We start from the raw sequence: 130,753 nt of genomic DNA, 5'->3' as shown, positions 1-130,753 counted from the left end.
CAAACAGGTCACATCTCCGGAAAGCGACGTGAAGGAACAAACAAAAACCCTCAAAAGAAAAACCCCAACACAGGTAAGATTTTAATTTAAAACCTTTTCCCACATGAAGAGCAGCAGCCTGGGCCATCTGGAGGAGCATATGCAGGGGAACGGAAGGCGGGTGCTTCCCCCAGATTCCTTGCAATCAGCAGCCCCTCAAAAGATATTTTGGCTGGTAAACATTAACCCCAGCGAGGGACTGGGCACCCTGATCCCAGCTGGCACCCAGGGAGCCCCAGGTTTTCCTCTCACGCTACCAAGACCCCTCTGTTTAATTGTTATATTTGCAGGAAAGGTGATTATGAATCCCAGAGCAAACCGCAACAGCGGCTGAGTTTATTGCAAGAGATTAGTTCAGTGATTTAATTGAAACTGCAGGAGCAGGATGGAAAAGCATCAGTCGGGGGGCTGGGAGGAGGAGGGTCAGCCCTCCTTAGCGGTATCCACACCCACTCCTAAACCCCAGCAATCAATGAAACCCAAATTAGCAGATTTACTAAGGATCCCTCCATTGGCTGAGCATCACATCTAGCATCCTAAAGCCCAAGTCTCCTAGCAACTCCCCAGCACTGTCTCTGCCCACCCATTAACCCCTTCCCGGAGCCCCGGCACCATGTGCAGCACCCAACGCTTCGAAGGCATCGCTACCACGCTGGGCACGAGCCGGGGTTTTATCCAGCAAATAAATCCGCAGTGGTACCTGAGGGATGCTCGTGATGCTCAGCTGGGCGAGCCGGTTAGTCAAGACTCAAAGAGTCTTTTATTTCAAGCGGCACAGAGAAATCCTGGGTTTATGTATGGATGGCAGAGGTTTGGTTTCTAAATGTCACAATGGTTTGGAAGGTTTCAGCCCCTTTGAGACACTGAGGAAAGGTCAGGGCAACCCCAAATCGCGGCCAGTCTGTGCAGCTCCCGGCCGGCATCAGCGTCAGGAGAGGCAGAGCGTGAGGCTCCCAGCCGCTTCCTCCGATTTCAACAGTAAATCAATGATACCGTTTCTTTGGGATGTGGATGAAGAGTGCTGGAGTGGCTTTCCTAACCTCCCTGGGCAGGAAAATGTCCTCTAAAGTGTAAAAATCACAACAGGACCCAGGGGGGTGCCCGGATTGGGGGGTGTGAAGCTGCCCCGGGATCGTAGTTGTTTTGATTCAGATGTCAGATACCTCCTCGTTTTGCCTTTAGAGATCAAAAGGCCGGAAACAAGGACTGGAAAAAAATAGCGGGTTCATTGGTTAAAAAAATAACAGTTGACATGAAAAAAAAGACTACAAAACAGTTGTGGGGTTTTTTTTTCAAGAACTGTCTTAAATGAGCTGTGTGTCCAAAGCTCACGTGCCACTGAAAAGGATAAACCACTGCTCTTACTTTAATGGGCTTTGTTGGGGTTTCTCTGAAACTTCTTCGTAAAATTACCAAATTGAAATTTTAAGTGGGGGAGGGAAGGAAAGGGGTAATATCTGGAGGGTTTGTGGCTGCTTCTATCTGCTTATTGCCAAATAAAATACAATTAAAGCAACGTTTTCTATGCCAGCCAGCAGAGCTAACATTGGTTTTCTGACAGCACTTTTTTCTGTCAGCCAATGAAAATAAATGATGCAGGATTACCAGTGAGCATCCAGCCTCCGTGGCTGGAGGGGGATTCGGAGCAGCAGGCATTCAAGAATAAAACAGAGGGATTTGAATCCCGCTGTAAGTGGAAATCTCTGGGGACGTTACCCGCAGAGCTCTGCCACGGCCCAGAGCAATGCTTTGCTTTTGCTGTTCTCCCAGTACTTCCAGTTCCCATCAATGCTTCCCAGTCTAACCCAGTCCTTGGCACAGCCGCTGCTCTCCCAGTGCTTCCAGTTCGCATCAATACTTCCCAGTCTAACCCAGTCCCTGGCACAGCCGCTGCTCTCCCAGTGCTTCCAGTTCCCATCAATGCTTCCCAGTCTAACCCAGTCCCTGGCACAGCCGCTGTCTCGGGATGGTAATTTAATTCAGGACCCCCCAGTGCTTTTGGGGTGGCCGTGGCCAGACCAGTGTGGGTCCAGTCCCCCGCAGGGTTTGCTCCCGTGCCGGAGGCTGACGGCGGCTCAGCTGCTGAGGCATTGAAATCCCCATGGTAATTGGATGAGGGCACCGGTTTCCATGAGAATATTAAATCAGAGCCCCAGCCCCGATCCAGGGTGACACGCTTGGGAATATTAAGACACGGTAGATCATATTAAGGGAGGGTGTGTGTATTTCTCCTGCTTTAAAGTCAAAGGTATGACAACTCCCTATTCACGGAGTCTATCGGACCAACTCTTACCGGTGGGAGGGAGAGGAAGAAGGGGAGGCTGGCCCAGCGGAGGGGCTGAGCACTCACAGCTCGTCACAGCGATGGGCTATCAGGGAACTTCAGAAAAGCAGGCTCCAAAAGCACTTCTGATGCCCCTTGAGAGCCCATCGCTGTGATGAGCTGCCAGTGCTCAGCACCTCTCAGGAAAGAGCCCCAGGAGTGATTGCAACCATGGACTGTTGTGATGCTCAGCACTGCAAAGGTCCTGGGGCTTTGTGAGCAGGAACTCAATGCCACCATCCTGAGCTCGCTCCCACCTCCCCGTGGGATCAGTGCAAATGAGGGGGCTCCAGTGTCCTCCCAGTTATCGGTTTAGCTGGGTCTCCAGTTGGAGTGACCATCTGGTAGCATCTGCTGCTGCTCAGCTGTCACCCACACTCCTGGTGAAGGGAATGCTCGGGGCACCTTGTGGATGGGGCACCCAGGGGACGTGTCCATGGACCCAGCACAAGGTTAAGGGCAGCTATGCCACGCGCATCCCATAGTTCCTGCCACAGGGGGACAGATGGGTAGAGGGAGGGAGGGAGGGATGGATGGATGGATGGATGGATGGATGGATGGATGGGTGGATGGATGGATGGATTTCTTCCCAGCCAGAACAGGGAGGACAGACAGACAGATGTGCCTCATTAGCCAGTGAGGTGGCCTCAGGTGATGCTAACAAGCCCATTAAAGGGGTTTATCAAGGGAGGCCACAGGCTGGCACGAAGGCTGTTGGTTTTATCGAGATACTGCTTTTCGGCTGGGAGAGCCTAAGCTCCTGCTTGTTAATTAGAAAGGCTTCAAGGAGGTTTGTGCTGGTTGGCCTCACTTGTGAGCAGTGGTAATATGATGAGTGATTAGGGACTCTGAAGCTTTTTAGCAGGTATCATTAAGCTACTGATGAGCTCAGGCAGGGAAAGGACTTTTTTTGGCTGTGCCTGAAACTGCCTGGTCCTGTGCTGACCTGACTCTTCCTCATCTCATGGTTATTGACCTCCTGAGCCCTGAGAAGATGGGTGAAGCATGTGTCCTGAGGACAATGATGCCTTGGCTGTCACCTGGACTGGGTCAGATCTGGTGTCCTTTGGCTCATCTGTGAGATGATGAGCTTGTGGTCATGCATGAGTGAAGTTCGGATGTCCTTATTTTCACTGCCTGCCAGGTACTGAGAAAATTTGGGGATGATTAGCTCTGAAAGGGTGGCTTCCAGGCTCTTTGTACTTCAGAGGAAAGGATGGTGATGGCTGACCTGGATGTTGCTCTGGGAGCATCTTGCTTCCAAAGAGCTCCTTTCCAAATTATGGGATTTCCTCACCATGGCTGATCATGAAGCCCTCTTGCTTGGGGGACAGCTTCTCGAGGGGCACTGTCTCTGTCCCATCTTCTGTTTGCACCCCTGAGACCCCCAAGGGCTGGGGCAAGGCAGAGAGCAAAATCTGCTGGATTTTCTCTGCTCCCTTTCCTGTCTGCCATGGCGAAACTTCACACAGCTTGGCAGCATCCTGCCATGCTGTGGTCTGCTTGGCATCGCTAGTGCTGTGTTTACAGCAGTGTTAATTAAATACTTTCTGCAATCAGTGCTGTAGATAACCCCGCTCCCTGAGCCAGGGTTGGGCTGTAACGTGCCATCACCGAGCGAGAACACGACTGCCACCATCCTGGGGAATTTCTAATACAGATTTACTCATCCCATGTCTCCCATTTCCCTGTTTCGTGACATTTTGCAAAGTTCAGGTTTACAAAATAAGCCAGCGGACAGAAGAGATGCTCCAGACGTTATTTATACTGCACGTGCCATTTCCTACTCCATGGGCTCTTCACCCTGCGCTGAGCAGAGCCAGGGGGTGCCGCTGGCTGCCCTCTCCTGGGCTGCTCCCCTCTGCCCAAGGGGCAGCTGCTTTGGATGAAAAAATCCGTGCCCATCATCCTGCTGCAAAGCCCTCGGTGCTGGAGAACTCTGCTCCTTGCACGCCTCTGCACGTCAGGAGAGAAGCAGAGCCATTGAAATGCTCGTGGCATCGCGAGCCTCTAATCCTCCCTCGAGTCCCCAGGGTGAGGCACGGGGTGGGAATGGGAGAGAGGGAGCTGGTACAGCCGCTGCCGTGGAGAGAGGAGGAAGGTAGGGCTGCTGCAGTTTTGAAGGTGATGATTTGGGATGCTTAGCTGCTCTGCTTTTAAAAATAAGCCTGGCTAAAAGCCGGTGGGGAGCGCAGAGGCAGCAGGCTGCCAGCAGAATCCCATTGAGCGTGTGAAAGCTATGGGCAGAAAAGCTCTTCTGGGAAATCCCTGGTGGCAGGAGCTACCCGCTCTGGGAGCATCAGGTGATGTGTGTGTGTGCTGAAAAGTGAGGATGGGGAGTGGGGAGAAGGGGTCTGTCCCGGTGGGATGCAGCTGGCCTGGGAGACTCGCCCTCCCTGGCGCAGGATGCACCGACACAAAGTGGTACCTGGTGCTTTTCTGACCTTCTCCTGTTAAACCTGTGCACATCTCCTGTGGGTTTTGGCTATGGGACCTGTGGCAAGCAGCCAGGCTAGGTGACCAAACTTCCTTTTCCTCCTTTTCCTTAGGATGGAGCTGACTAAAGGAGAGCTCATCTTACCCAGCTTTACAGCAGGGGCAGCTCATCCTTTCTTGGGAAGGTTCATTTGGAAAATAATCTTACATTATCAGCCCAGGGTGCAGCCTGAGTCGGGGATACCAACCCAACTCCCACCCCAGCCCTATGGGATGGGGCCACCTGCAGCTCCGCAGGTGGTGGAGGCAGGTAAGTGGGTGGTGGCACCCGGTTCCACACTCAAGCATCCTGTCAAAACCTGGTCGTGCTCTCAGCTTTGAGCTGGGCTGCAGGAGATGGGGGCTGTGGGCTCCGGCACACCTCGCTCCCGTCCTACGCCTGCCTTGTCAGGTCTGATCAGGAGAAGGATCAGTCGGCCCTGAGCTCTCTCTCCAGATTTAATTAACGGGCCTTTCATCTCTACCCTGAAGGAATCTGCTATCTTCTGTCTTCTTAATTAACGTTCATTAAGCAAATCAGAAGAACTGTTTTCTCCTCACGGCCTCCACAGCTCTTAACTCTTGCGGGGTGCCCGGTCCGTACTGGGGCAGGAGAAGGCTCCTGAGCTGTGACCAGGTTGGGGTATCATCACAGTCTTGGTCACCACGTCTCCACCACTCTTGGACCCATCCTGGTGCAGTGGGCGAAGTCCTTCCAGGTACAGAGGACTTCAGCTGAGCTTGGGTTCTGTTAAGGCACGAGGGCTGGGAGCAAATTCCACTCTGATTGCTTTTACGGACACCCTTGCTCAAGCTCATCCATGTCACTGGAAGACAAGGAGTTTCCTATAACCACCTTTAGCTCTTGTCTAGGTGTGAAGCTCACCCGTAGCAAGGTGATGCACTTGTGCATGAAGGTTTTGCTGTGAGAAGCCACTGCCTAAACCTAGTAGGCATCTCAGGACAGGAAAGTAGTGTCCAGCATCTTGTTCTCAGAGAAAAGGCAAGATTTGGGGTTACCTCTGCCCCTCTGTTGCAGCGCTACCTTAGATATGGTGGGGTTCTTTTCTTGCCCTTAGTGGACATTCATGGGAGACAGGGTTGAACCAAAGCCTTTGGCTGGCCTTCCTCCTCCTGCAGCCCCCATCAGGGTGGCTACTGGGCACCAGGACTTGCAGGGGTATGTGTGGAGTTGGTGTCTCCCACATCCCCAGTTTGCTCTCAGGGAGGACCTAAGGAAACTTGACCAGAGGGGATTGCTCATCATGGGAGAGGAGCTGAGGTTTTCCAGCCAGCCCTCAGCCAGTCCCGGGTCAGTGCCAGACCATGAATTTGGGCCAGATCCTCCCTGGAGCACCCATCCCATGCATGGAAAGCGTAGGGCATCTCCTTGGGCAGGGAAGGGCTTGTGCCCAGCAACCAGCAAGAGCCTGGTGAGGGGCTCGGCCACCCTGTGGTGCAGCTGAATTCGTCTAGGAACGTGCAGCTCCGATGTTAGCTGCATTCCCTCTGCTGTGCGTGGTGTCAGCACCGATTCCCATCAAGCTCTGGCCCTGTGGGGCATCTCCCCATGCTGGGTGGGCTGTGCTAGAGGAGGAGGTGAGGTCGGGGCACTCATCAGCTTTGCTCAAATCCACTGTGCATCCCACGAGCAGCCACCGAGCCCTGGTTGCATCGTCTCATCACTCTCTTACATGAAGCCCTCTGCAAGAGGGGATGGGCCGGGCAGGGAGATCATCTCCTGGGTGCACATAACCTCCTGAAGAGGAGGTGGCAAACCCAGGACACGAGAGACCCTCTCCCATGTAGAGTTTGCAGCCTCTGTAGCATGAGGAAAGCAAAACACCTGGAAAACCTCATCCCTTCAGGATGCAAATCCACTTAAAACTGGTGGTGGAGTTGTGACAGGCAATTATTGAGCTAAAACCCCTTTTCTCTCACCCTGGAGGCTGACAGTGGGTTTGCCACTGGCTGCCTGCTCTCAGGCAGCTGATGCCCAGCTCCTCGATGCTGGGAAATTCACCCTTGCCAGCGGAGCTGGCTCGGGCTGTCGGAGCCCGGGTCAATATATGGTAATGGAGCTTTGAAACGGCGCTGCTGCCGAAGACTCTGATTCACAGCTTCCCTCTGGTGCTTTCTCCCCGCAGCGCGCATAGAGAAGGAGAATAAAATAAATAAGAGGAGAAGGGAAAGGGAGGAAGGGAGCTTAAATTATAAATGAGGGTTAAATTTCCAGGGCTCCTGCGGGCAGCTCAGCTGAGCAGTGTCAGGGCAGAGGCAGCGTTCCCCTGTGCACCCCGCTTTTGCAAACATTCCCCCTGTTGAGGAGGGGGGGTCAGGGTCTGCCCAGGGGCACCACACTGTGCCAGCCTGCCTCTGTCCCCCTGCTGTCCCCATGGGTTAAATCTGGAGGGTACCACAGTCCCGAGAGGGATTCCCTCCTTGGCACAGACTATTGGGGCATTACCTGAGAAGCTTCTAACGAGCAATCTGGTTTTGCCACCCCTTAGAGATGTCTCTGCAGGGATGTGTTCTCACCATGGTCCAGGGGAATGGGCTGCCCTATGGCAGCAGGCAGGGATGAGACACCCCCCACCCACGGGTGCTGGTGTGGGGGTGTTGGGGTCCCCTGACCCAGCCAGGTTGATGTGAGTGGGGGAGAAGTGGGGTCCCCATAAATCAGCGTGGGAGGAGGAGAGTGTGCTGGTTCTGCTTTGAAGACTTTTCACCCACCCCCTCTCCATTTTGAGGCTGTGAGAAAAGTGGTGACTTCCACCAGTTTAAGGAAAACCCCACATGCAGGGCACGTATCATCCCGAGCTCACCCCTGGGGCAGAGAAATGGAGGAGCTTGGCTCCATCCATGCAGCCAAAGGTGTAAACCCCCCCCATCCCTGAAGCAAGAAGACCAGGGTCCATCCTGCTGGAGGGCTCCCATCCTGCCTGGATTGGTGGCCTGGGGGAAGCCCAAACCCCAGAACCTGGGCTCATAAATGAAGCTTTCAACATTTCCAGCAGCTTCCACAAGATGGACCTCGGAGCGAGAGGAGGTGCCGGGTAGGGGGACCCATCCCATCCTGTCCCATCCCATCCCGTCCCGCCCGCTCCTGCCATACCATCTGGAGGAGGCTCAGAGTCCGGCCAGGCGAGCCCCAGTATGGCACAACCTCTGGGGCTCTGCCTGCTGGTCCTACTGGGGTTGGGAGCGGGGGTCTCGCCTGCCTGCTGGGACCCCCAGGGCCAGCCCCGTCGCTGCATGCCCGTCTTCGAGAACGCTGCCTTCGGCCGGGCCGTCGAGGTCACCAACACGTGTGGTTCTCCCCCCGAGGAGTACTGCCTGCAGATGGGTGCCCGCCACGCCAGCACCCTGTGCCACCGCTGCGACGCCTCCGACCCCCGGCACCACCACAACACCTCCTTCCTCACCGATTTCCACAGCCAGGAGGAGAGCACTTGGTGGCAGAGTCAGTCCATGGCCTTTGGCATCCAGTACCCCAACTCCGTCAACATCACCCTCCACCTGGGTAAGTGATGGTGAAGCCCCTGCGGCGCCGGAGAGGGAAATAGGCAGCGGGTGCATCGATATTGGGGTACACGGCTGGGGGGGATGGATGCTCCTGCATCCTGCAGCTCTCAGTGCTGGTTTGGGATTAAAGACAGGACCCTTCTCAGGGCTTTTAGTGGGGGCAAGGAGGAAGATGCCTTCTGCAAAGCCCTGTAGGTAGATCACCAAAAGGACTGGGGAGGGTCTGTCCCATCCTTCAGCCAAACCCTGGTCCGTTGCGGGGTGAGGATGCTGCTGGCTGTGCCTGTCTGTGCCACCTCCCAGCCAGCCATGCCCGAGATGCCTGCTTTCCCATTTCCTGAGGCTGCTTTTTACAGATTATGCAAGTTGTAGAGCAGGAGTCAGGCGGGGTCAGGCACAGATCCCCCCCCCCAAGAGCCTTGCCTGCTGGGACTTTGCACAGCGGGTGCCAAACGTGTCCCGTTTTGCCCCCGTGCATTGCTGAGGATGCCTGATATGTCTCAGGGGGACAGAGCTGTGCACATGCCCTGCAGCCCCGGCAGGTTTCCCCAGCTGGGATCCCATCCTCTGTGTTTTCAATACCGCGCAAGCCTCCTGCTTGGAGGGTATTTAAACCCCTGGGACGTGCCTGGCATTTTAAAAAGTTTTTTTTAACATTTTCCTGCTATCTAAACTACCCTGGCTATTGAGCAGCACCGTAAATCTTCATTCTCTGCCGTCTCCTGCCATCTGCATGCCGAAAGGGGGTAGCGGAGAAGCTGTGGTCAGAGCAGCTGAGTGCTGCGGTGGCACAGAGCTGTGCTGGTGGGACCCCATGGCTGGAGTCGGAGTGACAGTGTAGGGTCTGCACATACCCCAGCAGGGATGCGGGCGCTGCCCAGCCGGGCAGAGGTCACTGCTTTCCCAGCCCCCTGCGAGCGGGCAAACATCTGGTCCTCATCCCGAGCCGGGGTTGGGCTCCCCACTGGGCATGAGAAGCAATGCTGGAGGAGCCTGTTATCCTTACTCCCTGGTCCTGCTCCTGCCAGCCCCATGGGAGGGGGTCTGCCGGCCCCTTGCCCATCTAACACAGACTGTCAGACCACCCTGAATTCCTTTGTGTTTGACCTGAAGCGTAAGACAACCTGAATGCAACCTACATGGCCGAGTAAGCCACTAGTGGTTCCTCCAGTTCCGCCTCTGCTGCAGGTGACTCCCAGCTTGGATTTTCCTCCTATCAGGCTCCAGCGTGCGAAGCTGGTGGCCATCTCCAGGACAGCAAGGCGAGCCTATGACCCCCAGTCCTTACTCAGGACATGGAGATGAGTGGGCTCTCAGCACTCTGATGTGTGCAGTAGCCCCTTGCCCCAGCCTGAGCTCCCCAAGCCTCAGGGCTTACTTCCCATTCTCTCCCCCAGTTTCTCTTTGGACCCTGCAGGACCTCGCACTTGGGTTTCCAGTGGAGTCTTGTGAAGCCCCTGTGACCACCCTGCTATGTCTGTCTCCAGCTAACACATCCAAGGCCATAATGTTGCACCAAGATCATCTTTAGCCCCAGTTCCTATGTCCTTTCCTGAGCTGGAGCATCCCCCAGCAGCTGTACCCTTCTTCCTGCATGGCTTCTATGCCTTGTGCCGCTTTGGTACCCCACGCATCGCTGCCTGACCTTTTTCATTGTCCTGTTCTTGTCCCAGCTGCAGACCTTTTTATTGCCGACTTAATGCTTTCACTTGGGTTAGGGAGGAGAAGCTCAGCTGGCCCCTGCAGCCCCCCAGGGTGACGCAGACCAGGGCAAGTCCTTGTTCATGAGCTCTGCTGAGTAATTGGGTTTTTCAGCCCCCGTAGCGCATCCCTGCCAGCCTGCACGTCTCGCTCAGTCCCCAGTCAGACTTCTTGTAAGCTCCTCGGTGTGGTTACCTGGGGAGCTTATTAAATAAGATACCAAAGAGGATGACAAGACCTGTGTTTACCTGTACGCTGTTGATTGGCGTTAATTAGATTATCCTCCTTTCAGTCTCTCTTCTCTGTGAGGTTTCAGCCCTGCCGTTGCAGGGCATCAGACTTGGGGCAGATTGATAATCCCCAGTGCCTGTGGCTGTTTCGTTTACCCTGTCAGATGTGAGGGTGGAATGTAAAATATCCATGGCTTGCAAAGGCAGCGGGCACTGGAGCTTCTCGGGTAGCTCTCTGAATGCCAGTGGCTCACATCAGAGTCGCTGGATCAGAGGGTATCTGCGTGTGTGATCCTGTCTCTGATTTTCCCACGGGTTGCAAGTCAGGGGACACATAGGTGACATGACTGTCCCTCACGCTTCTCTCTCCTTCTCTAAACGCCTCTGCCTGGAGCCCCTGGTGCAGTATGAGCTGCAGTTTGGGCTCCGTGAGAGGTGGGTGAATGCTTTATTTGGAGGACAGCACAACTAGGAGAGCATCTAGGGGTCCTGGTGCCATCACCCTCAGCTGCCTGTGCATGTCCCCTTCCCTTAGCACACCTTTGGGACACATCACACCTTCCCAAGCAGGAAAGGGGAGAGAACTACTCTGTTATTTTCTGGATTTTTTTTTTTTCCCTAAGCAGAATTTTGCTGATTAAAATGCCTGACTGGAGAAAGCATGGGCTCCCTTGGGATGATTCCCCATGGCAGTGATCCTCCTCCACCCCAGCTGAAGGCACCACTCCGGCTCCCCCAGCCCAGCCACCCCCTCCCCTTGCGTGGGCTGCTTGGGGCAGGGGTTGTTTATTGACCCAGTGCCGAGCTCCCTTCCTCTCCCAGAGGAAACCATCCAAGGAGGCGATGGCCCCAACCTCGCTGTTTTGGTAGACATCCCCCTCGGGACTGTGCTGTCTGGGAACTGGCGCCTGCCAGGCATCCCCCCACGGGGTGCAGGGCAGGGGCACCCCCGCTGTCACCAGCCCAGAGGGAGGTGAATGCTGGGGAAGGCACAGGGGAACACAGTGGAGATTGGACAACATGGTTGCAGCCCCTTCCGAGCCCTCGACACCTCTGGGTGGGCTGTGAGTGGGTCTGTCCCCCTCTGGGCACTCACCCGGGTGCTCCCACATCCCTGACGGGAGGCAGCTGCTTTTCCCAGCACCGGTAGCCGGGCTGCCTCGGCTCCCCCGCAGCAAAGTCGCAGCACATATGCGACAGTATTCATATGGGCCCAATTAAAAGCTTGTTTTCCTAGTCCCGGAATAACCCCTCTAACATTCCCAACTCATTATCTTTTCAAATAAAGCCAAAACCTTGCAGCTAATTGTTTTGTGCTGTCAGGAGCGGTGCTGTTATGGAGCAATCCAGTGCTTGAGCTGGCCCTTCATCTCTGGCTATTAAGTGGTTCTGATGTTCACTTTGGTGTTTTCTTTTCCCTTTTTTGTTAATTCTTTCAAGCGCTTTCAGAGCTGTACCAGCCGCCCCAGGGTTTGGTGGCTTCTCTTTGTCTTCATGCCGGCAAAGACAGCAGCGATGCCAGGTCCTGGCATACGATTCCCTGGGAAGAGACCAACCTTGACCCTTTCCACCTCTCCATCCCTGTGGTACAGCTGCCCCGGGGGATGCTGCTCAGCGCTGTGGGCCTGACTCTCCTCCTCTGGCTTTACAGCATCTCCTCGCCCATGCAACCCACCCGGTGCATCCACGCTGAGGTGGGGCGAGAGCCGATTTGGAGCTGAGCAGGATCTGGGCAGCAGCAAGGAGGAGCTGGTGAATGGCAACTGGACGGTGATTTCTGCTTTGCACAACAATGCTCCTCTTTTAGCTGCAGCAGGAAGAGGAGGATGGTGCCTGCGGTGGGAGATGGGGGATGCTGGCAGCCATGCAGGACAGGGCGCGAGGATAATTTCAGCCTATTTGGTGGCCAGGAGAGGGTGATGATGTGGTGGATCTGTCCCCAGGAAAAGCCTATGAGATCACCTATGTGCGGCTGAAGTTTCACACCAGTCGCCCTGAGAGCTTCGCCATCTACAAGCGCAGCCACGCCGATGGGCCCTGGGTGCCCTTCCAGTTCTACAGCGCATCCTGCGAGAAAACCTACGGGAAACGGCAGCGGCACTACCTGCGGCCAGGGGAGGATGAGCAAGTGGCCTTCTGCACCGATGAATTCAGTGACATCTCCCCGCTGAGCGGGGGCAACGTGGCCTTCTCCACCCTTGAGGGGCGGCCCAGCGCCTACAATTTCGATGGGAGCCCCGCGTTGCAGGTGCCATCAGGGTGGGAAAGGGGTGGGTGCATGGTCCTCCAGGACGGGGTGTGCTAGTGCTGCCACCAGAGTCAAAAGTGCCTGTGATGCCCTGCACCTCCATAGGAAAAGGTGCAGGATGCATCATGGCTGGAGTTTGGGAGCTGGTGGCCCAAATCCCTTGCCAAGACACCTTTCCTGTTTCCCCTCTAGGAGTGGGTGACTGTAACTGACCTACTCATCTCCTTGAACCGGCTCAACACGTTTGGGGATGACATCTTCAAGGACCCCAAGGTGCTGCAGTCGTACTACTATGCCATCTCTGACTTCTCTGTTGGTGGCAGGTGAGGGGCAGCTGGGCTGGGGTGAGAGCAGGAGGGGAGAGATCTTCCTGGGGCTGAAGCAGCTGCTGCCCACCTTGGTCTTGTCTGAACTGTGGTTTCGGCGCAAACTGCTCAGATAGGGCTTCCTCCATCTGTAAATTGGAGCTGGCAGTGCAGAGGCGGATGATGAAACCTGGAACCCTTTGAGCTGTGCACAAAGGAGGTCTTTTCCCCTTAAGCCGTCTCCACTCACCATCAGCCCCATGGCTTTAATGGCAGTGGGGCTTGTGGTTCTCCTCCTGTGACGCCACTTGGTCCCTTGGCACAGCAAAGGGGAAGCCCTGGGGTGCCAGCAGAAGGATGCTGGTGGAGGAGCTTCAAGCCAGCATGGCCATGGCCTGAGGAATCGGAGCAGCTGCCGGTGGGATGGGTGAACTAATGTAGGACAGAGCCATGAGTGGCACCCTCCATGGGCTGGGTTGTGCGTGCCCCTCCCTCGCTGGAGGGACTGGGCAGTCTCTCCATCCCGGTAAGATCTGCCTCCCAGCTGACAGCAGCTCGCATCGCTGTGGTCTCACTCCCACCTCGGGCTGCAGCAGCTGCAGATGGTTAGCATCTCGCATGGGCCACCCTCAGTGTGTGACCTCCCAGCTGGCTGGGCTGGGAGCGCCTCCGGGACACTGCGGACAGCCTTGTTGCCGACACAGTCCACGCTGCTGTCTGCCTTGCTCCCCGTCCCACAGCCACCCCAAGCGAGCCAGCCTGGCAGCAGGGCTGCGTGCTGCACAGCCCGGGCACCGTTCCGCTGCACAGTGCTCGGAGCAGCTTGTCGGCATGCTGGTGTCTTGCTGCAGGTGCAAATGCAACGGCCACGCCAGCGAGTGTGCCCCGGATGAGACTGGGCAGCTGGTCTGCGTGTGCCAGCACAACACGGCTGGCACGGACTGCGAGCGCTGCCAGCCCTTCTACCAGGATCGACCCTGGGCTCGTGGCACCGCCGAGGCTGCCAACGAGTGTCTTCGTGAGTATCGCCCAGGCTGGCTTCGTGGTCAGGGTGTGCAGCCGGTCCTGATGGCCTTCCATGGTGCTGCATCAGCTCATCCAGCAGCCTCTGCCCTTCCGCAGGGGTGGAAAGCGCCCACTCCGTTTTACAAGACTGCTCCAGGCATGGGAGGAAGATTTTTGGGGGGCCTACAGGAAAGCTGGGGAGGAGCTCTTTATCAGGGAATGCAGGGATAGGATGAGGGGGAACAGTTTTAAACTGAAAGAGGGGAGATAGAGCTGAGATCTTAAGAAGAAATGTATTCCTGTGAGGGCCCTGGCTCAGGTTGCCCAGAGCAGTGGTGGCTGCCCCATCCCTGGAGGTGATCCAGGCCAGGTTGGATGGGGCTTGGAGACGCTGAGCCAGTGGGAGGTGTCCCTGCCCATGGTAGGGGGTGGGACTCGATGGGCTTTAAGGTCCCTTTCAACCCAAATCATTCCATGATCCTATGAATTACATCCCAAGCCCCCCCTTCACAGCATCACCCCAAAGATCCCCCGGCGTTTCCTCTCCCTATGAATGCAGTCATCTGCTCCGGGCGCAGTGCTGCATCTGCCTCCTCTCCCAACAGCAGTGGCACTGCTGAAAGCTTGCACCGCTGAGCCAAGCAGCCCCTCTGGCTCATCCAGCCCCCCCTAGGAATTTGCTTTAAGCCCTGGATGAGCCCTGTGCCCCTCCAGGTGTCACTGAGTTGCAGCTGAGCATCCTTTCTGCTCCTCCCCAGCTTGCAACTGCAGCGGCCGCTCCGAGGAGTGTTTCTATGACCGGGAGCTGTACCGCCGCAGCGGGCACGGGGGCCACTGCCTTAACTGCCGTGACAACACGGACGGACCCCACTGCGAACGCTGCCGGCAGAACCACTACCGCTGGGAGCAGCAGGCGTCCTGCCAGCCCTGCCACTGCCACCCCGCAGGTGCGTGGGGCTGTGCCGAGCCAAGCTCTGGTGCTAAAACCCCCTGCCTTACCCAGAGCTCGGCTGGGAGGGATGGGTTTTGTTGGTTCTTCCTTGCCCAGTGACTCTCCCCAGCTGGGGTTGAGCCTCAGGGCTGGCGGGGTCCCCGCAGGCTCCCTGCAGCCCCAGTGTGACAGCTCAGGGACCTGCACCTGCAAAGCCAACGTGACGGGCTGGAAGTGCGAGCGCTGCAAGGATGGCTATCACAGCCTCAGCGAAGGCGGCTGCAGGTGAGGAGGAGCCGGGCCTTGGGCAGGAGCAACAGGATGGGATCAGGGCTCACCTTGTGCCTTCGTTTCACCCCATCCAGACCCTGCACCTGCGATCCCGCAGGCAGTGTGGGCACCTGCGACCCCAACACGGGGCATTGCACCTGCAAGGAGAGGGTGGAGGGGCACTTGTGCAACAGGTAAGCGCCACGGTGCTGTCACGCGGATGGGACCATGGCCCCTTTCCAGGGTGAGATCCGTGCTGGGGCTCTGTGCTTGGTGCAGGGCAGTCGCCTCCACTGCTGTGAGGCATTGCTGCTTCCCCAGCTCCTACGTGTGACCCATCACAGGGGCTTTGCGATGAGAATCCTGCAGAGTCGCTCCCTGCAGAAACCCTGGCTAGCTGGCAAAGTCATAGGGCTGAATGTCTCTGGACCACAGGGATTGGGGTCACTTGGAGCTGCCACCAGTGTTCCCCCTGGGATGCTGCTGTGATACTCTGTGGCTCTGCCCACCCTGTGCCACCTGCTCCTCTTTCCTCCCTGTTCTCAGGTGCCAGCCGGGCTGGTTTAACCTGCAGACTCAGAACCCTGCTGGCTGCACCAGCTGCTTCTGCTACGGCCACTCCACCGCCTGCATGGCAGCAGATGGCTACGAGGTGACCCACATCCGCTCGGACTTCAGCCAAGGTACCAACCCCCTGGCGCTGGGTAAACGGAGGGCACAGCTGCACCAACTCCAGCCAAAAACCTCCAGCAGTTTGAGAATGCTGGGGCAGAACATCCCCCTTTGGAGCTTGAGTGTCCTGCTCTGGAGCTCAGCATCCTGCTCTGGGGCTGAGCATTCCCTTTGGGGTCTGACTAGTGATGACGACTGAGGGTAATTTTTCTGGCTTATCCCCATTTGATGTTAAACTCCAGCTTTTGTCCCTAGCTCTGTGGGTACAGGCTCTCCCTGTGGCATCCTTCCATGCTGACCTGTTCCCAAGGCTGTGCATGGCTCAGGGAGGGTGTGGGGCTGGACACAGCCACCCTGCCACTGCAGGGACTGTGGAAGCACTACAAATCAGCTCAGAAAGATAAAACCTAAAAGGACGGAGTCTGGTGGGAACTTTCTCCTTTACTCGCCCCTCTCCCCATCCTCTGCTCCAATGGAGCAGGGCAGACAGGAGCTGGGGGAGCAGGATGGGGTGCTTTTGCCCAGCTGCAGCCAGGGCTGTGCTGGCAGGGCTGGCGGCGTGCGGGATGCTCAGGGAAACCCTGCCATCTGCCGCACAGCCCGACGTGTGCAGCCCCAGCTGCTGGCACACCATGGGCTCTGCTCCCTGGGACCCCCATCTACGTCCCAGCAGGGTTCAGGCACCCCTGGGTGTCAGTCGCACTCTCTGCCTCGCCCATACCCACTGAGTGCACGTGCCAGCGAGCAGATGGAGCCAAACACGCCAGGCGCGGGTTTATCCTGATTGCATTTAAACCACGCTGCCAATTGCTGTGCTGCTCTAATGTCTTCCACAGCCTTGAAACGGAGCCAGGCTTTAAACTGAGCCTTTTTTCCACCCGTCACGCAGCCAATTTGGGGCTGCTCCTTTAGGGACAGACTTGGCAGAGCTTTGGGCTGGGTTGCGAGAGGCTCAGCGTAGCAGGGCAGGGAGCAGCCAGCTGCCCCCCCTACAGCCCCGCTCCCCAAAGCGCTCCTCACTCTACAGCTGAAATTTTATGATGCTGGGTAAAAGGGTCCAAATTTATGATGATTTGATAATCAAGCACAGCCCATTTGAGAGCCAGCGAGGGATTTCCAAGCGTTCATCCTGTGGGCGCCAGGGCTGGAAGAAATAACTAACCCTGGGGAGTGGGAGTTTAACTGATTTCCGAAGGAAACCAACTTAAAACAATTGCAGCCCTTTCTCTCCCTAGGCTTCCTGTGCTCTCTAGCCCACAGTGACGTTGGAACTGCAGCACAGGCAGGGGGCAAAAGTTTAAAGATAGTAATTTCCTCCAAATCTAAGAAAATAAACAGATAGGAGGGGATGGCTAGGGCCACTCTGCAGCATGTGGGAGCAAAGAACTCGAGCAGAGCAGGGTGTTACAAAGTGCTGGCCCCTTACAAGACACTAGAGAGTCTCAGAATGAGGGACAGAGCCCTCAAAAGCAGTACGTTGATGGTGCTGGGCTTGGGGGGACTTGTTGCTTCCTTCATCCACGCACCGTCGCTGTGTGTTGCCGTGCAGGGCTGGAAGGTTGGGCTGCCACAGCTCCAAGTACCAAGGACCTGCCTCTGCGTTGGGCTGCTGGGGAGATTGTCACCGAGTGGGATGGAGAGGAGCCAGTGGATTTTCTTGCACCAGGTATGGTGTATGTTGGGTCTCTGGGGTCCTGTTCTGCCATGGGGAGACCACTCAGTGTTCTCATGGGACACCCCACCTCTGAGCTGGTGCGTGAGGTGCTGTGCTCCATCCCAGAGCTGAGCACGTTTTGATAACACACGGCAGGGGGATACCAGGGTGGTGGGCTGGGACCTTGGGGGCAGGTTGGACCTTGTCCTGCTCTAGGAGGGTGACCGTGGCTCCTGGTGATGCTGGGGAGAACAGGACCATGCAGGGGTACATCCATATCCTACAGACTTTTCTCCTCTTTCCCCTCACAGAGAAGTTTCTGCAGAACCAGCGTCTCAGTTACGGGCAGTTCCTGTCCCTGCTGCTGGGAGTGAAGGTGAACGGTACATGGACAGAGATCGACGTTCCTCTTCTCCGGGTCCAGCTGGTGCTGGAGGGTGAAGGGATGGAGATCACCCTGTCCAGCAGTGAGAGCCAGCCGCAGCAAGGAAAGCAGGCTGTCACCTTCAGGTACCCATCACAGCGCTCTGGAGGGCCTCAACAGGGTTTGGGACACTGTGCCTGCTCTCGCCTGGGCTGCCCTGTGCCGTGGGGTTCTGTCCCTCTCTGGGATTTAACTGTGCCCCCATCACTGTACCCGGGCCAAGCTGTCCTGCATTGGGTGGCTGTCAGGCTGGTCCTGTCCTTCCTCCCACGCTGCTTCTCCACCAGGGTGCACGAGGCAGAGGAGGGTGTGGAGCCTTTGCTGTCAGCCTTCAGCTTCCAGCGCTTGCTCTCCAACTTGACCGCGCTCCGCCTTCGTGTGAGCCACAGCCCTGTGCGAGGTGAGTGGCTCCACGCAACATCCCCATGAGGACCGAGCTGGGATGGGGCTGAGGACATTGAAGCAGCGTCAGGCTCTCAGGGATGCGAGGCACTGCAGGAGGGGTGTTGGGGCAGGGACTGGTTCCTCTCTGTGAGCACTTGGGAGGTATTTTGGGGTCTCCTACACCTGCTTGAACATTTCCAGGCTGAATGGAGAGAGTGGAACCTGAGAACGTGCCACACCATCCTCACACCTCTCTCCCCTCTCACAGGCAGGTTGTCCTTGAGCGAGGTCCAGCTCACGTCAGCTCGCTCCGGGCCAGGGACACGAGCAAGCTGGGTGGAGGAGTGCACGTGTCCCCCAGGATACGCTGGGCAGTTCTGCCAGTCCTGTGCACCGGGCTTCAAGCGGGAGATCCCCTTTGGTGGCCCCTTCGTCAGCTGCGTGCCCTGTGCCTGCAACCAGCATGGGGACTGCCACCCCCTCTCAGGTGCACGCCCCACTGCTCGTCCCATCACTGCACGCGTGGGGGGCAGATCTGTGCCGTTGGTTGTTTGTGAGGGATGCTGGAAACCATTTGTGAGGCTGCGATACCCAAAACTTGCAAGTTGAATTGCTTGGCTGGTTCTAGGGCCTGGGTTCATAGCTGTGGAGATGGAGATAAGTAGTGAAGTGCAATGATGATGGTAATTTGTAATACAATGAGCATCTTTCATGGCACTTTATGACCCTAAAGGAGGAAAAAGGTGCTTGTCTTCACTGGGGCAGTGGTCAGGGCAGGAGAGAGGCAGAGGGTTTTGCTAGGATGGGTCTTGCAGGCAGCTTTGCTGCCCAAAATATGGGACAGAACTGGGCACAGCCCTGATGCCTGCAAGCTGTGGGCAAGCCTGAGCAGAAAAACAAGTAAAAGAGCAGGAAAATACAGCAACGCCAGGCTTACAGAAAGGCACCAGTGGAGCAGCTCTCGTGCTGTGAGCCCAAGCCTTGCTCTGCCTCCAGATCCAGCTCAGGGGTGCATGACTGCAGCAAGGACTGTGGCTTGAAGGGAGGAAAAAGCAAAAGCAATGTCTTCAGGGCAGCGCAGCTGTGTAGTTCACAGAGTGTTGGCTCCCCCCTTCTGCTTCCAGGTAAAGTGTCTGGAAGGCTTTGGTGAGGGAAATGGGGCAGGTTGCAAGCCATGGCCTTGGAGCTTGAGGTGACTGCACGTGACCAGCGTTGCTGCTGTTGGCCCCAGGGAAATGCAGATCAGAGACGTGAGGGGCTTGTGAGATGCTGCCTTGCTCTTCATCCACCCCTGTAGAAAGCAGCCACTCCAATTGATGCTGAGAAGAGCTTGGAGATAAGATGATGCTTTGGTACCTGGATGAAGCCCCTGGGGCTCCTCGCTGGCTGGCTCCCCTCGGAGAGGAGCAGCAATACTGTATGACTGGGATGGGAAGGGCTGGAAGAGGCGTTGAGCTCAGCAAGGGCCCCTGCCCTGCCGGCAGAAAGCTCTGCGAACTCGCCTGCATCTCATGGAGCTGGGGCTGGCGCCAACCACACAATCCCTAGGGACTGGGCCAGGCTTTTGATGTCCCGGCCCCAGCGCTGCCAGCCCAAAACAGCCTGCATGCTTCAGTTCGTTTATTTTTTCCATTTCTTCCTGCCACCCGCTTTTCCTCTCTTTGCCATCATCCGGTTCCACTTGGATGTGAGGAAAATAGAAAAACACCTGTTCCCTCCTCCACAGCCCGCCTGGTATGACCTGAGCCCACAAGTCATGGGGGAAAATCCTCCCCCTGGGTCCTTCTCTCTCTTCAGTCAAACAAAGCATCTGCCTGGAGGTGGGGGGCTCCTTGAGCATCCTTCCTTCTCCTCCTTCTCCTCCTCTTCCCAGCTGATTTTAGAAGGCTGTGACTCACCGGCTCGGCTCGCAAGGAGACGCTCGCTCCCCGCTGAGTGCCGTCTGGCTGCTTGTGTTTTCCATGACAGGCTGGAAACGGTGCTCCTTGTCGCTGAGAAATGTGTTGTCGATTATCGCAGGCGCCAACAGACTCCGAGCACATGGATGGTGTCGCCTGCATGCGCCAGCGCTGCTCGTCCCCACGCTGCAGGGGAGTGCAGGGCTGGCACTGGGGCTCAGCATCCTCTCCAAAACTTTCTCCCTTAGGCAGGGAGAGGAAATGTTGAGTCCTGATTGGGGATGTTCCATACCAGTGTGATCCAAGGCTGGAGTTACGCATCGCTCTCTGTGCTGTCCCCAGCACTTGGATCTCCATCACTCCTGTGGTCTCCACTGTTATTTCAGGCTGGGTTTTTGCAGACCTGCAGCTCCGTTTTCCTCCTTGCAGGGCACTGCCAGTGCTTGCACGATACAGAAGGTCCTTCCTGTGAGCGCTGCAGCCCTGGGTTTTACGGCAACCCCTTCGTAGGGCGCTTCGATGACTGCAAACCATGCCCCTGCCCTGGCCGCTCGCCCTGCACCGAGATGCCTGGCAGCGGGGAGGTGGTCTGCACCCATTGCCCTCCGGGGCAGCGAGGTGAGGCTGGGGGTGACTGGGTGAGGGGGGCTCAAGCAGCATCGGCATGGCCAGAACCTCCCTACCTTTACACCCTCCCTAGGAAAACGCTGCGAGCTCTGCGACGATGGTTTTTTTGGGGACCCCCTGGGCCAGAGGGGCCCTGTGCGTCCCTGCATCCCCTGCCAGTGTCACGGGAATGTGGATCTCAACGCTGTGGGGAACTGTGACCCTGTGTCCGGACGGTGCCTGCGCTGCCTATACAACACAACAGGCGAGCACTGCGAGAGGTGTCGACCGGGCTTCTACGGGGATGCACTGGCTCCCAACCCTGCTGGGAAATGTGCCGGTACGTACAACCAGGGGCTGCTGCCCTGCTCCCCTGGGTCCTGCTGCAGCCAAAACCCTCCCAGTGGCAGAGGATGGGAGGGGGATGCCCAGCAGCTTTAGAGGCTGATGGATGACCTGGGTTGGTCCCAAATGCTTAGGAATAGCCTCTCTCCTCTGTTGACCTTCCCTGGAGATACCCTGATCTGCAGAGGCTCAGCCTCCCAGAGCCCTGTTTGATGGAGAGGTTGTGGTCCTACACATTGAGGGGGGCTCAGCCTCAGTGCCCCATTCCTGCTGCCCCATCTGCCAGCCCCACGCTGGGATGTAAGTGCTCTTTTGTCTCCCATAGCTTGTGATTGCAACCCTGACGGCTCAGCCCCGGGGCTGGAGGGCTGCGATCCCACCACAGGCCAGTGCCGCTGCCTCCCACACGTGATGGGCAGAGCCTGCGAGCTCTGCCAGCCGGGCTACTACGGTCTGCAGCCCGCTGTGGGGTGCAAGAGGTATGTGGGGCACGGTGTGGGGCTGCAAGGGTATAGTGGTGGCTCTGTGTCCCCAGCTCAGATCTCTGTTCTTTGCATCCATTGCTTGCTCACCACCCTCCACCTCTCGGTGCCAGCTGCGAGTGCCACCCGACGGGGTCGCGGGACAGCGAGTGCCATGTGCTGACGGGGCAGTGCTCCTGCCAGCCGGGTGTCACAGGGGAGCAATGTGACCGATGCCACCACGGCTTCTTTGGCTTGTCTGCCAGGGGCTGCCGAGGTAACAGGGATGGGGGCTGCGCCTTGGTCCCAACACCGGGGCTGGCAGCTGTGGTGTGACTCCTTTTGGCTACCATTGCAGCCTGCAACTGCTCCCCACTGGGCTCCGTCACCCCACAGTGCCACGAGAACAGCACCTGCCTCTGTCACCCCGGCTTTGTGGGCTACAAGTGTGACCGGTGCCAGGCCAACTTCTTCCTCGACCCCCCGAGCTCCCGCTGCCAGCAGTGTCCTGTCTGCTATGGGCTGGTGAAGGACCAGGTACATCCCATGCCCTTCCGAGGGGGACACAGGGCCATGGTGCTCGTGCTGCCTCGCCATCCCCCCGTGTCCCCCCACACCTTGCATGCAGGCTGACCAGCTGAAGGCCAGGCTGCAGGAGATGGAGGAATGGCTGCAAAAACCAGGCTGTGACGCCCACCCAGGGCAGTCGCCCATGCTGGGAGATGTGCCCCGGGGAGATGGGCTGCTCAGCCCTCACCTTCTGCAAGGTATGGGGGTCACCCCATCCCTTCGCCATGGGGGGAGGCCTGTGTCACCCCCACTGGGGACACCCTGCTCCCACAGGGAGCTGTGACACGCTGGGTGGGTGCATGGAGGTCCCAGGTCAGTGCTGGGCTCTACATGGGTGATGGGTGACCAAGAAAGACGGACAGCCATGTGAGCCTTTGGGTAGGACAGAGGACCACAGGGATGCTTGCACCCATGAGGTTTTGGAGCAGCTGGTGATGGGCATCACTGGGGGCTGAGCATCAGCACATGGGTGCCCTTTGGGTGCTGCATCCCTGGGGCCCTCCTGAGCACCCGGGACAGCCTGGCTTCCCCTTTCATTAGTGGGCAGAATGGGGGGACTCAAGCATAGGGCAGCCCCACAGGCAAGTCGGGAGCCCCGAGTACCTCTGTGGACAATGAACAGCTGCTTGTGCCCCCCAACAGGTGCCCGGGAAGCCCTCTCAGCGCAGGTGGATCTGCTGGCAGGGGCGCTGGGCATTGCGTGGGGACGTCTTGGCAATGCCAGCCAGGCCACCGGCTGCTCTGGCCATGGACCCCCCAAGACCTGTGTCCTACTGTCAGAGATTAGGGCAGCCCTGCAGTCAGCACAGAGGGAGATCCTGCATGCAGCGGACACCCTGGCTACCATGGTGCGGGCTCCCACTGGCTCTGGACTCCCGGCAGGGCTGGTGGGATGTGCAAGACTGGTGGGGTGGGATGTGACCAGCACTGTGGGTGAGTAGGAAAGCTGTGTGAGTACAGCCCTCCCTGCAGCTGAGTCAAGAGGAGCCGTTTCCCTTGCTCGTTCCTGTTTGCAAACCTCCTCCAGCCCTTCGGGAGGTTCTCAGTGGTGCTGGGCTGGTGGGGTCCAGGGGTTCCTGCTCCTTGCTGGGGTCTCACTGCAATTGTCACTGTTTCAAGGAGATTCCCCAGGAAATCCCTCAGCAGCCCACGAACTGGAGCCGTTGGGCGCTGAAGTCACGGGCGCTGGCTGAGAGGTGCGCTTTCAAATCTGATCCTGGCACTTGCAGGCAGAGGGGATATTGCCTGCCCAGCTGCCCCTGCAGCGCGGCTGCTCCTGTCCCAGGAGGCCAATCCTAGTAGCATCTCTCTGGGTGCTTTTGTCCCTGCAGCCACAGGGACGTTGCGGCACAGGTGGAGGCGGTGGTTGGGAGAGCGCTGCATGCTTCCAATGCCAGCGCTGAGCTCCTGCGGAGTCTGCTGGAGGGGAATGCGACGTGGGAGGCACAGAACGAGCTGGAGGCCGGGTGAGGGGCTGGCAGCAATGCAAGAGTGGGCAGGAGGGCACCACAGCCACTTGCACTGCATCATGGTGGTGGTTTGGCACCTGCCCAACGGGACATGATTGAGTCCCATCAAACTCATTGCACCACAGCGTTGCAAAGCAGAGAGACGGTGCTCTGTGTTGGGGGTGTTTCAGGCCCTTTGCACCAGTGTTTCCTCCTCCATTGAATCGTAGAATCACTAGGTTTGAAAATACCTTTGAGATCATCAAGCCCAACCATACCTGTCCACTACTAAATCATTATCCCCAAACACTTCATCCGCCCATCTTTTCCTCCAGGGATGGAGACTCCACCACCCCCCCAGGCAGCCTCTGCCAGTGCCTGAGAACCCTTTTGGTGATGAAATTTTTCCTGATGTCCAGTATGAACCTCTCCTGCACGTCTTGAGGCCGTTCCCTCTCATCCTATCTCCTATCAGCAACACCCACTTCACCACAACCTCCTTTCAGACAGCTGTAGACAGTGATAAGGTCTCCCCTCAGCCTCCTTTTCTCCAGGCTAAACAGCCCCAGTTCCCTCAGCCACTCCTCATAAAGACTTGTTCTCCAATGCACATCCACGTCCCAAGCCATCATCTCCATACTTCGAAGGACCAGAAGGCCTTGGGTGACCACAGCATTCTGTCCACTTAGGTATGAGGAAATCCAGCAGGCGCAGGAGGAGCTGCGCTCTGGTGTGGCAGAGGTGGCCGCGGAGGCCACGAGGGTTTTCACAGCAGTGCAGCGGGCAAACACCGACATGGCTGAGAAACTTCTGCAGGTGGCTGTGCTGGGGCAGGTGAGCAGTGTCCAAGCCAAGGCTCCTGCTTGCCCTCCCCTCCTCTCCTTTACTTCTTGGGCAGCACTGCCTCCCAAGCTGCGAGATGCTCTCATGGAGCCTTTGGCAGGCGCTGCCGGTGCGGGTTGGAGCCCTGGCACAGGACCTGGCGGCGCTGGAGCAGGCAGTGGAGGCGCAGGAACCATCGGCTCAACAAGCCATCGAGGCATCCCACGCTCTGGCAGCTGGATTGCGCCAGGAGCTGCAGAAGACTCACGGCTTCAAGCAGGTAATTGGGGTTCACTTGTGTGAGGTGTCTCTGCAGAAGAAGCGATGGGGACCCTCAGTTCCAGCTGGAGCTGTGGGCACGTTGTTGTCTCTCACCTGGGACACCTGATCCATCGCCACTGACCCTGTGACCAGAGACACCCTGCTTGCAGACAGGGGTTTGGGAGGAGGTGTTTTGGGATACAAAAACTCCCTTCAGGCTCCCAGATTTGCCACAGATCTCACCTGCTAAGCGGGAGTAGGCTGGCTCCCGCGTTCCCCAGCCTCACTCATGCTCTTCTCTCCCAGCTACGGGACCAGGCTGGCTCAGCCCACAGCACGGCCACCTCAGCCATCTCGCGTGGAGAAGCCGTGCTCTCCGACGCAGAGTCCCTTCTGGCCAGCTTGGAAGGTAAAAGGCACTGACCAGAGCATCTCTGGCCATAGCTTGGCTCTCACCACATTGGCTCTGGGTGCCAAAGGGAGAAAGGGACAGTTAAGTGACGGCTGGATTGTCCCCACAGGCATGAAGAAGGTGCTGGGTCATCGGAAGGGCCAGGCTGCCCTGAGGAGGAGGATGACACTTGTACGGGACAGGGTGATAGTGGAAGCCCAGAGGAAGATTAAACAGGCAGAGAAGATGCTGGGAAACTCTTTGTCCCCCTCCACCACAGCCCAGAAGATGGCCAGGGAGGCCGAGCAAGTCTCCGGAGAGAGTGCCAAGGTCCGAGCAGAGGGATGTGGGGTGTGGTGAGCCCACACTGGGCTGTGGGGCATGGCTGGGTGGGCAGCCCTCACGGGCGGAGCGAGCCTCTTGTGGGCAGGGGACAGAGCTCCAAAACGCAGCTTCTGCTGCCCCTCCAGCACAGCCCACCCTTGTCTGTGAGCAGGCTGGAGGGGTGCACCCAACCGAAGCCTCAGCCTGGGAGCCAGTTGCAGTCCCCCTGCGTGTCCGCAGGTGACTGTGCCCACCTCCATTCCTTTGCAGAGGGCACAGGCGGTGCTGCAGAAGAGCAAGCAGGCCCACAAGCAAGCCAGCCAGCTCGCCACGCATGCCAACCAGACCCAGCGGGAGCTCGCCCAGCAGGAGCGTGTGGCTGAGAAGCTCAGGAAAGACCTAGAGGAAGCCCACCAGGTGAGCTGGGTCCCTTTGGGCAGGTTGTGTCCTCCAGAGCCTGGAAGGGGCTTTGTCCACAGCCCAAAACACAGACAGCAACTGACTTTTGGACTCCACTGTATGGGAATGCCTTGAGGATATTCCTGGGACCCTCTCCTATCCAGCCAAGGGTCAACAGTATCCCTGATCTGGGTGTCTGTATGTGTTGGAAGGTGGGGACAGAGGTGAGCGAGATGGCGAAAAGTCTCCAGGAAGCCCAAGGTTTGCTCATCTCGGACATCGAGACCCTGAACAACCTGCTGAGCAGCCTAGGTGAGACCAGGGGGATTGGAGGCTCCGTGGGAAGGGCCAGGCTGTCAGAGCCTGGGGCTTTCCTGCTTACTGGAGGTGGGTCTCCTGCTTGCTGGCCCTCCAGGCTGAGCTGGGTGCCTTTCAGATCACTCTGGATCTTAGCAAAGCTTCTTGAGGGGTCATGTCTTGAGGAAAGCCCCCATGCAGAATGAATTGGGTCTTGCTGAATGTGTGTGCTCAAGCCTGCCGTGAGGACACTGGTCTTCCTTGGCATCTCCAGGAGGAGCTGGACTGGGTCAAGGGCTCAGTTGCTTTGGAGCCGAGGGAGGTTCTGGGCTGGTTTTACTCCTTATTGCTTGTTGGTTTTGCTCCAGCTCCTCCTGCTTTGATCATCTGAGTACATTTCTGAGCACTCTAGGACTCCTACGTCCAAGAGGTTTGTAAAGGGGTGGAAATCACAGAATCACAGAATCACACAAGGTTGGAAAGGACCCATTGGATCATCGAGTCCAACCGTTCCTAACACTCCCTAAACCATGTCCCTAAGTACTTCATCCACCCGTTCCTTAAACACCTCCAGGGAAGGCGACTCGACCACCTCCCTGGGCAGCCTGTTCCAGTACCCAATGACTCTTACTGTGAAGAATTTTTTTCTGATATCACCCATCTGTAAGACAGAGACGTGCCCAGGCCCTCCCTGGAGCCACAGTCCTATTTCCTTATCTGTGATTGCTGGGAAGCTGCAGTGCCTCCATGCCCCACTGCACCCACTCCCTCCAGTTTGCCTGGAGCTGAGGGTCTGAGTCCCTGGAGCACATCCAGACGCTCTACTGCCTGATTTCTCCCACTCATCCATGTTCTCTCCCCTTGCCCAGGCAACCTGGATCAGGCTGCACAGGTGGATACGGTGCTGAGCGCTGGGCGGCTGCAGCTGGAGCGGCTGTGGCTGCGCCTGGGTGCACCGGGCGCCCTGGCCGGGCAGCTCAGCCTGCTGCAGCAGGAGGCGGCACGACAGCAGGAGAAGATCCAGGCATTCGAGAGTGACTTGGCTGAGATCCAGGCTGACAAGCAGAACCTGGAGGACATTTTGCGAAGCCTTCCTGAGGGCTGCTCCAAGTGACAGTGACAAGTCCCTGGCCGCTGCGCCAGCACCTCCGGGTCCCCCTGCGAAGGGAACAGCAGAGCAAAGGACACCCTGCATTAACCAGCATTGATCCCTCTCGCTGCTCCTCACACTGCCACCATGCAATATCGCACTCCAGGTCTTTATCTGCACCAGTTCAGGCTCGGTATCCCATGTGCTCTGCAGCTTGACTTCAGCCACCAGCTCTGTCCTCAGGCCTGAAGGACAACCAGCTACCAGGGACCACCAACATTTCTGTGCAGGAGATGGAGCCATCACAGAGTTGGTTTGTCACCATGGAATGAATGAGGAACCATCATCACTGAGGAGGGACAGCTTATCAAGTACCAAAGCTGTAACACCCCGCAGCCCCAGGAGCTGAGAGAGGCTGTTGCGTACATTTTGGAAGCTGGTCCTGCTGCACAGCACCCCGCAGAGTGATGCTCACGTGCTGTGGTCACACAGAGGTGAATTGTGGTGAAGCCAGGTAAAGAGCTGCACGTTGGAGGACACACCAGGGAAAGGGAGCTCACAGCAGGGAGGACTAAATTGGGGCCGAGCAGAAGCAAAGCTTCTGGCAGGCAGGTGAGGCATCCTCTGCCTGATGGAGGGTAAAAGCAGCTCTGCTCCTGCTCTTTCCCTGCTCCAGGGTAGTGCAAGGTTGCTACTGACTGCAGCTCTACTCTTTGTGTCCTGTCCCAGCTCCACTTGGCTCACTGGATGCCACCAGGTCTGGCTATACACCAGCCCAATTGCCGGTGATCCCAGGGGCTGGATGGCACAACAATGCACCGGGCAGGGAGGTGGAAGAGCTGACACTTGCAGTTGCATCACCCCACCACCCCGCATCAGCACATACATCCCTTCTGCACTGAGGAGGCCTCAAGCTGGCCGCTGGCACCAGGCTGCGCAGCAGCGTGGGCTGGACGGGGAGCAGCTGGACGGGGCCAGCTCCTGCCAGTGTCACTCCCACTGGGCCAAGGAGGTCAGCGGCTGTATCGCCTTTAAAGGAAAGGCATGTGCCTTCTCCCCAGGCTCCCATGAGGGATGCTTGTGGGGCCATACAGGCAGCACAGCCAGGTCTTGGTCAGCCCACCCTGTGCTATGACTCCAGGCAGTGGTGCAATCACTCCAGTAAGACCAGAAACGAGTCCCCAGGCTGGAGCCCAGGTCACTTTCTAACCAGTTTTACCTGTGTTCTTCTGCTCATAATGCTGGAAATCTGGTTTACTAAAGCCTTGTAATGCTGTATGTAAAACTGCTGCCATAGACATTGGATCCCCCCTGCATTGTCTCCAGTGGTCTGGAAGTGACACAGGATTTTCCTACCATGACCAAACCTCTTTCCCTCCTAATTCTGCACAAAAGCTGCCCAAGGAGCAGGGAGCTGCAGCTGCGGTGCTGCAGGAGCGTCGTGGCAGGGGCTCCCCTCTCGCTGCCCAAGGCCACCTCTGCAAAAGCAAAACCGTGCAGCAGCGAGAGCACAGTGTGGTGCGGCTCAGCCGAAAGGTGGGGAACCGCAGCCACTTACTGCCTCCCTGGGAAGTCAATTACGTGTCTCCAACCAACACACAAATTTGCTGCTGTTAAAGAAATGTCAAGCCTCTGCCTTGCGCCTGCTGCTGAAGCATTGGTTCATCCTCCCTCCTGCTCTCCCTCCAACTCCGTTGTTTTTTTTTTTTTTTAGCTGGTGACACCTGCCTCGAGCTGTATCCATTAAAATTCCTTAATAGAGTACGTAGCTGCCCATCTGGCTGAGTGCATGGCAGCAGGAGGGGACACGCGGGACCTGCGCTTGTCGCTTTTTCAAGGAGCAGAGGCAGCTGCTCCCGGGGTTGAAGCGCAGCTGGCTCTGGGGCGGCGCGGGGCAGCAGTCTGACATTTCCTACTAAAAACCACTTTAGTGCAGGTCTTTTAAAAAAGGTGTCTTTCAGGCCCTGTGCTACAGTGTCTAGCTGAGATTGCAGGGGGCAAAGGGGGCTGAGTGCAACTGCCCCCATTACATCCTGGCTAGGACACATAGCATCTTCATCGTATCTGTTCTGAGCTAAGTGCCTTTTCCTGATGCTCCAGGGCTTATCCGGTACAGACTTGGAAGTGGCTGCTTCCAAACAGCACCTGGCAAAGCTGCCCTTGGAATCAGTACTGGAGGCCTGGGGTGGGGATGCAGGGGATACATCCACGCTAGGGTGGATCCCAGGGGTGCCCTTGGGTGGAGATGCAGGGGATGCACCTACCTCGGAGTGACTCCGGAGCAGCTCACGGGGGTGCCCCAGGGTGGGGTGCATCCCCACCCTGGGGTGGCTCTGGAGAGGATCTTAGAGGTGTCCCAGGCTGGGAATGCAGGCACATGCACCCACCCTGGAGTGGCTCCGGAGCAGCTCCCGGGGGTGCCCTGAGCAGGGATGTACCCACTCCAGGGTGGCTCCGGAGCAGCTTCCAGATGGCCCGAGGTGGGGATGCAGGGATGCACGCACTCTGGAGTGACTCCGGAGCAGCTCGCAGGGGTGCCCTGGGGTGAGGATGCTAGGGATCCAGCATCGGAGTAACTCCGGAGCAGCTCGTGGGGTTGCCCCGGGGTGCGGATGTACCCGCTCCGCAGTGGCTCAAAGGAGTGCCCTGAGCAAGGATGCAGGGTATGCACACACACCGGAGTGACTCCGGAGCAGCTCCCGGGGGTGCCTTGAGCAGGGATGCAGGGTTGCTCCCGCTTCGGGATGACACCGGAGCAGCTCCAGGGGGTGCCCTGAGCAGGGATGCAGGGATGCTCCCGCTCCGGGATGACACCGGAGCGGCTCCCGGGGGTGCCGCTTCTGTGCACGGTGCTCGCTGTTCACGGAGGTTCGGTTTTTCGGTCCTTTCTCGCCCCTCCCGTAGGGGTCCCGGCTGCGGGAGGCTCCGGAGGTTTGCGGGGCGGGGCACGGTTACCGGCGGGGAGGGGGGGGGTGTCCGCCCCGCCCGGCTCTACTTGAGGCGGCGGCCGCGGGCGGCCCGGGGCGATGGCGGCTCCGCGCAGGCCGAGCGCGGCGGGGACGCGGCGGGCGCCGCAGGACGGGCGGCTGGAGGAGATCAACAAGGTGCGGGGGGCGGGGGGCTGCGGGGAGTGGGGGCTGCGCGGAGTGCGGGGATGGGGGCCGCAGGGGATGCGGGATGGGGGCTGCGGGGAGTGGGGGATGTGGGGATGCGGGATGGGGGCTGCAGGGAGTGGGGGGCTGCGAGGTCTGGGGCTGCGAGGACTGGGGCATGCGGGATGGAGGCTGCAGAGAGTGGGGGGCTGCAAGGAGTTGGGGCTGCGAGGACTGGGGGAATGTGGGATGGGGGATGCAAGGTCTGGGGGTACTGCGGGGCTGCAGGATGGGGGCTGGAAGAACTGGGGGGCTGCGAGGACTGGGGGGATGCGGGATGGGGACTGCAGGGAGTGAGGGGCTGCGAGGACTGGGGGGATGCGGGATGGGGACTGCAGGGAGTGAGGGGCTGCGAGGACTGGGGGATGCAGCATGGGGGCTGCAGGGAGTGGGAGGCTGCAGGGATGCGGGATGTGGGCTGCAAGGACTGGGGGGCTGCGAGGACTGGGGGATGCAGGATGGGGGCTGCAGGGAGTGGGGGGCTGTGAAGACTGGGGGATGCGGGGTGGGGCTGGGGGCTGCAGCAGGGATTAGGGAGTTTGAGGATTGGGGGATGTGGGATGGGGGTGCAGGGTGGGAGCTGTATCAGGCACTGGGGGGCTGTGAAGACTGGGGGAATGCGGAATGGAGGCTGCAAGGATTGAGGGGATGCGAAGGTTGGGGTATGCAGGATGGAGGTTGCAGCAGACATTGGGGGGCTGCAAGGGTTGGGGGATGCAGAACAGGGACTGCGAGGATTGAGAGGGTGCGGGATGGGGGGTGCAGCAGGGATTGGGTGGCCGCAAGGATTGCGGGCACAGGATGGGGGCTGCAAGGACTGGGAGGTTGCAAGGATTGAGGGATGCAGGATGGAGGCTGTAGAAGGGATTGAGGACATGAGGGGATAGGAGGCTGTAAGGACTGGAGGATGGGGGCTGTCGTGATGCAGGATGGGGGCTGCAGTAAAGATTGGGGGTCTGCAAGGATTGGGATGCAGGATGGGGGATGCGGGATGGGGGCTGCAGCAGCAATTGGGGGGCTGTGAAGACTGGGGGGCTGTGAAGACCGGGGCGCTGCAGGATGGTGGCTGCAGTAGGGATTGGGGGGCTGCAAGGACTGGGAGATGCAGGATGGGGGTGTGGGGGTGCAAGATGGGAGCTGCAGCAGGGATTGGGGGGCTGCAAGGATGGGGGGATGCAGGATGGGAGCTGCTGTAGGGTTGGGGAGCTGTGGGGATGTGGTATGGGGTTGTGGGCAGCAGGCATGCGGGCTGTGGGGTTGCAGGATGGGGGCTGCAGTGGTGCTGGGCAGGGAGAGGAGGGAAAAGAGAGGAGAATGAGAATGGGGAGGTAGGGAGGTTGCCCCCAACCTCCTTCTGCCTCTGGGGTTTCCCTCGCAGGCAGCTCTTTCCCCGCCATCACCACACAAGTGGATCCGAGGCGACTGATTGCTGTGCAGTTCCCTTTGGTAACATGCACCAGCAAGAATAGGGAGCTTTTGTTCTCCTGGAGGGCTTCAACCTTCTCTCCACTTTTTGATGTCTTCCCTTCTAAGAGCGAGGAGTTTCTGCTGCTTGGAAGAGCTGACTCAAGGGTTTCTAGTTGTTAATTTTGCATGAATGGGGAACCCAGAGCAGTTGGACGTCCCACAGGCCTTGGGCAGGGGGAATTGCAGCTCCTGGATTAGTGCAAAGTACACTGGGCTTTGTGCCCTTCATGCTGAGGTCAGGCAAGGTCCTTTTCCTGGAGATTTGGGCTTGCCCCATCCCTTCTTTGGCATGGTCTGTGGAGGCAGCTCTGTTGGCATCCCTCCCAGCCAAGAACGGTTCTGAGGGTGAAAAGAACGTTTTAACCTTGAAAACTTCCAACGATGGGATTTCTCAGGTCATTTCTAGATGGGTTACTTGCTGAGAAAGCCAAGGGCACCTTGGTGTTACCGGTGGAGAAATCAAAGAGCTGCTCAAGATGAGAGCTTAGAAGAGATGGTGGGCTTGCCTTGCCCTCGCGTTGACTGAGCTATGAAAAGTGCTAGTATGTTCCTCCAGGTGAGAGTGAAGCAGCAAAGGTGAAGTTTATTTAAGTCACTGGAGAGGGAATCTCATGGTTAGAAACCAGGAGGTGCCGCAGAATAAGAGCGGAAAAGGAGGTGCTGCAGAGTAAAGTGTAGAGTAAGAGCACTTGGCTAAAAAGGATCCTTGAAACGTGCTGTTGGAAGGCAGGCACAGCATGCCGTGTGCCAAAGACGGACGTAGGTGGACATAACACATCCCCCATAGCTGAGGTGGTGTTGACCCTTGGGCTGAGAAGGAAAGGAGAGCGTTGTACCTTCTGCTGCGGTTTCTGCTGTTGTAGAGCTTTCTTCCAGCATCGCTGAGCACAGGGTGGATACGTGATCCTTCAGCTGGTAGGAGCTGTGGATCTAAGTCTGGGAAGCTGTGATTCTCTGGACACTGCTGCTGTGCCACAGGGCTGGGGGCTCTCCTTCCTGCCCCGCAGGGGACAGGTTCTTATCTCTCCCCCAAACAGCCATCGTTTCTGGCAGGCTTTTTTTCTGGGTGAGGTTTGGATGACAAAAATGAAACAAGCTACGTAACTTCCTAGTGACAGAGGCTGGAGCTGCTTGTTCACATCCTTGCTGCCCTGCGTGTTGGCTTAGTGTTAGGAGAAGGGATTTGTGCCCCTAGAAATGAAGCTGCAGGTGGCACAGGTAGCGGCTGCCCGCAGATCCTGAGCAGCTGCTGGGTTGTAGTGGCTCTGGGCAGCAAACCAAACCCTGCGCTCCTGCGCTTTGCTTGCTCTGCCAGCTCCGTGAGGGAGTTTGCTGTGAGTGAGTGTGCAGTGAAGCAGCTCACACTTCCTTCTGACACCAAACTGATAGGTAAACCTCGGTGATACCGTAGCTGGAGCCAAGGAGGGACGGTTCTTCAGCCCTGAAGAGTCCCAGGGCTGCAAACCAGTAATGTGCTCCTAATAAGACCTAACAGGCCAAATTCCTATCAGGCTTAATCTCATTGTCTCATTGTAACACAGGGTCCCTCCCTGTTTTCCTGGCTGGTTTCTACCCCAGGGCTCTCGCTGGGATAAAGGTCTTTGGCAGGCAGCGTCCTGAGTGCAGACATGCTGTTGAAGGACAGCTGAGTCCTCGTATTCAATTCTCTCTTCCAGCCTGAAATGCTCCTCTGAGATCCCCTCTTGGCTTTTCCCCTCTTCCTGGGGAAAGGCAATCACATTGTTCAGCCTCGTGCATCAAGGTGGCAAGTCTAATCCAGCGTAGATTAGTTTCAACCTAGTTTTACTTTAATGCGCTGGGCTGCAGGAGAGGAACTTATCCTGCCGGAGAGCAGGTGCCTCCTTCCCCCATCCCGGGTAGGTGTGAGCATCCCTCAGCCCCTTCCCAGCCCCAACAGGCAGGATGGTTAGTGTTGAGCACCTCCATCCAGTAAGAGCTTGGCCTTCTGGTTGGAGATACCCTTTTGGAGAGGGAGAAAGGACCTGGCCTTGCTCAGGTTGTCTCGCAGGTAGCTGGGACTTGCGTGGCTGAATTTATTGGCTTAGAAAAGCGTGTCTGCCCAAGAAAGGCTGTTCAGGGCAGGAGCGGGGGAGAGAGGTCGGGGCTTATTTTTAAGCAGTTCTTATTAATAGAACATGACCCTTAAAATGAGAGCTTTAGCGAAGGGCTCTAAGGGGGAACTTAAGCCACTTGGGCTGAGCATGAGTCACTGGCCCTGGGGACTGCATTCCTGTGTGCTGTTGTGAGTGTTTGTCTTATCGAAGTCGCAGCCTGCTCCTATACAATGTGGAGGGTGGAATGCCTTTGAAATACGCTCCCCTGTTGCTCTGGAGCAGAGGTGTGACACTGATAGGCTGTCTGACTGCCCTCCAGTTGAAACATAAGGGGACTGAGCGCTAGGTGTGCGCCCTGTGTCACCCATCCTGCTCTCCTGCAAGGATCTTTTGGACCTCTGGGCACGTGTCCCTCAGCTGTCATGTACGAATGTAGCGTTCTCTTTCATCTTGACCATTTCTGTGCTGCTTCTTGCTCGCAGGGAAACACAGCGCTCTGCTCTCACATAGCCTGTCCTTCTGGGTGGTGTAAGCTGTCTGCTGTGCCTGCAGGGCAGGAATGAAGCTGTGACCTGGTGGCCAGGAGATGCTTTGGCCCTATTTTTCTTCTCAGGGATGTTTGGCAGGCTCTTCCTAGAGAGGCTTCTCAGTGGCAATAGCAGTAGGTAAGATGACTCTGCTCTCTGGTGGCTTCTGCTGCTGGCTGAGCCCGGGTATCAAAGCTGAATTGGGCTCTTTGTGTTGGGCTGGCAAATGATACCCCTGGGTAGAAATAACTGAGATAAATGAAATCGAGTTGGCAAAGGAAAGCAAAAGAAGGAACTGGGAACGTTGCTTTTCACCACAGTTCTCAATTTGAGTTGGTGTCCATGGTGATAAGGGAAGTCTGGGTCACGCTGGGCATAGTTTCTTGTGTCCCATCTGGAGTTTGATGAGGTGGGAGGAGGGTACGATAGTCACTTCTGTCCTAGCGTGCTTGCTACAAAACCTGAGTTTGCAAGGACTCCCCAGCAAGGACTTGCCAAAGCAGTGGTTAACTTGCAGTGAAGGTTTGAGGTAGTTGGACTCCTTGGGCAGGTCCAGGCTCTTCAGTCCCAGTGAGGAGAGAGGGAGCGGCTTCAGGCGTGTGGGCTGGAGGGGCCCAAACCACGTGCTACAGGGTTAGGGTTAGGGTGGCAGGTGGTGATCAAGCATGAAAAGCTCTGGGCTGGCGGTGGCAGCAGGAACCAGGGCTTAGGGCTGCAGTGCTTCCAGAGCCGTCCCAGCAGCCAGGCTGGCCCAGCTCATTGCACCTGGCGACAGCTGGGTTTAGTCTTCCTTCTGGAAGAAATGACAACATGCTCTAGAGGCTGGAGGGCATTCGTGTTACTGATGGCTCTGTGGACCTCATGCAGTCCTGATGCCCTGGTGTCTGCAGATGGGGCTTCTTTGAGCAGGAGGTGTCTCATGAATCACCAGTGATGCTGCCCCAGTGCTGGAGATCCTAATCTCTTGGGGACCCACTTCTGCTTTCCTTGTGAGCAACAGCGGTGAGGAACGTGTGCCCAGAGTGAGGGAACAGCCCCAGCCCTCTCTTCACTCTAACCCCTGAAGGGTTTTTATCCTGGACAGGCCATGCGTAAGCTGTGCAGATGTTAATGATTTCTGCACTGAAGAATGTGGTGTTGTTGCTGGACACAGGCAGAGTCATTAAGCTGAGCTGGGCTTGCTGGAGCTGGGCAGTGTGGGAGAGCAGACCCTGCTGCTCGCAGCTGCAGGGGGTGTTGCTGGTAGGACGTAGCAGTAGAGCTGGCTCTGCAATTTGTGGTCTCTTCTCTGGGGTGCCTTAAGGTTTTGAAGTGAAGCTATGAACAAAAGTGATCAGAACTGACCCAGAATTTCCTCTCCAGTCTGAGCAGGGTAGAGGGAAAATGAATAAGCAGTTTGAAGGAGTGAGAGCCTGTTCCTTACCCCAAAATACCTGTCCCCTCCTGGATGCAGAGTGTTCTGCAAACTTCAACTGTTCCATTTGCTAGCCCTCAGTTATCCAAGAGTTTGAAATCTCTGAGATCAGAGTGCTTTTTGCAATGAATAGGAGCTCTTCTTGGGAATAAGTGCCCAATCCATGTGCTATGTGTGCTTAAGCAGAGATAAGGGGAGTTGAAACCTTGGGTGAGCAAGAAAAGGGCATTTCATGCAGTTATTCCAAAGGCACATGGGGTCCAGCCCTCCCTCAAGCTGTTGGTGTGAAATCTGAGACAGCAGAGGCATTCCCCTTGCACTGGAATGTCAAGGGCAAAGTGTGTAAGGATTCATCCCATTTTCAAGTCTCCTGGCACTGTTGCTCAGAGGTGGCTCTCTTGGAATTGTGTAGGTCTTCTGGGTAATGCTACATTCCTACATGCCCTCTAGGATGTTTTCCTTTCTGTCTCTAACCTTGGGGGTTCTCTCTTCTTCTTCTTTTTTTTTTTCCTCCTCATTTTAGGAATTTCTGTGTGACCCAAAGTTCAGTGATGAAGAAGATCTGGAGGAGAAGTTGGCAGTGTTCAAAGGTGAGAACTAGAGAGTTTCTGTGTCCTGTTTCAGTCTATTTGCTCTGAATAGATTATTTTCCTCAGCACTTGGATCTCACCAACCTGAGACTCTCTGCCAAATATAAGCGACTGAGCTGGGATAGATACCTTCCCCTTGCTTGTGGGACTCAAACTCCCTGAAGAGGTGGTTTTCCCACATGAGCCTTTGTACTCCCCCCACTTGTAGGGCAAGGACATGTCACCCTGCAGACATCCTGCCTGGCAGCTGCTATTACTGCAAAACCTGCTGCATGGGCAAAATCCCGAGGGGCAGCGAAAGAGGATGGTCTCTGTCTAGATGCTGCAACAAGCTACCTGGTATAACGGATGATGCAGTAGCTGGACGCTTTCTTCCCACAGAGCAGAGGTCTCAGCTGCTTCCTGAAGGAGTTAGGGCATTCCTTTCCATCCCCAAAAGTTTCTTTAGTCTGGTCCTTTCCAAGACCCTTGGTACCACAGGGATCAGCAATAAAGTGTCTCTAGTCCTGGCCAGATCTTAACTCCAGTGGGTCAGCAGATCTGAGGCTTAGATTTGGGCCGTTTGCTGGGATGGGCGATAGAGGAGCAGCTCAAAAGCCTGGGGTCCTCTGGAACTTCTCCCCAAAGATTTGACAGGGCTGTTCTGGGTGCATCCGCTTTCTTTCCAAGCAGTGGCTGCAGGCAGTTGAGAAAAAATGTTTTCTGTGTCCCACTGTCCTCAAGGTTTGTCCTCAGCCAGATTCTAACCAAATAAAGCCAGACTTTTCTTCCTTTTCAGGTGTTGTCTGCTATTTCCCTTTGAATTTTGGTTTTCAGTACAGCATGCAAGAAGTTGGCTGGGTTTTTGTGATCCCTTACCCTGCTGGGCACAAAGGAGCCTCCTGTGCTCCCATCCTTTTTCTGTTCCCTATTGTGTGGCCGTGGCTTTTGGCTGCAGCCCCACGTTATTTTTCCCATCACAATCGGGGCTCTTCAAACATTGCAACTGTAGGTCAGCAGCGCGGAATTCCCTGTAATGAGAGCTTTTGGCATCTCCTCCTGCTGCCTCGTGAGTTTGCCTCCGTGGTCTGTCCTGCTCTCCAATGCCTCCTCTGCCTCCTCCAACAATTAGTTCATTGTGTCGTTATGGCCGGAGTGTTTCTTCTCTGCCGTCCTTCGTGCTGCCTTCCCCAGCCGGGTCCGGGGAGCTCCCGTGCGGTGTTTGTGGAAGTGCATTTGTGAGAGGATGGACCACGTGTGGTTTTGCCCCACCAAATCCCTGCAGCTGGGATGGGAGGGAGAGAGAAATGTGCGAGCCGAGGCTCAGAGCACGATGATGGAAAGCTGCCTTCTGTTCTCTGTGCTTCTGGCTAAGTGTCAGCTGAGAAGAAGAGAAAACATGTGCTGGGCACAGACACAGCAAAGCAGGGTTTGTGTCCCTGAGCACATGCTGGGGTGCCTGACCCCTGCCCAAAGAAGCGGCCGTTCATTTGCACAAGGTCATTATGGTGAGGCAGAGTGTGGGAGAGCCAGTTCCACATCAAATGTCGCTTTTTTTTACCCGAAGCACCTGTGTGACAGCCCTAATTTCATTTAGGATTGGTTGTGTAATGCTTGCATGGAGACATTTATTCCTGCCTGAAGCTTTGGTTTGGATGTGGTATTCCTCTAGGTCTCTCCTAGTCAGCTCATGACAGTAGTAACCCACCAGCTGAGATCCAGGTGAAGACTTGCCAAGCCATTCCTCTGCCTGTGGCTGCCCTTCAGTCCAGTTAATCCATCACTTTCCTTTAGAAGCACAGGTCCTGGGAAGGCTTCGATGTCTGAAATATCTCCTCTTCCCTTCGGGTCCTTAAGTTAGCCTGCCACTTCTCTGTTCACGCTTATCTGCTCGCTGGTGTCCCTGGAGCAGAGGCAAAAAGTCTTTTCCCTTGGGGGAAAGGAGCAGCCTGGGAGGTCTCACTTAATTTGAATCCTCTGAGCCCGTTCCGGGGAGTGAGTGCTGACCGCAGGGCAAGTGGAGATTTCTCCAGCTCAGCATGGATGGATGGTGGCAGCAGGCATCTTGTTCTTCTCAGTTAGCAGAACTAAGATGACGGGGGCCCCCTGCAGCGCTAGGAGCTGTAGCTCTGTAAGGCAAATCCTTGCCTGAAGAGCTTAAAGTCTAAATGGTAAGCATCTAGCAAGGGAGGTGGAGGGATAGGATGCACACAGGTGTGTCATTCCAAGGGTCAGAAACAGCACAGGACTGAAAGCCTGATTTTCTGACTCAAATTAATGCGCTGTTTGTTACGGCGTGGCAGCTTTTGTCCTGCAAAGCTTACCAGACCTTCTTGAGCAGGGCCTGCCTTTGTCTGAGGATGTTGGAATCATCTGATTGAGCACTGTTTGACAGCGAGCTGGAAGGGCAAACAGCCATCTCTAGCTTAACTTGCTCCTAGGCATGTTCTTGGCTTCATCCTCTTGATGTAGTGCTTGAGCATCTCTTCTGGCAGGTGCTGCTCTGGGAATGCAGCACAGCGTTGGGAGGACTGCAGAGTGTCCCTTGCTATTGCAGGCAACTACGTCATTTAATCCCCCTCCTAATCCGATCAAGCTTCATCTTGGGAGTGCCCAGGGTTTTGTTTTCTTTGCTGCTCCTTCTGGGAGGCTGTTGCAGAGCTTTGTTTTTCTGGCTGGAAACCTTTTAAAGCTATTCATGGCTAGCTGATATCTTGTTCTCCTGCCAGTGTTTTGCTTCAGCTTAAATGAAAAGTAGCCACAATTAAAGAGCACTTAACTCTAGAGCCCTGGAATTGAGATAAGGGAGCTAAGACCTGGTCTTGAGATGGTCTCTCTCTCTGAATTCTGCATTCAGCAGCATATTAATCTTATCCTTGAACCCTTTGTTTTGTTGCTCTAAGCAGATAGGTCTCCAAAGCTCTGCACACCCACTACTCTAGCACCCTGCTAACTTGCTTCTGTGTCTCTTCCAGAGAAATACATGGAGTTTGACCTGAACAACCAAGGCGAGATTGGTGAGTGAGGCAGGGATACTGCTGCTGGGTTGGAAGAGCAACAGTCTGCTGCTATATCTGCTGCTTCCCTCTGCATTTGTGTCACTGAGGAGGAAAACCTGTGGGCTTTTCCTGAGTCCAGCCTTGCTTGGCTCTTGTTGCCAGCCAGGGACTTCCTTGGCTCTCCAGCCCTGCCTCTCAGCTTCCTCAGTCTCTCCTCACCTGCTTCAAGATCCAAGTTCTTCCCAGTCCTGTTCTCCACCTGAGTCTCTGCTTAGCTCTTCCACTTCTTTCTGGTCTAAATGATTTTTTTCTCCCTTTTTCTCCACTGAAGGCTGCCTTCTCGATCCTTGGCATTTCCAGAGCTGGGAAGCTGTAGGGCTTGCACAATCCTGGGTTTTGCTTGGCTTGAGGCAGAAGCTGTGTAAAACCATGCACAGAAGAGCTCTTTGCTTTGCTGGGAGGCGAGTGGAGGGAAGTGGGGGACTTGAATGTGAGTGTGGCTCAGCTGAGTGGCCCTGGTTTGAGCCCACAAAGCGCCAGTTATATAAAGACCCAGCGTTCTGCACCCTGGAGCTGACACTGAAGTGTGATCGCTCCTGTGCTTTGCCCTTCTAGGAGGCTGTTGCCTCACTCCCCTCCTCCTTCAGCCCTTGAGCTGAAATAAAGCCTGTGGGGAGCTGGAGGAGCCTGACTCAGGGCTGCACTGTTGTTTCCAGGAGGAAAGGGGCCACAAATCGCAGCAGGCAGGAGAGCAATGGGAGGAAGTGGCCTGTGGCGTTGGGCAGGGGCATCCGCTCCCCACAGCCTGGTTGTCTCCAGCTTTAAGCCTAGTGTTGCTTCCCTCCTCCCCTTCCTTGTGATTCTTGGCGCCACGTTCTGAGCTATAAAGCAGTGTCCCCAGGCGTTTCTGGAGCACTTGGAGAGTTGTCCCTGTTCAGCAAGTGTGGTGCTTTTATCTTGAACTGCACAAGTGGGAAGTGATGCTCTGTACTGGGCAGTACAGCAGTGGGCTGTACTGGAAGGCTTCTCTTGGCTTTCAGCAACAGCTTAATGCTGCCAACCCTGGAGCCTGCAGGTGAGGTCTGAGGTGGGAACTTGCACCTGTATCCCTAGGGTTCTTCTGTGTTCAGCATGGTCACCTCCTGACAGCACTGGTTACCTTGGTCTTGCAGATTTGATGTCTGTCAAAAGGATGATGGAGAAGTTGGGGGCTCCGAAGACCCACCTAGAACTGAAGAAGATGATCTCTGAGGTGACTGGAGGGGTTAGCGAGACCATCTCATACCAAGACTTCGTCAATGTGATGCTTGGGAAACGCTCTGCTGTGCTTAAACTGTGAGTGTCCCTGGGAGGGAGCGGAGGAGATGCAGCACCGGAGCTGGTGTGACCAGAAGCAGAAGTTGTTCTGCCTGGTGGAGGTGGAGCTGTGCATGTTTGGTGCTCAAGGAGGGGAGACAAGGACCCTTGTGAAGGGGGAGTTTGCAATGAGACATGAGAGGGTGCCCGTGCGTGGGCTGAGCAGTGGTGAGCGCTCCCAGTGGAGCTGCCTGCTGTGTTAGCACACGCTTCCTCCCACATGCTCTGTGCAGAGCAATTCTCCCCCCTTTACCGAGGGTGTGCGTGCACTCAGCGCTGTGTGACTTCTTTCCTTCTCTTCCCTATGGCTCCTGCTGGTTGTGGGGACACAGGCTTCCGCTGTGAATGGTGGCAGGACTTGAGCAGTGAATGATGGTCCTGCCAACACCAGTAGTGCTGGCTCCTGTTTCCCACAGGATGCTCCCTCCCTGCTTGATTTTGGAGAGAGGACACATGCCTGAAACAGCTGGCTTGTGCTGGGAGAGGTTTTCTGCAGTACAGGCTGCCAGCACCAGCCTCCCACGGCCCCCTCTGCCCTCTCGACAGGGCTCTGAAAGTCCTGCTGTAACAAATGGCTTCCGAGCACTTGCTTGGCTCCATCTCGACCCCATTGAAGCCTGGCTTTTCCTTTCACAGCCACGGAGGCTGGCCCTGCTTTTGTCTCTAACCACCATGAATAGGAGCTGCTCCTCTCCATCCCCCTTACCCCTTTCTGAAGGCAGCTTGAAAAAGGCAGCCAGCTCAGGGCAGGTTGGGAGGAAGGCTCTTGCTCCAACCTCTCACATGTTCCCTCTAAGCCAGTACGTGCTTGCTGGCAACCAGTCTTTCCTCTCTGCACTGAGTGTCCTGTGTCTGCACGTTGGAATGCTTCTCTTCCAAGTATGCACAGACTTCTGATACCCCTGTTCAACCTTTCTTCTCTACAGCCTGCAGCCTGTCCCATGTCTTCCATCCTTCCTCCCAACCACAGCAGCTTTCACAGACGAGTCCCTTCTCTTGCTAACAGACACCCCATTGTCTGTTGGACATTTTAGAGCAGGAGCAGAAATGTAAAACTCGTCCCAAGAGCAGTGCAGTCCTTTGATCCAGCGTGGCAGCTGGCATTCCCAGCGTAGCTGCAGTCCTCAGGGAGGAAGACAGTGCTGGTGGTTGCAAAATGCTTGGGATTCCTCTAGCTAGTGTCTTGCTCCTTGTGTCTGCCCTCTTTCCTGGCTGGAATTGCTGTTGCATACTCCGTGTTGGCTTTTGAGTGTTCTGCTGCGTGGTTATGTGCAAGGTGGGCACGGGACGGTATCTGCTTTTGTGCATCAGGAGAACTTAGCGTGCAGTGTGTGCCCAGGGTATTTCGGAAGTGGCTGTCTAAATAAAACTGTGCTAATCCTCTGAGCTCTGAGAGGGAAACCGGCAGAGGCTTTGGGAACCCAGTCCGGGAAGCTGCTGGAAAAGCAAAGCTGCCTGCCAGGCTGGCAGCACTGCCCTCTGTGGGCTTTCTCCTCTCTGTTAATTATCAAATGCCCTCTGCATAGACGGCAGATGCTATTTTTCAGCGGGTAAGATAATCCCATCCCCCAGTGATGGGTAGAGATGCACCTGCTTTTTTCACTGGTATTATCCATTGTGTTTTGCAGGGTCATGATGTTTGAAGGAAAAGCCAACGAAAGCAACCCAAAACCTTCTGGTCCACCTCCAGAGAGAGACATAGCCAGCCTCCCTTGAAGAGGACAGGCTGAAGAATCGGCACTGTTTGCTTTGCTGGCCTGTAACAGAGATTACCTGTGCTTTGTCACTCTTTACTGTGGACAGTCCTAGTTTTTGACTAACCTGCCTTAGAGGAACAGCAAGGGAAGCTGGAGACCCCCAGCTCACGTCTTTCTGCTGCATCCCTTAGCCAACTTGATTTGTTAGAGAGAAGCTGTAGCACCAAGTGTAATGTGAGACCAAAAACCCCAATCTTGTCATCTTACTCTTTCCTCTGCCCTTCCTACATTTCTCAGATGAGGAGCTACTCTCCTCCCAGCATTTCAGTTCAGAGCTGTGCTTGTCCTGACAGGTTCCTAAAGGGCTTTGCTGCCAGACATCGAGCGCTTCTCTGGCAAAGCCCTTGACAGCAGCTTCATGGGTGGAAAAAAAATAAGTGCCTTCTCTGCTCTGTCCCATGCTTCCTGACTTTGAACTAGTTCTTCCCCTCCTGACCTCACCAAAACACAAGTCAGGCTTATTGCACGCTAGGTGAATGTGGGAAGGTGCATGGATTCCAGAGGTCTGCCTGCAGGCTCCTTAAGCTTGGAGGTGGGCATGGCTGGATCTCTGTTGGATCTCTGCAGGTCCAACACCACCCACTGCAAGGGAGGATGGCTTACCTGACCTTAGAGACGCCCTTCCTGGTAAATCTCTACTTGGATCCGATCAGGAGCGCAACTTCTGAAAGGGTGGTTGTCTGTTCTATCTGTCAGGTGAAGCAACAAGCCTACTGGTGCACATTTGCAGCCCCTCAGGAGGGCCTTGGGGAAATTAAACCCTCAGGTGAAAGGAAGCTGGGTGACTGAACCGTGAGCCCTGCCAGACCAGGGCAGATGAGGATCTGTCCTCATGCAACTGCTCTGCCCCTCAGATTTTGCAGACCTCCCTGTATCTGTTCAGCTTGCTCCCCTGGGACTACCGGGTACGTTTCCCTGATGGATGAGCTCTCAAACCTGCAAAATAAGAATGGCTGGAAGTGTGGTGTCTGAGCTGGGATCCAGATGTAGCTGTGACTGTGCTATCCACACTCTGGTTACTGCGGTGATTCTTGCTCTATACAGAATTTCTGGAATCCAGATGTTTGCTCTTTGCCCTTTCCCTCCTCTTTTTCTTAAATGTTCTTGGCAGCTTTTACCTTTTTAAAATCATGGTTTAATAACTAATTTTTTTAAAGGAAATACAGATGATTAACTTTACTAGGCTGATTGTTCCTGCCAAAGGCTGCACTTTTAAATAAAGAAATAAAAAAACAAAACCAAAAGCCAAACCCAAACATTCTTACTACTGTTTGCTTGAAAACCAAAACTATACCAGAGAGAAAATAAAATATGAGCAGAAGCAGCACCAGTCTACTTTAAGTACTGAAAATAAATCTTCTGAAGCTACACTGTGTGCCAGTGTATTTAGTTTAGCTCCTCTGAAGCTCAGTCCATGTGATTGGTTGCAGATTAAGTGAACTAGTTTCCAAATCTGTTAATATAAAACCTTAAACAGATCTTAGAGATAGGTTTGGACTGTCTTGATCTGATCTTTATCTTTAATAACTGACCAAATGCCATGGAGTTTGTTACGAAATGCAGAGGCCACCTCCTGAAAGCTGTCCCTTGTTGGTTTTTTTTTGTGATTTCCTGAATGCACGCAGGTGGCTGTGCTTATTTTAAGGAATAACTTGTTGATCGAGAGCAGACACTTGTAGTGCTTCTCTTGAAAGAGTATTTTTTTTCATCCTCGCTGCTCTTGAAGCAATTGCCTCAGGCTCTTATCTGATGTGAGCTCTCAAAATGGAGACCAGGCTTTCTGTGGGAATCACTGGGTATGCTTTTTTTCCATGTATTCCTTAGAAGGACAAAATTGCCCATAGATCACTGTCCTGTGTCTGCCTCGCAGACAGCCCTGCCAGGGTGGGTCACCTCCCTGCCCCATAGGCACCTCCACCTGCCCTAGAGATGCTACCCAGCCCCCCAAAATAGCCCCATTGCCCCCCCAGACCCCCATATAGCCCTGCGGTGTTCTGAACCAGCACCTCATGTCCCCCCAGTAGCCCCCCATTGCCCTCTCAGCCCTCCAGATAGCCCCATTGCCCCCCTCCGCCTCCCAAACAGCCTGTCATAGACCTCTCTACCCCCCAAATCCTGGGGTGTCAGACACCTGGGTCCCCACTGGAGGAAGGGGGGCAAGTGCTGGGCTGGGGTGGTCCTATCCTGACTGCTGCAAACACCTAGGGCAGAGGAGTCTGGGGGGACACAGGAGGCTGAGGGGGCAATGGGGGGCAGCTGGGAGTGGTTATAGATCTATAGAATGGTTTGGGCTGGAAAGGAACGTCAAGCCCATCCAATTCCATCCCCCTGCCATGAGAAAGGGACACCTCCCACTGGATCAGGGGTCTCAAAGCCCCATCCAACCTGGCCTTGAACATTAGAGGGAACGGCCTCAAGCTGTGCCAGGGAAGGTACAGATCGGACATTAGGAAAAAGTTCTTCCCCAAAAGCATCTCAGGGGATGGAAGGGGCTGCCCAGGGAGGTGGTTGAGTCACCATTCCTGGACGTGTTTTGAAGATGGGCAGATGAAATGCTTGGGGATACGATTCAGTAGCGCACGGGTGCTCTATGGACTGGACCCTATGATTTCAAAGGTATTTTCCAACCTAGCAATTCTATGATTCTATGACTGTATCTCCAGGGGTGGGGCAGCCAAAACTTCTTTGGGCAACCTCTGCCAGTGCCTCACCATCCTCATCGTAAAGAATGTCTTCCTAATATTTAAGTCTTCCCCTTTCCAACCTAAAGCCATTCCCCCTTGTCCTGTCACTTGCAGAAAGCCCCTCCCCAGCTTTCCTGCAGCCCCTTTCAGTGCTGGAAGCTGCTCTAAGGTCTCCATGGAGCCTTCTCCAGGCTGAACAACCCCAACTCTCTCAGCCTGTCCTCATAGCAGAGGGGCTCCAGCTCCTGATCATCTCCACAGCTGCACACACGTGGGTAGGTTTATTAAACACCACTCTCGCAGCCGCAGCTGGAGGACTCTAGTCCCCGCGGACCATCGAGAGGCGCGGCCAGAGCGGCTCCGCCGGAGGACTCAGGCCGCCGCTGATCATAGAGAGGGGTCGCCTAGAGCGGCCCCGCCGGAGAACTCAGGCCGCCGCGGACCATCTATAAGTGCGGCCTAGAGCGGCCCCGCCGGAAGCGGAAGTAAAGGCAGTGGCGAGCGCGCGGGGCTTTCCCGGGGGCCGCGGGGCTGGCGGCGTCGCCATGGGGGACGACATGGACGTGATTCCGGAGCGGGAGATGAAGGTGAGGGGGGGGGGGGGCTGCGAGGGAACAGCCCGTGGGGTGGGGCTCGGGCGGTTGGCAGGCGGGTTGGCGGGGCCGCTGCGGGGGTGACGGTCTGGGTGTGGGGGTGAGTGTGAGAGCGAGTGTGCGTGGGGTGTTTGTGTGTGCGTGTGTACATGAGGAGAGTTTATGTGTCTCTGTGGAGGGGGGTGGAGGTCTGTGGGGGGAGGAGTGGGCCTAGGGGTGTTCGAGGGGGTCTGAGTTTGCGTGTGGGGCGTGTGGGTCTGGGGGTGTTATCGGAGGGGTCTGTGTGTGGGGTGTGTGGGTCTGGGGGTGTCTTATAGTGGAGAAATTCTTCCTAACGTCTAGTCTAAATCTGCCCCTCTCCAGTTTATACCCGTTCCCCTGGTCCTGTCCCCACAAGCCTTTAGTAAGTGTTGTACTTAGGGACATGGTCTAGTGGTGGACTTGGCAGGGCTGGATCGATGGTTGCACTCAATGATGTTAAAGGTCTTTTTCCAACTGAAACCATTCTGTGATTCTGTGTCAAAAGCAAGTGAGTTGGGCTGTGTGTTTTGCAGAAGTTTCTGAATTCCTGCATCCTCCTCAGGTTGCAGGAATGCACTTCCTCAGTGCTTTGGCAGTAACTTGGAAATAAAACTCAGGTGCTTAATTTGAGTTACTGGCATTAAATCCAGTGCTCTGTTTTTGCTTTGTTCATTTTTCTTCTTTCTTCTGTATCTGTTGGCTAGTTTTGGTGTTTCTGAGGCGGTTAGTTGTCCTGGACAGAGTCACCTTCTATGGGTTTTATGAATATAATAACTGGGCAGAAGAGAGATTCTGCCAATGGAAAAGTTGTAGTATGATCTGAGTTTGTCTTAGATGGGATGGAAAATGTTATGGGATGGCCAGTGACAGCGTGGGTGGAGACTTTGCCTTGGCAGGTGTTTTGCAGCTTTTGTGGAGAGGCTTTTCAACTTATTGTGTTAGAGGAACTGAAATGAACTATTCCTCTTTGTCAGCATATTTACAGCTACTTCCCAACTCTTTTACAACAGGATTTTCAGTTCAGAGCACTGAAGAAGGTTCGCATCTTTGATGCTCCAGATGATCTTCCCAAAGAGCGCTCCAGTCTCCTTGCGGTGTCTAACAAATATGGGCTCGTCTTTGCTGGTGGAGGGACCAGCCTGCAGATCTTTCACACTAGAAATCTTCTCATGCAAAACCATCAGGGGGAAGATCCCAATAAAATTGGTAAGGCACACTCATGTTTCATGGTCTTTGCATAGACAGCTTTACATGGATTTCTGTGATATGTAGCTCCTGGCTTCTGACGCAGTCCTCGTCGTGCTCTTTCATGTGTTTGAAATTGCCGTGTTTTGTATAAGAGGGTAGGAACAATATTGGCTGTTCCTCTAGCTGAAATGGAGTACTGTTGTTTGGAACAGGATGTTGTTGTCACCAGGATGCTCTGTGCTGCTCTGGCTCCTGTTCAAGTGTCGGTCACCTTTGGCCACCCGTGTTCAGTGCCGCACAGTGAGGTTGACTTTTCCAACCTGAGAATGTGCCCCATTCCTTGCAGCCGTGCACCATCCTAGTAGCTGTTCTTCGAGCTTCACCCTCTGTATGCATCAGGAACGTGTGTGAACAGAGGGACAGAGTTCTCACCTCGAGTTATTCACTCTGACTAAATGTCTGTCCTGCAGGAGAAAAAGCAATCGCTGTTCCACCACCTAAGTGCAAAATGTTTGTTCTCCTATTGTCCATAGTAACTATACAACCAAAAATCTGTCCACTTATTTTTCCTACACGTCACTGAGGAAGGAAAGTGGAATTTTCTTTTCCTAGGAATTTGACATCCCTTGAGAGTGTATTGGTAGAGATGAAGGGCTTTCCTTTCCCTCCCCTCAGTTTCCCTACATGTCAGCTTTGACAGCTGCTGTTAATAGGACCAGTGATTTTTACACAAACTCCTTTGAATAGTATTGTCCTTTGAATATAATCCTTTGAATTGTTTTACAAAAACAATTTTTGCTGTTAAAACTTGTCCCCTTCATTGTGTCTTCATTGCCTTTTGTGTTTCAAGTGGAGAATGTTCAAAGTACCTTAGTTCCCATGAAGTTTCCTGTGCAGCACCTGGCTCTAAGCTGTGATAATCTCACGCTGTCTGTCTGTATGATGTCCAGTGAGATCGGTTCCTTCATTGGCTTTTATGATGTCCGCACATTCTTAAACCAGGTAAGGCAAATGCTAAGTGAATTTGGGTTTTTGGGCTCTGTTTTGGAATACAGCAGGAGGAGAGGCATAGCTTGGGGTGGGATTTTCTGTCTGTTTGACATGTCTTGTGAAAGAATTCTTCAGTAAACTCAAAATCTGCTTCTTATTTCTGTCAGTCATTAAGGTATAGGAAGGTACAAACTGCTTTGAATTATGACTTTGAGAGATCTTGGTTTTGCCCTCAGCTTTGACTGTCTCTTGTGTTTCTTCAATAAAAGGCAAAGCAGCAGAAACGTGCGTTTGCTTATCACAAACTGGCCAAGGACTCGGGAAGCTCAGCGATGGTCAACGACCTGAAGTGGAACCCCACTAGTCCTGCTATGGTGGCCATCTGCCTGTCGGATGGCAGCATCTCTGTCCTGCAGGTCACAGACTCTGTGAAAGTGTATGCCACGCTGCCTTCCTCCGTAGCCGTTACATCTGGTGAGTCACAGCCTTGGACAGCACTCAGAATGTTGAATTCTGAAGAGCAGAAGCAGATTGATAGGTGTAAAAAGACAGGCTGTTTGCCTTGGAAGGAGGCATGTAAAGAAAAATTTTTCACAAAGAGAAGGTATTTAAACTCCATGAGACTCACAAAATGTGTTGTAATGTAACTGCTCTTTCCCAGCTGGTTGGAGGAGCTGCATCTTGTGAATTAGTCACGTGTGCCCACCTCTGGTTTGTGCTGTTTCAGGCTTGACTGAATGCTTCCCTGGAAATGACAAATAAGAGTCATCATCTGTTGGTTTTTAATATGTGCAGCCTCGGTTTCTCGGTGACCGGATTACTCCCTGATTGTTTAATTTAGATTAATCTTTTTTTTTTGCAGGGCGTGGTGGTGGAATGCAGTTTTAATTTGTTGGTCCTACTTTTGTGGGGCCTTGTAACTCTCCACTTCCTTAGTGCTAATGAAATTCTCTTTTTTGCTTAGTGTGTTGGAGTCCGAAGGGAAAACAGCTGGCTGTAGGGAGGCAAAATGGCACTGTGGTGCAATATCTGCCTGTAAGTATTGTTGGTAGCAAGGCCTCATGTCTGTTCACTAGTTTGGAACATGTTTTATTTTCTTTGTATCGTGAGCTATAGAATTGGGTCAGGTGGCATGTGGTGTGAGCCGTGGGAAGCTGCCCAGCCACTTTGGTTATATTAAAGTGTCTTGCGCTAATGCTGGGTTTAGTTTAAGATTTGCACTTGCCACTGAAAAGTCATGATTTCAGAGTGGTAGATGGTGACTGTTAAATGGTGGATGGGCCACTCTAAACCAGTTCTGTGGGCTCTCTACAAATCTTGGCTTCGATTGGTGTCTTTTTCTGTGTGTTTAAGAGGAGTTTTGTTTGCAGAATCTACAGGAGAAGAAAGTAATCCCTTGTCCTCCCTTTTATGACTCGGACAATCCAGTTAAAGGTACATCTCTTTTTTTTTTTTTCTCTCTTTTTAAATGTTTTTACTCATTCCTCGTAATTTTGTTTTTAGTTAGAGCAGCTGTGTACTGCACTGGTTAGGTAATTGCAGTGTGATCTTTAAATATTTAAAAAAAAAAATAATGATATGCTTTATCTCTGGGTTGTGTAGAAAAATTACCAGTCACTCAGGATCTTTTTCTATTTCTAGAAGGTTTTAAGTATACATTTTACAAGCTGTTTTTTGCTCACCAATGTGATAGACGGTCCTGTCACAAGTAATCTCCCTTTAGCATGAGGATTTCTGGATATAAATCCCACTCTCATATTCTGTGTGAGTTCCAGCTCATCATTTTGCCTTTTCAATAAAATGTCAAAGCAGTAAGTTTAGAAAAGCAGAAACACTTTATTTGGATATGCCAAAACATCACCCATATTTGGCAACACTGGCCTTGTCTTGCCTGTGATATCAAGCAAGTCAAATACATTCTTTTGGTTTGCGTTTGAAATTTTTGGGATCAAGTAGTTTTTCCCCCTAATGAGGTTGATGTTCTGCAGACAAATCATTGTAATTTTTTAGCTCGGTAGTTTAGAAGTTAGCAAGTCCTTGTTTGTTTGTTGTTTTACTTTTGTTTCCCTTGCACAGTTAAAATCAATATAGAAGGAAGTCCCATTCCGAAGTGTTTCTGGCTGAGCTATTTGTTCCCTTCTCTTTCAGTTTTGGATGTCCTGTGGATTGGTACATACGTCTTTACTATTGTTTATGCCGCGGCTGATGGGACATTGGAAACGCCTCCAGAAGTGGTCGTAGCCATATTGCCTGTAAGTGCCAACAAGTCACAACAACAGAAATGTTTGCTTGTTCTTGACTTGTGTATTACGATGGCATGTTGCTTTTTTTATTCACATTGGCATAATGTAGGATTAGAGTTTGGTGCTACTGTAAATCATGGTTTTGGGGTTGGGAGGATTGAGTGGATGTAGTATCCACTTGAAAGCCTATCAGGAACCTATGATACGAAGACAATTTAGCCTCTGAAATAAACACTTGAAGAATACCTCACCTGATGTAGAGTCCTAGTGGGTTTCTGTTTGTTAGGTTAGAGAGAATTTTAGGCTGCCTGATATGCACTTATTTAGTATCATGTTATTTGTTGCTGGGGGGAGGTATACGAGATGTAAACTCCCTGGTAACCTCTCTATTGCCCCTTTATCGTTTGGAGGAGGGGGTTGGTTGGTTTGCTTTGTTCTTTGTTTTTCAAGTGCTCTCATGATGCCTGTTCTCCTTTTGAAGAATGTGGCATTTATTTGTGTACCCTGATGCAGTCATGTCTATGGGAGATAACTTGATTTCTGGAGGGTAAATTATAGATGTTGGCCTTGCAGAAAAAGGAAGAGAAGCGACCAGAGAAGTTTGTGAATTTCATGGAGCCTTGCTACGGGAGCTGCACAGAGAGACAGCATCACTACTTCCTCAACTATGTCGAGGAATGGTGAGTGGCAGGAATCACATCATAGTATTTTCCTTCTTGTGCACATCTGACTGGTTGATGCTTCTCAGTGGCTTGTGGTCTTTCCTTTTTTAAACTATTTAATACCTGAATATGAGACAAAATAAATAGTTCTTTTGTAAAGGCCTTGTGAAGTACCTGACTTGGACCATCGTTATTTATAACGATAGAGTGGCTGTCAGATCATTGGTTGACAAAGGGTTTCAGCCCCTGGTGAATGGTTTTAAAGAAAAAAAAAATGTTTAAATTAAAAAAAATGTACAGTGATGTAGCAGATCATGTTTCCCTCATCTTGGGAGAAGTCGCTTTCACATTATTGTGACTGTATTTGCATTTAGGAACTTGCATAGATGATAATGAATCATGGAGTTGGGGACTTTGCCATGAACTGTCATGTTGTTTTTAACCCAGTTATGCCCATACTTACAGGGACCTCGTTCTGGCAGCTTCAGCAGCTTCTACGGAAGTCAGCATTCTTGCTAGGCAAGGGGATCAGGTAATGTTTTTGTTCTTGTTACGTTTGTGCATATGTTCCTCTTCTCTGTGCAAGACCTGAAATAGAGTGAGATGGTATATTTTTAAATAACACCCCAAAAACAAACAAAACGCTTTCTTTTTACAGAATCTTGAGGTAAACGTAGTTCTTAGATGAACAAGAAATCTTAGTGACACAAAAGAGAGAGGATAAACAGAAATGCAGAATGTTGTGAACAGAGTACCAGAAGTCTGTTTTTAATGATTCACTTGGCAGTCTCAAAATTTGTTCAAGCTCACTATAATAAAATGATTTGTGTGAGGTCATCAGTTGCAGTTAAACATTAAAACTGATGACCTCAACTCTGGCATGTAATGATGTGTGAGAAGTCATGCACAAATTTGTGAAGGGCCTCAATACTTTTGGCAGTTGCTAATCTGAAATTTAAGTAGATGCCCTCTAGCTTTTTTGCAGTCTTATCTTTCAACTGTAGTAGGCTGGAGTTCTGAAGAAGGCTGATCACAGGAAAGCAGTGATCAAAATAATAATCTCTTTGCAGAACTGGGAATCGTGGCTTTTGGAAGATTCCAGCAGAGCAGAACTTCCTGTGTCAGATAAGAGTGATGACACTCTGCCTGTTGGTGTTGCTGTAGACTACACCAGTAACATGCCTATCCCAATCAGTAAGTCTTGTTCTTCTTGTGGAATCATCCAATAATAGCAATGTATGGGATATTTCTGAGGGGTAGCCTGGTACTCGGGGTTCTGTGAGACTGTTCTGAAAACTGAAAGGGAGATTAACACACATCCTGCCGTTTTATACCAAGCCCACAACATATGTGGGCTTACCTCTGTGTAAGGATTCAAATGGCAAAACGTTAAATACAGTTCTTCCTCAAAGCTTTTGGCAGCCTGGGATACTACACTAACAGACAGGGCAAAAAAAGCACCTGAGTTATGTGTGTCTTTTACAAAGATAATAGTGAGTTTAAAGGAGTCATATTCTAACACCAGGGATTTGGGTTGCTGTGAGCTTTTCTTTATTCCTGTAGCTTATGTCGTTTTGCAGAACTGCTTTGTATGAAGTGCATTTGCACTGATCTAAAGGAGAAATGGGTTAGTTTCAAAGCCAGAAAAAGCAAAGATCATTGAGGTGAAAGCATAGTTTTCAATTCTGCTTTAAAGCACAGAGCCTGTACTGGCTGAACCCTGCTGTGCTCTACAACTCACCAGCTGCATTGTTGCTGTACCTTCTGTGCTGCCTAAAGGCGCTTCAAAGCACCTTGTCAGAGGCTGAAGCTGAAGATAGCTCTGAACTATTGTGTTGTACTTTAGTGAATTCTGAAAACTCTCCCTTGAAACCCAGAGACAGATTTGAAACAGAGATGCCTTCAGGCAGAGTGGAAGTCAAGAGTTCCTGAAGAGCACAGGAGGGTGCCGATTAACTGAGAACTTTACCCGAATGAAAACTTACAGTACGGAATTGAGGTCAAACTTTGTGCTTTAATGCAAAATTGAATTGGAAGCATTTTCTCTGCTAATCTGTATGGTTATTGGATTAAGGAATCTGTCAAGACAGTTTTTTAAGCCCGTGTTGTGCTGCCTTGGAAGTTTTAGAAAGGTTTTGGAGAAGCCTTTTGCTAACGAATTCTCTGCCTTCTCACAAAGTGTAGTCAGCTCAGTTTTGGCTGCACATTATTCTGCTTTGCAGCTCACAGCAATTTTCAATTGCAAAGAAACCTCATTTGTCCTGGAGCTTGTTCCAATGTGGAAACTGCCCTTCCCCAGCATGCTTTTCCTGAAGAGCCAATAGGCAGAGGCACGTGGCCATCCACTGAGCTGCCCAACAAACAAAGCACCGTGATTGTAGCAGATTTTTCCCGCACCCTAGACTTGTTGGGTTTTTTTGTTTTTGTTTAATTAAGCACAGTTAAACCATTATAGAATTTTTTTTTAGAAATATTGGTGGTTTTGACTCTGTTCAGAATATTTGAGTTGGCTCAAACTCCAGGCTCAAAGCTGCAGCTGTGCAAAATGCAAGGATTTCATATCAGAAGTCCAGATCATCAGGTGTTTAATGTTGGCTTTCTTTAGAGCTTAAAAGCTTACTATCTAGTGATTCTCTTTTGTACTTTATGTATATGAGTGTCAATGATGCAACAGGACCCAATGGTATGTGATGATCACTGAAAGGCGTAGAGAACTGAAGGAGGGAGTAGCAGATACGTAAAGGAAAAGGACTACTTCAAAATATGAAAAAGCTTGGCACAGGATTTCCTGTGTGAAAGTTGGGCTTCATCATTCAGCAGATATCATTTGATTGTCAAAACAACCCATCAGTGAATTTATGAAACACAGTCAGTAATAGGGAGGAGTAAAGGAGTTAAAAAAGAGAATTGGACATTCACATAGAGGCACGGAAACAAAGATGCTAGTGAAAGCCAGGAGGGAGAAACGTAAGAAATATTGTGCTAAGGATGTCATAGAAATTTTGACTGCAGGGCTTACATGTGTTGTCTCTGGCAGGTGATGAGAAGGCCCTTGGTCCAGCTCCAGTTCTGATCTTGCTCTCTACGGATGGTGTGCTCTGCCCCTTTTACATGATCAATCAAAATCCAGGAGTCAGGTCGCTTATTGTGACCCCAGAGCCATTGCCGTTAGTAGGGGAGAGAGTTCCAAAATCAGCAGGTATGTGCTCCGGTGGGTTATGGAAACATCTGCACTAGTGGATCTTTGTCATCTTCTATCAGTTTGGTATTCAGACATGCATGTGGTCACAGGAAATATTTTTTTCTTTTTTATAATGATAATGGGGAGCAGTGCTTGAGTGTTTTGTGCTCCCGGGGCTGTTATGTCTTTGGCACATGAGTGTGAAATTCTCTAGTCCTGTTCATTGTGTGGGATCTAAGGCACCTTGCAGACTGTGCTCTTGGACTCTACTGTGCAATCAGCCTTTGAGGAACAGGGCCAAAGCAGTTGTTGGAAGCTCTTTGCCCAGGTTTGAGGTGTGTGACTGGAACTGCAGCAGTGACTGCAGGCTCTGCTTGGGGACAGTGATCAGGCAGAGCCAGAGCATGGTCTGTATGCTTCAGAGAGGTGACTATTTCCCTCCTTATGTTTTGGCACAGGAGGCTGCGATATGAACTAAGGTGTTTGTCTGCAGAAAAAGCTTATTTAAATAGCTTTCTGCAGCACTATGGGAATTGTGTTAGCAGGTGAAGAGCAGTTGTTTTATCTGAGTTATATACGTGTTGCCAAGTGCAGTGGGAAGTAGGCAGTTTCCTATGCTGGTGTAGGCAGGTAAGCTGATTGTTTTGCTTGTCTGCATGCATGCAGTAATAATTGGAAACCAACCTTTTTCATCCCTAAATCTGAATTTGCTTCTCCTTCCCCAAAAGAAGTGCCTTTATTTGGCAGTCTGCCCCTCTGCAGCACTGGCTGACTGGTGTGCTGACAGCCTTTTTCATTTGAGATGGCAGGAACCTCATCAAAACCAGTGGAGAAAGGTGAAACCTTTTCACAGGAAATTCCAGACAACATTAATCTAGACAGACTAGTATTGATTGTGGCTTGGACTTTGTGCAGTTTCTGTATTACCACTGGGTTTGGGGACTGGAAGGCTGGCTCTGTCATCTCTCTTCCTCACTGTGCTGTCTGTCCATTGAGCAAGACAGTGCTGAACTGTCCCCATCAAATAGAATTTGCCTTGCAATACCTTCTGCTATTAGTCAACACAGACAGATGAGGCTCCTTTTTCTCCATTTGTCTCTCTGCAGGAGGTACTGCTACAACTCCAACCACTCCTCCAACTTCTGTAAAGCCTGACACGCCACCAGGTGTTGCTCCTTCTGTGCCTGCCTCGAGTCAGTCTCCTGCAGGGAGTGGAGCAGCTGCTTTTTCCTTTACACCTTCAGCTGTGAAGACACCTAGTGCTACAGGCAGTGATCCTCCACCTTACCCCTTTGCCTCTGACACCTCCAAGCCAGCCCTGGTTCCCAGTCTGACTGGAGCAGCAACGTTCTCTTTCTCATCTGCTTCTCTGAAGGCATCCACGACTCCTGCTCCTTCTGCAGGCACCACTACAGCTACCACTACCACCTCCTTTTCGTTTGGATCCATGAACTTTAAACCGGCGGCGGACAGCTCAGCTGGGACACCACTCTCCACAACACCTGCTTCACAGAAGCCATCTTTGGCTACTTCAGCTTCTTCAGTCAAAGTGAACCTCAATGAGAAGTAATTACAGTAGTTAATGGAGTGACTGTGCACTTGTTAAATTGCTCCGGGCATGTGGTAGTTCTGAAGATGTTTTTTGGCTTTTTGCCCTGACAGCTATTCCTCACACTCCTAAAAAAGTGCTGAGGAAGCCTGTGTTTGTGCAAGACATAGCTGTCTTGGCTGTGAAAACCCTCAGTGTTTTCCATGCTAGAAGCTATGTTCGTGAGCAAACTATTAGTTGAGGGAAGATGCCAAAAAATTAAATAGATAATTTGCCACACTGCCAGAGACCCAGTTGTTTCATCTCTGCCTTATAGGCATCAAACAGTAATTCTGTGCCTTGGTTTGACTCAAATCACGACTAACGGCTCTTGAGGAACAGTGGGATTTGAAATCCTTTTTTCTGGGACTAGTTTAGTTGTGATAGCGATGACATGAGTTTCTGAGTGTTCATTGAAGATTCCCTGCCCCTACCTAAAGAGTGACTTGCAGATCTGGTAGGAAGCTGTATTTATAGCTAATGGATTTCTTTTCCACTGTGGTGTTCAGTGGAGAAGGTGCCAGATGTTTTGGTTTTGTTCTCAAAGGGGCACTTCCTCACTGAACACAGGATCTGAAATATTCAAAGTTCGAGAGTTCATGCCAACAGAAGGAAAACCGGTATTGATTAGAAACTATGCAAAATTGAGTGAGGAATGTTCACAGGTTTCATGTATCCACTCTTCTCTCCGACTTTTGAGACTTGCTCTCTTTTTTTAGAAAGAAAGATTTAAACCACAGAATTATGTTAATTAGAGCTGCTTTCTGTGGAGAGCAGTTTTCATCTAAATGCATCATAAGAAATTTCAGATGATTCGGATGATTATTTTTAGTTGGAAAAATCTCAAATGCACCAGGTTTCAATGGTAGCTCTTAGGGCTTTTAAACTTTTATGTTTTGTGTATAAAGCAAATGATACACTTGTGATTTGGCTCTTTAGATTGGCTGCCTTGAGGAGCCAAGATTGCAGACGGATGGAAGTTCATATTCTCTTGCAGAACAACTGTTTGAGCCCTGTTGCAAGGGTGACACTGACCGGTAGCTCAGATTTGCTATGGTTGGTGCTTTGGTGCAAAACAATGAGGTGCATTTTGAAGCAGAGTAGTACTTCTGGCTGATGTTTGGCTTTTACTCACTTGGGTGGACTATGGTAACAGTCTTTGTGATTCCACGCATTTGGAAATGATCCTGAATGGATTCGCACTATCTCCAGAAGCTGTGCTTGTATTTTTGCATTGGCGCTTGAGTTGTTGCTGATCCCAGAGAATGCTAATTCATTAGAACTCAGTACTTCTATTTGGATGGAAGGAAACAATCAGGACAAGTTCAGAGTTGAAAGATGTTCTGCCTTCTCTTGCAGGTTCAGTGCTGTAGACACCTCTTCTCCCACTAGCAGCAGTGGTCAGTGCACTTCCACAATGTTTTCATTCTCAACTGCTTCAAAAACTGCTTCTGGAGGTCCTCTGAGCCAGTCCACACCCCCCGCAGCCTCTCCTGCCACACCACTGAAGGCTTCGACCCCTCTGCCTGCCACAGGTAGGAGTTTAATGCATATTGTTGGGAATAAAGCATTACAAACAATATTCTGAAAGCTTTGAGACATGAAGGGCTTCTTTTGGCTTCTTTCTTTCTTGTTTTTACTACTTTCTTGTTTTTACCTACTGCTTTTACTGATGCAGCAGACCTCCAGATTTATACACCATAATGATGTGATGGACTTAGTACTGAAACTGAAAAGTTTTTCCATTTGTGCAGTTTGTTTCCCAAGAGCCATATGAGAAATGAATATATTTGGCTTCTAAAGTTCATCCAGAAGTTCCTGGCATTTCAGTGAACTGAAATACAACTTTGGTTATGAACATTCTGGGCTGTCACAGAAATTAGTATCTTGTCTTGCATCTGGAGTGATTAGAGTTCAAAATGGTTACAAATGAGTTTAAATTAGATGGCAATCATTTGTTAGCAGAATAATACTCTCAAATGATCTTGAGAGTGGAGGTCTTGAGGTTCTTCAGGGGTGGTGCTGCCAGCTATTGAAGTGACAGTTGTTACTGTTAGCAGGGCAGTTGGATGGGAGTAAAACAGCACCTAAAGAAGGTGTGTTCTTGCACTTGGGCCCATACAGCTATTGATTTTTGATTTGACATGGGTGAATACAGCTGTGTCTGATCACAACCTGTTTTCTCAAGCTATCTGTAAGTTCAGAAATTACTGTTCCTCTTCTTAAATTCCAGTGTCACGTCCTGCTCAAAATATGCCTTCAACTTCTTCAGTACAGAAGACAGCCAAAATCACCCCATCTGCAGCAAAGCCAAGCTCTGCTCAGGTAATGGGAATTTGAGTGGATTCTGTAGAGGATGAATGTTTTACGTGCCCTGTGTATTGCTTAGAATTCACTGGACTGAATGACTGTTCTTAGGTCAAAGAATTAGCTAGCTTTTGATATTTGAGACAGCAGCAAATCTGTGGGACTAAAAGTATGTTCTGTGCATGTCTTTAGAGAGCTGTGTTTTCATTTATGTTGTCACGATCAGAGTTGTAGAAACTAATTCTTGTTATTATGGAAATCAGTGTTCAGTGCTTTCCTAGCTAATAAGCACTTGAGAAGTGCCCTAACTGTGTATTAAGGGAGACACAGAGTTTGGTGGATGTCAAAATCAAAGGAGACCAGCACACAAAAATTTCCTTTGCTTTCATAAAGCGATCTATCTCCAGGTAGTCAGCAGTCCTACTTTTGCACATATGAGACTCACATGATTGTGGAACTAGTATTTATGCTCATGACAAGTATCTTCCTGGTGACTAGTGTCTGAATGGGGTTTCTAATAGCAGGCATTTTTGATATTCTAAGCTTCCTGTTGCTGAGGATATATCCCTAATGTTGGGTTTATTTTGGTTTTTTTTCAGGGCAAAACAGCACTTCCCAGTGCAGCTGTAGAGAAACAGGCCCATCAGTGGAAGGATTCAGATCCTGTCATAGCGGGAATCAGAGAGGAGGTGAGATATTTGAGCAACTTTCTTAATTTTAAAGTCTGCAAGATGACTTTGTAGGTACCCAGACACTTATTTTGAGTTCAGCTCTGTTTATATTGTCTATCAGTAGTTTAGGAATCAGAATGTAAATTTTCACCAATATAATCAGCCTGGTTTGTAATTGCTGTTTGTGTCCTGTTCAGTCATCTTTCATTTCAGCTGCTTTGCTGGAATAATGGAGTATTCTTTCCTGTTACTGTTCAATTTCTTGCTTTGGCTGGGAAGTGACAGGTCCTTATGGTGTAGTAGAAACATTATTCCAGAGCTGCAACGTTTGTTGCAGACCGTGCCATGTTTCAGTGGCTGCACTTTCTTCCACTTGACTTTGTAGATTGCGCATTTTCAAAAGGAGATGGAGGAACTGAAGGCCCGCACCTCCAAAGCCTGTTTCCAAGTTGGTACTCCAGAGGAAATGAAGATATTGCGGACTGAGTCAGATGATCTTCACACCTTCCTCTTGGAAATTAAAGAGACAACAGAGGTGAGTGAAGTATCTTCAAACTGTTTAGCTTCTCAGCAATGACTGTTCCTCACCAGATGTTCCTACTTAAACTGTAATGCCGATGTAGATGGAACATCTGACTGTGCTGCTTTAATGTGGGGATGACATTGGCATTTGTGCTTTCAGACAGATGCTTGCAGAAGTCTCTGTGCTAGAGTTCACAATGAAAACATGTTACTTTGAACCTTATCCCATCTGTTTTATTTGTATTTGCAGTCACTTCATGGAGATATTAGTATTCTGAAGACAACCTTGCTGGAGGGATTTGCAGGGGTAGATGATGCTAGAGAACAGAATGAACAGAATCGTGGCTCGAGGTATTTACACTTGCTCTATAAGAAACCTCTGGATCCCAAGAGCGAAGCACAGCTTCAGGTAAGGAGCGTGTCAGCCTGCTTCTTATCTAGCGTTTTAAATAAAAGAAAACAGTCCTGTGTGTGCAAGTACTTGGGAGTTTTGTTCTGCCTTAGGTATTTGCTGTTTCAACATAGTCTAGTAAAAGTGTGATGAGTCGCTTTTTCCTTGGCTTTGCAAGAAAATCCTCTCCTAAAACTCCTCTGTATTGTCACCATTTGCAGTGATGATTCAAAACTTCTGCTGAAGGGAAGTAGTTCACCTGAGATCCAAGTCTATTCTAAGCTCACAATGTGACTCCTGACATCCTTTTCCTTCTTAGCCTGTTATGTTTGCTCAGGGATTTCAGTTAAAGGAAGGGTTTTGTTCCAACACTTTGTCAAAGAGTTCTTGGAATTATTTTTATCTTCAGCAAGTGCCTTATGGAACAATTTGATGATTTATCATGACTTACACAATTGTGTGTTAATTTCATGGATGGTGGAGCATAAAGCTAAATGATATTCTAAAAGCTGAGGCACAAAGGAAAGTAACCAGCAGTATACAAAGAGGCTTTCAAAGAATCTAGGGGTGAAGGGCTCTTTTTGTTATAGCTCTGGTGATGAGAGGGCTATTTAACCCTGAGCAAAATAGAGTGGATGTGCCCTACAAATGATACCTGGTCTTTTATATATTGATAAGTTCCCCAAGAAGTTTAACAAGGAGGCTGAAGACATAATTGAATGTCATCTTTGTTACAGTAGGTATCAACAGCACGCACACAGTCAGTTACTAGAAATCTGCTGATATGAAGTCAGTTCTTTTAGGTCTGATCTCTAGTCTTCACATGGATTCTGTTGATTAATTCACAGTCTTAGTTGTATGCCTGATTTGATGTCCAGGATGTGTCTGTGACATTTCAAGCTTATGCTTGTGACTTCAGAGAGGTGATAATCTTAAAATTCTTGTTTCACTGAGTCCAGAGAGAGGATCATGAAGAAAGAATAATAGCGTGGGAGAGAAGCGGAAGTGGGTTGGAATGTAAGAAGAGAGCTTTCAGGTCAACTTTCTGTAAGGTTACAAGTCAGCTCTAGTCTGACTCTTAAGTTAATGAAAAAACTCACTTTGTCAACTTCTTGTATTAGTTTTCCATGAAGTTTTAAAGATCCTGAGGCTTTTCTGATGTCTGGCGATATCAATTTGCTGTCCAGAAAGTTGCTGCTATATAATGCTTATAGTTGCTGGAGAGAGGAAACCTGTGCTTGCTTGGTAGTCTGTAACACTAAGCCCCACGGTAGGACAGGATATGGTTTCAGGTTGGATATGTCACATTAGAATTTCATGCTGCGTCTTGAAAGCAATTGCAGTGGAATTTTTCCCAAGCTGTGTTACTTGGCTGCTTCGTCATTGTGTTTAAGTGAGCATTCTGTTGAGGTGAGCTGAAACCAACTGCAGTTTCCATTTCCATTTTATGAGATTGAAGTTCAAGACATGTTCGTGCCATGGCAGGCTGGATGGATTATTCATGAGAGTGAATGCTGTTTTCATTTAGGGAGCAAGGCTTAGTTTCTGGCTTAGTTGTGCCAGCTGTGCAACTATGTAGTCATGGATAAATCACTTTATACTCTGCTTTTTTTCTTTTCCTTTCCAACCTATAAAAACCAAGTTAATTCCTTGCCTTAATGTGGGGGTTGTGAGCATTTGTGAATGCTTTAATGAATCATAGTCTGTAAACACTGGTATCCTGGAGCCATATGGATGGCCTGCAAAGCTTTGATCACCTATAATTATTAGAAATTTCAACATTGTAAAATGGGAGCAAATGACTCATCTTCTGGAAATGAACTTTAAAATAAGGTTTGCGTGATGTTTGTAAAAACCCTGTCTGTAAAGACATGGCAGTGTTTTACAAATGTTATAGAAGGTATTATTTCTGGTTAAGAACTCGGATAAAATGTCCAAGTCAAGGCCTGCGGGTACCCCATTGATAAATAAACAGATTTTCGGTATATTGGGTTCTGTTATGCTGATAAAACTTGCCAGGCAGAAATGTGGGAAAGTGTTGCATGTCTTGGACTGAATGAGCCCAAAGGATCTTGAGCTACTTCAACTGAAACTGAGATTTCTGAAGTGAATTAGTAGCTGGCTTTATTTTGCATGGTAGGAAATTCGACGCTTGCACCAGTATGTGAAGTTTGCTGTTCAGGATGTGAATGATGTTCTGGATTTGGAGTGGGATCGACATCTGGAACAGAAGAGAAAGCAGAAGTAAGTAACTGAAATTGGAATGCAGAACAGCTGTAAGGAACACATCAGTGAATTGGGCATTAGTCTCTAATCAACAGACAAAAGCCTTTTCCCATTTGACAGTATAATCTTTTCCAAGGGAGTCTAAGAATAAAACTTGACTCAGACACCTAATGGGAGCTGTAGGTTCAGACTGCTTGGCTTCATAAGCATTACAAGCTTGCTGCATCTCTGTGTACAGTGTAAATAGTGCTCACAGAAAAAACTGTAAAATAAGCTTTGTAGAAACCAAGTGCATCTATCGGTGGTAGCTAATGAAACCTTTCTAATAAACAGAACATCTTGAAGTAAATGAGCTAAATGAATAATCTTGCGGCATATCCAAAGGAGAAATGTGCATTTGTGATGAACTGAACAGCTTTGGTGTTAGAACAAAACCATATTTGACCTCATGGAGTTTAAGTACTTAGAATCACTAAACTACTTTGTGTATGCATGCCTGCTTGTGGCCAGATGCATAGAATGGTCCTTATCCCTGTATCTTCATCTCATGTCCTAAGGCGTTTGATAGTTCCTGAGCGAGAGACTTTGTTTAACACCCTGGCTAACAACCGGGAAATAATCAATCAGCAGAGGAAGAGACTAAATCATCTCGTGAACAGCCTTCAGCAGCTCCGACTGTATAATCAGACATCTCAGTGGAGCGTTCCCAGTGATACATCTTCTCTTAACAGTGCTGAAAGGTATGTGAAACAAGTTCCTGAGTGGTGTTGGCACTCCTCTCTTGCCCCCAACAATGTGCAAGAGTGCATCCTCCACATGTTTTGTGGACATGATAAGGGAGGACAGAATGTCCTAAAAATTATCCTGAACTATGCCCAGGTAGTATAGAAGCTCGTTGTTCACAGACACTGTTAGATGCTTATCAGATATTTCCCCTAAAAGTCATGCTTTTTATGGTAAACGGGATAGTAGAGCCTCCAGGCTGAGGTACTGCTGTTTTTTTGTCTGAATTCAGGGGAAGAACTGAACGGCTCTTGGTATTTCTAAAATAATTAAAGATGCATGTGTTTAAATAGCACCGTATCTAGAAGATTCAATTATTCTTCCAGACAAGGCAATGATTCTAGTGGCTCTTTTGGCCCCTTTTGTTCCCGATTTGGTTGGTTTCTTTCTGCTGATTATTTTTTTTCACTGCTTTGCCTTGTCCCAGTTTTGACAGTGACCTTGAAAGCCTGCGCAATGCCTTGATGAAAACTAGCTTGGAATCACACATCAAACCTCTGCCTAAAGTACCTGGTAATTAATTCTTTTTTTCCTGGCATTCACACCATAAATGTGAATTACTTTGTTTCGACTTGCAGTTTGATTATAGACTAATAACTGTCCTTGATTTTCCAGCTAAATTATCTCCTGTGAAGCAGGCACAGTTGAGGAGTTTTCTAGCAAAGAGGAAGACTCCACCAATTAGGTCTACAGCTCCAGGTAAGCTACCATGGAAGTCTGAAGTGCTTTCTCCTCAACCCCTATTTCTCATTTCCTGTTCCACGATCCACTAGGGAATTTCCTTCAGTTACCGTCATGTTGAGAGCTGCCTTTATGGCAGTTAAGAAGTCAAATCCCATTGATGTATGGTTGGAACAAGCCAGTAGAAGAGAATGTTAAAATAAAGTGTCTCTGTTTTGACTGTTAGGCTGGATGGTTCCCTTAATATACACGTGATTTTGTTTGTGATATTGCAGCAAGTTTGTCCCGGTCTGCCTTCTTGTCCACAAGATACTATGAAGATTTGGATGAAGTCAGTTCAACATCCTCAGTCTCCCAGTCGTTGGAGAATGATGATACACAGGCAGTGGACCAGGAAGAAGAGACTGCTCCAGTCCAAGTCCCTCGTCACGCTCCTGTGGTCCGTACTCCCTCTATCCAGCCTGGTTTGGTGGCTCAGTCGCCATCCTTTGGGAAGCAGAACGTCTCCCTGGGTACTTTGTGTAAGTTGTTTTTGTAATGTCTATTCTATTTGCCATGTGTTCTATTTGCCATGTGTTCTTGTCAGTATCTTTAACCATTTTATCCATTGCCAGTGCTTCAGGTGCTGGAGAAATGAGATTGAAGCGTGCAGATTGGCATTGCCGGGTTTCCAGAAACAGTTAGCACTGACTCTAGGTAGCATTGCCTTCTGTTAGTAATTTGCCTGAAGGATATGCAGTGATTTCTTAAAATAGAGCCCAGAGCACTGAAGTACTACTGCGTTTGGTTGGTGTGGCCAAGCTTAGGATTTCTGAGCCCCGTGAGTCACAGTAAGAACTATATTTGCATACACTCAGTTTTCCTTGTGCAAAAGAAGTTTTTTTTTAATCTCTGTAGCCAGAGGGAAAAGTAAGGTGTCAGCAGAAGTGTCTGTAACAGCAAACTAAAAATCATGCTGTGCATCGAAATGACAGCTATTGAGGCTTACTTGCAAAGTTTTCTGGGATGTACAGAAACTGCCAGGGACATATTGTGTTGATTATTTAAAAGGCCTGTGTGCCAGTCTTGTCAGAATGAAGCTGTGTACTTAGAGGAACTGTAGTTCAGCAAAGACTTTCAAGTTGCCCTGACTTGTAGAGATACAGTGAACTGTAAATTTTTTGTTCGTTTGTTTTTTAGTACCTACGTCTTCAAACAGAATCATACCACAAGGGGCAGACAGTACAATGCTTGCAACAAAGACTGTGAAACATGGGGCCCCTGCTCCCACTGTCACTGTTCCAGCACCACAAGCAGCTGCTGCTGCAGCTCTGCGGAGGCAGATGGCTAACCAATCCCCAGGTAAAAGGATGGCTATTTGCCCAAGTGGTCTCTGAGCAGTTGAATGTGGCTTTCACAGGAAAAAAGATGATCATCAAACAAAATGTGACACAGATATGCATTTGTTGCACCTCTGAGCTACCCAGGATTTGTCTTCCTTCTACCCTATAAGCTACTGGTATGAAATGCCTGAGAAGCTCCCACTTCACGTTTCTTTGTACCCCTTCTCATTTGTGCAGTGGCAGAAATGTCAATGATTCCTAAGAGATCCTGGAATGGCACTTGCTCTCGTGCAAGAAATGCTGTTGGAGAGCAGAGAAAGGCCTATGTTAATAGCTCTTCATTATTAGCTGAACAATTAAAGAACTGAATTACAAAACGATTTTAATATTGATAAGTTAAAGGTGAACTGTTCAGTTAAGCCTGGGATCTGCTTGCAAGGTTTTGAGTTGAATTGGGGATCGATATAAATTGTTCTTGTTTGGTTTTAGACATTTTTTTGGTGCTTTCCCAGTACTGCAGCATCACTGCAGAAAAGAAACAAAATTCAGTTATGGGTAGAGGAATTGGACTGGTTTCTTTTCCTTGCCCAAGGAGAGAATAAGAGCAGCAAGCGGACTAGTGACATGAATTCTGGCAGAGCCTGGGGCTGTAACTACACAGGTCATTTCTGTTTAAACTAGGAAGTTACAATGTAGATAAGGAAAAATTTATAAGAATATTTAAATTTGATCTGCTAGCAAGGAAAAGCACAGTAATTATATAGAAAGCTGCACATTTCTTTGGTGTCCTTATTGAAGGCCGAGAAAACATTTTGGGCCAGATACACCACATGCCTTCTAGAAACTTGAATGGAGTTACTCATCAGCACCAAGTTGAAAAAACTGCTTGATATAGAAATCATCTTTACCTCTTTTCTTTCTTTTTTTTTTTTCCCCTTTAAAGCTGTAAGCACCTCCTTGACTGAATCAACTCTGAAAAACGTTCCTCAGGTGGTGAATGTGCGAGAACTCAAGACTGGTGCATTGACGCCAGCTGTCTCTGCGGTAATAGGGTGAGTGGGTAGCCTCTTTCTGGCAGCCTTTGGTAGCACTTGCAATAAAGCACATCTGCCAGTGGGGAGCAGCAGTAGTATTTTACATAGTCTGACCATGCGGGACTTAATGTGAATGCATTTAGAAAAGAATACTAGGTTTGTGAGATGAAAAGAATTATTTTCTTTCTAGATCATTCAAGGGTTTGCTAATGGCTTGTCCTGAACAATTGATGAGACTAGAATTAACCTCCTTCTCCATTAGTCTGTGAAATGCATTTTTGTACATCCCCTCCTTTTGGGATTCAGTGGTTTTACTGCTAATATGTACTTTGGATCAGTCACTACCTCTGTTCTGCCTCTCTATGAGGAAAGTGTACACCTCTGTCACCTAGTGTGATCTGTGGTCTGTCTAGATGTTTTTCCTTTTACTTTGTCATTTATTGCAGAGCAAACTTTGAGTTATGCCTCTTCTGTCTATTCCCAGATTCACCCCCTAAGGGAGGGGAAACCACTCTCTGGCTTTTCTGGAAACTTATCTTAATATTTTTGACATCAGAAATTTGACTGAAGGATTTGGGTGTCAGTAGGGGCCGATCACTTTGGGAAAATACAGAGCTGCAAGGCTATCTTCCTCATGAGTAAATTGTGAATGTTGTCTTCTGGTATTTAACCTTGAATTTGCAAAGATTTCTCCTGAGTGAGCTGTAGCACTTGGCTTTCCTAATTCTCTGCCTCCTACAGACAACAGCCAGCTCGGCTCATTCCAGAGATTTCTGTTTTATCACCAGTCTCTGTCACCAGCCGCGGAACTAAGTCCTTTTCCCTGTCATGGTAATGACCTTGAAACTGTCTTTGCTTGGAGTTCCTACCATTGCTTATGATCAAGATAATGAATGGCCATTTCTGGGCAAGGGAAGCAAGGACACTACTGAAAACTCTGAGCAAAGTTGAGGTTGTTGCTTAAAGCAGGATAAACTCACTGCATACATCTGATTATCATTCCACATGGAGCTGCAAATGCTTTATCCATGTAACTGTGGGCTCTACGTGCAGCTCCTGGAGCAGTTTCTATTGTTCCATAATTTCTGGGTTTCATACGTGTGTGTACTCTTTGCTGTCAAACAAAAAAGGTGAAATTCCTTTGATGCAGCTTTTCCTAAAGGGTACAGAGTCTCACAGCGGTGGTACTCTGCTGCTGACCTGGCATTTACTTCATGATTTCTTCTGCATTTTAATTGGGAAACAATTTGGGAGCTTTTTGCTCCTTTATTTTGTCCTAAAGGTGATAAACTGAGCAGGGGGGAGGACAATGGTGCATCTTTTGAAAGTAAAATTTGCTAACAGCTTTGTTTGGGAGATCTTGCTAAAAGCAGTGTTATGACTGGGAAGAGTTCTCCACCCTTTGTTTCATCAAAGCTATGATGAAAAAAAGAGAGAAAAGAGGGTACTGGCTGTACATAGACAAGGACGTGAGCCTGCAGTACATATCTGAGATTGGTTTTCACTTGAGCTGTACTTAAAGACCTGTCTTGCTTTCAAGTAATTTTAGAGTGACAATATTGATTGATCTCTCTAATTTATAGAGTACCAGCTAGCTTGATCTCTTGAAGACTTTTTACAGTCTTATTTTATAGCTGACCTCATAAAAATGTACTCTTTAAAATTTCTACCCAAATGAACCTGTGCCTGCCAGTCAGATTCAGCACTAAAATAAGGAGCATTCACCCAGCAAAGTTAATTCATCAGTTTTTGCTACTTCAGACATCCTGGCTCTCTTTTGCCACCACAGCACACTCTTCGGGTTGTTAAGCAGAAATGATTTTTCAGCTGTTAGCAGTTGTTCAGTGGGCTGTGGCTGGGTTTGTTGGTAGTCCCAGTCCAGTTATTCAGATACAGTTTTCAGTGCAAAACCTCTCCACAACTGAAATCAAATCCAGCCTTTTCATAGTCTTGTCAGAGGAGCAGTGGGACAAGGGATCTTGAAGCTTTTCTGGGGAAAAGGTCCCACCTTACCATGAATTTCACAGACATTCCACCGTTTTCTTCTTTGTTTGGAGTACATATGAACTTGAAATTTACAACTGCACCTTTCCAACAGGACTCTTTCCAATGTTAATGTGAAGTTTTCTGTGTTCGCTTTACTTTTTGTCTGGGCAGAAGGTAAATTCAAGCCATGCACCATAGAGAGAGAGCACTCGTTGCTGGAAAGAAGGACTTATTAGTGATGCAAAGCTGCCTGAGGCACAAAACCCTGTCTAAGACCAGATGGCTATGCAAAATGACTGTTTCTTGTGTGTCCCCTTCCTTTGGAATATGGTGGGAAATTTCTGTGAGCTGGCCTGTAGCTTGACTAAATAGTAAATGCAGTTTGGGAGTTCTCGTGATTAGGAGACAGACAGCTTTTGATGCCTGGATTCGCTCACTGTCTGGGATTTGCAGCCTCAGCCCTTTCTGTAGTGTAGAGGTTGCTTATTGCCTTAAGGAACACCTGGCTTGAGTAAAGATGGAAAGAGCTGGTGCAGGTAAGAGAAAGCTGGCCTTTGCCACCGAGGGAATGCAGGCAGAGTTGAATTTGTTATGCTTCTGAGGGCTTCTGTTATTGCCCATTTAAGCTGCTGGAGCTGGTGAGCCACAGAAATGCTAAAACTGAATGGCTGTTGCCAGCTCATGGATATCTTGTGTGTTAATGGCCCACACCATGTAAGATGCTTCACCCTAGAAGTAGGTAATGTTGGCTCTGAGATAAGATTTGTTTCATGGTCAAAATTCTGAAATCTATAATGTAGAATATAGGTTAATGTTATCACAGTTCTTGCTATGATTTCATTAATGCTTACTCTACTCTTCAAAGACATGAAGTGCTTCCTCCCCAGCTTTGTCTCCTTGCTCAGCATTTCTGAGAGTTGCATGTACTTGTCTGGGCTCCACACTATAGAGCAAGCTTCTTAAATTTGTTATCCACTAGGCATAAAATTGTAATCTCCTTACCTGCTGATTTTTTTGTCAACTGCCTGTAAAATAGAAAGGCCTGACTCTTCAGAGACAAGAGCGTGTGAAGAAGCCTTGATCGTTTAAGTCTAGGGCTTTAAACACATTTGCAGACATCCTTTGTTAAATGTGGTTGATTCATTTAAGAGGTTTATTTCCTAATCAGATTTGTTCATTTGGAGCTGTGTGTGGAATCCTTAATAAAGCTCGTTGTTCAAGACTTCTGAAAGCTGTGCTTTTTGAGAGACGAGGAAGTCCTCTTTCAGACTAGTCATTCATTTAACGTTTTGGTTTTTTCTCTTTAAGATCATCTGTACCTCACTCTGCAGCCCAGGCAGTCCACCAGGTTTTGGCAACTGTTGCTACAAATCAAGCTAAACAGGTATCTTGTTATAGAACCTTTTCCCTGTGGAATATGGTATCTGGGCACATTGCACAGTTTGGGGGGTTAATTGTTGGTGAACAGGCTGTCTAAAAAAAAAATCTCTTTTCACAACTTGTCCTGCATCCTTAGCAAACCATTTATTTGTCTGTGACCTTGACAGTGTGATGCCAGGCCTATCTTTGTTATGTCTTGCCTTTTCTGTCTTTTGAAGACTTGCAGTTTTCTAATGGCCGCAGCCTTGCAGCAGTAAGGGTGGCAGCTAACAACAAAGGAAGCTGTATTAGGCAGATACACCTAATTTTCACAAAAAAAAAAAAATAGTGGTAGGCAATTGAGGGAGAGAGTAGTTTACCCATCCTGTTACTCTACTGAAAATATTTCTTATTGGTCCACAAGCTGTGCTAGGTTTTATGCCCACACATCAGAAAAAGAGCAGTCTTTGACCGCTGGGGTAATTGAGGTGTTGCCTGTGGAGGCCCACTGGCTTCTGCAAGAGACTAGTTGAAAGAGTAGTAACCCTGTATTTAAGTGTCAGGACATAATGGGCCCAAGCTACCTTTGTCTGTTTTGTTCTTAAGTCATTGCATGACTCTTCTAAAACCAGACTAGGATGAGAAGGACCATTGTTAACGGACAGACTGCACTGACCTGAGGTGGGTTTGTGTTTTCAGACACCTGTAACGAACTCACTTAAGGGACAGACTCCACCTGCCTCTGTATGTGCACCGTGTCCTATGGCATCTACATCTGGTCCAACGTCATCTAGCAACAAGATATCGGGTGAGTTGTCTTTGGTGGAAGTGGAAATAAGGCCTGGATGTCTCTTGCTGCTTGTCAGCGTGTGCAATCCAGAAAATGAAGACGCTGAGAAAACAGATCTGCCTCCCTGCAGAGGCTGCTGTGCCAGTCTTGAGGGAGAGAATTTGGAAAACCAAAGCACAGAATAGCAGGAGAGTGGCTTAGTGTACAACCCTATGTTTTGTGTCTGTGTCTGCATCTGGAATTCAACGATACAATTGGTCATTCAAAGTGGATTTAATTCAGAATGAACCCTTAACAAGAAATGTTGAAAGCACATCTACAGAAGGCTACTGTGGTCTAACAGCTAATCAAGAGCAGGCATCTTTGCTGTTTGTCTTTTAAACATGAAAATTTGTTGCATTTGTGCAGGACAGTAATAACATCTTGAAATAACAGGAGTAGTTTTTCTATACATTGATACCTGATTTGAGTGTTTCTGTGCAGCCCAGCGAGGGTACCTGAACTGGCCTGAAATGAGCTAATTCAGGTGCTATGTCTATTGAGCACTGAGCTGTATGACCAATCTCAAAGCCAGTTCAGATAGTGTAGTCTGTTGTGTAAAGCTTAGAAGCTTCTTAGGAAAGAAGTGCTCAGTTTGTATCGTTCGGTGCAAACGGGAGAAGAGGAAACTCTTAGGGAAGGAAGGAATTGATTTTTAATGTGCATTGGATAATAATGCTTGCATTGGACATGGTTTTATAAGCCTCTTGTGTAAATGCCTGAAATTCATCTCTGTTGCTCTTCTGCTTTTAATCCGTGGATGTAGGTTGCCTCTTAGCCAGGGGTAAGAAGCAGCAAAAATAGCTGGGAATCATATTTGACTTAGCAAACGCTTCTTAAATTTTGGTTTATTGAAAATGTCAGCTCCTGAATTTGATGGCACTTCCATTTAATTTCAAATGCCTTTTGATATGATGATGAGAGATTTTATGGAGGATTTCTCGATTGATTATTTTTTTATTGTTTAATTTTTATTATGAAAATGGTGACACATCTTTCCTCTAATTGGATCTATGTTGCTGCTTTAAGTCTCTGAAATAAGTTGTGTGTTCTCTCATGTTGTAACAGTAGAAAGAATGTTCCTCTGCACAAATATCAGATTTGGTGTAAGTGGCAAAAAAGCTTTATTTCCAACTGATAAAAGTGCATACTCTGCATGCGAGCTATTCCTTTCTTTTTTGATAGCTGGATGACAAGGGACCATTTTCTTATTCGTAATGCTTGTTCTTGTAACTTACAGGACAAGGGACAGTAAAAACAGTTACAGCGGTGACCTCTTCTACAGTGACGTCAGCACCAGCTACAACTGCACAGCTTAACAAAGCATTCTCGTTTTCTTCTGTGGGGTCTGTATGCACGTTAATTTTTCTTTGTAGTTGATGCTAAATATGAGTGTATCAGCTGTTAAAGCAAGCGTTACCTACAAGCTGCATTATACTGCGAAACGGCACCTGCACGTGGTCTCTTGGGGGGCAGCGGTTGTGCCTGAGTTCTTGGAAGACCTTCCTGTTTGTGGAAGCCGACTTGAGTGAGGTTGGCTGAAGCTCTGTGAGAATCTTAACACAATCTTGCATTGCTTTGCCATTTTTCAGACTGTAACTAATCGAGAGGAAGTAATGACTGGCTTTCTTTTTGGGTTTATCTGTAGTGGGCTATTGAACAAATCATACACTGTGTACGCTGGTATTTCTCATCGTCAGGTGATTGGAGATCAGCGCATTGTGACTGTGGTTAAAGCACACACTCATGGTCTTATGCACTGGCTCTGGGGGCACATTGCTACTTCCCATCGGGTCAGAGAACTTTTATCTTTTATGTTGTGATTAAGGAAGAGAAAAAAGAGGCAGAAATAGCTAGTTATAAACCTTGTTCTTTATTTAGTGAGCCGTAGCAGGAAAATCATCCCTGGCAAGTTGTGCAGAGGCATGTGAGAATGAGCTTCAGCTTTACAGTAGCAGGAGAAGAGGTTGAACACTGGAAGCTTCTGCTCCCAGAGAAGAAAAACAAACCTTGACATGGTCCTATTAACACTAGTCACCTCTGAAGGTGAATTCTAAGGAGAATGATGTTAGATTTTCTAATCTTGGGTGTACATACATGGCTTTCAAATGCTGGCAGATGTTAGAGTGACAGAAGTGCTGGAGTTCCCAATTAGGACTTGAAAACCGTGCTGGTGGTCAAACTTCCTGAATTACTTATTTTAGTACAAACTAACAAATTTCATATTTTGGCTTGAGAAGTAGTCTGTTCATTAGGGTGACCGGAGAGTCCTTCTGCCACCGTGGTGACTTCTGTCACATAACAAGAACACGAAGCAAGGCGCATTTTATGCATGTGTTGTTATTCTGAAATATCTCTCAGGGTTTGTTTTTTTTTCACAGATGGCAAAAATATTTCTCTATTTGAGGAGGAGGGATGACTCCTTAGAAATGATTGATTGATTACTTTGATTAGTTCTTCATGTTTACCTATCTAATACTCAAATTGATTTGCTTCATGATGTGGATAACATTAAGTATTTCAGAACACACATACTTTCAAATGGCTAGTTTTTCTGTCTCAGCCATTTCTCTGCAAGTGGATGTTACCTGAACACCTTGCAGTGCTCTTCAAAGGGCTAAAATTGTCCTTTTGAGAGATGGAAATTCAGATTCACAAAGCAAACAAACCCTGTCTTTGTCCCAGCGTGCAGTGCCTCAGTCTGAAAACCATATGCTAAACACGGTGCTGTTGTCAGCGATGTCTTAGTTACAGAGCGTTACTTCTGTATCAGCAGCTGGTCTTTGAGAATCGGAGAAAGCTTAAAAAGCCTCAGGGAATGAAGGTCTCTGGAGGAGCTCAGTGCTCATTATGAAAGATCACAGCATTTTTGCAAGATGAAATACTTATTGTGTGATATAGTCATGGAAAGTTTTAATTTCTGTCTTGCTATTGGGGATCTCCTTTTCGACATGTGGTAGTATCCAGTTATTCCCTTTTCTACATGCAGTATCTTTTACCTTCTAGCTGTCTTAAATAAATTCTCGTCACCATTGTGGCTCTCCCTAGTCTCCCACAAGCTATCAGGATTTGGTATGTGATATTCAGCTGCTGAGCTAAATGAGGAAGAAATATACAGGAGAAAGGAAAGAATATGAGAGGATGAGGAGTGGTCAAAAGAGCTTTGAACTCTGACTCTCTTTAACCATCTAGAAGCCTTGTCAGAGGGGAAACAAGTACAGCCCAGTTTGTGTGCTTGCATCTCACTGCCTGTTTTGTTGTTGGAGAAACTGTTCTTCTGCCTATGTACTTGACGTTGTGCAAGTCTACTGGACATCTGAGTCTTCAAATTGTGTTAGTCATGGGGTTGGAAGTTTCCACACTTTGAGCTAAAGTGTTATTCTTTCCTTTTCTCTTCTTAGGTCTGGATTTAATTTTGGCGTTGTCACATCAGCTGCTTCATCCCCAGCGCTGCCCAGCCTCTCTTCTTCACAAGGTTAGTTTGGAAGAATGTGCAAACATCTCTTCCCTGCTAAGAGAACTCTTACTCTTCCTAATTCGTGCGGTTCTTGGTTTATGTTGAATTTCTATTATTAAAATTGTGGTAGCTGCAATACCGTTATATATGTATGCTGGATTAATCCCTGTAATGCACAGAAATCTAGGCCACCTGCCTTTCAATTAGGAATAAGTGAAATGTTTGCTGCCAAGAACATCTAGGAGGTACTGGTTTATGAAAAGGGTGACGTCTGTAGTCATTTCCTCTGCTGTCTTTAATCTGTAGATTTTAAAGTTGCCGAGGTGGTCTGACACAGAAAGCTGTCATTAAGTGGAGTGAGCATTTAGTAATGAGAGGAGAACACTTGGGATGGCTTTGTGTTGCTTGTAAAATTGAGTTAACTATATAGGCTGCCTTTCCATTTCATAGGTAGATTGTATTTAACCAGTCTGGAAAAAGGGGACTTATACATCCGCTTTAATATTCTTGAAGTTTTCTGCCTCTGATTTCAATCTTGCGAAGGAGATTGTATGGTCAAAACCTCACCTCCAGTGTTATTGGTTGCTCTAATAAGAGGTATCACCTCTTCTTACAAATCTTGGCTTGCTTAAATCCTTAGACCATCACAGCCACAGCAATGCTACTAATATTCTGTTGATGTTAAGCAGAGAGAACTTGGCTTACAACCTGAAAATTCAGTTAACCTAAAAGCTTAGGTAAATAACACTGATTAAAGGAGGAGTGGGAGGTGCAGGAGACAGACTTGTAAACCGTGGAGTTGTGTGAGGACAGTTAACTTTGTGCTTCTCTGTGGAATGGCAGGAGCATCTTTGCCTCTGTTAGCTGGAGATGAAGAACAACAGAAGGAATTTCAGTGCCTAGGGAAGAAACAAATGCTACATTACTCAGTGTCAGTTACTAATATATTTAAATACACTTAATATACTTACAGGGTAAAAAACCAAGGATAATACCAGCTGTGCTAAGAAGCTTTTGCTCTTTATTATTTGATCTCCATACAGATTTCCTGTACCTTGTCCAAGTCAACCCATAATCCAAACACCAGTGCCATGTCTTCAAGTCAGAATTTGTGTTCTTTAGGGCTCAGAAATGGATAATCAAATGATACTGGTCCAGTCTCCCTTAACCCTTCAGCAGTGTACCTTATAAATGGAGTTGCTTTGGCAATTACATTTGAGATCTTTTCTCCTGTCTTTCAAAGCTGAAACCAGGCCACATAGAATGTGGTCGGTGGTCTATAGTTGAAATTATAAAGAAAGATTTGATTCTGGAGAAGACTTTTCACCTGCCACAAAGTCTTTTTATGACCCAAACTCTGTTTTGAGCCATTGGTTTAAACGGAGTTCTCTAGTGCCAGGAATTGTTTAGCTGAAACAAGTAAGGAGTGGTGAAAATGGTGTTAATAGCGAATGGTCTTTAAAGTTTTTATCTGTTGAATAAGAGATAGGAGCCCACGGCTGAAACTGTACTCGAGAAGGATGGTTAAGTGGAGACTGTGACATGAAAGCAACATTGTTTGTCACAGGAAGCCTGTCTGTAAAGTCTTCAAATGTCACCGTCTCCTGAATGCGCATGGAAGTGGCAGTTACTGGTGGTTAGAGGCTTCATGGTTTTGAGGCAAGAGTACTGTCTCTAACAATCTGTGAAGCGCCAAAGCATGCTATTGTTGTAAGATAGATAAATGAGCTTTACATACTGTAAATAGATTTGTAACTTCTGTCTCTCTTACTGACAGCCACTGCTAAAGAGTCTGCTCAGCCTGATTCATTTTCGCTTGCTGGGGGTACCAAATTTGGAGTAGTCCCTGAGAGCTCTTTTGCTTTTGGGTCCCTCAAGCCAGCGAGTGCTCCGGGAGCCTTAGTAGCAAGTAGCTCCTCAGCAGATGGCACCCAGTCAAGCAAACCTACGGCAACATCATCATCTGCTCCCACCACAGCCTCTGGCAAGCTGGATATCCCTTCATCTAAACCAGGAGATCACTTGTTTCAGAGCAATCTAGCTGGGGAAACTCTTGGGAGCTTCTCAGGACTACGGGTTGGTCAAGTAGATGATAATGCCAAAGCCACACCTAAAGCACCATCTACCAGTGTTGCCGGAGCACAGTCAACTAAAACATCTACAATACCTTTTGGGTTTACTTTTGGTACTCCCCTGTCATTAGGAAAAGCTGGAGAATCTGCTTCAACGTCGGCCACATCAGCTGGCACAGCATCCCTGTCTGTCAGCACCAGTACCACAGGCAGTCTCTTTGGCAACGTCCAGATAACCAGCACAGTGTCTTCAGGGGTGTTTAATCTTGGAGGCTCTAGTGGCAGCAAACCCACCTTTTCATTTGGTATTCAGCAAGCAAACAGTACGAGCACATCCGCCTCTACCCCTTCTACTGTTTCTGCTTCCACATCTCTCTCATTTGGAAGTTTCTTGAGTTCATCACAAACTGCCGTCACTGCTGCAACTACTAATAAGAGTGCAGGGGATGCCAAATTATCATCTGTGTCAGAAAAGCCATTGGAAAATGAAGCTGCAGCAGCTGGGTCTTCACCTCCAGTAGCACAGTCACCACAGCCACAGATACAGCTTTCCGAGTCTGTTAAAGAACCCGCTTTGCCCCAGGCCACAACTGGAAACACTGTTTCTGTGGCCTCTGGTACCACATTGGCGGCACCTCCCACTGATGCTGTTGCTACTTCTGCCTCCACAAGTGATTTGAAGGCACTAGTGCCTCCTGCTGTCTCTGCATCTGCCCCACCAGATCAGAACATCTCAGTGACAACCTCTACAACAAACATCGCCTCTCCTGCAGAAGCAACAAGTGTGTTGGCTGCTACCTCTGACATTACTACATGTGTTCAAAGCCCAGCTGTTGGTGCCTCTGTATTTGCCCCCACTTCTGCGAGTTCCTCGGTGTTCTCTCAGCCTCCAAGTTCCAGCAATTCTGGCTCAGCGTTTAGTCAGCCTACTGGTGATACAGCTGCCACTCCGTCCACCCCACCCGTTTTTGGACAACCACCAGCAGGTACCGCTGCATCCTCTCCATTTGGGCAACTCGCCACCAGTACCTTGTCCACTGCAACCGCCACCACGCAGGCTGCCACCTCAGGTTTCGGTACTTCTGTTTTTGGCACCACCACTACCGGGGGCTTTGGTCAGCCAGCCTTTGGACAAGCACCCACCTTTGGGCAACCAGCAAGCAGTACTTCAAGTGGTTTTACTTTTAGCCAGTCTGGTTTTGGGACAATGCCAGCTTTTGGCCAGCCAGCGGCTTCCACGGCAGCCTCAAGCAGTGGTAATGTTTTTGGAGCACCAGCTAGCACCAACAGCACCGGCTCCTTTTCCTTCGGACAGCCGTCTGCCAGCACTGGAGGTGGATTGTTTGGACAAAGCAGCCCTCCAGTGTTTGGGCAGAACACTGGCTTTGGGCAAGGGGGATCTGTTTTTGGTAGCGCTGCCGCTGTTACTACTACAACATCATCTGCTGGGTTCAGCTTCTGCCAAGCTTCAGGTAAGAAGAAGCTTCAGGGGATGTGATATCCCAGCGGTTCTGTCTGGCTGGAATACAGAGAGCAGGCCATCCCTGGGGAAAGCAGGATGGGTTTTAATGCCTTTTTTTCTTTTCTGTATGACACTTAATGTTTTTTGGATTGAGTTGGGTTTTGGTTTTCAGTTATGAAGAATAGGAGCTGCCGTGTGTGTGAGCGCGAGGCTAATGTTGGAGACGAAGAAGTTTTGCTCTGCACCAGTAGACCTCGACGTAGCCTTTTCAATTCAGGCTTGCATTGATTTTATGCTTCCAAGTCCACCTTGATGTAATTTTTGGTTACATATTGTCCTGCTTGTTGCACAATAGGTGGGTTGGATTGAGCACAGTAAGAAAGATCTCAAATTAGGATATTGTTGTAAATCATTGCACTGAGGTCTCAGAGCAGCTCTGAGGCTGTAATTAAGGCAATGAGTACAGGTGCAGCGTTTCCTTCAGCGGGCTGCTTTGAGTACGTGCAGCAGAGGATTTATAGCCAGGTATAGTATTCTTTCATGATCTGAGATGGCAAAATCCATTAAACCCTCAAAGTGGTGGGTTAGCAATGAATTAATCTGTTAAATCCGATTTTGCATTTGGAAACATCTGAAAATCAAATATAGTGGTAACATGGCCATCAGCTGCCAATCTAAACAGCTAAATTGAATACTTCACAGATCAAACCTTCTCTGCCAGCCTTCTTTTGTTCTCCACATTGCTGCAATATATTGTTGGTTTTTTCCAAAGCTTTATCTGTACAATCTTCAGTGATCTCCCAAGGAAAATTGAAAAGTACATAGTAATAATAGCGAACGTGTATTTCCAAGGAAGAAAAACTAATTAGGCTTATTTAATTAAAAATGATGGCACTGTAGGCAAATTGCTTGCTCATTTTTAACTACAGTAACAGTGAACGGTTAAATTGAGGGAAGTGAACTCTGCTTGAGAAGGGTGTTCCTAATTATAGAAATGCAAGTTTTATTACAAAATGCACATTTAAGTGAACTGGGAAATGGAATGGGGAGTTCTTTTTTTAATCAAAACATTTCATTATCTATAACGGGAATCTTTAGGTAACAAAGCTCAGATCATCCCTACTCAAGGGAAATCAGAATGGTACAGCGCTTGTTCATGACTTGCTAACAATATAAGAAAATCGGATTTCTGTTACCATTGCTCTAAGAATGCTGCAAGTCATGAACAATCCCACAAGCGAAAAAGCCTTTTATTTTCTGCTTGTTTTTAAGTTGGCTGAAGAGAAAAGGAGAATGACTTTCAGATAAACTTTCAATGGAATTTATTATTTGTGTGTTGGCACATACTTTTACATTTGTCCAACCAAGATACATTTGGTAACATCATTTGTATCCTCTTGTTTTGGCATGGGAGGGCTGTCCTTTCCCTGTTCTAGACTAACGTCACCTCCTTGAATTGTCTTCTACCCTAGTAATAGTCCTGGTGGTTTATTTTCCTTTCCTTTTCTTGGCAGGTTTTGGTTCTAGTAACACAGGTTCTGTGTTTGGGCAAGCAGCTAATACTGGAGGCACTGTCTTTGGCCAGGCAAGTATTTATTGCTTTTATAGAAACAAGAGGCTGCTGTATACAGTGGAATTGTCTAAGGTTCCCTACCTATTGCAGAAAAGAGATACAATTTGACATGCTCAGTAAAAAGCATCCCAGTTTGTTCCCGAGAGATTTGCTATTGCAGTGGGCAGCGAAGCAGCGTCTGCATGAATGTTTTCTAAGGGGCGTGGAGAGACAGACATTTTATCACATGCAAGATAGAGAGCCATCTGCCTCTCTTCCATGCTAAGTGGGAAGAGGACAATGTAGGGCAAGTTTCTTTATTCTGTACCGTAGGTGAGGTTTAAGCCTTTGATTGCATTACGTGTTGGAAGGTAATTGCTTGCTGGTTCCTCAGCCCCTTCGTACACTGAAGGAATAGACCAGATAGAAAAATCAGCCTTGGGGAAATGTGCTACTTTGACTTCTTCTAAATCTTCTTTTTGTCCATTTTGTGTTCTAGCAGCCATCTTCTTCTAGTGGAGGCTTGTTTGGATCTGGAAGTGGTGGGAGAGGTTTCTTCAGTGGTTTGGGAGGAAAGCCAAGTCAGGATGCAGCTAGTAAGAATCCTTTCAGTTCCTCCAGTGGAGGATTTGGATCTGCAGCTTCTCAGAGTAAGTGAACAGAAATCACAGCACATTTCTTATTCTTGATTTGTGATCCCATGTGCTCTTCTGCTGTAGTTGTCTTTGGGTAAATTCTATGTTAACATGAAAGGCTTCTGGGGTAACAGAGACAGAGTATGCATGTAATGCACGATGTGTAACCTGGAATTTTTCTTTTAGGTTTATGGAAAACAAGTAGGGAAGGTGTTGAAACAAATGATGCAAGTAGTGTGAAGAAAATCTGTATTCTATAGGAAATTCTTTGCCAAATGCTGGTTTAAAATGGAATGTTCTGAAAGATTCTGACTTGGTTGAAAGTTAGAAAGTGTTAATTATTTCTCATCTGCCCTAACACTGTAAATACTGTTAAGAATGCCATGCTCAAGTGAAACCAAGTTAGCAAGTGCATGATGGATAGCAGCTTCTTCAGCTTTGTCCTAGAAATGGATGTCTTTGTTCAGCACATGGAAGAAATTTTATCAGAATTTGCTGTAATATATGGATAAGCTCTCAGTCATTTTTCATATTTAGAAGGAGATGTGGTTTTTTTTTTTTTGGTCACATGGACATAGGAAAGAAAACTATGTTCAGTGGTTCCTTTTGTCAAGTTTTATCCAGCTTTGATAGGCCAGGTGGGTCTCTCACTGATAAACTCTTACAAGCGTTATGAAAGCTGTGTTGGTGAGAGAAATTTTGTTAAAGCCCTCTTTGGAACGAGGGACTTGGCACTTGTCCTGCCATTATTAACTAAAAGGCATTACTCTGCCTGTGTATCTTCGCTAAATCAGCCTGCATAATAGATGCTAAACCTGCCCTCGCACATGTTGCTTCTTGCCCAGCCAACCAACCTAACAAAAGGAGGCATGAAAAGTAGTTAAGAATATATTAATGCTGCTCCCGGGTTCCTTTGTGCCATGGACTTTAAGGGACTATTAGAATTTTTTTTTCTAGAAGCTGTAAGGGATTTAACTGTAAATGGAAGAATCAGTCACTGTCTATTAGTGGCTGTCTTTAGGGCTGGGGAAGTAAAAGAGGTTTCCCTTTTTTGTTATCCAGTTTATGAAGGGTAACATAGAATACTGTCTGTTGTGAGCTTCATGACTATTCTTCATCTCCCCAGATTCTTCTAGCTTATTTGGGAACAGTGGAGCAAAGACCTTTGGATTTGGCAGCTCATCTTTTGGAGAGCAGAAGCCTACAGGTACTTTCAGCTCTGGCGGTGGAAGCGTGGCATCGCAAGGCTTTGGGTTCTCCAGTCCAAACAAAGCAGGTACTTTGTTAACCCACCCACTATGAACACTTACGCTTATCTATGAGATATTTAGTAGAAGAGTCTTCTACCATTTAATTGTCTGCAGCCTGGACTCAGCACATGTACAAGATTCACCTCTGAGCAATAAATAGATAATGGCTTAGTGAATGGGACTTCAGCTGGTGGATTCAAGGCAGAGATTTACAATCTCTTATGCAGAAAAGTATCCAATAAACTACATTTTCAAGTGCTCATTCCAGAAATTCCCTTTGCAGTTTAAGAGCAGAGAACTATGTGAATTAGTTCTGGCCTTATGTACCATAAAATGAAGAGTAGAGAATATGGAACGGAATAATTTTTTCCTATTTTAGATGCTTCATTGGAATATTATCTAACAGGCTTCACTCTGGGTTTTGTAACCCTTTTGTCTCCATTTCTTCATGTCGGTGAATGCACAGGTGTCTACAGTGGGAAAGCTTCCTCATAAAATTCATATCAGACATGCCTTAGGCTCTTATCTTTTGAAATCAGTCTGACCTGTCATCATCACTTTATTCTGTGGTTGAGGTGTTGTTCTCTGTTGATTGAGTTAATTGAATCAAATATTGGTAGTTTCACAAAATCCCCTTGGTTTTTTTTACTGTCATCTGCCCAAAGATCCAGCCACAAAAGTAGTGGTGACTGCCATGTGTTCGTTAGAACTGAATGGCCAGTCGTTTTGTTGATTACCAGGCAAAAATGGAGACCATTCAAACAGAGCAAAGCTTTTCTCCTTTATCCTCAGACCATTCTTGCAGTCAACGCTGATGAAGATTGGTGTTCTGCTCCAAGTGTGTCTCCTGAAGCTCCATCCCTCAGGGAAGTGGGAGAGGCTTGGTCATTCTTGAAGTTGTCTTGAGACAATGGTGCTCAAGAACCACCACTGGAGAAGCAGTACTTTGAGAAGAAGGACTTTGCTTTGACAGGAGCTGTGCTTTTATGTTCATGAAGCGGCTGAGAGCATAATGATGCTGCTGTCAGATCCAGCAGCCATTTGTAGGGTGTCTCTTGAGTATGGCATTCTGCCTGAGAGTGAACTGAGTTCATCTCAGGCATACTTCTCATCTGTTATTTTTGCTAGAGGAGGAGAAGGACATTGCAGAATGAAGTTGTTCTTTTATTCACCCAGTGACTCTTCCATTGCTTTTGATTGTTTTGGTCTCAAAATTCTTCTTGGAATGGGTTTTTCAAGAGATTTCTGCAGAAGGCACGTCCGCTTCCTCAGATCCATCCCTCCTGTGGTTATACTGAAATGAATGATGTGTCTTCATCTCCCAGCTGCAGTGCAGGGGTTTACTTGATTTGAATCCTATTTGTCCTGGTTTCACTTTGTCTTCTCCACTATTTGTTAATGTGTATTGCAAAAGAGAGAGTATGCTGAGCAAAGCTTCAGCCCCTGTGATAAATGCTCTTACTTCCTCGACACAGAGGTAACAAGATAGCTGATCTGTGTTTAAATAATTCAGGCCTAGCATTTATTTTTTCCAGACCTTTTGTGTTTACAGCCAAACAGTATCCCATTACCTTGACAGGGACTGGAATTTCACCCAGGGTATTAAAATGTGTGGTGGTATCCCAGTGCTCATCCCTAGTCAGACAAAAGGGCAGATGTCCTTCACGTTCCACAGTGTCAATTAAAAGCAGGCCAATAATATCTGTGGATGAACATCGAATAAAATAATCTGGGTAGAAGTCCATTCAGAGCTGCAGAAGGCAGCTGAGGCCTGAACAGATACTGCCAAGAGCAGAGTTCAGTTCTCAGTTCCCTGCAGGAATTGTGCAGTTCCACTGACCTGGCATTTAATCATTGCATCTTAGTTTCCCCCACTTCAACCAGGATTAGGTAATACACTGTCTACCAAATCTTTTTTCTTCTCTGGAGCACCTCAAAACCAAGCTTGACTCTCTGATTTTAAGAGCTGAGGCAGACTTGCCCGTTGTATTGTGGAGGAGTTCTAGTTTAAGAACTTGTGTGCATCAAGTTCTGTCCTCAGGACACTTGTATCTGTAGATTAGGAGCCAGGATAAAACACCTCAACTTCATGAACATTTGCTGTTCTTTGCAGGTGACTTTTCATTCTGCGCTGTTATATGCAGTTCCTTTGGATAGGACCTTGTTTAAATGGCGATGAGCAGAGTTTTAGTTTAGAACTGACTGCATAGGCTAAGCTTTTTTTCTGATAACAAAAGCATCAGTTTATCCCCTGCTGTGGGTATTTTTGTTGTAATTTGATTATTGTGCATGCTTCCTATCTCACAGCTTAGATAGATACTGGTCTTTTTTGTATAAAGCACGTAGAGATTCCTTCACTGTGTGCAAGCATGAACCATATATTATGGCCTTTTAGTACAGCTCTGGGGATTGCGTTGATCTTAGGCTCAAATCACCCAGAATGTGATTTTCTTCTGGTTAGTCTCTTAATTCAGTGGTAGCTTTTCATCCTTATCTTTTATAACAACAGTCCTATCAGTTTGAAAGCTTTGTCGCAGTTAGTTTTTTAAATAATGCTGTGTCCATATAAGATGAACAGTCCCATTATGAAGATTGTCTACTTGGAAATCTAGGTTTTGGTTTCTCTTTCTTTTTATTGTTTATGTGATGTTCTTGTCCCTTTTTTTGCCTCTGTTTTGCTCAGGTGGCTTCGGTGCTGCTCCAGTGTTTGGCAGCCCTCCCACTTTCGGGGGATCCCCTGGGTTCGGAGGGGTGCCAGCATTCGGTTCAGCCCCAACCTTTTCAAGTCCTCTGGGCTCAACGGGAGGCAAAGTGTTCGGCGAAGGTACAGCAGCAGCCAGCGCTGGAGGATTTGGGTAAGACAACTGTGGTCCGGGGTTTGGGAAAGCAATATTCTTGCATGACACAAACTAGAACGCAGATATAACTGAGCATAAATGTAAAGAATGTGTTCTGTGACTGATTGTAAGCGCCGAGTGTCCTTGCTTGGTTGCATGGTTGTTTTTTTTAAAAAAAAAAGAAAAAAGAGAAGAAAAAACAATAAACCGAAGTCTTTAACCCCAGAGGAAAGAATGAGTGTGATCCAATTTTAATGCTGAGATTGGGGTCGGGGGGAAATGTGAGTCATCTTGCAAGAGTCTAAGGGAATGTGGGAATGCAGGAGTATTTTCTGTGTGTACATTTAATAAGTTCAAATCTGGACCTACAAACCAGGCCTAGCAAAGAACACAATAAATATAATCATCTGTGACTCTGTCTAGCCACCTTACCTGCTTGTCAAATTTGGGCTAGAAATACTAATGAGAATTCAGTCTGTTTTTTCACCTTCTGGGGAGGAGGAGGTGCTTGTAACAGCCTGTGCTCCTGGAGTGCTTAATGTTTATCCCACACTGATTGTTTTTACCTGTTTCCTTACCCCTTAAGCCTGTGCTTGGCACCAGAGTACACAGCACTTTATTCCTTATTTTATTTGGCAAATGCAGAATTTCAGACTTTGCGAAGCAGCTTCTGCAAAAGTCAGCAAATGTGCTTCTTCAGCATCACACCACCAACTCTCCTTCATACCCTCTGGTTGTATTCAGACTAAAGAGACCCAATTAAAAAAAGGAAAAATTCCAGTGAAAAAAGGAAACTGGATATCTTCCTGATCTTAGTGTTTAAATATTTCACAAGTGTTTACCTTTAGTTTTAGGAGGAACTGTCTTTACATAAGGCACATAATGCATCCAGGAGTGTAACTTGTGAATTCCCCATGAGGTAAGGTGGATATCCAACTGCCAGGAGGCCCCTGAGCAAAAAGGAGCCTTCAGTTAGGTTCTGCTACGTCCTGGACTCTGATGCCACAAACTGGAGAATCCCTTTGGAAAAGGTTAAAATAGAGGCCACTTAATTAAATTCCCGCAAAGAAGGATGTGCTTGTAGTGATGACTTAGCTTCAATTCGATGAATATTTTGTTCAGTTCCAACTTTCAGCCATTGTGCTGCAGGATTTTGTCCTGAAACTGGATGCACTCAGTGAAAATGTTGGAAGCTTAAAGATAAGATGGGATTCAGAACAAGCAGCGTGGTGGTGCAGACAGAGGGCTTGCGTATGGAGTCTGGAGTCTCAGGAAAGATAATTCAGTGGGAAATTCTGAGAGTTTCTTCTCTATTAGAGAGGTGCAGACTTAGTCTGATATTTTTAGAGTTGCCTAAGAAATTGGGGGTTGATTTTAAAAACTTTAAAATAGTGTGCAAAATTCCCAGGCAGCTTTACGAAACTCCAAATCTCACCGCAACGTTTTGAGCAGTAGTTTAATTCTGCACTGTAATGTAGCATCTTTGCAAGACTTCCTTTGTGTCTTTCTCTGGAAGTGAAACTTTGAAAATCCCAGTTGCAGAGAAGTTACTTGCCAGTCTGTTGTGTGGTATTAGCTGCAAGGTCCTGAGAACACCCTACTAACCTAAATGGGTGTGATTCATTGCTGCTTCAATTCTGAAAAATCTGCATCACGTGATAGATAATGTGGGTATCACGAATAGAAGCCACTATACTTCTTGAAAGTCTGCAATTCAGATTGCTTATAAGCAAATATTGTTTTGCTTTCACAAACTAACCTCAGGTGCCCTCAATTCTGTTTTGTATAGGAGCTTTACAAAGGACCTGAATATCTGGGCAAGATAGGTTTGATTAAATTGTTTCCAGGCAATAACTGTATCCCGTGGCTCTTACATCTTTAAAAAACCCCTGTCTATAGTTTAAGCTGTTTCTCTGCTCATGCTGCTTAGCATTTTTCAACAGGTGCATTCTTGTAGTTGCAACTGAAAGAAGCCGTTTGAACCACAGATTTCCTTGTCACTATTTTTGCCTCTGCTCCCTTTCACCGGGTAGACACGATTTGTGTGTTTGCTGGCATAGTCCAGAGGAGGTGGAGCACTGTACAAACCCCTTATTCCCAAACACATCACTGCATCCGGCCACTTTGAAAAGAGAACTACAAAACCTGTCCTGCCCTTGCTGAGAAAACCGCGTTTGTGGTTCTGAGCTGAAGTTGTCTGCGAGGTACATGGGTCAGGAGCCAAACCAGAGGCACAGGGGGGGTCATTAACAGGGCCAAAGACACAAAGTCACTGAACTGCCCGTTTTATCTAATACTGCGTATGGAAGTCTTGGGTACAGTTGACAGTGTCTGGGGTAGAAGAGGTGATGTCCTTTACCAGATGAATTGCTTGTCACACTGCTACAAGGGTTGTCTTTTATCTGGAGAGATATGTTTTGATGTGGGTTTTGTTGTTTTATTTTTAAAGTCTACTAGATCTGGGTGGATGGAGAGGTGGGTTAACGTGCTGTCAGTTCATATTTTAAGCCAGAAATGACAGGAGTGAGTGTGTGAGGCACAGCTTTGCAAGGCTGGCACACAGTTTGACTGGGCCAAGCATCTGCTCAGGGCTGGTGCTGGGTCAGTACTGATAGCATTGTGCACTTGCAGAGCTTTAGTAGAGCTTGTAATTTTAAAATGTGCCTGCATTTTGCCCGGTTTAAGTCAGAGAAACACCTAAAGCTTCTTTCCTGAGCAGACCTCTTACATTCAGAACTGGCAGAAGTGTATAGGGGAAGCAGAGAACTGTGATGCATTCCACGGTCTCTTTAGTGTTTCATGCTGATAGCTCTACAATGCCTGGATGGAGGAGGTGGAAAAAGGAGACCTATTTCCATATATATAAATGTATTTCTTATTTCAGTCCCCAAAAGCAATTAGGGAAGTAATCCAAAAGTGGTCATGAGAAGCGCCGGGTAGGTGCAGATCTTTAGGAAAGTCCTGGGACTGTGTGTGGTTAAAAATGGGCTGAGGAGAGAAAGGAATCGAGAGCTCGGAATGGTTTGTGGGCAGTGGGCAAGGTACCATCTGAAAGTTGGGAGTCTGAGTTCTGTGTCTGGGCTCTGTTTTGTGCTCTGGCCACGAGCAGTTCCTACCAAGGCCTTGCTTCCTGCCCTTTCTGCGAAATGAAACAATGCCGTGCTGCTGAGCTTAAAGGCTGAAAACCACACAAAGGAGTGAACTAACATTTTCGGTTTGATGGCTGGAGTTGGTATTTCCAACCACTTAAGAATGGGAGCTGACCAGATACTTGTACATATAATAGTCTTTCCCAAACCTGAAAATCCATTTCCAAAATGAACAGTTATAATTATTCATATCAGTTGGTCTTGCTCTTTTGATGTATACTCGTTTAAGGAGTGCACTGTTACCATTGTGGGTATGGGGACAAACTTCCAGTGGGGACAAACTTCCAGTGTAAGTGAGAATGTGCTTGCAAACACAAATTTTCTCTTTATACTGGCAGGTTTGGTGGTACCAGTAACAATACGGCATCATTTGGCACACTAGCAAATCAAAATACCCCAACATTTGGGTCACTGTCACAACAGGGTACCAGTTTCGGCACACAAGGCAGTGGATTCTCGGCTTTTGGGACTACTGGAGGAGGTAGGAGAAGCTAAAATCTCATGAACCTAATGGGCCCCATGTCTCCAGTTTTCACTGGAACTCAGTTGTGACTCCAGTTCCCTGTCAGAAATCTGCTACAGGGAAGCCAACGTGGCCTGGAGAATTGAGCTGCAGGGTGACGTGTAGCATCTTTTCAGACTTCAGCTCATAATTCCATCACTGATTTGCTGTGTGGCATGTCAATGAATCAGTTGTCTTCTGCACACCTCCTCAAATTATTGCCTTTCACTGCTTTTTGTGGAGTTATTCTTTCTTAAGGGAAAATATTGAGAAATAACGAGTATCTCTTCAGCACCCTGTGCATGGAGGATCTATATATAAGTACTTAGCGGCAAAACAATACACACTGCAAAATTGAGCTGGAGTGCCAATAGCCACGTTTATATCTGATGTAATTCAATGAAGCTGCCGTGATTTACACAGGGCTGAGAACAGAGCCTTTTAGAGAGGGTATATTCGCTGTTGGCCTGCCCGTCACCACTGCCTCACATTAGACGTGAACTCCATCTTCGGAAAGCAGCCCTCTCTTTTATAGAGAGGTGAATAAACCAGGCACGTTGTGTGCTGTTACTGCTAACGAACGGACCTAGCTGATTAGCAGTGAAAGCAAAGCCCTCTTAGGAACCAAGGCAAGTCATTTTTCCTCTAGATGGAGATTTGACTTTCATTGTTTGCCCAGCTCTCTTTCCCTAGCCTAAGGCAGGAAAGAAATATTTTTTCCAGGCTCTGTGGGAGGGGACATATATTACAAATCTTACGCATTTCTGTTACCTTCTAACAATTGATTCTCTTATCTTGCATTTGTTTCAGGGTTTGGTTTTGGATCATCTAACACGTAAGTAGCATTTTATGACTAACTCTATTATAAATACAAATAGAACCAGAATAGAAGAGTTTAATGGTTTACAAGAGTGAGTGTTGAAAGTAGCAATAACATACTGGTTCTGATTTTGTTTTTAGTGGCACTGCATAGAGCTCCCAGTCCGGGCTCTGAATGTGTGCTTTCCAGTGAGGTTAATCTTGGATACAGGAGAGGATTTTCAGTTAGATCATGCTCTTTCTCCACCTCTCGGGCACATAATGTGTGTGCTCAAGCTGTGTGTGTGAATCAAGTATCTATTCTATTTATCGAGTTGAAATAAGGAATGAAATAAATGGATACTTTTCTGGCTGAATTGAGATGATGATGATTAAAAGACAGGGCAAAGAGCTGAGGTTAACTCTGTCATCCGCTCTGCTTCTGGCTTGCTGGATTACTTTTAGCAAGTTCCTTAAACTTAGTTTCCCTGTCAAGTAGAGTAAGCGCACGTATCTCCAAATGGTAGGTTCTAGAGTAAGCATAATTCTATCCGGTTAGTATGTGTTGATGCAGCTTCAGGTAAAAGATGCTGGAAATACCAATGTGTTCCCATAATAAGCTTCTGATACGAGAGAGGGGGGGAAATTTGTTTGAGAGTTCTGCTGAATTAATACTACGTGAGGGGAAACTCTAGCTTTCATTGCTCTGTTGCTTTTTTTTTTTGTCTTACTTCACAGAACTTCCTCTGGATTTAGTGGATGGAGAAGCTAAGAACATCCTGAACGCTCTTGTAGAACTGCTGTAGCTGCTGTGTTCATGAGGCACCTACACGATTAATATCCAAACAGCTTTTCTTTTAAATACAAGTTCTCAGACTTTTTTTTTAAGAAAAAGATTTTGCTTATTTTTATGCAACACCTGTTTTCGCTCCACATTAAACTATTTTATCTGTGTTTGGGTTTTTGTGTTGGAAGGGTTTATCTCCCTGGATTTAGAAGAAATAGATGTATGCTGTGGTTACCAACCCCCATACCAGACTTGGCTTTCTGTTGTTCATCCCTTGCCTGGACAAGGCAGCAGCTCAAGTTGGCTCCTGATAGAAACCAGCGTGTTTTTCATTGAGGAGAATGACTGGCTGATTATCCCCTTAAGAAGGGGGCTGAAGTTTGCCCTGCTAATTTTAAGTATAGGACGGGGCGCATGCTTATCTCAGTGAAGTGCTAAAACTGAGTCATGTGCGAACAAGAGGCTTAGTGGAGAAATAGGAAATTATCTGAGAAGCAGCTGGCAGCGTGCAGAGCACGTTCCCATGGCAGTGGCATTCGGGAAAGAGGTGGGAAGAAAAAGCTTTCCTATTTTTACCTTTCTGTTAATTTTACAGAACTCCAAGAATGGCACTCGATTTATAGGGAAAACTTCTGGCCCTTGACTGAAAAGTGTGACCTCCATCCAGAGGCATTAGTGATTTTGCAGCTTATGGCTTTGGCTGTTGGATTCTACTGTCAGCTACATTTTTCCTAACATCTATGAGATTGTACTTTCTCCCTGTAGCTCTGAGCTTTAGTCAATAACGTTTGTGAAATTCTCCTATGTTTATACTTGAACATACTGAGTGAATGTTTTAAAGAGTGCCCTGAAGGCATTCTGGACAAACACTTTTTCTATCTGATGCTCTGACCTCCATGAAACCTCTAAATGATGTAATGGGTTTTTGTTGCTCTGTGAAAAAAATGCATTTGAAATAACAAGCTGCTGTATTAGTTGAACACATGCAGATCGGATACTTATATTTCATTGGTCCTGTTAGGACATTCTGGGGTACTTCTGCTTTTTCTGTTTTCAGCAGAAGCATTCTAATGTTTCTTTCTTTTGTTTTTTTTTAACTGTGACAAATGTCATTTTCTGTTCTGGTTGGTGAATAAGCATGTGGTCGCTTTTTGGAATTGTAAATAGTTGATGACTGCTTGTTTTCAAGTCCAGTGTTATAAACTAAAGACTTATATCTATCAACAGTTCCTGACAAAATTGCCTTTTTTTTTTTTTATTTTTTAAGTCAACCTAAAAAGTTAGCGTTCGACATAACTCCTATCCTAGTTGTGGAAAGCATCCTTCCTCTCAGCACCTGAGAGCGACGTGAGGTAGGTTCCTTTTACAAAGGAAGACGACTGAAAAATGGGGAAGATAGTGTAGAGGAGGGCTTATTTTGAAATGTGGAGAGGCTTTGCAAGGCTACAGGCTGTAAGACTTTTACAGATGCCCTGCATTTCTCAACATGCCACATATCGTGTTGTCAGGGGTTTGTTCATAACCTCCCTTTCCCTCTAGCAGAAGAAAGAGAGAGCGCTAGCGATCCTGGCGCCGCAGGGGAGAAAGTTCCTTGAAATTTGCAGGTTTGGAGATAGGTTGCGGTGTGCTCTCCCAGTGTGTTCTCCTTGACTCTCCCAACATTTCTTAAGGTCTAGAGGTGATATTGCTCTTCTGCTTTCCTTCCTCTTTATAAATAGCAGCTGGCCCAAACCATTGACCTTAAATTCTTTGCATTAATCTCCCCTCGCTGTGGCATGCGACACCTCCTAGCAAGGCTGTATCAGCTGTGCTCCCCCAGATAGCTAATGAACCTCTTGCTATGGAGAAGAGTGGCTTGGTAAGAATGCGGTGTTGGCATGCTGAGCCATTTAAAGTTTCTTTTTTGGAATGATGGGAGCAGTTGGGGGTTGTCCCTGCTGTGCTGCTTGGTACCTGTAACTCCTTTACCCTTGGCAAGTGAAGAGCTGTACAAATTCCTCCTGATTCTGACTGAACACACGGTTTCTTGCAATGCTTCCAAAATTGTGGCTGAAAACCCAACCCCCTGAACTATCTGCCCTTGAGAAACGGGTGCTGCTCCTGGTTTCCATAGTAGCTGCGGGAGGAGCTGAGGAGCGTGAAGAGGCTGATCGTGACCACAAGCCTACAGGAATATGCACAAAACATAGCAAAGTCGACTTAGAAAAATTGGCATTTTTATTAGATGACTCAAGAGCTTGGCAAGTGTGTGTGGCGCTGGGTTGGTGGCTGCCAGGAGCTGCTCTAGTCTGTCATCTGTGTTAGGTGGCCTGTGATCTTGTGGCCTCTGTTCAGTGTTTAATGGACAGATGTCCACCAAGGAATAAAGCTACCAAGATAGAAAAGCCCCTGTCTTGGCAGACCAGGTAAAGAAGCCAAGGACTACTGAGCTTGGGGCCCTCGTTTCGTTAGTTGTGTTGTCTGTGCTGGTTAATCCACAAATAACTAATAGCAACCGTTCCAGTACTCCGAAGAAGCTTATTGTTTTGTCTGCGCTAATGTGGTTGTGCCTTGTTTTCATCCCTGCCATTTCAGTATGAGAAGAAATCTTCCAGGGATTTTATGAAAGGTGGATTCTTAATTATGTGTAGTGAAAGAAGATCCTTATTTTTTCCCTCCCTGGAGACTATGCTGTGGCCTCGAGGCAGTGGAAAGCCATGTGCTGGTGATGCTCCGCTGTGGCGGAGCACTAATGATGATGTGACAGACGTGGTGGGCAGAGGGGAGCCTGAGGCGTAGAGAGGATCTCCCCAGACCCATGGAGGGCATTTCTGCTTCCTGGAGAGGGATAGACTCTTGCTTCATCACAGAGAGGCTCAAAAAGAAAGAAGTTATTTAATTTTCTGGTTTAGAGGTTTTTACTGTATAAAGCTTGGTATTCCAGAATACAGGTGTGTCTTGGAGTACGGGTGTTGTCAGCCATCTCCATCCATCTGAATCTGTTCTCTGGGAGGGGAGGACGTCAATTCTTTGGCCTTTCTGTGGTGCAGAGAGGCAACCAGAAGGCAAGTGCTGGTGGTGTTCTTCTGCTGTTGAGCTGAGGAGGAATCACAGCTGAAGTTATTCCGTTATATCCCTCGGCTTGCCTTGTCCCTCATGGCCACCCCCTTGCCTGAGCAGTGCCGAGGGCAGAGCTGACGTGCTGATCAAAACCTTGGTGATGCTCTGTGAGAGAAACGGGATGTGTTTGATGTGACAGTCGTGGTCAGCATGGACTGATCAACCTCACCAGTGAGCTGCCCCACTATGTGTGGAGGGAGAGTCTTGGGAATGAGTAGGATCCCTGTGAGATATGGTAGAAGTTGGAAAGGTGCTGCTGAACATCTTAAACCCTTATTCTAGCTGCTGAGAGCACCAGAAAGACAAAGTGATGGCACCACTTCTCCTCCCACGCCTTTGCCCAGGAGCTGGAGCGCAATCCGGGCTGGCGCTGGGCTCTGCCCGTTGCCAGCAGTCTTGCACGGAGCTGCCTCCCTTGGCGCTGCCAGCCCGTCTGCGTGTCCCTGTTGCGGCAAGCCCAGAGGCTGACATGACATTTTATTTATCCCTTCTTAGTTTTCATGTGTCCTGCCCTTGTGCGTTGCTTTCAGCATTGCTTACAAGGAAAAATAATCCTGCATGAGTGTGTGTGGTAGTACCAAGGGTGTTTTTGTTCCTAGATAAATGTCACGTTGAGCCTTGCGGGCTGGGAAGAGGCGACCACAGCTCGGTGGGGATGAGAAGACCTCAGTCGGCAGCAAAACCAGCCCCGTCCTTCCTCCCCCTTGGAGCAGCAGTGAGCCCCCAGGGTCTTGCAGAAAGACCAACTCTTCCTTGCTGAGGGATGAGCTTGGATGTGTTAGCATGGGTTTTGACTCTGCAGACCCATGTGCGTCCCTGCCCTTCTGTCTCAGCACCTTTTCTGCCTCGCACCAACCCCACCTCGTTATCCTGCAACTTCCAGCGGACCACGAATCTCCTTCTTGCAAATACGTCTGTGGCTGCCACTGCAGAGCTGGGACTTCTCCGTACGTGCCTTTATCATACGCAGGCACACTTTGTGCTGCCAACGCCTCTATCTGAACTCGTGCCCTTCCTTGAACATAAGATACCAGTGCAGTTGCTTGTTGCCAGCAAACACGTTGCTTGTAGAGTATGTCAGGGCAGTCCTGCCTTGTTTCACCATCGTATTCCAGTGCTGGAAGGGACAGGGAGGGCACCCTCTCGCACCACCCACTCTCAGAGCAGGGTCAGTGCTCCTCGCAGGTGTCAGAAGCTTCAACACTTCGAACGCGCCGGGCTGCGATGATGTCAGAAGGGCTTCTGCATCAGACGTGATATTGGCTGCTACTCTGCTTTGAGGGTGGAAATGTGGGACAACTCTGAAGTCATGAATTGTGGTAGGATCACACCTGACCTTCCAGTGCTGCTCTCCTGTGTCTGGACGTGTTGCCGGGACGCTGTACCTGATGGAATGGTTTGGGTCGGAAGGGACCTTAAAGCCCATCCAGTTGCACCCCCTGCCCTGGGCAGGGACACCTCCCGCTGGATCAGGGGACTCAACTGGTGTACAAAGGTTCCTAAGAGCTCTCCATGTGGATTGTCTGAGGAGCTCTGCTGTAACTATGGGCATGCAACACATCACACAGTATTTTAGGGTTTTTGTATAGATGCTTCGAGGCTCTTCGGTGCATCATTGCTAAAAATATTTTACTTTGAAACTTGAAAACATGAACAAAAGGAGTGTTTGCAGCTGCTGCACGTGAACAGCTTAACAAGATGGGAGAGAGAAGAAGTAGGAAACAAAACCTGATTTGCATCAGCAGAGAGAAGTTCCTGCAAAAAAATTTTGAGCAGGGGCTGTGGATGCCAGGGGCGATTTCTTCAAATGTAGGGATTGTTGCCTCAATCTGCTTAAAACCGAGGTTAGAAAATCATGAAGCTGAGTGACAAACCTCTAGAAAGGTGAAATTTGGTTTCTGGCCTCAGCATTCACAAATGCACCACACTAAAGAGCGGAGTTTGTGTCACCTGAAGCACCAGGACTGGACTCCACTCTCACCTGGGCTCTGCAGGGTTCAGCAGCCACTGTCCTTCCCACCATCCTCCTGCTCCTCCAGAGGCTCTCGAATGTCTCTGTGCAGACAATAAGTGATGGGAGGCCTTGGACTTTTTCAGGGTGTCACCCAAAACAGCTGTGAGTTGGCTGCTGAGTTGCTGGTATCCCTTCTCCAGCCTTCCCTCCCTCCAAAACTAGGACATCTAAATTTAAACTGCTAGCAACAGATGAGGCTGGAGAGTTTCCACTGTGGAAAGGAATCCCGCTCAGAACCTGTCCTCTCCTCTGCTTGGGCTCCATCCGTGCGCATTCCTTTCCTTAAGCCGTGACCTCCCATACGTGTTGTTCCTCCCCATCCCCTGCAGCACTTGGCTTTGTGTCCCTGGAGCTTCCCAAACAGACGGTGTGGCTGTTGGAGGGCGATGGTAGTGGGTCTCCCTGCTGCCTGGCACCACCGCCCCAAAGGCTCTTGAGCTGCAAAGGTTGGCTGTAACCTTTAAGGGGCAGAACAGGCTCTTGTTCACTCCAGGCAGGACCCAGGGAGATGTAGGGGAGGGGAAACATCTCTTCAGGGTGAACTCTACGTTAGGGTCCGGCTCAGGGTATGTGCCAGGAAAGCCCCAAGCATGATGTTGCTCCTCCAGCCTGACCAGGCAGGAGGATCCCAGGGAATGGGTGGGATCTGAGGCAGCCGCGTGGTCTTGCAGCAGACAGAGCAAGTCTTTGCTGCTTTTGGACAAGCCTTGATGCTTCTTTGCAGCAGAGAGCAGCAAAATACTGAAAGAACAAAAGAGAAACCTGTGCCTGCCTTTGGGGTACAGCTGATGGGAAGGGAGCCCACGGTGGGCTCAGCCCATAGCAGGAGGAGCTGGAGCACAGACCTGGAGGGTCCCTGTGGATTAATGGCTTAGCACCTCCTTCTCTCTGAAAATAATTTTGGAGGTTTCCAGAAAGCAAAAGAACCCCTAAATGTGAAAAATTTTAAGGGGGGGGTTGAATAATGAACTGAATACGGGGAGGTATTTAAAAACCTGTTGTGTCCCACGGCAGCTCTGGTGTGCCCACGTCTCAAAGGGTACCGAGCCCTGCTGAGAGCTGCCAAGGGCTGACCAGGCTTCTGCTAAACAAGCAACCAGCATCAGGAAAGGGAACTGTGTGGAAGTTCAGCTGCTGCCTGCCTCGAGCAGCTCGGCTCTGTCCTGCCCTCGCAAGATGCACAACAGCCTGGTGATGAAAAATGCAGGATGTCGTCTGGTATTTTTAACCAGAAACCTCCACGCTCTGTCTGTTGCGACGTAAGAGCTGAAACGGAGAGAAAAGGCGTTCATGGTAAATAGGGTGTTTATCGCCGCCTTGAAATGTGAGTGCAGAGGCGGTGGTGCCATTCGTTTAAAAAACAGCCACTGCCCAAACGACTCCAGGCAGACGCATTTGAAAACTTCACTTTATTTCTCTGTCTGTTATAAAAGCAGAGTTTTGAGTTTTTTTACATCTCTGTAAGTGTCCAGACTCGGTACATCTTGGTTTTGTTTTCACAGTAGCTCTGCAAGACCAAGGACGATTCTTATTGCTGCGCCAGGAGCCGGGGCAGGAGGGAGGGCGATGCCAAGGCTCCCGCAGCCCTTCCCTTAACCTCCTGCTGCTGGAACCAGCCTTGCTCTCCGCTGCGCCAGCTCAACAGGTCTCCCCCTCCCCAGCACTGCTGAATCTCTCTGTTGACTCTCCAAGGGGCTGCCCTTCTCTCACCACGCTCCTCTCGGTGTCAAGAGTAGGAAACGAAAACCAAACGGCCTGTGATGCTGCTCGATGGTGTCTGCCAGCCCCCGTCTCTCTGCTCGAGGGAGAAGGTGCAGGTGAGGCTCCCGGCCAGGTCTCCCCCTGCTGCTTCCCACCCTGGATTTTGACAGGGATGGCCACGCTACACTCGGCTCCTGTGGTGATCCGGGCTAGAAAGAGCCGAGCATCGCTGGCGGGAGAGGTGAGGCAGAGGCAAGCTCATACATCGCTATCCCCTGTGGGTGCCCCATCACCTCCTCGGGTTATCCTTTGTGTAGGTCTGGTTTTGCAAAAAGCTGCCGGAGAAGGAGCTTTATTTACCTCTGCTTCTCTCCCACCTTACTCAGCACGGGCCGCCCTGGGTCCCCAGACATTGGAATCCCTTCTGGGCCGCTGTCAATCCCTGTTCTAACCACCCGCTGTACCAACAGCGGTGTCCATCGCACCGGTTGCTCCCAGCCACCGTTCCTTTTATATTCCGTCTGTCCCCCTCAGTTTTACAATGAAGCAGCATTAGAAAACCATCGCTTTTTTAATCACAACGCATGGAATCTCAAAAGAGGCAGCATCGCTTTCCTGTGCCGTGTCTGGTGATGTCAATGGAGGTGGAGGGGCACGTTTCAACCGAGGCGTGGGATAAAGGCATTCTTTGGGAAGGGAGAAGTCCATGCAAAGCTGACCCCAACGTGAAATTTGAATTTCATATTTACTGCTCAGCTGGGTCTGTTCAGTGCAACAGGATGAATTAGCCAGGAGGTTACTATCAAATTGCACGGATGCATCCAGTCGACCAGGTAGAGGGAGGAGGAGGAACCAGATTTACTTAATGCATTGGGAGACTAAGTCCAACACAGAGCTAAGTGGAAAAGGATGTAGGTGTTCCCTGAATGTGGTTTTTTTTTTGGTGACTGAGAAGAAATCTTTCCTTGGAATTCCTTCGTGCAGCTAATTAAGACAACTGGGTCCGATTTCTTCGACCCATGCTGACATCAGTGAGAACTGTAAGTACTCAGCACCTGGAGACAAAGTGAATGCCAGACATAAACGCCCCTTCTGCTCCCACCCACGGGACTGCCCAGAAGTGCATCTTAAGCGGTAGCCGAGATGCGTGCAAGCGTTATCAGCTATTCACCCACAGCTCACATTTTGTCCTCTTCTGCATGTATTGCCTAGGAGAAAATACAGGCGAATCCCAAAGGGCTGTGCCAGTAGAGCTATAGTTAGGATTCAAATCCATGTAAGAAAATGGAGTTTAATACAGAGAGTGACTGTGCAAGTCAAAGTCTCCCTAGCTTCATCCTTTATAGTCCCAAAGCCTAGATTTAGGCAATTTGTGGCTCGTGGATTTGGGTTTGATCCAGTCCATCCATTTGCAAGCTGCTTATTAACACTGGCCATCCTACCTCAGAGATGTGCCCGTTGAAGAGAGCAGCTCCATGGCCGAGCATCTCTGAAAACCGGTGCGTGGAGGAGGGCGAGCTGCCCTGGAAACGGGAGTTGTTGCAGGGACCCAGGATCCTTGTTTGCTGGTTTGAGAGTGCCACAGCGGGGTTAGTATCTTCTGGGCATGCCTTCCCCAGGCAGGTGGTGGTGTTGGACCTCTTGCCAAAGTAGATGGTATGGCTTTGGAGAAGTGAGGAAGGAGAATTTCTTGCTGGTAATGTCCTATGTGGAAGATGAAGACGGCAATAGCAGCTAATTGGTGCCTCTCCGAGGGGAGAGACTTTTGAGCAGCATGTGTGTGGTTGTGAAACCTGTTCAGACCAGCTCAGCAGGGCCAGTCTTGTATCCGGCACCCTGAGCTCTCTTCAGTCCTAGCTCTTGAGGCAGATTGTTAATTAGAGGAAGAAATGTTATATCTAGGGGAAGGAGCTGCAGAGGGAAGGGGAAGCGATCTGCCTCAGGCCATGTGCTGGAGCCAGAGAGCAGATGTTCCACTCCCCGTCCTGTGCCCCTGTCCTCCAGATGCCACCTCTGCAGAACTTCCTGCAGACCCTGTCCTTCCCATTCAAACCGCTCCTCCGCGCTGCCTTCCTCTGCAGAATTGCATCTGCTTATCTCTGAAGCCATCTGGACAAGGTCCTTATCAAAACCTACAGGCTCCACCTTACTCACCGGAGGATCTACACCCAAGACTCAGGCATTGCCCCGCTTGCACCTTCTCGTGCGTTACCCTTTGCTACACCGACGTTTGTGCCATAACCAGACAGGTAGAGCATCATGGTCCTGTCTGTGCCCCATTCCTGGCAGTCGCGTAGATCACGAGGTCGTTTGGAAGAAAATTACCGCACCCCAACGCGATGTTGCTGTTGTGGGAAGAAGAGTTTTTCCATATCTTTTGCTTATAGTGTTTCCTAGGAATGGGTGCCTGTTATTTTCAGATGTGGCTGCTCCTGAATTATGGATATTGCTGGGTAGACTCAGTAGAGAAGATCTGCCCTCGCTTACACCCATGCATCTCCAATGACTTCAGAAGGAGCCTTTTTATATCCTGCTCTTCTTACAGCACCATCATTTGGATTTCATGGGAAAACGGGGCAAGAGCTTCACCCAACAACAGCCGCTGCACGAGCCCGTTGGCTCTTATGCCACGAGAAGGTGAGACCGTGGGCTAGCTGAGTGTGTCCTAGAGACAAACCTGGTGGTACATTCCCCTTTCTCAATTTATGTTGATTCCCAGGGCCGCAATTCCAGTTGTGAGATTATCCCATGTTATAACGCTGATGGGAGACTGAGCTCACCAAGTGCAAGCAGTGCAGGCTCGTTGCTACCCCTTCTGCGAAGCAGGGAGATGGCCTTGTAGCTCCCACTCAAGAAACATCCTACAGCAGGTTTGTTATTTGCATTGCTTTGAAAATGAGATTCTTTCCGTGCTTCCTTCTTCCAGGTTTTAAAAGCAGGAAGGTATTTTTATCATATTTCTTCCAGCTTCATGCCCTTTTCATCCCTCAGCCTGTGACACACTGATGATCTATTCCTTGTTCTGAAACTTTCTCCCAAGAATTCTGTAGAAAGGACATTCTGCGTGGTGGTGTTCTTGTTGGGTTGTTGGTTGGTTGTTTTTTTTTCAAACATAGCTTTAAGGCAAAAGTTTGGCAATGCAAAGCAAAGTCTACATAAGGCCGCATGACTTGGATTTGCAACTCAGAACCTTACAGCTTTAAAAAAAAAAATATCCGTATCTTAAATAGTCAACTTTTTGTTCCAGGAACTTGTTTTGTTCTCAACCAAAAAGAAAAAAAAATAGACTCTTAAAACCCCAAATAAAACGTTCTCGTTCTGGGCAGTCTGGACAAGCTCATGAGACTGAAGTTCAAACAGTAACTAAAGTAGGGAAGAAAAAAAAAAGCTCTACGGGTAGACATCAGTGTTAGTTTCTTCCCTTAGGAATCCAGTGATGAGACAGACCCCAGTCAAAGGTCTCCTCTTTAGCTTTAGCACAGTGAAATCCGTCCCAATGGGAGAAGGTAGAATGGTTGCATTTGTTGAATGAATAAAAAGTGCATTTTGATTTTGCTCAGATTATATGTGTGTATTCTAATACCTAAGTGATTGTTTCGCTTTGTTTTGTTTTGTTTTTTCTCCCTTTTGGTGCCGGGACGCCAGGTTTATATTATCGGTGTTTTGGAGGTATCACCACAAGCGGTGGTCCATCCTTTGGCCTCCACATGAGTACCTGAGCATCATTGGCATTGGGTTTGACAAGGGCACTGGGTGGTATTGGCTCATTCTTGCTAAGGACCTGGGGCTGCTCTTGAGCAGAGGGCTCCTGCAGCTTGGCACGCTGCCCCAAGGGTCTGCTGGGATTCACCTCGATGCCCAGCCTCATGCGCCATTTGATAGTCTGCAAGGTCACCATTTCGTTGGTAGCCGTGTTGGTTGCCACCAGCCAGGTGGTGAAGCTTTGATCCCGGTGAATGCTTGTGAGTTTGGCCACGTTGCTCTCACTGACGGGCACTGCCCACGTCACGCTCGGGTAGAAGTTGTCGTTCATGCTGATGTTGAACTTGGACTCCTTTTTTGTGGGACCCACGATGGTGCAGGTTTCTGTCGTGTTTCCGTACCAGGGATAGTTCACTCCGTCTGAGTCACTGATGGCCTGGATTTTACCATCCAGTAGATCCGGAAGCTCCCAACTTGACCTGCCATAATCAACAACAAATTATGGATAATGCTTTAATTAATTCGTTTAGAAACATGCAGGACTTCAAGGAAGGAGAGGAAGTAGTTAGAATCATAGAATGGTTTGGGTTGGAAGGGACCTTAAAGCCCATCCAGTTCCAACCCCCCTGCCACGAGCAGGGACATCCCACTGGATCAGGGGCTCCAAGCGCCTTCCAACCTGGCCTTGAACACCTCCAGGGATGGGGCAGACACAGCTTCTCCGGGTAACCTGTGCCAGTGCCTCGCCACCCTCACACGTTTCTTCCTCATATCTCATCTCATTCCGTCCTCTTTCAGCTTAAAACTGTTCCCCTCTTCCTATCCCTGCACTCCCTGATAAAGAGCAAAGGTGTTCCCCCTTTAGCTTTTACTGGAATTTATGCCTTTCAGAGCATCCTGCCCAAAGAGCTCAGCTCTGCCACTAAAACTACGTCTGCAGATTTCCACGCCTGATCATGAAAGTCTGTCCTGTTGTCAAACGCCACGGAGGAACCACCACGAGGCAGGACCAGGACATTCCTCACAGGGACCAGCAACTCCCTGGAGTGGTTCGAAATCTGTTGGTGTTCAAGCAAAGCTGCAAAGGGCAGGTGCTCAGGAAAGCTCGTGTCGCAGGTGTCCTCTTGCAGCTCCTTGGCTGTTTGAGCACAGCTGAACACAAGGACTCGCATTCTGGATCTCAACTCACGCTGGTGGGAGCAGCGCTCAGGGCTGTGTTCCTTTCTCTCAATAACACAAAATCTCCCACGCTGGCAGAAGAACGGGCGAGCTCAGAGCTGGCCAAGGGGTGAGGTGACAGGAGAGCTGACCCCAGCATTGGAAGTAAGATCAAGGACTTTAAAGCTTCCCTGTTGACTGCAACCCCCTCATCCAAACGTTCCCATTGCTCCATTCTCTTCTTTCTTTTCAGTCCCTACCTGCCAGCACTCCTTTTCCCTCTGGATAAACCACCCGCTGTCTGCCTGGCGCTGGAACTGTAACCCATCCTTCCCAGCCCTAGGAAGGACCCAGTTCAAAGGCTGCACACGAGGCTCCGGGCTGGGATGGTGTTACAGTAATTAGAGAATCTGAGGTCAGCCAGCTTGTAAAACTGCCTGAGCCGGTCGTCTGCGTGCTGCGCTTGACAGACTGACAGAAAGGTCAGTCTTTCTAGCAAGAAAGTAAGTGAAAATGGTCTTCCATCACCTCGTAACGGTGATGCGCAACTTGGATTTTGTTTTGTTTCGTTTTTATGAACTTCCAATTTAATTTTTAAGATTAGATTTGCCAACAGAAGCAAACTACTGTAAATGTCTCGGCTAGAAAAGGGTTAGATATTTGCAGAATAAAGGCACGAAGACGGCATACCCCTAAACCACGTGCTCAGCGCTTGCCAGGTATTTTAAGGACATTCTTGTAAAAGTCAGGCTGGCAGAGGTGGCTCTCGTTTGCCTTCTACCTCTTGCTTACACATCAGCCGTCCCCACTGTCGAAGGGCACAGGGGGCTGTGTGGAGGCAGCAGATCACTCACAGCATTCCCAGGGTGGCATTTACACTCGATCCCACCATGGGGCTGCAATGCTGGGCTGTGCACCAGCATCACAGCTCCACGATGGGACATGGGTTATCTTGGAAGGGAGACAGAGGGGATGCGCTGAGGCTTATCAGGGTAACCAACCATCCAAGCCTTTCCTGAGAGTCCGGTACTTGTGGCTTAAAATAGCTCCTCGGCTGAAGCGGGAGCTGCGGGGAAGCACGCATCGGGCACGGCCAGCTCGGATGCAGCGTGCTTTAGGATGAGTTCCTCTTCTCCCATAGCCAGGACTAATGTGGCTGTCTCACAAGGCTGATTGTTAATTAGTTAATGATCGCGAAGAGCCTCCATGTTGGTAACCACTGGATGGCTCAGCAGATAGCTGTGAACGGCTGGCTGTAGCTGGAAGGTACCGGGGGGGATTTAAAGATCTCATTTATCCTTATTTTCATGTGAGCAGAGGTCATAGCAAACCTCTCCCCTGTTGCGGTGGCAGGCGTTGGGCTGCACTGCGCAGGAGACGGCTGGTTTGCAGGTTGGACGGTCTGGCAGGAACCCAGAAGGGTAAGGGCAAGGGAGGACGCGGGCGGCTCCGGGGGCTGCAGGGATGCTCGGAGCAGCAGGATTGGGGGGTCAGCGGCAGCCAGGGGTTACGCAAGCGCAACACCTCCCCGTGCAGATTTATGGGGCTGCTGTTTGCTACGCACACGGCGGCTGCAGCAATCCTCCCTCCTGAGCTCATGGCCAGCAGGCAGAGGGAGTCCTTTCCCTGGAAGAAAATTTTTAGTGAAGGCAGCCAAAAGGAGATCCCTGAGCAGTCCTGCCAGGACCCCCGGCCACGGGGGAGATGCTCATACGCTCTCTAAAGCAGGCATCGTGGCTCACCTCCCCCCCACGCTCTTCAAGGACAGCTGAGAGGAGAAAGGCTCTGGGGATGCTGGATGAACTCAGCCCTCGGCGGGCGGATGAGCGGAGGTCGTGCTCTGCAGCACCCCCACCTCCTCCCCACTCTGAAACACCATCTGGGGGCTCTTTCTCTCCCTTTCAGCAGATGGTTTAGGATTACGTTCCACTCAGTGGTGGGTACTCAGCTTGGCTGTCCCCTGAGGATGAGATGTGACAATATCCTGGAGGTTCCCTCCATGGCAGCCAAGGTGCTAAGGTGCAGCCACAGCATCGCTGCGGGTGTGGAGACGCCAGGCTGGGGTTGGAGATGCTTTGAGAGGCTGATAAACCTCTGGGCTGCTCCAGCCTACTTAGGTCACAGGCTGGTGGGAGAATGGCAGGAGATCTGGTAGAGGATGCTCAAAACCCGCAGGACAACAAAGAACTGTTTGTCCCCATCTTTATACCCAGTAGGCGTATCTGACCCCAGACCAGTACAGAACTGCAGGACCTTCTCAGGATTTGCCCAGGGTTTAAATGAGAGCAAAAAGGTGGAGCTGTGTCAGAGCCAGGGCAGGTCGCTGAAGGCAGGATGCTGCCTGCAGAGCCTGAGAAACCCCACCGCAAAGCTGAGCGTGTTCATGAGCAGCACAGCTGTGCTCAGGGTGGTTCAGAAGTGCACTCTGCTTAAGAAAAGGCGTGGGCAAGAACGGGGAAGAAGAAACTGGCCTGTGTTTCTTTGTGGAGCACGCTGTGCCTAATTCTAGCCAGTGTGGTTAACCCTGGGGTTTCAAAATCATCACGCTTTATCTGCGCAGCTTAGTAACGAGAAGAAAAACGAGGCCTTATGATGATCCCATGACTGGAGCAAAAGCAGAGGTCGCTGCTGCCGGTGGTTGCCCCTCGCCTGCTGCTTCAGCAAAGCCTGTGCGCCAGCCAGGTCAGTAGCCTCTCCTTGCATAGTCTGTTCACGTTAAATAATATGCCAACAACTGCCCTTATGGATGATTTTGGAAAAAAACGCTGTGGAATGATCCTTGGCTGTGTCAGCATCTTTCTGTGGTGATGTCGAGCCAAGGCAAGACCAGAAAGTGCCCAGTAAACACTTTGCCGACAATAGCAGGGAAGAAGCATGAAAAGAAACAAACCTATCTGGTTTCATGGGTTCACTATGGCTGATCAGCTCCAAAAGCAGTACATTCTGGCTTGTAATACCGACAAGCTTGTTTCTGCTGCTTCTGAAACCCTCGGAGTGAGAACGGGCAGAACCAGAGACTGGAGCTGCCAACAAATCTCTCTCTCTTAACAAATGTCTCCTCGCTACCGGGAGAAGGAACTTTGAGCTATTTCTTATGGCACAACTGTAGCCCTGCTGCTGACAGCCAAGCAGCTTTATGTAGGTTTTAGCCTCCCAGTTCTCCTTCAGATACGTTTCTTCCCGTTCTGTCACACGGAATGAAGCCTACAGCTTATGCCGAGCCCTCCAGATGGCTGCCCTACAGCACCGACCGAAGCAATCGCTGCAGTGGCAGCAAATGCGAGCAGAGCAGCCTCCAGCCCCGCGCACCCAGCAGTGACACAGGCGTATTCAGTTAACCTTTTCAGACAGGCATCTATTGCCTCCTCAGCCTCAATTCCTTAAAGCCAGCTCCTAATTAGGCACGCGGCAGACCGACTTGCGTAACCTTGTGCTTCTACCACCCTTCCTGTCCACAAAGCTCCCTAAACAAGAGGAGCTCTGCTCTGCTGCAGCCCGTGCTCGGTGCGGGTACCGATGCAATGCGTGTGGGTGCCCTGAAAAGCTGTCTTGGGTATTTCACATCTCTGCTCTTACCTGCCTCCCTCCACCACTGTGACAGCCTGAAAGAAAGAAACCCCGATATCCAGAGCTGCTTAATTTTAAACCGTCCTTTACAGCATCTCTCTCACCTACTCCAGCACGTCAAAGCAAGCCAAGCCAGGGTTACGGCGAAGAACAGGAAGGAAATTTAAGCTGTTGTTCCTCAGCTGTCAGAAACACGCGGTGGTCCCTCTTTCCCCCATCCTCCAGCTGTGTGTTCCTGCCTCGTCACTTGAACCAGCAGTGATGTTTGATGTCTGCGCTGGGTCGGGAGTAAAACTAGCAGAAAACTGGCATGAAGAAAAAGGGACAAATTCCTGCTGGTTCAGCTGAGCAGGCTCGAGTCAGGCTGGACAAACTATTTATTTAACAGGGCTAAGCTGTGTGCTCACAGCGCAGGTAAAGGCCACACACGGGCTGCAGAGCCTCTTCCTCTTAAGCCCCTGGAGGGGTATCTGTAAATTCCCATGGAAAGCGTCACCTTTTTCTTCCTTTGGTGAATCTGGTTTTTGATTGTTTTTTCCCTCCCGAGGACTGGGGGTTTATTCTCGACGAGTCGGTTTCTTGAGTTCATTGTATTTCTGCTGCAGGGCACGGAAGATTTAATCTTGCAAAAGCGAGATGCCTGGTAAGGTAAAGCGAGGCTGTAACGCTGCCCAGCTGCCCCATCGGCTCCTTCAGGGGAGAAATATCTCCCTGAAACTTCTCCAGATCCTTGGCTGATCATATTCAAACTCCGATTCATTTATCCCTCTGTTTTGCATATCCCCATCTGCACCGCTCCTTGCATATCTCCATGGAGATGAAGAAACAAGGTTGGATAAAGCCATTCCAGCGTTTCCCAGCTTCTCACACGGGTCCCACCAGGTGCTGCACAACCAGGCGCAGAAACCAGCACCCACGCCAGGAGATCCCGGTGAGGAACCTGGTCCAGCTGCTCCTACACAGGTCAGAGCTCTGTGGCCTCATCCTGACGCCTCGCACTGCAGAGCAGCTCCCTTCGCCAAGGGGATGGGGTAAAACCCTGCTTGGGGGGAGCAGCAACACCAGCCGTGGGGCTAAACAGGACTTCTGCGTGGAGGAGGGGGGTGAGACAGCACATCCCCATCCTCATGCTGAGGATTTTCATGTTCCCAGCAGCATCTACTGACTTGCACATAAAATCATTCCAGCACTCGCGTGTTATCGGAGCTTCACTTCCCTTTAGGTTTAAAAATACTGCATTTAACCCTGAAAATTGTCAGTGCCACTTTAAAGTCTAAATTATGCCCTCTGTAGCGAACATCCCTATAGGAGCGTTAGGCACAGCTCCATCTGCTCCAGTATTTCTCAGCTGTTTCTGTCCTCCGCGTAATGGCCAGCTTAGACACCGCTAACAACTTTGGAGCACGAAAGTGAAAAATTAATCCAAAGCCTGCTCTAAGTATTAACGCCGTGGTCAACCGCCTGATTTTTTTTTTGTTATTATTTGCGGTTTTCTGTTTGCCTGTCACCGCAGTGATTAAAAATACGTAGGTGCCAGCAGTCTCTCTTCATCATGGAAAGTTGGGACAAATACTCTGCTGGCATAAATCAATGCAGCTCCATGGAGGTCAGTGGGATTACATTGAATTACACCAGCTAAAGGCTTGGCCCATCCTTTCAGAGAGGTTGGTGTCCCATCTCCCTCTATAAAAGGTCTTCCAAGAGCATAGTCTCCCAATGGCATCAAGAAGCCTTTTCTCCTAAATCCTTTATTAACAGTTTTTGAAGGCAATAAGCCTCTAGAAAGAGAATGGAGGAGCAGACCAATTCCTACTTACATTTGCGTAACTTTTTTTTATATATGAGTTAAATGTCGGCAAACATCCTTGGGGAAAAAATGTTGTTTCCATGATTTTCTGGCTAATAGCTCTCTTACATAGCAGCTGTGTTTCACTCTGACTACCTGTTTACAGCACTTAGCTGGTAGATATAACTTTTTTTTGTTGTCTTGAAGCATTCAATGGAACCAAATCCTTATTTAAACACAGAAAAACTCAGGTGCAGAGAAATCAAAAGGACACGTTGAGTGTTGCAGCCCACAGCAGCACTGGCAGAACAGCTCTCTGTCCTCTTTATTTTGCTGGATGTGACCTGTATTTATATACAGTGGACTTTGCTGCTTTCCTTTGGAGCTGGGCGCTAAAGACAAGATATCCAAAGGAGCCTGAGAATTACACATGCAAATCCCAAAGGCTGAGAATTGGGAACGTTTGAGCAGCAAATTGTCCTTGCTAAAGATGGTGTTGGAGCCAAAAAGCCTACAGATTTTGGGCCTGTTTGTAGGTACTTTCAAACCCAAGACAAGCCATTCTGCTCCCTGCCTGAGCCTCCCTCACTCCTGGTGTTTGCCAGGTGCATGAGTTTGCTACTCAAGGCACTTTCTGCTTGAGCAGAGAGGGGACGTGGGGACAGAAGCGGGGGCACGGGCTGTGCCCTACAGCTGCTCTTTGGCTGCCCCTCCCTCTGGGCTACATCTTACCATGCAAATTTGCTTTCTGTCTGAGATGCTGAACCCGCGTCCTCCTCTGGATTTACAGAAGGCGGGGGGAGGTGTGCGTGCAGATGTTGAGGGCTTCAGGAGGGCACCGCATTAAGTCAGAGCTTGTCCTGCGCTGCAGTCCGGCTCCGTGGCCCCATCCTCCCTCAGCCCTCCTCATTCACCAGCTTTTAATTCATCCAGAATGACCTCTGTGGGGCTGAACCAGCGTCCCCCTGACACGGGGCACTCGGGATGAGGAGACAGAAGGGTTGCTTAGAGCTGACCTTCCCATCCTTTCTCCCTTACTCCCCGAGATCGGGCAGCATCAGTGCCTCTGGCCACCAAACCGTCTGCCAGCACCGGGCGCTGCGGTTGGGTTTTGTCCCTGTGGCTGAACGGGCAGATTTCTGCTGCGCCGCGAGGCTGTGCCCGATGCTGCCCAGCACCGTGAGTTGCAGAATTGCTGTTCTGTGCAGGCATTTGGATGCTGTTGCTGATTTAACGACGGGCCAAAGCCTGCAACAACGTTTGGTGAACAAACTGATCCCCCCACCCGTTTCTTTCGCAGTAGGGAGGTGACGTTTTCATTTGACTCATTCCTGTCTCACTCTGATCGCCTGACCGTTACCACGGGAGTTTCGGTGAGCAAACGGCCCCTAAGTTCCCCCCCCCCCAATCTTATATTTATATCTGTATATTCCCATTCTTACAAAGTGATGGTAATGCGAAATTTTCACCCTGCTCCAAGGTGATGCAACGGGTTTAATTATCAGTGGGTTAAATCCCTCTCGTTCTTTCCCTGGGGGCTGCCTGCTACCGTGGGCAAAGCGAGCAGGATTCCTCCTGTGACGTTCAAGCGTGTTCCCAGAGCTGGGAGCTCACAGCCATGGCCCACTGCAGCAGCAGCACAGCGCGCCGGGGACGGCACCGTGCCACAAGTGTCAGCCCTTGGGTTTCCCTGGGGCTTGTCCACGCACAGTTTTATCCAGGGAGGGATGGCTGAAGAGCAAAGCTCGCTGTCGGGGGAACCCCTCATGTAAAACACATCAAAACAGGGCTGCCTGCCACGGCAGGGCTGACCTGGGATTTCAGGATGTCAAAAAGCTGCTGTGAAATCCAGTATTGCTTTTGGGTTCCTAAGTCAGTTTTGGTCGGGGCTTGGGCACATTTCCATTAGAAGAGGATACCTTCTCCTGTGGAAGGGCAAGGACAAGCTCTCCTGTCTTCTCAGCGTATGAGAAAGCCCTGTTAAGTTTCAGAAGAGCTGGGCTTTAAAAATCAAACCAACTGGGCTATCATTTTTGGCTTAATCCAGGATTTCCCAGCCAGGCCATGGTTCCCCGGCTCTTTCTTCCCGCTAGGCAAACGCACCCGCACCCGCTCTTGGAAATACTTACATGCCCTGTTCCCCGTAGTGATTGTAAAATTCCATGTGGCTGCAAGCCTGGATCCAGCCCACGATCCAGGTCTCCTTCTTGGGTATAGGGGGCACCAACACTTGCGCAGAGGCTCGGAAGTGAGGGGTCCGGTAGCGCAGGACCACGCTGGAGGACTCGTCGATGCTGGTGGGAATGGGATCGATGGAGGCTTTGACTTCAATCACTGAAATACTTTCCCGGAAAACTTTGGATTTGCAGCTAATACTCTGAATACAGCCCATGGCATACCCCGAATACAGTCCGACACAGCTCCTCGGATACTCCAGCAATCCTGGGGAATATTAGGCATTGAAATTATCTGGTGCTAGATCAATTACAGATCTTCTTGGTTTGTAATCTCAAAACTGATATCCATAGGATAGAAAATTCATCACGTAAAGCCTTAATCTGAGCGTCTGTCTTACAAGTACGGCTCCTATTTTGAGGTTAGCTGCGCTTCAGAAGCAAAAGGGCCTTTAAAATGTTTTTTTCCCCTTTTAATGGCCCATTAAATCTCTCGCTCAAACAGTCTTTGGGTTAAAAAAAGGTCTCTCGAGTTCAATAAATAACGGTGGTGATCTTAGCTGATATATTTAGTCCTTCCTTTCCCCAGACGCGGTCTGTCATTCCCCGTCAAACATAGGACTAGCCGGTATTTCCCTTTATTCTTTGGATGAAAAGCAGAATGTTGATAGACACATCTATATAAATAATGAAATAGTTTTTAGCCCCGGCTTGTCACAGCCGGTGTGGATTTCCACTTCCTGACTTGCAGTTGTTCAGAACTTCCTTTCGCACGAAAAAAACCGACAATAAGAACGGCGAGAAAACCACGGGGGGAAAAAGCCAAAAAATATAATAAATTAAAAGAAAAAAACAAAACAAAACAAAAAAAATAAACCAACGAAAAGTAGTCAAATCTCTGAATTCGGAGGCTCCTTCTCCGGCGCTGCCAGGGCTCGGGGGTTGAGGATTTTGTGGCTTTGCCCTCCTTTTTTCAGGAGCAGCCGGAGCCCCGCGGGGGTTCGGGGGCACCGGGGGCTGCGGAGGCAGCGGCGGAGCCTCTCCCGCTCAGCGCCGCGGAGCCGCCGCCCGGGGCAGCCTCGCACCTTCCTCCTCCTCCTCCTGCGGGTCTCGGCGAGGCTGTCCGACCTTCCTCCTCCTCCTCCTCCTGCCGGGGCTCAGCCGGCGGGGCTCGGGGGCTGTAGGGCATCACAGCATCCCCGGGGCTGCGCGGGGGCGAGCGGGGAGGCGGGAGAGGGGGGAACCTCCTTCTCTCGCTGCTTTTTTTTCCTCCTTCGCCTTTTCGCTAGATGCCCGAGGAGGGGAGAGGAGCGGGAGCGGTGCCTCCGCCTCCCGGGTGCCGCAAGCTTCCTCTCTCGCAATACATTCATGCATAGCCGGGGCTCAGCCGCTCCGCCGGGGCAGGACCGGGCTGCGGGGGAGCCGGGGGGGTACCCCGTGCGGGCATTCCAAAGGCGAAGGGTTCAGCGTAGGGAGCCGGTGCCCGGGCTCCCGGCCGTGCCTCCCCGCGGGACAGCGCCGGGATGCGCGCACGGAGCGGCCCCGCAGCCTCCCGCCCCCGTCCCATCCCTCCCCCTGCATCTCGCTTTAAACCGCAGCTGCTGGAGCCGAACCGCCTGGGCGAGAGCCGCGCTTCCTCCCGCACCCCTCGGCATCCTGGGTAATGTAGTTTGACTTAGCGCTTTTTTCGCCCCCCCATTCCTTCCTTCTCTGCCCCTATTCCTTCTTTTTCTGCCCCATTCTATCTTTTTCTGCCCCTATTCCCTCCTTTTCTGCCCCATTCTTTCTTTTTCTTCCCCATTCCCTCCTTTTCTTCCCCATTCTTTCTTTTTCTTCCCCATTCCCTCCTTTTCTGCCCCATTCTTTCTTTTTTCCCCTATTCCTTCCTTTTCTGCCCCATTCCTTCTTTTTTGCCCCATTCTTTCTTTTTTCCCCTATTCCTTCCTTTTCTGCCCCATTCCTTCTTTTTTGCCCCTATTCCTTCCTTTTCTGCCCCATTTTTTCTTTTTCTTCCCCTATTCCTTCCTTTTCCGCCCCATTCTTTCTTTTTCTGCCCCTATTCCTTCTTTTTCTGCCCCACTCTTTCTTTTTTTGCCCCATTCCTTCTTTTTCTGCCCCATTCTTTATTTTTTGCCCCTATTCCTTCTTTTTCTGCCCCATTCCTTTTTTGCCCCATTCCTTCCTTTTCTGCCCCATTCTTTCTTTTTTCCCTCTATTCCTTCTTTTTCTGCCCCACCCTTTCTCTTTTTTTTTGCCCTTATTCTTTTTTTTGCCTCTATTGTTACTTTTCCTTTCCCCATTCTTTCTTTTTTTTGCCCATATTCTTTCTTTTATTTTGCCCCATTCTTTCTTCTTTTGCCCCATTCCTTTCTTTTCTGCCCCTATTCTTTCTTTTTTTTACCCATATTCTTTCTTTTATTTTGCCTCATTCTTTCTTGGTTTTGCCCCTATTCTTTCCTTTTTTTTTGCTATTCTTTCTTTTTTTTTCCCCCATTCTTTTTTTTGTCCCATTCTTTCTTTTTTTTTTGCCCATTCTATTTTTTTTTTAATTTAACCACAGCGTCTTTCCTCTTGCTTTTTCATATTAAGATTTTCCTAACATAGACTCATAGAATGCCACATTGGAAGGGACTTCAAGGATCATCTGGTCCAACATTTTGAGGTGATCTGTAGTTTAAATGAGATGGCTCAGCACCTTGTCAAGCTGAACCTTAAATGTGGCCCATGCAGAGGAATCCACCCCTTCCATGGAGGGCTGCCCCATCCCTGGAGGTGTTCAAAGCCAGGTTGGATACAGCTTGGAGCAACCGGATCCAGTGGGAGGTGTCCCTGCCCATGGCAGGGGGGTTAGAACCAGATGATCTTTAAGATCCCTTCCAACGCAAACTATTCTATCATTCCCTGGGGAGGTTATTCCAAAGTTTAACTGTTCTCATTGTGAAAAATTTTCTTCTGGAATCCAATTGGAATCTCCCCAGGAGCAACTTGCATCCATTACCCCTTGTCTTTTCCATGTGACTCCCTGTAGAAAGGGAGTCTCCATCCTCTCGGTAGACACCTTTAATGTAAGGGGTAACATGGTAATAAGGTCCCCCCTAAACCTGCTCCTCTCAAAGCTGAACAAACCCAGTTCTCTCAGCCTTACTTCCAAAAGTTTCCTAGTCCTCTATCATCTGAACGGCTCCACTATGGACCCTCTCCCAGCTGGAGCTTGGTTGTTGATTAGATAAAAGGATGATCTCCTCATTTGCAAAACCTGTAGCCTTAGACTGGGTGGGCTGTGGTTTAACCAATCAGAAAGGCAAAGCTTTCCTTAGCAGCAAAGGGTCACTGGAATAGGGGCAGAAGTCTCCGAGGCAGTAATGGCCTGTGGAAAAGTTGTAAAATTCTATTATAGACAATTCTAGGAGTCCCGTTGCTGCTGTTCCTGCTGACCGTCAGCTGAGGAGCTGAATTTCAAGAGCTGAGCACCAGCTGAGGTGCTTGTGTCCAGCTCTCAGGTAAGAGCTGCTCTATGCCAAGCACTACGCAGCGCTCCGGGTGTGAGATTTGTTTCTAAATAGGAAAGTTGGGGCACTGAGAGGTAAAAAAATGCTTTTTTTTTTTTGGTGCTACTTGTAGTATGGTATAGCAGCACAGAGCTAAGTAAATGTCTTTTAGTCCTTCCCACCCCACGCTCGGAGCAAGCTCGATTAGCTCGGCAGCGCCTGGTGTTTCTCAACGCTGTGCACTCGCTATCTGCCCTCCAGCAGGCAGGAGAGACTGGAGCTACTGGGTGATCCCGACAAGCCAATGCCATGGATGAGGGGAGGCAGATTTGCTCTTTTCCACCCTCTTGGCAAGGAGTGGAAAAAACACACTATATTCTATATATATATTCAATATATTCTATATTGAGCAACGAAGCTGGCGAAGGGGCTGGAGAACAAGTCTTATGGGGAGCAGCTGAGAGAGCTGGGGTTGTTTAGCCTGGAGAAGAGGAGGCTGAGGGGAGACCTTATTGCTCTCTATAACTACCTGAAAGGAGGTTGTGGAGAGGATGGAGCTGGGCTCTTCTCCCAAGTGACGGGACAGGACAAGGGGGAATGGCCTGAAGCTCCGCCAGGGGAGGGTCAGGCTGGATATCAGAAAAAAATTCTTCACAGAAAGAGTCATCGGGCACTGGAACAGCTGCCCAGGGAGGGGGTCGAGTCGCCTTCCCTGGAGGTGTTTAAGGAACGGGTGGATGAAGTGCTGAGGGACATGGTTTAGGGAGTGTTAGGAATGGTTGGACTCGATGATCCAGTGGGTCCTTTCCAACCTGGTGATTCTGTGATTCTGTTTTCCTTCTGCACATTTCTTAAAGCTAAGTATTTATTTTAAACTTGCAGTCTCTGTGAAGGGCTCTCCTCTAGTCTTGCAACAGATATAAAAACTAAGAACGCGCTCGTGTTACAAGCAAGGCACTTACTCTCATGCGTAGTGTAAGAAAGAACAAAATGAGCATCTCCAAATGAAATATCCAGTTGCTTCAGCAGCCTCCAGAAGGTGCTGAAATACTTTGACATTTCCAAGACACTTTCACACTTTTCAAACAAGCTTGTCACAGTTTCCCAGAGCATTAGGAATCTGGTGAAACTGCATATTCTGTGACTCGCATTTCACTGAGGCTTCAGCCAGGTCTTGCTTCAACTTGGCTCTCTGACGCTCTGGTCAACTAGGAAATTGCATTATCTCATTCTAATTAAATCTGCTTTTCATCTTCAGCTGGAGTTTTTCGTTGGGCTTTGGTCGTGCCTGTCTCCGTGGCGCTGCTGTGAGTGATTAAGGCATTAGCACGCTCCACCCCGCAGTGGCTGCATTAAGCTGTGTGCAGAGCCGTTCCCATGCCCGAGAGCATGGCGCTCGTTGATGGAATTACTGGAGATGTGAGGCCAAGCTGTGATAAGTAAGAATTAGGATTGTCTGGTGATGCTGAGTTGCTTTTCCTTCTGCTGCTCATTTGATGACCCTGTCGATGGCTCATCCTAGCAGAGCCACGCTGTGTCCCTGCTCTTGCTCCCCTGGCATTGTGGCCTGCGCTGTGTCTCCATGTCCTTCCAGAATGTTTTCCAGCTTTACTGGAAGGCAGGATATCCCCTTTACCATCTGAGCAGCGGCAAATAAAACCAGCCGAGCTGAGGCTGTGCTGTGCTAACGGGCCTGACCGCCCCTGCTCTGTGTGCCCTAAATACTGCAGAATATTATATTTGATTTTCACCAAGCTTTCTTTTTTCACCCTTAGAAGAATCCCATCCAGGAACACCACAGATTTGCTTGCAAGCACTTCGGCTGCAAGCATTGCTTCTTGGCCAGCTGCTGCCAGAGGCTGGAGCATGCCAAAGCCACCAATGAATTGCGGCAAAATGGGATATTGCCATCCATCCCGTCCCACCCGCATCTCCAGCGCGGTCTGCATGGCTGTGGTTCTGCTGCAGCGCACGCGGGCAGGGAGCACAGCCAGGACCAAGCGGACTGGGCGCACGGATCATGCCAGATTTGTCTGTCTGGATTTGGCCGTCTGGGCATTTTCCCAGGTATTCGATGACCTGCACGGATCCAGTGTCAGGCCTGGAATAGGAGCCCTGCTGGAGCAGCAAGCCTGCCTATGGGTTTAGTGGGAATATTTATAAACCCCTGGGGTTGCGGCTGTTCCGTGAGCAGCGCAGCGGGATGGTGCTCGTCATGGTCCCAGTGCAGGGATTGGGGATGTTTTGCTCCCGAGGTTGGTTTCTCCAGCTGGGAGGGGTGGTGGCAACCTGCTTGGTTGCAGGAGGGACCAAATTTCTTTCCTTCCTGCTGCACTTTTGACAGGGATTTTCTAGCCCTGCCTCCATCCCCTTCCCGCTGGGGACACGCTCTGGTGTGCGAGCTCGGATTCCCGTGGGCAGCCCAGGGCTGCTCTGTGTGTAAGGCAGAGAACTTCCCCCATATCGGTGTCAGCAGAAGAGACAGGCGCCAGATTAAATTAACTCCCAGGGCTTTCAAGGTATTTTTTTTTCTTCCCCAGTGACAACTCCTGAGGAACGTGCTCAGCAATAGCTCAGCATCCCTGGCACAGGGTGGGAAGCGGGGAGAGATGAGTCTCTCCAGTTCTCTGGCTCCAGCGCCTTAACCCTCTGCTCACAGGCGTTTGCGAGGAGCCCCGCGTAAGGCAGGAGGAGCAGGGAGGTGATGGCTATAGCTAAGTTAAAGCGGTGACGATGGTTATCTCCGGTTGATGTCAGGTTGGCTGAGGTTTTCCACATGCCTTGGAGCCGGGCAGCGGGATAAGGGCAGGCAGATAGGGATGAGGCGTTGACTTCTGCGATAGTGTGAGAATGCTGCTGTGCAGCCGATGACCAGACGGGAGCTGCTGGGTGTCAGTGATGCGGCAGAATCTGTGCATGCTCCCAGGCTGCCGCAGACCCAAACGGTGTCTGAGCTGAACTGGTTTGAGTTTTATGGGGCTGGGTGAGGGTGCCTGAGAAGAGGATGAGCCCTTCCTCCAGCTAGGATCATCGCTGCAGAGAAGGGATAGGGTCCTGGAGGATACGATACAGAAATAAATTGACCTGTATTATTTTCCTTTGATTCATAACAGTGTAAGCAAAAGGCAGGATTGCTTGGTCAGGCATTGCCCTCACCTCTGGCCAGTCTGTCCATCAGCTGGGCACAGGCTGGGTGCTTAGTTCATCTGAAGGATTTGGAGATCTAGGGATAAAAAGTGTGAAAGAGATGCAATTTTTTTTTCTTATTGTGTTAGAAAGCCAAGAACTGCCTTTCATCCAACACTTTAGCTCTTCAGTGCATTTCGGACAAGACTTTTAAAGATACTAGGGAGCCTGATTCTCAGGGAATAGACTTGCACAAGTACTGACCTCTGTAATGGAACGTTTGTGTAGGCAAATGGCAGTGGCACCAAGAGACGTGGCTGTTCTGCCCCTCAGTGCAATATTCATCTTCTCCACTTCTCAGTCCACAGGGCATTTTCAGCCTATTTGTATTGGAATAATCCCATTTATTGAGCCTGCAGGTGTTACGGAGCCGCAACAGCCCATTGCCCAGGGAAGGCGGTGCGGGTGGATCTGGCTAAGGCTGCAGCCGGCTGTGTCCTTCAGGCAGGAGGAGTTGAGATGAATGGTCTCTCCCAACAATGCTTGAGGCTTAGATCCACACGGCTGCAGTGTAGGGACCGTAGCAAGAAAGTTCAGACCTGTAAACTGTAGCTGAGAGCACAGACGAGGTGTTCTCGAGGGCGTCCCCAGCGCTGGCTATTGGCGGGTGGGAGATGTCTCCGAGGGGTTCACCCCAGCTGCGGTAGGAAACGGGATGGTGGGAGGCTGGTGGCAGCAGTGCACAGACGAAGTGATGGAGCAGAACACACCACGGCAGGAGGGACAGCAGGTTTTCCCTGTCCTCTGCAGGAGGACTCCCCCGGGGGCCTTACATGAGCCTTCTTCCTCCCTGTCCCGCAATGTCCTCTCCCCACGGGCTGGTACCTGTGCTGCTGATCGCATCCGCAGCTCCGGAACACGGGCACTGCCTGTCACCTGCTCTCAGCATGGGATCGGTGATGCTGGATGACACGGCAGAAACGTGTGGTTATTGAGGCCAAGCTCGGCGCTGGATGTAGGGGGATGGGAATTCATCAACGACGCTATGTCTCCTTTCATCAGGGGGCGAGTGATGCTTCTCCGTGGGTCTGGAGAGGGGGCGCGCAATGGAAGTCACTGCAAGGATGCACCTGGACCAGGGAGGGACGATAGGGCTAGTGATGTTTGAAAGCATCCGTACCAGGGACAGCAAGGTGCTCTCTAGGGTGTCCTAGCAGGGGTGGTGCGGAATAAGAAATTGAGATAATACCTGGGGGGAAGGCACCGAGCAACGTCCAGCCTTGGATATGGCAAATCCAGGTGGCACAGCCCACTGTAGGAGCAATACCAGCTGCCGTGGGGAGGGGTGATGCTGTGATCTTCTCCAGCTCGGAGTGACTGAAAGTGAAATGTGACTTGTAGTGCAAAAAAAACTACATTTCCCAGTTTCCCTTGCAGCCCAGGGGAATAAGCAATTGGAAGATTTAAATAGACCAGGCCAGAAGCAACCAACCTTTGGCATGAAGCTTTTCCCTCCTCTTCTTCCAATCTATTGGCTGTTTAACCTTTTTCCCTGGCGCTGGAGTGGCTGCCAAGCCTGGCATTAATTTTCCTTCCAAGCTTGCTAGGCCCATGAAGTAAACAGCCATGTGCATTCCTTACTCTATATTTAACAGCTGCAGTCTGTGCTGGGGGCAACCGCAACAGAGGGGAACCTTTGTAGCTTCCCAAATTCACGGCTCGTGAGGGTGGGAGTGGGGAAAGCTTTCTGCAGGGAGAAGAGGAATTTCTCTCCTTCCCGGTATTTGAAAAGCAGGTTACGTTGGAGAGAGACTGCAATGCCAGCATCCCAGCCGCGGTCCAGGGCAAGAGACAGGAACAATGTCCTCAACAGGGCTGAGTTCCTCTCCCTGAATCAGCCCTTGAAGGGGAACCAGGAGAGCAGGAGCTCCGGCAGAAAGCAGAGCGGCCAGGCTGGGGCAGCTGGTGCCCAGAGCAGCAACCCCAAGGAGCGGAGGCAGTCGCAGCAGCTGCCCGAAGAGGACTGCATGCAGCTCAACCCTTCCTTCAAAGGGATCGCCTTCAATTCCTTGCTGGCCATCGATATCTGCATGTCCAAGAGGCTGGGAGTGTGCGCCAACAGAGCCTCCTCCTGGGGTAGCGCCCGCTCCATGATTAACCTCTTGGGGATAACGGGGCACGGGATCCCCTGGATTGCGGGCACCCTCATCTGCCTGGTGAAGAGCAGCACGCTGGCAGGCCAAGAGGTCCTCATGAATCTTCTTCTAGGTGAGTGGCAAACTTCCCTCCCCATAGGGAAAGCCCAGCCCTGGTCACAAGGGACAGCGGCACGAGGACTCCTCCTCTGCTCCCAGCCACCGACGTGGTGGGGAAGCAGGGGGTGACCTTTAGGGTGAATGCTGCATGTATTGGCTGTCTCGGTGCCTCGTACCATGGGTGATGGATAGAACAAAACGTTGTCTAAGTTGGGATGGAGCAATTCCGGTAGCTGGTGGTGCACACAGAGCAGGGGCAGGTCCTGTACAGGGCAGGGTTGTCCTGCCAGGTCAAGGAAGCCTCTGTGGTGTGAAGGTGGATACAAACAGTGATGTCTTTTATTTAATCTGTGGTCGTCTGCCTTGGTAATTTGATATATGGGGAAAACAAAGATTTTAATCTTTGATATCTGGATCAATTCCTGAGGATACCCTTGAGAAAAAAAGATTCCCATCCCCTCGCTGCCTTCTTGAACAGGCCCTAACTCCATGGACACCGCCATGTGATGGAGTCCTGTCTCCTTCCTTGCTGCAGTTTGAACTCTCTTCCTCTTTTCCCTGAGGACCTTTCTTGCTGCTGTCCCCGTTTCCATGCGCTAATTTGACCCAGAGGCTGTGCAGATGGGCTGGGATCTGTCTCTTCTGCTAATCCTTTCTTGCGCAGTGGTCGGTGTCCACGTTTGTGGAGGCTGGAATGTGTTAGAGGAGTTGCCTTCTTCGTTGAGCTGTGCCCATTGATGTCCCATCAGTGCCCAGGCCAAGCTCTAGGTGTGACTTGCCTTAGATCCTGGCCCCAACCCACCCTTGGCTGTGTCTACCTGAGGACCTCGCTCTTCTCGCTCTTCTCTCTTCAGCATGGGGTCCCTTGAGACCCCGCTGACCCTGCTCTAAAAATGCAGAGGTGCTTCAGAGACCCTTTAGGGTGGACGCAGGGACATTTTATTTCAGAAGCACCTCAGGAAAGAGATGTTTTGTATGCAGGGGCTGACTGTGGGGCGATACAGGCTCTGCAATGTGGCCCAAAGTGTTTTTTCATGAGCTCATCTTTTGGAGAGGGTGAAGATTGCACTGGACTGGCTTGAAAAGCACAGTGGTAGCTGCCTTTTCTCCCCTCTGCCTTTGAAAGAGACTGTCCTCGTGCTGTAACATCTAATGAAGGGAGGGAAGATGCCAGAATAGCATCGGCGTGATGCAGAGCCTGCCGATGTCAGCAGTTCTTCCGGGGGCTCCTTGGTGTGCTGGGTCAACCTCTCACTGAGAAAAGAAGCTCCATTTAAAAGGGCATGAGGATGAAATAGTAGGTGACTAACATCAACCAGCGCAGCTTCCAGATGTCTCTTGACCTGAAAGCCTTTGATGGTTTTGGAGCCTGAAAACCAACCTCTTTGACTTCAAAATACTTGAGATCCATATGAAGAGATAATGCCACCTTTGGCTTAAAAACAAGAAAGTTTTTCTTGCCCTTCTGTTGCCTTGTGAGGAGGCCAAATGCAAAGCCACCTCTGGGTTGTGTTGAAACTTGGAGTTTCAAGTGGTTGCTGGAAGAGCTCAGCCCTACACCACTACGTGCATCTCCAAGGTCTCCTGGGCTGAAATGTGCTGCCTGGGGACAACTCTGGGGGTTTCTAAAGTCTTGTTTCCTTACATAGATGCACTACTCTCATCCATCTTCTCCACCTGCCAAGAAAGAAAATAGTTAAACTGTGTGAAGGACTGGTTTGCAATGTGACTTGAAAGCTCTGCAGGTCTGGCAGCCTCCAAAGAGCTCCACTTTGTCCTCTGAGTAGACAACCCCTGAGTGGTGGGACTAACCAAGGTGCCCTGAGCGTCTCTTGTCAGAGCTTCCTAAGCAGGATGTGTGTCTCTGCTGTGAGCGTGGCCTCGGTTTGATGTTTAAGATTGCAGTCAGGAAGTCTGAATATCCGCGTAGCTGCTGCTGCTGTGATACCTGCATTGCTGCTGGAGGAAGGAGCACGGTGCTGGTGGACCCAGACAGATCCCAGGAGGGGTGGGCTTTCTTGAGTAGATAGGAAGGGTGCACCTGGAGCCCTTGGTCCCTCTCGCTGTTGTTTTCCTGTGGACCAAAACCATCAGGATGTGGTGTAAAGCCCTCCTGCACAGGGACAGATCAAAGGAAAGGGAACCTCCTGGTGGTTCCGTGGTCTCCTGGGAAGAGGGCACTTGGGGTTGTCTATGGCACCCCTTCCTTGCCTTCTCTGGCTCTTCTCCCTTCCCCCTGCTTGCTCAGAGTTTGATCCATCAAGCAGAATTTCTGATGCAGTCTCTGGGCAGGGAGCCAGCCCATCATAGAGCACTTGTTTAGGATTTGCAATCAGGCTTTCAAGGCGAGGAGACAGGAGACTGCTGAAATGGGACTGGGAACCTGGCAGAAGCACCACTGCAGATGGAGGGGGGGCACTTGTGCCTGAGGAGCTCTGAGCAGGAGCTTTGCCAACACACGTGGGAGCATTTCGGGTGAGGGAGTCTGACCCTGGGATGCTCCATCCATCCCAACTGCAGATGTTCATTAGCAACCCCAAGCGATGCTTTCCCTCCGTGTTTGTCATCTGTGATGGAATTTATCGATTCTCCTCATCACAATCTTTTGCAGTAAATGCCAAACAGCCAGAGAAGCGCACTCACAGCCTGTTACTGAAAAGATGGGAGAAAGGAGATATCTGTGCCCACTGTAAAAATCCTTTTGCCAGAATGTGCTTTCAGGAAGACTCCTCTCAGCATTGCCAACCCTGGCTGTTGAGGAGTCTGAAAGAAAGCCTGCACCCCCCAGCTAAATTGAGAAAATTATAAGCGAGGATCCTCCCTTCCCCCCTCCAGTTTTACAGTTCATTTTATTCATCTGCTGGTGTTGGAACTTACAGCACCATTCAAGCTTTCCTTTGAAATCACAAGGTTTTAGAGAAAACTGAGGTGCTTAGAAAATCATTTAAACCTTGCAAACAGGCTTTTTGGGGGAAAATGAATATAAACTTGCCCTGAAATTCCCAGATCTGCTCCAGAACCAGACAGAAACTCCTTTAAACCCTGGGGGAACCACCACCTTGGTTTCTGGTTCTGATGCATCTGGTGAGGATGTGGATCCAAATTTAGTGACTCATTGACTGCAAAGCCAGCAAAGAACATTTGGATCATTGATCTAACCCACGGCAAAATACAGGCTGTGGCACGTCCCTTAATTTATTCCTGTTCAATTTGTTAAGGGGAAAAAACCCAAACACTCAATCCGATGGACAATTACAAGTGAGGGTGAACTTGTCAGAACCATTTCCATTTTACTGCAGTGGTGGGTAGTCTGAAAAGCACCTTGCTGTTAGTTTGGCTCTCCTCTTGCCTCCATCGCGCCTGCATACCCTTGTCTCTTCAGCTGAATAGCTCTTTTTTTTGCCTTTCAATATTTTGGATAGCGCTCAAGTCATTTTTTTTCACCTCCTATTTATTAAGATTAACAGATTGATCTCGTTAGCCTGATGGTCTTTCCAGCTCTGGACACCTTCTTGGTGTGATGCGGGGGGGGAATACGGTCATCTACCCAAAGTGGTCGCTCCAGTGAAGTCCTCCAATTGTGTTTAGGGCCAAATCGCTGCCTGATGCAGTGAACCTTTAGTTTGCTGCAGTGCAGCCACGCGCCTTTGCTGTTGGAGAGTCTCTGCTTGGGTAACCCTTGCACATAAAATACATATCTGTGCTCAGTTTGAAACACCAGCCATTGACTGGGTCTGCTTTGGCTTTCTCAAATAGGTATTCAGACGAGGAGAAGAGCAAACGCTGGTCGTCTTTCAGGCTGCTGGGTCCCCTGGGTCCAGCTGCTGTCTCAGTGACACAGGTCCCAGTCCTCATCCATCACCAGCTGGCTCTGCATCTCGCTTCCGAGGGATGGATTGGCTCTTTGGTGCTGTCACTAAGCATTTATCACCATCACGTAAAGCAGTGCTGCGGGATGTGTCGTCGCGAGCAGCGTGGCGGGCTGGGGATGGGTAGTTTGCCACAGGAGGAGGAAAGGAGGGGAGCCCAGGGTCGCTCCTCCATTCCTGAAGGTCAGCAGGAAGGCAGTTCTTGCTCTCTCCAGCCTTCTCCCTGAATGCTGACCTAGCTTTAGTCTGACCGGGAATCAGGCGGTGATACTCTGAGGCATAGTCCCCTGCAGACATGAGCTGTAAATGTATTTATTTAAAAATATATATATTTATAAGTACGTATATACAGCCAGGATTCTGCAGCCACGTCCTGGCAGCTTCCAAACAAGGCCAGATTGGCAGGAAAGTGGTGGATTGGGAAGGAAAAAGAGCGAGAAATGTCTTCACCGGGTCCCTTGAGACCCCACTGACCTTGCTCTAACGATGCAGAGGTGCTTCAGGTATTGTCATGCTTTTCTTTGGAGACCATGTGGTGAAAATTCAGATAGAACAGCCCTTTGCTGGTAAAGGTCATGGAGTACATGAAATGCCCAGGCAGTACAGGGAAGCTCGTCCTGTCGAGCCTCAGAGCTCAGAAGCCCAGACAGACCCAGCAGAAAGGCCAGGGAGCTGCATGGCAGATGGATCAGTCCGTACGCAACAGAGCTTGCTAAGCCGAGAGCCCTAGAGATGGTTTGGGGTCAGATGTGTCTATTTTTTCCCCTTTAATTTTCCCACTGTGAGGCTGGGCATTTTCTGAGCTAGAGAGGGCAGATGATGTTCCGGCAGGGAAGGGGAGAGCAGCTTGGGGGCTGGCACCTTGCAGGAACCATCCCCTCCCTGTAGAACCTGGCACATGGAGGTTCGGCCGCTCTCCTGCTTCTCTCCCAGCCCTGGCAGTGCCCACTGAGATCTCAGCACATCTGCCCAGTGGGGTGGAAACGTTTAAATATCAGCTAACCCAACATGACTGACCCATGGTAGATGCCCGGCAGAGGGAACAACACAGATGCCCACTCCCTGCATCTGGCATCTAGACACAGGTCCAGCCTGGCATTAAATATTCCTCTCCATCACATCAGGCTGCTAATCTGCCTCTTGTCGTGCCCGGATACAGCAGTTAAAGTCCCTGGTCCTTTGGTGGGTGCTGTCGTCAACCTTCATCCCCTCACAGCTGATGAGCTTTGGCATCTCTGAACAGCAAGCGATGCCCGGCTCTCCCGGCTTCCCTGCCCCCTTCCCTTCCTCGCCTGCTTCCTCTCTAGCACATGTACAGTGCTTGCTGCAGGGCAGGCTTGCAAGTCTGCAATGTCCCTTTAGATAAAGGACAGTCGGGGACAGCCTGGGACCCATTCGGCTGTGACTGGAGCAAGCAGAAGGGATGTTTCCAGGGACTCACTTAGGGTGTCTATCAGATTCCTGGTCTCATCAGCCCCTTCGTACTGGTCAGCGTGGAGGAGCTCAGGTCCTGGCGAGGCGATTGAGGCGATTGGTGCTGAGGATGCTGTGAGCTGTGCACCCCCTGGGGAAACACAGCGAGCTGAGCCCTCACACAGAGCGAGCAGGCGAAATGTTCCAGAGCCTGAACGCAGAGTGAAAGAGAAAAGAAGTGCGAGGGTTGTTGAATGGGAAGAGGGGGAATAAACATGGGAAATGAGTCATCCGTATGTCTGTCACTCTGCGAACAGCTTCCCGGTGCCCCTGCCTGGAGCTCGAAGGGGACGGTGGTTGTTTCGCTCTGGCAGAGCCAGCCCTGCTCGAGAAGCTGAGCAAGGCTCTGGCCCGAAGGGAGATTCGCAGAAATGGGTGAGCGTGTTTGGATCTGATGCGCCTTGACAGGAGCGGTGGTTGGGAGGAGGAAGGTGAAGCGCTGGGCAGCAAGGAGAGTCACTGAGAGGAGCAGCGTGCAGGGAGATTCCATCGGTTATCCCACTCCAGGACATGCTTGGTGGACGATGGGGATGGGAGAGGGCAATCTTTTTCCTCCCTTTGAAAGAAAGCTCTGTGTTTTCACCTGGAATGCAATTCTGGTCTCGCTCTCCATTTCCGTCTATACAGGGATGCTGTCAGACCCAGCTGATCCGAGTCTGATGCACCATGAGCTATGGTGGTGGGAGGCCCTCTGAGCACCGCGGAATCAGTCCCAATTCTTTTTGCCTCTCTGCGTTACTGAAGGCAGTGAGGCATAAACACGAGCCTGAGCAGCGCTGAGTCCCAGTGAGGAGCCCAGCATTTGTGGGCTGGGAGATGCTGTTGGTCATCAGCCCAAGGCAGTTTTCTTCCTCCAGCTCATTCCTCATGCTGCCATCCTGGCTTGTCTATGTTGCGCCGTGTGGTTCTGGGATGCACCGACGTTATCTGCGCTGCTGCCATAGCATACAGGGGTTTTGCAAGCTGGCGGAGCCCTTGTGGGAGGCAGCTGAGGCATCCAGCTCATTTTCCCCATCATCACAACCCTTTCTCACGGCACTCAGCATCTTGCCCGCGTCTGGTCCCCAGGCCATGCAGACCACCAGCAAGGCAGCCCCGCTGATTAATTGATGCTGAGATACAAATTGCCCAGCTCCCAGGGGCCCGGTATTTCCAAGGGGAGAACTCCAGGCAGCCTGTGTTCGCACTCAGGGCTGTTTCTAATCATCTAGGATGTAGCAGGTCTATTTTTAGTTGTTGGGTTTTTTGTTTAATTAATTGCATGAGGCTGCTTTTCACCATTTTCTCACCTCCCTGTGCCCGCTTACCCCACTCTGCTGCTTGTTCAGCCAAAAAATAACCTCCCCACAAAACGCTGCAGTGTCTGATTCATTGGTTCTCCGGCGTGTTGTGCCATATGTGCCTTTTGTCAGCTCTTACACCTAATATCACCACATTTGGGGAAGAAAATGGAGTATAGGAGTTCATTTCCAGAGGAGTGGAGCTCTTCCAGCTGCCACTGACTCCACTGGAGAGAGGGTGGAGAAGCTTTTGAAACCTGCATCTTTCATTAATGTCAACTAGTCAAGGCTGCAAACGGCTCATTTTCCAGGTCAGGGAGCCTACTGCCTGCGGGAGATTTGGGAAGTTCAGAAGCAGTAGGATGGGTCATGTAAGTACAAACAGAAAAAAAAAGAAAAAACAAAATGAATTCTAATTGTGGAGCAGAAGGAGCTGTTTCCTGGGAACAGTGACATTTATCCGGGGTTCACTCCTTAGGGAGGTTGGCTAATCTGGAGAATGCAGGACCTTCAGAGCCAATCTTAGCCCTCCACGTGGCCCCGGCAGCTGTGCTGGGGAGCACATGGCATCTCAGCGGGGCTGGTGTGGCCTCCAGCGCGATGGGGCTCAGGTCAGAGCAGGCTGCGAGCTCTGAAGCGCAGGCAATGCGTTATTGCCAGTTTGTCTCTGCTTTAAAAAGGGGCTGGGGTTGGGCAAAGGGGGGTTTTCTGATGCGCATCCACTCCCACCCTTAGATGCCTCCTGAGCTCATTGAGTAGGTTCATTCTTTGTTCCTTGGGCTTTTACCTCCCCCTTTTCCTGTCCCTGGGTGCTCAGCTGTGGTGCTGGGAGGCTGCGTCCAGCTTGTCACTCTATTTCCGACCCCGATGGCACAGGCTGGGCTCTGGAGAGCTGCCTTGTCTCATCCCAGCAGCCCCACGTGCGTAAAGTCATGTGAATCGTGGCTGCAGGAGCAGATGAGGCCAAGGGCTTTTTTGGCTTTCCCCTTTTCTTTTCCTGCCCCTGGCTGCCCCCAGCACCGCACCCAGGTTGTTTTTCAGCTGGGGTTTTGATAGCATGTTTATGTAAACATCTCAGCTGGAATCTGTCTCCATCCCTGGAGATGCTGCCTGGCTCTGACTTGGGGCAGGAGATGCTCCAAGGGTGCTCACCCCATCCTCAGCCTCTTTCAGCTCCGTAAGGGACAGCAGCAGAGACAGAACCTCCGGTGCTGGGACAGGAAGGACCTTGCAGTGACAGGGGACATCCAACTGTTTCAGCTTCCCTTAAATACGAGCTTTGGGGTTTGGCTTGGTTCTGCTGCGGTGATGTTTTGAGTTCGTCCTTGCGCCCAGCCTGCACAGCGCTCACCTCTCCGCTCGCCCTCGCTCTTAATGGGCTTCTAACATTTGGTGGTGGGAGCAAGGCAGATAAATGTTTTCCTTTTCTTATTAATAGATATAAAACGTCTGCCCAGGGGGCTCACTTTCAGCTCATTTACCGCGCATCTGATGCCAGATGTTGGCTATTTACAATCCCAAGGTGATCTCTGATGCTAAAATTGTCGCAAGCGGACAGGACTTGCTCTTTGGGTTTGTGCTTTAAGGTAGTGATAGACCTTAACAGAGCTTTTTATGATCTGATGGTTTCGCAGTGGAAATCTGAAGGATTGTTTCCCTTAAAGGCCATGTCAAATGGGGAATTCTGGATCTTTTTCAGAAAAGTGTGAAAGGGACGATGGGCAAGAGCTACTCTTTCCTTCACTCTTTTAAATCCAATGCTACCTGGATTTCACAGCCAGCGCTGCCCCTGTTTGAAATCCAATACCACATGGATCTGTGGGGAAAGCACAATTTAAAAATGCTTAAAATTAAAATTTGGGGCTCCTGGCATCTCACCCCTCGACCGGGTGATGCTCTGCCACCCTTGCAACGACTCTGACAGCCCCGTCAGCGTTGTGTGCGCGCAGGCTGGTAAATGAGCTGCAGGCTCCCTTCCGCGGTCTCTCCTGGGGCTTCCATCCTCTCGGCCTAAAGGATGTGCACATCTCTGCGTTAGGGACAGGGGAAGGGCAGAGATGCCGATTTGCAGGTGGCTGGGGCTGTGCTGGCAGCCTCAAGGCAACCCCTTCAGTAGCCCACAAGCACCTTTCTGAGGGCAGAGACATCCACCCAAAGCTGGAACCCACCAGGGATACCCAGGAGAAAATTAACTCTTCGTGCATCGTGCCGGCACAGATGTGCTCGCTTGAAGATTTGGTTTGCGTGAAGGGGGGAAAAAAAGCAAGTGAGGCGAAATCCCAGCGGATATGTAGGTCAAGGAATTGTCAAGGGAATAAGACCTGGGCTGGGGCTGCTGAGTGACGGCACCGTCTGTATCTGTTTCAGAAGGATGGGCTGTTGGCAGCGCTGTCGGCAGCGGCGCTTCGTGCTGATTCACTCTGGCAGCGCCTGGCAGCAGCAGCAGGAGAGGAAAGCAGGGGCGCAGCGCGGCTCCCCAGGGCTTTGCAGATGCTCTGCTGTGACCCAGAGCTGGGACGAGAGCTGGGACCCCCCCGTGCCTCGGGGGCTGAGGCAGGGCAGGCTGCTGGGGCTGCTTCATAAATAAGTTTCTTCATGGAAGGAACAGAAAGTGCAGGAGGAAGTGACAGAAAAAGCACCAGGCGGAGTCGTCTTTGGTTGTTTCTTTTTTTTTTTTTCTTTTAACAGCAAATTGACCCCCAGTTTTAATGCTGTCGTGCCTTCAGTTCTTGAAATGTAGGCAAACGAGGCTTTCCGCTTTCTGCGCATCACTTGATGAAAATCCAACCTAGCAGCACTGAAGGCCCCTTTTATTCATCTTCTGAATGAAAGGATTAATAAAACAGCTCTTTGGCTTGTTCTCCGTGCTCTGAACACCTCTATGCACACTCGCCTGCATCCCTTGAGTTGCCCTGACATCACCTTGGACTGGAAAAAAAGTCTTCAAAGTGCAAAATACTGATGGGCAATGGTGACCACTACGCGTTGCTAAAGCACGCAACGTTCGTGCTACTCATCTATGGGCAGGTTTGGTGGGCAGTGGTCTGTATGGAACACCATGGGAGAGACACTGGGGATCCTTTGGGATGTCCAAACTGGTTCATGAGTCGTGGCTGGGCTGCTCAGCGGTGCAATAAGCTGCTGATTTCAGCAGGAGCAGCTTGGGCCAGAGTCTTCTCTTGGTAGCACTGGTGCATCATCTCTCTGAAATGAATGCATGGGCTTCTGAGATTGCATCCCAGAGCTTCAGCTCTCACCCAACTCTTGTCCTGGGTGAGATGGGCCTGACAGACCCTTCCCAAAGTGATGCTGGGGGTGTTTGTGCAGAGGTGGGTGAGCGGAGCAGGAGGAGCTGCCTGTGTCTGATGTGCCATCTCACTTCCCATCCTTGCCACCACTGCCACGCTCCCATCCATCCTCCTGAAACTGTGTCAGCTCTCAAGGAATGGTCTTTATTGGGGCCCGGGAACTAGGCAACCAGCCCCTCGCATTCCTGCCCAGGGACCAGGCGCTGCTCATGGTGGAATATATATCCTTCTCATTGCTGTGAGGAGCTGAAATCAGCACTCTTACTAATTAGGAGGTCTGGGAAAAAGCAGATGAGGGGATTAAAGAAATAGAAAATTGATGCTAGGAAACAGAAATGATGGCTTTTGGCTGGGGCAATGGGGGTGCAATGAAGAGGAGGATGATGAAGACAAGTGCTGATGCGTTTCACTCTCAAAGCAGTTAAAGAAAAAAGGTGATTTGGTGTTGACACCTATGGCAAACCCCCTTTTTCTTAATTGTATGGCTTTTGCCTTGGCTCAATGTCTCTTAATGCTCTTTTCTTGGTGAAATCTGCCAGTGCAGTGCGGTCGTGCTGGCTGGGTTTGGGCAGGAGGGACGTGGTGGCATGGGAGAGGACAAGTAACAACACCAGAAAGTGCTACAGGGCACTTTTCTTCCCACTGACTGGTCACTGCAGCCTGGTCACCCTGGTACAGAGCCACCCCAGGCAAGGACAAGTCCTTGCTGCATGAGGTTTCCAAAGCATGGGGTGGAGGACAGAAACAGAGACACCCAGTCTGGTGGTTTGAGGGCCAAAAGCCTTTTAATTTTAACTTTGCCAGTTGCTTTCTTCCTCCCCAGGGAAGTCACTTGCCTCTGTGGTTTGGATTTCTCCTCTGTGAGATGGTACTAATGGTACTTGCCTTCTCCGTGGGTGAACAGGGAGGGTTAATTAACATTTGGGTGGTGATCTGAGGATGAGGGTGATTGCGTGCAGCAGAACCATGGGCATCTGGCTGGAGATGAACCCAAGCCTTTATTAAAAGACAGCTACAATATTTGAATGTTCTGCCTTGAAAATTACCCTCAGCTCTGCTTCTGTCTCTGACCTTTCCCTCCTCGTCTCTCCTTTTGTAGCCTTGCTCCTGGACATCATGAGCGTGGCTGGTTTGCAGAAGCTGGCCAAGCGGAAGGGCCCATATGATGTCAACCCTGGCTTGTTGGACTACCTGACCATGGACACCTACGCGTTTCCAGCTGGGCATGCCAGCCGAGCAGCCATGCTCTCCAAGTTCTTCCTCAACCACCTGGTCTTGGCCATCCCTCTCCGGATCCTGCTGGTCCTCTGGGCCTTCTGCGTAGGCTTTTCTCGCGTCATGATCGGACGGCACCACATCACAGATGTTCTGTCCGGCTTTGTTTTTGGCTATTTACAGTTCAGGCTGGTGGAGTTGATATGGATGTCTTCCAACACGTGTCAGATGTTGATATCCATCTGGTGAACATGGGGGACTTGTCGCCTTTCCACTGGAAACTAGCAGATACTTTGTCTCTGTCCCAGTATTTTCTACGTGTTGTTTGTTGGAAGCAGTTGTAACTTCCATGAGTAGTGGCGTTTTTAAATGTTGCTTCCCCACCTGAAAAACAAGTTTCTTGCAATGGATTTGGTTTTAGCACTCAAGAGCCATACCTCTGTTTTGGCCATATTCTCAACTGTATTTGGACAGCAACCTAATTAAGCTTTACGGGTGAGAGAAATAAACCTGCCTAGTTTGGGTGGTTCACGTCGGCACCTTACTATGTCCTCAGGATGGGCAGCGCCTGAGAGCTTCCTGAGAACACATTCGTTAACTTTTTGGAGGCTAAATGATTTTGGCCACAAGAGCTTTTTCTTTTTGTAAGCCTGGCAGTTGCGTCTTGTACAGAGTCAGGACACTGCCGGCACTTCAAAGATAATAAATAATCGTAATAATCCTGCCCTGTTTGGTTCTTATCACAAGGGAAGGGGTAAAAGCCACTTCTGTGTAGCTTTGAGATAGGTGTTCAACTTGGAGCAGGTCCTGCAGTTTTGCTGACCGAGGGGATGCAAACAATCACTTAAATGGTTTGCTTTGGATGAGTTGGACCTGGATGGGTGTTCAGGGCACTAAAAGGGAGCGTGTTGAATCCTGTCTCTCATCTGCTGCTCAAAACTCTGATCTGTGAGGGTGCATGTGGGTTTTTTTGGTCTGGTAAAAGACAAATACAAGTTGCCCATTTTCCTGCTAGTCAGGAGTAACTGAATCACGGTGATTTCACAAAGCAGGTCTAGGTGCACGACAAAGGGTCTTTTTCTGTCTCTCGATACCCAGGATTTTATGATTATGCCAAATGACACTGTAGATAGGAGTTGCCCAGGTAAGTCTTTTACAGCAGTGACTGCTTTCTGGTAGACCCAGCGATGTCGGTGAGCTAGAAGAGGGCAGGGAGGCAGGACTGCCCGTACCCCTGCCTCTGCTCACTTGGTTCTAACCTTGTTACAGAGGGAAATACTGACCGTTTCTGTCTCTCACACCATGTGAAATGAGGAGAGCACTCCTGACCTTCCTTGATTGCAAGGCTGAGTTGATTGATATCTGTGAACCAGTCTGAGATAACAGAGTGTAGTTTGATGCCCAGACATGGTGCCGTTGTTTTCTATTACTGACGAGAGGCCACCTTGAAACCTGGCTGATCTTTATCCAGGTGATGGCCGAGCTTGTCATAGTTTCTCTGGAATGGATTACCCCTTACAACTGTATAGGAAAATCCTGTATTTTGCACAGAACCTTCCAGTTCTCTGTGGTTTCTCTGTCATTAGAAGAGAGTTTGATGTTTGGCTGGTGATGTGCACTACTAGACTCGGCCTCAGCACCTTCCCTGGTTGGATGTATCCTGCAAAATGAAGCGATCCTGTCATTCCTGTCCTCCTGTCTATCCCAAATGAGAAAAATGCACCTGGATTGCAAGGCCAGGGAGCAACCAGATGGGTCTTGTGCTCTCATCTCTCCCTGCATGTTGGGGAGCTTCCTCCTACAGGGGCTGCTGGTGAGAAGGCATTCAGATAATGACTGTTGCAAGCAGCTAACATTTGTTGCTCTTTGATAATATTAGAAGAAGCTAAACAGAAAATCTATCCTTGTCATGCATCTCCAGCTGGGATGTCAGCACAGAGCCCTGGGAGCCACTGCCTTCCTGTGTTGCCTGCTCCGAGGCTGGAGCAGAAGCGTGATAAGGAGGGCTACCATGTCCTTTAGAGACAAGCCTCCCACGTTGCTCCTGGGGTGGGCTGTGTGAGATCCCTCAGGAAGGGCTGTCACGAAGTGTATTCAGGAAAGGGGAGAGCTCTGGATCTTGCCGGTTATCCCCGCGGGCTGACGGGTGTGTGCAGCAGGGGGGTGGTTGGCACTGCCCCGCTCTCCTCCTGCTGCTTGTTTAAATGGGGGCTGCTGGTGGGAGCAGAGATGTGCTACTACGCCTGGCCTCCATCAGGGTTTTTCTTTGCCAGCCTCCTTCTCCTGCAAAGACTTATGCCAATAAGAGAGCTACAGTGCTTTTTCTTCCAGGCATTATTACACTTGACAGCGTTTATCCTCACCTCTGTGAAGGATGGGGGCACATTACCGCAGCTCGGATGGTGTGTGCATGCACCCGTGTGTAGTTGGAGATGGTGGGGGCCTGAAGGGGCAGGGAGCAGGGGAAGGCTTTGCCCTGATTGCTTTGTGGGAAGCTCTCACTCCGTAGCTCTAAGTTTTCTTTAACTTTTGTAAATAGGCTGGATGCATCTACAGCCACATCTCTAGGTCCAGGTGTTGCACATGCATTGTCGTTTTCTAGTGGATCCAAGATGGCTTTTGAGGAGTTACTCTTGGTGTTTCTTGGTGTCGTCAGAAGAGCATGACCCGGAGAAGCTGCCACTGTGGTGAGTTACTTCAGCTGAGCTGGTCTTATGCCAGCACACGGTTGCAAAGTGAGACAGGAGGGTAGGGAGAGGTGAGTCGGGGCTTGCAGGATGGGGCTTGCTCCCACACAGGGTTTCTTCTGGAAACCTTCCTCCTTGGCACCTCCACAGACTGTGCCCTTTTGCTCCCCCAGGCCTTCAATACCCAGAGAGAGGGAGCCCTGGCACTCACGTGCTTGCTGCAGGGAGGGTTTGGGGGGGACCCCCCCACGTTGAGTGCCAATCTGAGCACAGAGGCACCAGGAAAGCCTTGGCAGAGCCCGACCTCAGCCATGCCTGGTCCTGCCGGCGAGGTGACTAGCATGGCACCATGCAGCATCTCTTGTCCCTCTCTCCCAGCTGCCTGCCAAGCCGAAGGTACCGCTCAGAAACAACCAGCATCGCTGCTACGAAAACCGTCTTCTGTCTCTATAGCAACAGTGCGGGATGGTGGGTACCGCTGTGGGGCTGCCTGGCCCGTGTCCCACGTCTCTGCCCATCCCTGTCTCCCAACAAGCAGGACAGAGCTGTGCCTGGGTTACCTGTTCCCTGCTGGGGGAGACAGGAGCCCCCCAGCCCCATGGACCCCGGGTGGGGAGCGGTGCCAGGACAGCCCAGCTCTTCCACCAACAAGGTGCAATCTGTGGGCACTGTCCC

At 49.9% G+C, this 130,753-nt stretch overlaps 5 protein-coding genes across 9 annotated transcripts; 4 read left to right on the top strand and 1 right to left on the bottom strand.

Annotated features, from left to right (window-relative positions):
* The first annotated feature begins 7,916 nt into the window (after positions 1 to 7,916).
* LAMC3 (laminin subunit gamma 3) lies at positions 7,917 to 28,827 on the top strand. Of its 2 annotated transcripts, XM_054084503.1 has the most exons (28): positions 7,918 to 8,360; positions 12,237 to 12,541; positions 12,734 to 12,864; positions 13,698 to 13,864; positions 14,610 to 14,798; positions 14,950 to 15,067; positions 15,148 to 15,246; positions 15,599 to 15,735; positions 17,274 to 17,390; positions 17,690 to 17,888; positions 18,090 to 18,202; positions 18,455 to 18,673; positions 20,514 to 20,702; positions 20,785 to 21,030; positions 21,361 to 21,514; positions 21,631 to 21,773; positions 21,855 to 22,033; positions 22,125 to 22,263; positions 22,709 to 22,914; positions 23,189 to 23,262; positions 23,398 to 23,532; positions 24,204 to 24,348; positions 24,458 to 24,616; positions 24,904 to 25,006; positions 25,119 to 25,318; positions 25,583 to 25,729; positions 25,924 to 26,023; positions 26,878 to 28,827. In XM_054084503.1, exons 1-28 carry the CDS (start codon positions 7,994 to 7,996, stop codon positions 27,120 to 27,122), a joined length of 4,725 nt encoding a protein of 1,574 aa, XP_053940478.1. In that variant the 5' UTR covers positions 7,918 to 7,993; the 3' UTR covers positions 27,123 to 28,827. The 2 variants fall into 2 exon arrangements, with proteins under 2 accessions (XP_053940479.1, XP_053940478.1); XM_054084504.1 differs by lacking the exon at positions 25,924 to 26,023 and having other exon boundaries at positions 7,917 to 8,360; positions 23,186 to 23,262; positions 26,878 to 27,057.
* A 1,238-nt stretch (positions 28,828 to 30,065) lies between these two features.
* On the top strand, positions 30,066 to 43,741 carry AIF1L (allograft inflammatory factor 1 like). 2 transcript variants are annotated; one of them, XM_054084471.1, is made up of 5 exons: positions 30,066 to 30,202; positions 36,257 to 36,323; positions 39,278 to 39,319; positions 40,474 to 40,636; positions 42,286 to 43,741. In XM_054084471.1, the coding sequence occupies exons 1-5, from the start codon at positions 30,125 to 30,127 to the stop codon at positions 42,371 to 42,373; spliced, it is 438 nt and encodes a 145-aa protein (XP_053940446.1). In that variant the 5' UTR covers positions 30,066 to 30,124; the 3' UTR covers positions 42,374 to 43,741. The 2 variants fall into 2 exon arrangements, with proteins under 2 accessions (XP_053940446.1, XP_053940447.1); XM_054084472.1 differs by lacking the exons at positions 30,066 to 30,202; positions 36,257 to 36,323; positions 39,278 to 39,319 and adding an exon at positions 40,203 to 40,376 and having other exon boundaries at positions 40,451 to 40,636.
* Positions 43,742 to 45,530: 1,789 nt separating this feature from the next.
* Positions 45,531 to 89,232, top strand: NUP214 (nucleoporin 214). Of its 2 annotated transcripts, none has more exons than XM_054084300.1 (36): positions 45,531 to 45,685; positions 46,723 to 46,918; positions 47,751 to 47,902; positions 48,160 to 48,364; positions 48,855 to 48,925; positions 49,261 to 49,324; positions 50,039 to 50,142; positions 50,707 to 50,813; positions 51,261 to 51,327; positions 51,866 to 51,989; positions 53,833 to 53,994; positions 55,083 to 55,542; positions 56,924 to 57,099; positions 57,798 to 57,889; positions 58,471 to 58,560; positions 58,928 to 59,077; positions 59,315 to 59,473; positions 61,596 to 61,699; positions 62,239 to 62,421; positions 62,892 to 62,977; positions 63,080 to 63,163; positions 63,421 to 63,666; positions 64,325 to 64,486; positions 65,411 to 65,519; positions 68,796 to 68,871; positions 69,546 to 69,654; positions 70,916 to 71,021; positions 73,077 to 73,150; positions 74,910 to 76,676; positions 78,181 to 78,251; positions 78,721 to 78,868; positions 79,980 to 80,129; positions 82,787 to 82,958; positions 86,428 to 86,570; positions 87,402 to 87,426; positions 88,128 to 89,232. In XM_054084300.1, the coding sequence occupies exons 1-36, from the start codon at positions 45,644 to 45,646 to the stop codon at positions 88,159 to 88,161; spliced, it is 6,270 nt and encodes a 2,089-aa protein (XP_053940275.1). In that variant the 5' UTR covers positions 45,531 to 45,643; the 3' UTR covers positions 88,162 to 89,232. The 2 variants fall into 2 exon arrangements, with proteins under 2 accessions (XP_053940275.1, XP_053940274.1); XM_054084299.1 differs by having other exon boundaries at positions 78,718 to 78,868.
* Positions 89,233 to 94,606: 5,374 nt separating this feature from the next.
* On the bottom strand, positions 94,607 to 108,902 carry FAM78A (family with sequence similarity 78 member A). 2 transcript variants are annotated; one of them, XM_054083967.1, is made up of 3 exons: positions 107,333 to 107,457; positions 103,522 to 104,224; positions 94,607 to 99,171 (listed from the first exon to the last, which is right to left on the bottom strand). In XM_054083967.1, the coding sequence occupies exon 3, from the start codon at positions 99,021 to 99,023 to the stop codon at positions 98,643 to 98,645; it is 381 nt and encodes a 126-aa protein (XP_053939942.1). In that variant the 5' UTR covers positions 99,024 to 99,171; positions 103,522 to 104,224; positions 107,333 to 107,457; the 3' UTR covers positions 94,607 to 98,642. The 2 variants fall into 2 exon arrangements, with proteins under 2 accessions (XP_053939942.1, XP_009567773.1); XM_009569478.2 differs by lacking the exon at positions 103,522 to 104,224 and having other exon boundaries at positions 107,333 to 108,902.
* Positions 108,903 to 108,910: 8 nt separating this feature from the next.
* On the top strand, positions 108,911 to 128,101 carry PLPP7 (phospholipid phosphatase 7 (inactive)). The gene is made up of 4 exons (XM_054083966.1): positions 108,911 to 109,037; positions 112,124 to 112,304; positions 115,787 to 116,259; positions 127,276 to 128,101. Exons 2-4 carry the CDS (start codon positions 112,243 to 112,245, stop codon positions 127,638 to 127,640), a joined length of 900 nt encoding a protein of 299 aa, XP_053939941.1. The 5' UTR covers positions 108,911 to 109,037; positions 112,124 to 112,242; the 3' UTR covers positions 127,641 to 128,101.
* The last annotated feature ends 2,652 nt before the right edge of the window (positions 128,102 to 130,753 follow it).

Source organism: Cuculus canorus, chromosome 19 (assembly GCF_017976375.1).
Source record: "Cuculus canorus isolate bCucCan1 chromosome 19, bCucCan1.pri, whole genome shotgun sequence".
NCBI classification, from domain to species: domain Eukaryota; kingdom Metazoa; phylum Chordata; class Aves; order Cuculiformes; family Cuculidae; genus Cuculus; species Cuculus canorus.
The sequence above is the reverse complement of the archived record's forward strand: the minus strand, read 5'-3'. Positions and strand labels throughout refer to the sequence as shown.

Bases quoted from the DNA above. Each gene is read 5' to 3' on its own strand.
- LAMC3 (XM_054084503.1), top strand. From the start codon at position 7,994: ATGGCACAACCTCTGGGGCTCTGCCTGCTGGTCCTACTGGGGTTGGGA. The intron at 20,703-20,784 runs GTGAGGCTGGGG...CACCCTCCCTAG, and splicing joins TTGCCCTCCGGGGCAGCGAG to GAAAACGCTGCGAGCTCTGC. The intron at 23,533-24,203 runs GTGAGGGGCTGG...CTGTCCACTTAG, and splicing joins CAGAACGAGCTGGAGGCCGG to GTATGAGGAAATCCAGCAGG.
- AIF1L (XM_054084471.1), top strand. From the start codon at position 30,125: ATGGCGGCTCCGCGCAGGCCGAGCGCGGCGGGGACGCGGCGGGCGCCG. The intron at 36,324-39,277 runs GTGAGAACTAGA...TGTCTCTTCCAG, and splicing joins GAAGTTGGCAGTGTTCAAAG to AGAAATACATGGAGTTTGAC. The intron at 39,320-40,473 runs GTGAGTGAGGCA...TTGGTCTTGCAG, and splicing joins GAACAACCAAGGCGAGATTG to ATTTGATGTCTGTCAAAAGG.
- NUP214 (XM_054084299.1), top strand. From the start codon at position 45,644: ATGGGGGACGACATGGACGTGATTCCGGAGCGGGAGATGAAG. The intron at 55,543-56,923 runs GTAATTACAGTA...CTTCTCTTGCAG, and splicing joins AAAGTGAACCTCAATGAGAA to GTTCAGTGCTGTAGACACCT. The intron at 78,252-78,717 runs GCAAGTATTTAT...TTTGTGTTCTAG, and splicing joins GAGGCACTGTCTTTGGCCAG to CAGCCATCTTCTTCTAGTGG.
- FAM78A (XM_009569478.2), bottom strand. From the start codon at position 107,595: ATGGGCTGTATTCAGAGTATTAGCTGCAAATCCAAAGTTTTCCGGGAA. The intron at 99,172-107,332 runs GTAAGTATTTCC...TGATTATGGCAG, and splicing joins CACTACGGGGAACAGGGCAT to GTCAAGTTGGGAGCTTCCGG.
- PLPP7 (XM_054083966.1), top strand. From the start codon at position 112,243: ATGCCCGAGAGCATGGCGCTCGTTGATGGAATTACTGGAGATGTGAGG. The intron at 112,305-115,786 runs GTAAGAATTAGG...TTTGAAAAGCAG, and splicing joins GTGAGGCCAAGCTGTGATAA to GTTACGTTGGAGAGAGACTG. The intron at 116,260-127,275 runs GTGAGTGGCAAA...CTCCTTTTGTAG, and splicing joins CCTCATGAATCTTCTTCTAG to CCTTGCTCCTGGACATCATG.